This window comes from Nuphar pumila, chromosome 15 (assembly GCF_984573655.1).
Source record: "Nuphar pumila chromosome 15, dmNupPumi1.hap1.1, whole genome shotgun sequence".
NCBI lineage: Eukaryota > Viridiplantae > Streptophyta > Magnoliopsida > Nymphaeales > Nymphaeaceae > Nuphar > Nuphar pumila.
In genome coordinates, this window is record NC_143263.1 from 57,529,060 (window position 1) to 57,673,238 (window position 144,179).

General features: G+C 36.1%; 1 protein-coding gene, 1 long non-coding RNA gene and 1 pseudogene across 2 annotated transcripts; 1 reads left to right on the top strand and 2 right to left on the bottom strand.

The window, feature by feature from the left end:
- Positions 1-5,346: 5,346 nt before the first annotated feature.
- Positions 5,347-7,236, bottom strand: LOC149815417 (pentatricopeptide repeat-containing protein At1g08070, chloroplastic pseudogene; annotated as a pseudogene).
- Positions 7,237-26,464: 19,228 nt separating this feature from the next.
- LOC149815418 (uncharacterized) lies at positions 26,465-105,258 on the top strand. The gene is made up of 3 exons (XR_016427931.1): positions 26,465-26,528; positions 93,791-93,954; positions 105,161-105,258. It is a non-coding gene; the product is annotated as an uncharacterized LOC149815418 (long non-coding RNA).
- LOC149815419 (ribonucleoside-diphosphate reductase small chain A-like) lies at positions 84,417-96,232 on the bottom strand. The gene is made up of 9 exons (XM_089989127.1): positions 95,897-96,232; positions 94,813-94,973; positions 92,519-92,567; positions 92,293-92,419; positions 85,708-85,773; positions 85,506-85,622; positions 85,261-85,423; positions 84,976-85,046; positions 84,417-84,821 (listed from the first exon to the last, which is right to left on the bottom strand). The coding sequence occupies exons 1-9, from the start codon at positions 96,042-96,044 to the stop codon at positions 84,707-84,709; spliced, it is 1,017 nt and encodes a 338-aa protein (XP_089845253.1). The 5' UTR covers positions 96,045-96,232; the 3' UTR covers positions 84,417-84,706.
- Positions 105,259-144,179: the final 38,921 nt, after the last annotated feature.

The window sequence follows — 144,179 nt, forward strand, 5'->3', positions numbered from 1 at the left end:
CTAGTGGATGAGACCGGGTCGAACTCAGGGAACGGGAATATATCATATTTAAGTACACAAGTCTAAACTAATCTTTATTGCCGAATTATTGAAATATAAAATGTTCAGAAAAGTAAAAACAACTAGCTATTACAACAAATGAATACCCTTCGCAGAGGGCGTAAAGTGCAATATTTACAAACCCAGAATTAAATGCCTAAATTCTAAAATAAAAGAAAAACATCTTCTATTCTTGTACTTCCTGTGTCACGTATTGCTTTAGCTCCACTCCTGTGCGATCCTGCACAAATCAAATGAACACAAGCAGTACAAGAGAAAGAAGTAGAAAATATACTCAACAAAACATACTACTAAGTGCTAAACATTATGAAAGAACTCTAAATGACAAGTAAAATTCTATTAATTTTGAATTATTTCAAGTCAATTACGTAATCTAATTGCAACTTGTTAAATCAAACACATGCTAATGCATAAAATGCTACTAAACTAAATTGCCAAATACTAATGTAAAGATCTAATACTAAACACCTAAGTAACCATATGCTAACTATTTACAACTCACTAAGTTAATGGTAATTACTTCAATTAACTAACACTTAACTAGTTACCTAGCTAACATCCAAAACTACTACTCAAAACAATAGAAACCAGTGAAAATCAGTAAAAACAGTAGTTAACGATTAACAAACAGTGAATCACATTTATACAATCAACTGAAAACCACACCAGGAATCAATTTTATTTAAGAAGATAGCAACATCAATAGAAATATTAGCTCAGCACTCAAACTGGATCCAAATATCCAGTTTAACCAGCTTAATCGATCCACATCACAACCGATAACCGAATGATCAAATTATTGCCCAAAAATGGATGAGAATCGATCAAATGCAATGATAATCCTTCACACAATCAGTTATCAACGATTCACGATTGAATCACAATACACGACCTCACACAGATGAGTTCGGTTCCCACCATTTCAGGGAGCTGAACCACCAGAATTTCCGGCGAATCCTCCTGTTTCACAACATCCAATCGATCTGTGGTTCAGGGAGCTGAGCCACCAGAACTTCCGGCGAATCCTCCACCGGAAATCACAACATCTTCCACCGGAAATCACAACATCTTCCACCGAAAATCACATCTTCCACCGGAAATCACATCTTCCACCGGAACTCTCAACAACTTCAACCGAAAATCTTCAACAGCCGTGAAATGAATTTCACGGCAACTCAAATGAAAGTGCCTCTTTCACATTTTCACGATAAATGTGATGTGAATCCGGTTACATCAGAGGTTTTCAACTATCAATTTAGTAAGCTTTGAAAATAATGATCGTCGGATAAAAAATTTAATGGAAATCGATCCAGATGATCGATCAAGCTTCTGTAGAAATTTGTTGAAATCCGGCGACAGATTTCAGATCAAAGGATCGATGAACTTTAAATCCAATTTCTGGAGTCAATTATCAATATGCTCAAAACACAGCAGAACAAAACATTTTGAAGAAAAAATAAAAAAACTAAATTCTGAAACACATGATTAAACGAAATTTAATCTACATTTTTTTTTCATTTTGATTTTAAGCAACCGATCGACTACTGTAATGAACAATAGAAAAAAAATTAGGAAAAGAAGATTAGGAGAAGAAGAAGATGATGAAAAAGAAGCTGAAGAAGAGGAAGAAGAAATTGGAAGAAGAAGATCAGAAAAATAAGATTCGGCTGAAGAAGAAGAAATGAAAAAGAATAGGAAGAAGAAAACTCACCGTGAACCAGAAAGGAATTGGAAGGGTTAGAAGAGAGGTTGGAATCCTCTCTCTTGCTTCAGCCGTTGTCGGAAATCTCCACTGGAAAGAGGATGAGAAAAAGAGGAGAAAATACGGAGAAGGAGAAGAAGAGGTAAGAAGAGGTGGAGAAGAAGGGGAAGAAGAGAGGGCTTGGGCAAAAGAGAGAAGACAAGCCTCTCTTCCCTCTACGTATCATATTTAAAGATTTGAACTTTTCTCCATAAGTCCCTCTTCTTTGTAAAATTGCATTTCAAAAACTTCTCTTCAAAAAGTTATTTACAAAACAACTCAAAATGACTATGTTTTAGAAAATACAAAACTAAGTCTATTTTAACTCTAATTTTTTTATGATTTTCAAAAACTAAACTACTACAATTATGTCAAACACTAAAATAGGCATTAAAATGTAAAATAAAACTATTTTTCATGCATTTTCTATTTTTAAATTATTTTAGCACATTTACTCGAAACTAACATAAAATTGGGTTTTTAAATCATTTTCTCATGAAATCATGCATATTTTTATATGAAAAATCCCTAAAATATATGCATGATCAGAGGTCATGGCTCGGTTGGGGGGTTTCCAACACTCGTTCTTTCCACCAATCAGCTTTCGAGCGCAAAATCATAAATAGAGTCTCGTTGATCAGGTTTGAGGGTGCTTCTTTATTCAGAGCAGGATGCCTTGAGGTCGGCAATGCTTTATTTTCAACAATTCTACAAGACTGGAGCGGGGGTGACGAAGATATCGGCTTGTCGTCAATGAAATGTGTCACCAATGACGGTTTTGTAGTTGCTCGACAGATTGCATGTTCTTCAATGATAAAGAAAGTCTTTTAGGGAAAGAAGAAAGTTAGAAAGAAGCAGAGAAAGACCGTAAGTGGATCAGAAGGAGAGTTGACTCTTGCATTTGAAAAAATCTGCATGTTGAAGAATATGGTACATACTTATATTGATATAATACATACTCAAGCTAGCCTTCTCGAGAATGCAAATAAGGTCATCGAGGAGCTACGATTGCGGCAATCATAACATCCTCAACTGTAGAAATTCATTTGATTATTTTTTATTTTTTTATATATATTCGAAGATCAATATTGTAACTCATTGACTTATTCATTGATTTGTATATAATATTATTTAAATATTTTTATAAATCAATTTTTATATAAAGTCGTGTGCTTGTCGTTCATTTATATATAATGTCATTGATTGAATGTTTAAATTATTTGAATGTAAAACTGAAACCATTGTTAAATGTTTAAAAGATATGAATGTAAAATTGAAACCATTGTTAAATGTTTAAATGATTTGAATGTAAAATTGAAACCATTGTTGAATGTTTAAACAATGTGAATGTTCAAATTGAAAGCACTCTTGAATGATTTGTATATGTCATTTTTTGTATATTTATATGTTTTCAAATCATTTGAATGTTTAAATGATTTGAATGTCTATGTGCTTAAATTCATTGTTATTTGGTTTATTATATGCGAAAATCCACAACAGGTTTATATATGATTTGAGAAATTCTTAAAAAATAAAAATTTTCATATATTTATCATAATTTTGCAAATATGTAAGTATGATATTTGTGATATCTGAATATTCATAAATAACTTCATGGTAGAGCGTTCAATATATGTGAAAAGTAATCTATTTGCAAAATTAGTGGTAGGAGTTTTGCAAATATATTTATGCGAAATATGAAATATATGTGAAAGGGTATGATATTTGCAATTTTGATGATTTCAATTTCACCGAGATTTCGTAACTAAAGATATGCGAGTTCGTGAGGTCTAAATTTGCATAAAAAACCTATGATTCTGGTTTTAAGTGGGTGTTGGACATATTCGATGGGCAATATAATTTTATCACAAAAATGCCTAAGTTCACAGTGGCAAAGGGTAAAAGTGTCCTACCGATATATTTACGATTTTGGATATTGAGAGAATATCGTAAATTGTAGGATTTTTAAGAAATCGCATCAAATTATCCGTATAGTATGCTCATTTTCCATTGAAAATATCTCTAATATTTGTCACTATGTACGCATTTATATAATTTTTAAGTTAGATGCATTATGACATGATAAAACAAATTTTTTAAAATTTATATCATACATTATATATTTGTTATTATTTTTAATAAATTAAAAAAAAAGCCTTGACTCACGGATGTGGTCGATCCGATACCGAGTACTGAGAATGCCAACAATGACATAATGGTGTTTATTAGACATTGGGATTGAGTCTGTTCCGGACCGCCCGTGACAGAGTTCCTCCGTGCTTATTTGCCAACTCTTTTTTTTTCCAAATTTTGGAAAAAGAGTGTATACGGTTTAATTATTGAAAGACTGAAAAATTCTTTATCTCAGGTAGGTAAAAGGTCACCTCTTTGTGGTTTCTAACTTTGCAAACAGTCTGCTTTTCTTCTACCTAAGATTTGGTCCCCAGGCAGATACCTCTGCCATAAAAAAATTGCTTTCAGTTTCCAGTACGTCTTAATCTCATAAAGTGTTGCTTTAGAGTATAGAGATTAACTCCTATTAGAGTTATGCCATCTAAAATATACATCATGTATACTAAATTTTTTGGTATCTACTTAATAAGAATTGGCGTCATACCCATAAGATTTCCAATCACAATCTTGGGAGCAAGGAAACACAAAGTTAACAATGAAAAACACCATCCCTCACATAAAAACAACATATTGCTCAATCATGAATCAAGATATACTTACATGAGTTTCAACCCTCAATTAGGCTAAACGGAAAAGATCATACACCCGCAATCCCTGTGACTTCAACAAATTAATTGGGACATCATTTGCAAGAAACCAGGCAACTCAAAATAATGAATTGTTGAACACTTCCAACAGTTCAAGATGACTTAACATGATAGTCTCAAAGACAACTCCCTGAAGAACGGATGTTTGGCATGAGCGTAATGCTCGCACTTTTAAAGATGCTCACTCGGCCACTCATGTTAACTGATGTTTGATTCTATCTGATGTCTTCTTCATGGCAGGAAGCAAATGGGGTTTTCATGATTTAGCTTGGCTAAAACCCATCTTTAAATGAAATCTTTACCTTTTCCATTCTGTCAGTCGACCTTTCCACTACCATTCTTTTTGTTGCTATTTGAGAAGTGAATGAAATGTTTTACTTCGCTTCAAAAAACTCCCTGAAGAACGGATGGCATCATCAGCTTTACCATGGTGCCAATCTTTTAGCTAGGTAAATCAAGTCACTTGGCCTCCAAGTCTGGGGTCAGCAGCCTCCTAATTCCTGTGTCAGGTGGACATGCACAAAAGGACACGGGATGAGCCATTTTTATGCATTTTCTCATTAGGATTAGTATGCAAGGGAGGCAGATGTTGAAGGATTCTTGTGCATAGCCCAATCCCTGTATTACATACAAGTGATTCTGGGGGTTGCTGAAAGCCTGGAACATATGTCATCACTTAGTGATCCTATTGAATTTCAACACAATATCAAATTTTGGTCGATATCCTTCAATTCTCACTGGTTGATGCATGAACATTGTTATCACTTAGGAACCATCCTGATTTTGCAACGCTAGATCCACATTGGAGATATAACCTTTATTTTTCATGTGCTCCATTAACCCTATTAGCAATTCAAAAATCCTTGCTGATTTTGGGTGTGTTACATCCTCTGCGAGAAACTTATGGAAGACACAATCGACTTCAACCCAACTAGACCCAGCTGGTTTCCTCAGTCTTCTCTCCTTCATCAATCTCCTCGTCTTAGAGACATCCGTCCACCAACCAGCAGCTGCATATATATTTGAAAGCAAAACACAACTTCCAGGGTTCGGAGACACTGGCATTACTAAAAGCTGTCCAATTCTATCAGCCAATTCTACATTGTCATGAATTCTACAAGCACTCAAGAGAGAACCCCATATGACCGCATCTGGTTCAAAAGGCATACTGTGCACCAATGATATCACCTCATTTACATGCCCAGCTCGACTGAGGAGATCAATCATGCAAGCATAATGCTCAACCTTGGGGATTATATTATACTTTTTAAACATGCTTGCAAAATGAGCACGACCCTCTTCAACAAGCCCACAGTGGTTGCAAGCACACAAGACTCCAACAAATGTGATATCATTAGGAAGCAACCCAACCCTCCTCATCTGAGCAAAAATGGTAAGAGCATCCCTGCTATTTCCATGCATTGCAAGTCCACATATAATAGAATTCCAGGTGACAACATCTTTATTGGGCATCTTAACAAAAACATGGCATGCGTTATCTACACATCCACATTTTGCGTACATGTCTACAAGAGCCGTACCTAAGATTACATTCAAATTTAGACCGCTCCTACCTATACAAAGATGAAGCCATTTTCCAAAATCTAACGCACCCAAAACAGCACAAGCAGATAGCAAACTCGCTATGGTAATCTCATTTGGCTTCACTCCTACCACTTGCATTTGATCAAACAATTGAATTGCTTCATTTGGCATCATGCATTGAACATAACCATTAATCATTGCATTCCATGACACCAAGTTTCTTTCTGGCATGGAAGCAAACAATTTCTGTGCTTTATCAATCATGCCACATTTAGCATACAGACCCAAAAGAGCAGTACTCGATATCACATCCAAAAGAATTTTGTTAACTTCAATGAATACACAAATCCACCTACCCAAAAAATCACAAAGGCTCGAACATGCCGATACAAGACTCACCATCGTTACTGAATTTGGCTTAACATCATCGGCTGAAATCAACATTTGAACAAACAAACCCGCCATCTCAGCAAGCATTCCAGCTTGACCATATCCACCAATCAGTGCAGTCCAAGAAATCACATTTCTTCCCATGGGAATTTCACTAAACATTTGATGTGCCATCTCAATTTCACCAACACTAACATATGCAGAAATAATCGAGTTCCATGATACCAGATCTCTCCCAGACATTTCGTCAAACGCTTGATGAGCATCACAAATTGAACCAATAGTCGCATACATAAAAATCAAACAGTTCCCAACGTACAAATGCTGATCAAACCCAAGTTTCAAAACATGGGTATGGATCTGCTGGCCTTCTCCAATTGCCAAAAGGGAAGAACAAGCTTTTAGAATCATGGGGAAGGTGAAATTACTGGGTCTAATAGAATTCTCAAGCATCTCACGGTATAACAAGATTGAATTCTCCTGAGGGCCGTTGATGGCATAATTCCTAATCATGGTATTCCAGGAGAAGTCATTTACCTCAGGCAGACGATGGAAGACGGCACGAGCATAGTCGACGCACCGGAAATCGGAGAGCTTCTCGAGAAAATGGTTGTGGGGAGGGATGCCATGGACGACGAACTGAGCATGAACTTGGCGGATCTGCTTGATGGTGCTGCAATTCCTTAACAGGGAAAGGAGTGAGGCTGACATACTATGCATCTCTTTGTTGAAACTTCGCGGATCTGCTTGATGGTGGTGAAATTCCTTAACAGGGAAAAGAGGGATGACCCCGATACAGCTCACTAAGCCATCGGGCCTAGTCTTTCTTTTAAATATAGTCATCAAAAGCTTCTGATACGTCCCCAACAGCCAGAACGATATCCAATCACGGTTCGATAGTCGTGTCTTGGGGCTCTGGTTTTGGTCACTATCGTAGGTTCCGGTTTGAGCACTGGCGGCTCAGGAAGGGAACCAGAACTTTGCCGTGTTATCATCAGAGACGTCCCCAACAGCCTTTCAGATCCAACAGAAGCTCACCACAATTCGCAGAGCCGTTTCCGATAGGCGATTTTCAAGTTTCTCCGGCATATCAAATGACTGGGGAACCTGAACTTTTCGCCATCTTGGCCGATGATGACGACAGGAGGGATTATCTGCGTTCTGCTCACCACGAGCTAGAGAGAAGATCTCTGAGTGGCGCGTGAGATCATGGCTCGGTTGGGGCGATTCCAACACTCTTTCTTTCCACCAATCAGCTTCCGAGCGCAAAAGCATAAATAGAGTCTCGTTGATCAGGTTTGAGGGTGCCTCTTTATTCAGAGCAGGACGTCTTGAGGCCGGCGACGCTTTATTTTCAACAATTCTACCAGCTTCAGCATCATGGTGCCGGCACCCTTTCTGCTGGGCCTCCTTCCCTCAATCTCGGTTGAGGAGACCCGGGCGTTGCAATCCTGGTTTAAGCTGCCAGAGATTAAAGACGCGGTATGGGCTCTATCCGGCTGGAAAGCCTCGCGTTTGGACGGATTTCAAATGGATCTTTTCCGTCGTCCGCTCAACAAATAAATTTTTATACTCCTAAAGAAAAATGCAGTGGATATCAAAGATTTTCGCCCGATTTCGCTTATGGGTGCCGTTTACCGTATCTTGCCCAAGGTTTTGGCCACTAGACTTAGGGATGTCATTCCTAAGCTTATTGACGAGTCCCAACGTGCATTTATTCCTGCAAGAAGGATCTATCAATGTGAGCTTGTACATAGTTTTTCCATCTCTTACATCTCCCTATTGAGCTTGTACATAGTTTTTCCATCTCTTACATCTCCCTATTTTTATGTTGGAGGTTGATTTTTCAAAGGCATTTGATTTTGCGTCTCACGATTTTCTATTTCATTGCCTCAATTGAATGGAATTCGGAAATCCAGGAGCTGGTTGGTCAGGGATCGGCGACAATTCAAATAAACGATCAGATTGGACAGTTTTTTGCACATCAAGCACGAACTTCTCCCCCTATAGTTCGACATTGTTGTAGATAGCTTAGCTTCCCTATCCAGGGGATCGTCTTCATGGCCAGTGTCTCTCTATTCTGCAGCACACAGATGTTCAAGAAGAGATGGCTCGAGTTGCTTTCATCTTGCAATGCTTTGCTCAGCTCTCGGGCATGAAGGTTAATGAAGCAAAATGTACGGTAACCCTCTTCAATATTCGGGTCGGGTACACTTCGAGGGCGGCATCCACCATATTCGGGTAGGGTTGGAACTCTACCTGCCACATATTTGGATTGGGACTGCCCATCCACTGTAAAAAGGCTTTCGCGTCAGATTGGAAGCATGTACTGGGCCCAGTTTCGCCCTTACTTATAGTTGGCCGGTTTGTTTATTATTTTATAGTTTAGGGTTTTTAGTTTATTTATGATTTATTTTATGGCATTTTAAAGTTTTATAATTTAATAGGGTTTGATAATTTGATTTTTATAGTTAATTTGATTTTAGAGTTTGATATTTTTTATGATAAACTTTTGTAATTAGATGTAATATGACATTGATTAAAGCATTTATTTGTATATTAAAAAATATCAATTTTTATTTTTTTTTTTAAATTACTTAAATTTTAAATATTTTTTAGTTTTTAAATCTAATCTAAAATCCATGTGTGAGGCTAAAATCCATAATAAACATGTTAAAACACTCATGGTTGGGTGGATTGAGTAATACAATTCAAAACCAAGTTATCCAATATATTTATTCATGCTACCTATTATATTCATGCTGATCGCATAGAGCGTAAGGACACAAGGAGCACATCTTTTTGTACAGTCAAAACAAATGTTGACCTTAATCCAGTTGTTACAAAACAGACAAAATATGTGTGTTGTCTAATATTGGACGAGGCATCAAACAAGCCTTTAGTGAACGGGTAGCATCAGACAAACAGCTGCTCACTGGATCGTCTTTGTTGGGCTGTTTTTAAGGATGATGTCTTTTCTGTCTCCTCTTACTACTACTCCTTGACTGACCCAGGCTTATCTCTTTTGCTTGTCAATTTGTTGTGGGGGTCAAGTCCCCCATCTAGTGCAATAACTTTCTCTTGGATCGCGTGCTAACTCACTCAAACTTGAAGAAACGAGACTTTAATTTGCCCAGCTGCTGTATTCTTTGTTTAGACGTTGAAGAGACTGGATTCCACACGAGGGTGTTGTGTGTTCTCCCCCTAAGATGCATTGTTTGCTACAGTGCATGTTCGGGGTCCAAATGAGCGTCACGTATATAAGTACGTGGGGCTCGTATTCTCGTGTGTGTCGGCATCACTTAGCATCAGAGTCCGATGCAGTTGCAAAGACTTAAGTACCCTTTCTTGCTACTCTCGCCATGAAATGACTGTTCGAGAAAAGGACAAAAATGTCTTTCATTCAAAAAAAAAAAAAGAAATGCTGGTTCTAGAAAAAGATAAAAATGTTCTCCATCCAGAAAGTCGAGCATGATGTTAACTCTTCAAAGTCCAAACGTTCCGTTTTTACCCTAAGTAGCAAACTTTTGCACCATCTACTGTAACAGGAGCTTTGTTTGACGACGCACCCTTTACCGTCGTCTGCTGTCGTCGAAGCAACCTTTGACGTTGTCTCGAGTCCAGGTTCCCGCCTTGGTTTTTAGCTTGTGTTACAACACATTGTTGCTTTCTCGTTTCTGCCTTGTGTTACAAAACATTTCCGGGTTCGCGATTGACTAGTTCGATCATTGGTGGGCGTCATAGTGGCATATGTCGAACATCTCTTTTTACAGTCTTCTCTTCTTTTTCGTTGTCGTTAGGCAGTATGAAAGGAAGCAATGATGCAGAAATATTCCAACAAGTGCCATTAAGGCGTTGTGAGTAACTTTCCATGTCATCATGCTATTGTTAAAGAACGTATGTCATCGTGAGTGCCATTAAAGTGTTGTTTTGTTATTGTAGGTGTATCTTGTCCTTTCGACGATTGAAAAATGAAAGATATTTGTAAGACACTGAAACCTGTTGACAAGAATGCTTGTTTACAGATGCGAGGAAGGACCTCTACCCCATCCGGTATCGTCCATTCACTCAATATATGCAATGTATTGCAAATCGTGGTTATAGTAACATACTACCGATTTGTGAGATATTATTTTATTTGTTAATATCGATTTGTAAGCTATTACGCTGAATTTCCGTATTGATTTGAAATTAATATATTTTGCAATATGTATATTGATTTGTAAGATATTATGTGTTTTGTAGTGTCGATTTGTAAGCTATTATTCTGAATTTCCGTATCGATTTATAATATTTTTTACGATATGTATATCGATTTGTAAGATATTATGTGTTTTGTAGTGTCGATTTGTAAGCAAAAAAGATGATTGTCGTATCAATTTGTAATATATTATGCGATATGTATATCGATTTGTAAGATATTATATATTTTCTAGTATCAATTTATAAGATATTTGTAGAAAGAATTTTAAAACGTGTGCGTGCAGAAATACATTGTTGCGCGCTTACGATGGCCATTTTCATATTCAAATCGTTGCTCATTTAGCGATTTCTATTGAAATCGCTTCACATCGTCGTAGATATAATTAAATCGTTGTCACGTGAATCACTATCATCAACACACATATATGACAAATCGTTTCTTTTATTGGCATGGTAAGTAATGACTCGATGCATAGTATAAGCAAATAAGAAATCGTTGTTGCTTTTATAATGTGATTCATTCAATCATTTCTTTGACTTGTTTAACCTTATCGGTATTCGTTTAACGCAAAATGATATCTTGCTTATGACAGTTGTGAGCTTATCACCTGGTTGCAATGAAGATGATCTATCTCAATCATTGAAAAGTTATGGAGAAGTGAACATGTGCACTAATGATGCACATGATAAGAAGGGTGCATGCATTAAATTCACTCTTGACTTGAATGTTTCAGCAAAAGAAATGCAATTCGATAATGAGGTAGATGATCATGACAGTACATGTAATGCCCCAGATTTCTAAAATAAAGCTAAGTTAAATTTTTTATGATTTTTTTTTTGCAGCGAAACTTAGAAAAGCTTTTAGCAACAAAATTAGACGATAATGAGTCTTCAGTTTTAGAAAACTCCAGGCAAGTCACATGTATGTGGACAAGCTCTCTTTGATCACCAAAGTGTTCCATTTATCAAAACTACTTGTTTATTATAAACATCACTTCTTGGAAAAAACAGTATTTGGTTTAATAAAGAAAGCAATACAACATTGTCTAGAGAAACCCTGGAACTCGATGCCGCCTTGCTCCGCATATCACAACGCAGGTTCAACACCTGAAATCCTCATAAAACGGGGTTAGAACCACTGATGGTCTGGTAAGCAAACATTCATTTATACATCCATTCAACTCAAGTAAATGCATTGACCACTTAGGGTCACAGTTCGTAATAACGATGCTCAAGTCTCTACGACTTAGCGTATATCGCAAGCGCCTCCTCTGGACTATGAGTTGAACATTTTGTTTAAATCTTCATGACTTAGCATGAGCCTCTTTAGGGTTGTGATTTGAGTCTCTCACTCAAGTCTGCACGACTTAGCGTAAGCCTATTCAGGACTGTGATTTGAATATCGTGCTCAAGTCTCCACGACTTAGCGTAGACCACTTTCGGGTCTCAGTTGGGATGTCAAAGCTCAAGTTTTCATACTTGACACATCCGTATCTTACGAGCATAAAATGCAAGCTCCTTGAGCTTCGCTTAGTCGTGTAGATACAACCCGGGTCTTTGCCCTATCGGTTCAATAGTATACCGATCATGACACCTTTAATAAGGTTATGCAGGACTTGACACAACAACGTTCATTCACTCATACATTCAATACATCGCTGAACTTAGAGCTAATGCATTGTTTTGATGTTATTCTTTTCTCCCTTGGTACGCAGAAGAAGTTTTGTCCAGGTATCAATGCAACATTCTGGGGGTTGATTATTCCATGTATTTTAGATACCCCAGAGGCCTGTTGACCCTATCCATATTAGGACGGTAGGCTCGTAGCAAGAGAACCCTACTAGGCCCAATTTGGATGCATCATCTACTTGCAGTAGTTGGGTTCAATCCTTAGATCTTAAGGATAACCACGACCTCAAATCCCTTGAGTGACTGAGGTCCCATTGAACTTTGTCAGGTTCATAATTAAATACATGTCACTCGGGATGTACCATCACCGTCCATCACAGTGAGCGATAGTCATAAAGGGGTCTGATGATCTTACCATTACTTATCGGATATGCACATGCCACTCGTACAACCAGTGCCTCCCGCACTGAGGACATATGTACCCGACCCCATTCATTGTAATCCTCTCTAACATGATTCTTTGACCATGGGGTTCATCAGACTTTAAGTCTTATTCATATGCATGCTTGACCCTGCTCTCGACATCTACGGCCATCACGAGCATCTCACCTCTTTTGGGTGAACAGCGTACTCTGACACGACGGCTCTTACGAGTCTAGTTGTGTATTGGTATCTCAATGAGCATGCATATGACACGATCTCAATGAATCGATTACTCGGTGTGAATCACAGAATGAGCATTTGGCCTAGTCAATGCGTGACAACTACTCTGGCTCTGCGGCCCTTACGAGTAAAGTGCCCTTACAGGCGAACATGAAAATAGGCCATTTTGGCAACGTTCCAACTATAGGGCATTCTCATGCCATTCAATTAGTTTTGACGACTCTTTTGCCAACCATTTCGACAGCACTTCCCCTGCTTCGACGACAAGAGTGAGTCGAACCTTTCTATGTTGTAGAAAGTACTAGGCAGAATATGGGCAGCACCTCCTCTGTATGATGGAGTAATATGCTACACTCTTTCTGAGCTTGGTTGAGCTTCTTCAGAAATTTCAGCAGCACTCCCTCTCTTTGTCTGAGGAAACATGCGTTTCTTTTAAGCTCGGTGAGCACCTTTTCAAAATTCCTGCAGCATTTTCTTTCTTTGATGGAAAAGTCGTCATGCTTTAACTCGAGAATGGATGCACACCGTTGTGCATGCTTTGCATCCATCGAGGTTTGATGGAACCTTGGGCCATATCCAAGCCATACACAAGTGACTTAGGTTTTTACAAAAAAACAGTTTTGCGCAAAGGCAAAGCCTTTCCAATAGGAGCTTCATTCGTTGATCATGCATATATTTCAAGGTGAATTAACATTAAAATATGCATGATTTTATGAAAAAAATGCTTTTAAAACCCAAGTTTATGCTAGTTTTCATTAAATGAGTTAAAATAATTTCAAAATAGAAAATGTATAAAAAATAGCTTTATTTGTATATTTTAGTACATATTTTAAGGTTTGATATTAACATAGTAGTTTAGTTTTAGTTTTCAATAAAAAAAAATAAATAGAGAAAATAGTTTTATATTGTTAATAAAATCATTTTAAGTGTTTGTTTTTTTTAGAAAAGAAGAAAAAAAAAGTAGTTAGAATAGTTTTATTTTGAGTTTCTTTATAAATAAATACTTTTGTTTTTAACTTTTGAAAATTTTATAATAAACCAGTTTATACGGTTTTTGATTTTTAAAACTGAAAAAAAAATTCTGTTACAAACCGGTTTAACCGATTTGTTTTTTTTAAAACCAAGAAAAATATTGAAAACAAATCGGTGAACCGGTTTGAATTCTTTTAAAAACCCAAAATCAGAAAAAATAGGGGTCTCTCATCCTGTGTGCCAAAACTTCCCCTTCCCCCTCTGGTTTTCTGCATTTGCCCTCTTTTCCAGTCACCGGATATCATTTTTCCAACTACTACCTATCTTCTTCTTCCATCGTCATTTGCTTCTATCCTCTTCTTCATCCGGTGGAAGAGCTTCTTCAATCGGCGGTATCGCACGAGGTGGAGGCCACCTCTCTTCCAAACTACCTCTGTTCACGGTATGTTTTCTGCATTTTCTTCTTCTTCTTTGTCTTTTTCTTTCTTTTCAATCGATTATCTAACTGTTTCTGTTTTGTTTCAGAAAAATAAAAAAAATAAATACATCGAGTTTGATTTCAGCATCATCATCTTCTTCTTCTTCTTCTTCATCTTCATCTTCTTCTTCTTCTTCTTCTTCTTCTTCTTCTTCTTATTTTTTCAATTTCTTCATCCATTTTCATTCGTTATCTCTTCAATAGGTTATGTTTTGTTTCAGAAAATCGAAAAAAAATTTGTAATTCACATCCGTTTCCATTTTTTTCTGTTCTTTTCAGTCGATCCTGTTTTGTAATTTTCATTGTTCGTGCATTCTGTTTCATCCATTTGTGCATTTTTCACTTGATATATCTTCAGTCATGAATTTCATTGTATTTCATTCCTTAAGTTTCTTGTTAAGCATCGAAATTTTTTTGTTAATTTTCTGTTAATTTCTTTTGCCGATCATATATTAGAGTTTTGTGTGTTGTTTTGTTGTTTCTTTATTCAGTTTTGTTTCTGTTTTCCATTTATCATCTATTTGTTTTGTTTTGTTTTGTTTTTTCTGAATTTCTTGAGTTTTTCCTTAATTTCATGTTGCTTCCATTATCCGTTTTCATTTATCACACAAATTTCCTGTTGTTTTTAGTTTATATGCATAGTTTTTCCTGTTTTCTGTCATAGCAGTTACGGTTTTACATTGCTTTTGATTCATATGCCTCTCTGTAGATTCATTTTTATCATTTCATATCTGTGTTTCTTTTCAATTTTTTTTGCATCTTGCATTTTCTTCTTTCAGTTTTAGTCATTTTTCTGTTTTTTTCATTCTCAGCCTGTGTTTTTTTATTTTTTTTATCACATTAATTCCTGTTTTGCTTATTTTTCAGGTTCAATCAGTAAGTAGTATAGTGTGTTAGCTGTATAGCATTTAATATTTTTACGTTTTCATTAGGTTGTCATTACATTAGCATTACAAATTTTCAATACTTGTTACTTAGTTGTGTACCTATAATATAAGTTCTTTATGTAGTTTTATCATTTTATAGATTTTAATTCAATTTTTAGATTTACATTTTGCATAACATACAAGTTAGTATTTGGTACTGCTCGTGTTCATTTGAATTATACAGGATAGCACAGGATTGGAGCTGAAGCGCATGTGTGACACGGGAAGCACAAGAGTAGAAGTTGTTATTTTCAATTTCGAATTAAGAATTTGATTTTGGGTTTGTAAATATTGCACTTTACGCCCTCTGCGAAGGGTATTCATTTGTTGTAATAGTTAGTTGTTTTTACCTTTCTTGAACATTTTACATTTTAATAATACGACAATAAAGATTAGTTTAGAATTGTGTGTTTGAATACGAAATATTCCCGTTCCCTGAGTTCGACCCGGTCTCATTCACTAGTGAGAACCGGTTTTTATTATTTGATGTCTGGTTTTCACATGTTTTTCATTTAAAAATATTTTCAAAATTACAACGATTATAAAGAAGACATCAAATTTTTGGCGCCTTTGTCGGGGAACGGCGTAATATTAGTATTCACTTTATTGCCTAGTGTTTGTTTGCATTTAGGTTTAGAATCACGTATGTGCATATCGTAGAGACGAGCTTACTTTTCTGCACAGCCCACCTACTAGGATTCCCTTAGAAGTGACTGTGTACAATTGGTACCGTACACATAGATTTTATATTTCTTTTGCATAATCTCTGTTATGTGTACTTGTGTGGTGATTGTTTAGTTTTTTTTGTTGTTTTTAGTTTACTCGCTTTGTGGTTTGGCCGCTTAGTGCGTTAGTTAGGTAGAAAACCCAAAGTTAGGACGTGAGCTACACCGGTCTACTACGAAGTGTATGCAAGGGCGACACTCACTTGACCCTGAGCTGGTAGAGCCGATTGAGAACCCCGAGTCCCTTATTAGGAGAGCCCAGAGATCTGCAACCATGGCTGAGAATCAACAGATTACTCATCCTCTTAGGGAGTACTTCATGCCTAACACATATACTCCCGCCTTCTGCATCACAAGACCTGATGTAGGAGTGAATCATTTTGAGATTAAGGCCAGTATAATCCAAATGCTACCCTCATTTTATGGCCTTAGCAATGAAGATCCATACTGTCATCTCGCTGAATTCTTAGAGATTTGTTTGACAGTGCGAATCAACAACTTTGGAGACGATGCTATGAGGTTGACCCTGTTTCCCTTCTCTCTAAAGGATAAAGCCAAACACTGGCTGAAGGCGTTAGATACAGTTCGAATTATCACGTGGGAACATATGCAAAGAGATTTTTTTTAAAAATATTTCCCAATCGGTAAGACGAATCAGTATCGAAAGGACATCACCAGCTTTTTGCAAATAGAGGGGAAAATGTTCCACGAGACTTGGGAGAGGATGAAGGATCTTCTCCGAAAGTGTCCCCACCACCAGGTGCCTCGCTGGCAACTGGTGTAATATTTCTATGACAGTCTTATTGAGAAGAATCATCAAATGGTTGATGCCGCATGTGGGGGCACTTTCATGCTTAAAAGTGAGGATGAAGCGTGGTTGCTCTTTGAGACATTGAGCGAGAATTCAATGTACCATGCGACCGCTTCACGGTTTGATAAAGTTGCACCTGCACAAGATAGCACTAAGAAGGCAGGTGTTTATGAGATAGGGATGAACCTTGAATTGAGCAACAAGGTAGACCAACTGTCCCAGAAATTAGATCAGTTATTGTTGGGTCCCTCTCCTGCCATGCAAGTGTGCGCGTTGTGTGCGAGTCCTGCACACCATGTCCTACAGTGTCCAGTTGCGCCACAGTACCCTGAGTTTGTCCAAGAGCAAGCTCAGATGGCTCAAAACTCCGCTAGGCCCGCACCCAATCCATTTGCCAACACTTATAATCCGGGCTGGCGAAACCATCCGAATTTCTCATGGCGTAACCCACAGGCCCAAGCCACTAACCCTTCCCAGAGTCAATCCAAGCAAGGTGGTTATGCACCTGAATTTCAGAGATCCAGTTATCCTCCATCCCAACCTGCTTATACTCAACCCTATTTTCAGGAGCCTTCACCTAGTCAGTCCTTTGAGGATAAGATTTTGCAAGCTTTGAGCTCACATACCCAGTCTATTGCATATGCAAAGTTTCTCAAAGAGCTTTGTACACAGAAAAGGAAGTTGAGGTCCCATGCACAGAAGAAAATATATTTGACTGAACAGGTGAGCGCAGTATTGCAACACCAAACCCCACCTAAGCTTAAGGACCCAGGGACCCCTATCATCTCATGTGTCATAGGAAACATCACTGTTGAGCGTGCTTTGCTCGACCTTGGGGCAAGTGTTAATATTTTGTCGGGTTTCTTCTATGACAAATTTGGATTGAAAGAGATGAAACCTACACCTATGACTCTTCAGCTTGCGGATAGATCGATTAAGGTCCCGAGAGGGATACTTGAAGATGTCTTAGTCAAGGTAGATGATTGTTATTTCCCTGTCGACTTCGTGACATTAGATATGGAGGGAGTTGATAGCATCAGACAGACCCCTATTATTCTTGGTCGCCCTTTCCTAGCTACTTCCAATGCGTGCATTAATTGCCACACTGGTGAGATGGATGTTTCATTCGGAAATAGGAAAATGAGGTTGAACATTTTTTGTGCATCGATGGAGTCTGACACTGAGGAAACTTCTTTTGAGGTTGATATCATTCAGGATCTTATAGAAGCTGAGCATGCGTGGTTGTTGAGTGATCCACCTCAAGAGGAGGAGGATGAATCATTCAAAGAGGATCGCTTTGATATGATAGATAGTGAGGCAGGTAATGTGAGTTGGACTTGGCATTTTGAACCACTTCCAGAGTTAGCTGAGAAGCCCGCAAAACCATCAATAGAGAGTCCCCCAGAGTTGGAGTTGAAGCATTTACCAGCTTCACTCAAGTATGTTTTTCTAGGAAAAGAGCAGACTCTCCCAATCATCATTTCTGCAGACCTGACAAATTCACAGGAGCATCAGTTGTTACAGGTCTTGCATGAGCATAAGGAGGCTATTGGATGGTCTGTTGCGGATTTGAAGGGGATTGACCCCTCCTTTTTTATGCATCAGATCATTATGGATGAGGGAGCTAAACCCTCAAGAGAAGCGCAAAGGAGATTAAATCCCCACATGAAAGAAGTGGTAAAGAAGGAAGTAGTTAAATGGTTAGACGCTGGGATCATTTATCCCATCTCAGATAGTCAGTGGGTGAGTCCTACCCAAGTGGTTCCCAAAAAGTTTGGGCTCACTGTGGAGAAGAATGAGAAAGGAGAGAGCGTTCCCATGAGGACTACTACGGGGTGGTGAGTATGTATTGATTATAGAAAGTTGAATAGCGCAACTAGGAAGGATCATTTCCCGTTACCGTTCATCGACCAGATTTTAGAAAGACTCGTAGGCCAGCAGTATTACTGCTTTTTAGATGGATATTCAGGATATAACCAGGTGGCCGTTCATCCTGAGGATCAAGAAAAGACGACATTTACCTGTCCCTATGGTACATTTGCGTATAGGAGGATGTCGTTTGGGATTTGTAATGCCCCAGCTACATTTCAGAGATGTATGATGGCGATTTTCTCTGACATGATGGATGGCATCCTTGAGATTTTCATAGACGATTTCTCGGTTTATGGCTCTTCTTTTGACGATTGTCTCCAAAAGTTATCTCGTGTACTTCAGCGTTGTAGGGAGACAAATCTAGTGCTTAGTTGGGAAAAGAGTCATTTCATGGTACAACAAGGGATTGTTCTTGGACATATTGTGCCTGAGAAAGGTATTGAGGTCGATAAGGCCAAAGTGGAGACCATTGGCAGATTAGCTCCACCGACCTCTGTGAGGCAAGTGCGTTCATTTTTAGGGCATGCAGGTTTCTATAGACGGTTCATTAAGGATTTTAGTCAAATTTCTAGACCGTTGTGTAACCTGTTGTCCAAAGACCAGTCGTTGGTATTTGATGATGCCTGTCTGAAGGCATTTTTAGCCCTAAAGGAAGCACTGATCACTGCTCCTATTCTCAGATCTCCTGAGTGGTCAGTGCCATTTGAGATTATGTGTGACGCTTCAGATTACGCGGTTGGAGCAATTTTAGGTCAGAAGATTGAGAAACGATCTCATGTTATTCATTATGCTAGTAGGACTTTTTCTGACACACAAATGCATTATACTACCACTGAGAAGGAGTTACTAGCCGTTGTATTTGCACTTGAGAAGTTTCGATCATATTTGTTAGGCTCTAAAGTTATCATTTACTCGGATCATGCTGCATTGAGATATTTGATGAGTAAAAAGGATGCAAAACCGTGTCTCATTCGTTGGATTCTTTTGTTACAAGAATTTGATCTCGAGATTCGAGATAAGAGAGGATGTGAGAACCTTGTAGCAGATCATCTGTCCAGACTGACTATGGATTCATCTATTGATCAAGGACAGATTGTTGATTCTTTTCCGGATGAGCAGTTATTTCATGTCAAGCGTTTACCCTAGTTCGCAGATATCATAAACTTCCTGGTTACTAGAGAGTATCCTGCGCATTGGAACCAGAATGAGAGAGATAGATTTTTTGCGCAAGTGAAGCATTATTTTTGGGAGGAAACAGAATTGTTTAGATCATGCCCGGACCAGATGATTTGGAGATGTGTGCCCAAAGAAGAGTATCATTCCATTTTATCTTTTTGTCATTCTTTAGCTTGTGGAGGTCATTTTTCTAGTCGAAAGACCGCCGCAAAGGTCCTTCAGTCTGGATTTTGGTGGCCCACACTTTATAGAGATGCTCACAAATTCTGTAGGAAGTGTTTGCGATGTCAGCAAACAGGTCGCATTACCAAGCGTGACATGATGCCTCTTTTACCTATTCTGATTGTGGAGATTTTTTATGTTTGGGGCATTGATTTCATGGGTCCTTTTCCGTCATTGTTTGGATTTACATATATTTTAGTGGCGGTTGATTATGTTTCAAAATGGGTCAAGGCTGTGGCCACTCGGACCAATGATCATAAAGAGGTGCTTCGATTTATCAAGCACAACATTTTTAGTCGGTTCGGAGTTCCTAGAGCGATCATCAGTGATGGTGGTACGCACTTTCGTAATGTGCAAGTAGTTTCCTTACTTAGTCAATATTATGTGCATTATCGGATTGCTACACCTTACCACCCGCAGACCAGTGGCCAAGTTGAGGTCTCTAACAGGGAGATCAAGAGGATTCTTAAAAAGATAGTCAGACCAGACCGCAAGGATTGGTCTCAGCGCCTTGATGATGCCCTATGGGCTTATAGGACTACTTTCAAGACACCGATTGGTATGTCACCGTTTCGATTAGTTTTCGAGAAACCTTGCCACCTTCTTGTTGAGTTAGAGCATAGAGCATATTGGGCTATTAAAAAATTCAATTTCAATATGACCCAAGCTGGAGCCGAGAGAAAATTACAGTTGAGTGAGTTAGAGGAATTGCGTAATGAGGCCTATGAGAGTACAAAGATTTACATGGCTCGAACTAAGCATTTTCATGATCGATATATTGTTAGGAAACAGTTCGAGCCTGGGCAAAAGGTATGGCTTTATCATTCGCGTCTTCATCTTTTTCCAGGCAAGTTGAAGTCAAGATGGAATGGTCCATTTGTTGTGCATAGGGTGTTTTCACATGGAGCGATAGATCTTTTTGACCCTCGCACGGGTGCTATTTTTAAAGTAAATGGGCAACGACTGAAGCCTTATATCCCAGATACTGTGATAGGACAAGACATTGAGGATGTTGATCTTTTAGTAGTTTAGGGCTCACACATGTTTGTATATATTTTTAGATTTTGTAAATATTCATAAAATAAAAAGAAAAGAAAAGAAAAGCATTTTTTTAGTTTACTCTCATATAGTTCATGTGCATAATGCATAGATCATGTTCAGTGTAAGCATACTTTCACATTTTAGATTTCATTGAGTTTACTTTCTTTCCCTCATTGATTTCGTCTCATGTGCATTCATGTAGTTTCATATAAGCATGGGGGAGTGCCACTGGGACAATGTCATTTAAGCATGGGGGAGGGTGTAGTAGCTCACCATAATATTTCTGTTTACGTTCTTGCACATGTTTTCACATCTCTTATAAAAAGTAGATTTTTAAAGAAAAAGTTTGAACTTATATGAATGTTATTTCAAATCTGATGTTTTTAGAGGATTTTTAAGCCCCACAATTTTTTTTTTCTGACATAGATCTAAAAATTATAGTTGTTTATGCGAAGTTCAAAGAAATGATGACAGATACATGTTAGAGTTTATTTTGAATCATAAATATGAATATGCACAGTTGTATTTTTGAAAAACTAAGCAAATGAACAAAAGCGTAAGAGCTCAAAAGAGAAAAAAGAAGCATGCGTTAGGTTGTTTGGATAATTCCACAATCCTTAGTAAATGGAACTTAGATGTAAGTTGAAACTTTTAATTCCATTTCAAAAAGGAGAGTGGAAAACTTCGTGATCCTAAGTAGCTGAGAACAGATACAAGTTGAAATGTTTGACTCTCATGTTATAAGGGTGAATGAAGGAAGTCACTTTTATGTCTTAGTTGATATCTTTTGGTATGCATTGAAAAAGTATAGAAGATATTGACATTGCACAAGGCATAAAAACAGACCACACGCAAGCTATAAGAGAAGAATGAATACGCAAAAAGAAAAAGCGTGAAAAAATGAAAAATCGAGAAAAGAGCTTAAAAAGAAAGAAAAGTTCAGTGCTTAGAAGTGTGATTGAGAAAACCTGTGCAGAAAACATATGAGTGAGAATAAGTAAATAATAACTTGTTTTTATTGAATTTTCCAAGAATAAAACATAAATAATTGTGATATTTAGAAAAGTGAAAGAAATTCTTTTTCTGTGGTGGTACATTAAAGACTCTAATTATGTTTTGATTTTGAAATAACAGGAAATATTTGTGAAAATAAAGTATTTAATTACCTACTACTTGTGAGGATGTGTAATATTATGCATACATGACAGAGATGTTTGTGGGTAACATCACTGCAAACCCTCACGAGACCTTACTCGTCCACTGGGGTAACCCAGGGGTTGAAAGGGCTTGTTGCATGAGCTAAATGCAACCGTGATTCCTACGAAAGTGAGTTAGGTGATAGTTTTCATTTCATGCATTTTTCTAGTTTGCTCGAGGACTAGCAAAACATAAGCATGGGGGTATTTGATCATGCATATATTTCAAGGTGAATTAACATAAAAATATGCATGATTTTATGAAAAAAATGCTTTTAAAACCCAAGTTTATGCTAGTTTTCATTAAATGAGTTAAAATAATTTCAAAATAGAAAATGTATAAAAAATAGCTTTATTTGTATATTTTAGTACATATTTTAAGGTTTGATATTAACATAGTAGTTTAGTTTTAGTTTTTAATAAAAAAAGATAAATAGAGAAAATAGTTTTATATTGTTAATAAAATCATTTTAAGTGTTTGTTTTTTTTAGAAAAGAAGAAAAAAATTAGTTAGAATAGTTTTATTTTGAGTTTCTTTATAAATAAATAGTTTTGTTTTTAACTTTTGAAAATTTTATAATAAACCGGTTTATACGGTTTTTGATTTTTAAAACTGAAAAAAAAATTGTTACAAACCGGTTTAACCGGTTTGTTTTTTTTAAAACAAAAAAAAATATTGAAAACAAACCGGTGAACCGGTTTGAATTCTTTTAAAAACCCAAAATCAGAAAAAAATAGGGGTCTCTCATCCTGTGAGCCAAAACTTCCCCTTCCCTCTCTGGTTTTCTGCATTTGCCCTCTTTTCCAGTCATCGGATATCCTTTTCCCATCTACTACTTGTCTTCTTCTTCCATCGTCATTTGCTTCTATCCTCTTCTTCATCCGGTGGCAGAGCTTCTTTAATCGGCGGTAGCGCACGAGGTGGAGGCCACCTCTCTTCCAATCTACCTCTGTTCACGATAAGTTTTCTGCATTTTCTTCTTCTTCTTCTTCTTCTTTGTCTTTTTCTTTCTTTTCAATCGATCATCTAACTGTTTCTGTTTTGTTTCAGAAAAATAAAAAAATAAATACATCGAGTTTGATTTCAGCATCATCTTCTTCTTCTTCATCTTCTTCTTCTCCTTCAGATTCTTCTTCTTCTTTTTTTCAATTTCTTCATCCATTCTCATTCGTTATCTCTTCAATAGGTTATGTTTTGTTTCAGAAAATCGAAAAAAAAATGTAATTCAGATCCATTTCCATTTTTTTTCTGTTCTTTTCAGTCGATCCTGTTTTGTAATTTTCATTGTTCGTGCATTCTGTTTTCATCCATTTGTGCATTTTTCACTTGATATATCTTCAGTCGTGAATTTCATTGTATTTCATTCCTTAAGTTTCTTGTTAAGCATCGAATTTTTTTTGTTAATTTTCTGTTGGATTTTCTGTTAATTTCTTCTGTCGATCATGTATTAGAGTTTTGAGGGTTGTTTTGTTGTTTCTTCATTCAGTTTTGTTTCTGTTTTCCATTTATCATCTATTTGTTTTGTTTTGTTTTTTCTGAATTTCTTGAGTTTTTCCTTAATTTCCTGTTGCTTCCATTATCCGTTTTCATTCATCACACAAATTTCCTGTTGTTTTTAGTTTATATGCATAGTTTTTCCTGTTTTCTGTCACAGCAGTTACGGTTTTACATTGCTTTTGATTCATATGCCTCTCTATAGATTCATTTTTATCATTTCATATCTGTGTTGCTTTTCAATTTTTTTTGCATCTTGCATTTTCTTCTTTCAGTTTTAGTCATTTTTCTGTTTTCTTCATTCTCAGCCTGTGTTTTTCTATTTTTTTATCACATTAATTCCTGTTTTGCTTAATTTTCAGGTTCAATCAGTAAGTAGTATAGTGTGTTAGCTGTATAGCATTTAATATTTTTACGTTTTCATTAGGTTGTCATTACATTAGCATTACAAATTTTCAATACTTGTTACTTAGTTGTTTACCTATAATGTAAGTTCTTTACGTAGTTTTATCATTTTATAGATTTTAATTCAATTTTTAGATTTACATTTTGCATAACATACTTGTTAGTATCTGGTACTGCTCGTGTTCATTTGAATTGTGCAGGATAGCACAGGATTGGAGCTGAAGCGCATGTGTGACACGGGAAGCACAAGAGTAGAAGTTGTTATTTTCAATTTAGAATTAGGAATTTGATTTTGGGTTTGTAAATATTGCACTTTATGCCCTCTGCGAAGGGTATTCATTTGTTGTAATAGTTAGTTGTTTTTACCTTTCTTAAACATTTTACATTTTAATAATACAACAATAAAGATTAGTTTAGAATTGTGTGTTTGAATACGAAATATTCCCGTTCCCTGAGTTCAACCCGGTCTCATCCACTAGTGAGAACCGATTTTTATTATTTGATGTCTGGTTTTCACATGTTTTTCATTTAAAAATCTTTTCAAAATTACAACGATTATAATGAAGACATCATTCGTCAAGCAGAATCTTGATCGATGAGCGGTAATAGAATCACATTTGCGATTTAGAGTTGATCTCTATTTGAATGCTCATTTACGTGCAGTATATTTAGTATAAGCAGAACTCTGTGCTTTATATGGTGGTGGCATAAAGAAGTGCATATACATATTGTTCAAGGGGGTAAAACTGAACGAAATATCTTACATATATAATTACGGAAAGCAGGAGTCTGGGCATCGTTCGACGCGATGGTAAGACAAAATGCGTAATGTAAGTGCGTAATTATAAATTGCAAAAAGCAGGAGCCTTGACATTATATAACATGACAGCAAGATAAAATACAATATACGTAGGAATCATTATCCAACGATAGTCGCAAGGCGAGCGCGTGAACACTGAAGTATCCTAGATAGCTCAACCAAGAACTAGGATGACATACCATTTTTAAGAACGCATATATTGCGCATTCATTGTAAGGCCCACAGTATTTCTGAGATAATTTTATATGTGATATGTTTCAGTGTTGGTATTTCTCTTATTATCGCGAGAATTTCTCGTAATTATGCATATATAATTATATGAGGTCCTAAATCACGTAATTTTTTTATGTACGAAGCGATTAAGGACAAACCATAATAAATTATGGTCTGATATTCCTAAATTAGAGTTATAATGTATCTTGTTAGACACACTCTAAATTCAGAACCTAAACAGAAAAATACCTCGTTATTTTATATAAATTGGCGAAAAAGGGTATATCGATAAAGTACGAGTCGTAACGAGGAATAAAACTCATCAGAATTGAAAATCCAAATAAATAATTTTAAAACTTAGGTCATAATTCATGAAATGAAAGTTTGAAATAAAACATTTGAATTATTAAAAGCCTAACTTTTAAATAAGAAAGCAATTAGGGTTTTTAAATAAGTGAATTGCAATTTTTATAAAACTTGTGTGGTTTTTCAAAAAGTTTCAAAAAGAGAGCTTGCTTTGGGCATATTTAGAAAGTGGTTAGCATGGAGTCCACCTCAGCCCATGATACCTTGATTTATTAAAAAGAAATTCCAAAAAAATGCATTTCATAAAGGGTTTTTGAAAAGTTAAAAAAAAAACACAATAGAGGGTGGTTTTTGGCATTTTAAGAAGTGGTTGGCATGAGCCAACGACTTCTAGGATGGTTGGGTGCCCCTTTGGGGGTTGCCCATACCACATTTAATGTGGTTCAAAAAAATAATGAGATTAAAAAAGAATGGATTTTGAAAAGAGTCATGCTCTTTTGAAAAGTCAAGGAGACAAACTCCCCTTGAATCGAGGGGAGTTGTTGAGAGTAGTTGGCCCCTCAAGGCTAGCCTTGAGGGCCAGCTTTTGACCAAGGAGAGGAGGGTGGGGCGTGGAGATGGAGTACCCTCCATCTCTCCCTCCATTGCTCCTAGCCCTCCATCTCAATCCCCCTTATGTCCCCTTCTTAAATCAAGAAGAAAGAGAGGATAAAAAAAAATGGATTCTTCTCCTCCCCTCTCTCCTTCTTCTCTCTTTCCCTTATCTTCTATCTCCTTTTTTTTTATGTTGTGTGCATGTGTGGCTGAGTGTGGTGCAGGCCCTCTTCCAGCTGAACAAGGAACCACATCCTCCCCCAAGGTGAGTTTACTAACCTTGCATTTGAATTCTTTTGGATTTAGAATATGGCATGCTTCTCTCAAAAAAAAATATCGGACTGCATACATAATGAAAAATGGATTTTTTTGTGGTGGACCTAGACCCACTAAAGGTTCGTGTTTCCTCTAAAAATGGCGTCCACACTCTTGCATTTTCTTTTTAGCTTTTTCGTTTTTGATGGTTTGGATTTTTGCTACACGCATTTTAGTTTGGAGTGTGGTTGCATGTTGATGGTCAGGCTGGGCTCCTTTGTAGCCAGCACATACCTTATACCCCCCCCCCCCTCTTTGTTTGAGGCCCCATGGCCATTCTTGGTGGCTGCTGCAGCCACTGCAGCAAGCCCCGGACTGATCGATCAGTCTGGGCCCTTCATTCGCCTCCACCTTGTACAGTTTTGAGCTTATGGCGGCAGCAACCCCTTTTTCTGTAGCAGGGAGGTCTGGGCCATCATGGGACCCAGACCTACCTGGGGGTCACCGTGGGGACTCACCCCACCTGGTTGCTTTGTAGCAACATGAACCAGGTGCACACAACACCCAGATTTTTGCCCTTGGCGCACCCACCTTCGGGGTGTTGGGCACCGTATGGGGTCCCTGGTCTGGACCCATTCCCGGGTCAGGCCAGGGGTACAGACCCCCCCCCCCCGGCAACATCTCACCTCCTTGACCCAGCACGGTCTGGACCCACAGTGTCCAGACCAAGCAGCCAGGTCAGCGCCACCCTAGCTGCTGGGTGCTAGTCGCACCTCTTGAGCATGCACTTTAAGCCCACCCAAGGGTTGGGTGTGGGCTGAAGGCTGCAACCCTGGTCTGAACCCCTTTGGATCAGACCGGGGATGCCCTATGTTGGACCCAACTGGGTCTGGTCCAACTTGGACCAAACCAAGCGGGTTGGCCTTGACCCACCATAGTGGGGGTCTTTGGGCTAACCTCACCCCACTTGGGTGCAGGCTGGTCCGAACCCTCTGGGTTCAGACCAGGGGCTTCTCTTGTGACCCAGCTGGGTCTGGTCACCCCTAGACCAGACCCTGCTGACGTGGGTTTTAACCTTGCCCACTTGGGCATATGCCCCAGTCGAGCCCACCTTGGGGCTCGCCTATGCTTAGTCGGGTGCTAGTGCACCCAGGCGAGCTGGGTTTTGGCCCAACGACCAGTGCTACAACCCGACAACACTTGGTTTGCACATAGGGTGCAGACCAGAGTGGACTCGAGCCCTGTGGCCCAGTCATACAGCAGGCCCCACCTGGGCCTTGATCTTTGCCTTGGTGCCATGTTGGCACCGGGTGCTAAGGCACCTGACAATCCTGCTGCCCCTTAACAACCGTGGAGCTGGGTTGACAGCCCATGGTCTGAGCCATTCTCGGGCTCAGACCTGTGTCCTTCTGACCATGAGTGGTCTGGTCCAAAGGACCAAACCTTACGATCTTGCCAATGGGTCGGTTGGGACACCACCAACTGGTTCCCCTTGGTGGCACCCGTTCGGTCTAAACCACCTTGGGTTCAAACCAAGGTGGGTTCGTGAGTCGAGCTGGGTCTGATCCCACTGGAACCAGACCTAGTTGAGCATCCTGCGGAAGCTCAATAGGTGGCCGCAACTTCCTCATTACCGCGAACCTGCAAGACGAAACCATTAGCTATGAAGCGAGGAAATTCGCTTGTGAGCAACAAGATCGTTGCGATCTTGGGCATTGAATGCTCGTGCCTCGCTGTCCCATCGTGGCAGCGATGTGTTGAGATGGTGACATGTGTCACGCTACACACTTGCACGTATTTCCTGCCTTAGTCGGACACTCCGGCAGATGGCTTCGTTCGTGCCCCGTTTAGGTGGGCAGGGTGCGGCCACGCATTTGGATATGCTAATGTTATTCCCATAAGTATGGGATTAAGTTAAGACACATTCTCGACACTCGCGAGTATTGATTTCGCTTAGATCCTTCATAGAAGGCTTCGCTATATGAGTTCTGCCATGGTACGACATTTGGAATATGTGTATTTGGGAAATACGTATTCCAAGCTCGAAACACTCTTTGCACGAATGATAGTGATTGTTTACACATTTTGAGCCTCGTATCGCTTAAAAATAGTGAATTGTGCCATGTTATGAATATATGTTTGTACCGTTGCTCTTGCTCAATACTCATGCGTATGTCTAAGACTGTATGGCTTTACTCGTTTCGCACATGCACGTTGGCACATTTTGACACGTATGTCACTGGTTTCGGGTTGTCGAGTATTACTAGTTGTGGCTCACGTTTGTATAGTGATGACTGTATTACGCACTAGAGGCGTGCTACACACTCGACGTGAAGTACATTTGAAACTGAAACACCATGAGGGTATAGCACAATTTATCTATTGAGGTTTGTGACTCGATTGGAGTGCTCGGGCAATGTCCCCTTGTTCGTGAGAGAGAGAGAGCTCACGTATTGTGATACCCTAGGTATAAACTGAAAATGGTGTTGTGATCGTCTTTACATGCAATATGCTTTTCTGTTGCCGTGTGAGGCTAAGCACGTGAATGATGGCTAGGACCTCGTTGCATACCCCGTGGGGACCACAAGGCATATATTTCTAAATACTCATGCGAAGTTTAAATTCGTGCAAAGAGGCACGTGTGTGACACAGTTGTTTTGGCATAATTCCAAGTATTGTAAAAAGGGCACGAGCACTTGTTATTGTTATGGTTGCCCGATCTCACTTAGTGCTTGCACGTGTTCACACGTGAATAGAAATGAGACACGTAAATATTAATATTTACATTTGATGGTTTTGCAATTATACTTTACTTTTTCACCTATTGACACGAACGTCATATGGATCATATGCAACATCGGTACACATATATATGCGATAATTCACCTCTTGGCATTAAGCTAATGCTTGTCGCATCCCGAATTGTCAATATATGGTTATCGCCTTCATCAGCAAGGTTCTTCTCTATGCTTGTTGTGCTGGAGCACGTAAATGTTCGAGTATGTCCTCGACATTTTTGCTCGTGTTGCCCTGCGGAGAACACAGGGCCAGATGGGCCTAAGTACCTCAGAAAGAGGAATTGTGACTGGAGACACACAATTAAGCCTAACTGTGAATTGATGAATGCGATGATTTTTATCATCGTAATTGCTCCATTATTCATTTGCTTTACTGATTAAATGCTTGATTGGTTTCGTGTACGTGTGCATTGGGCACACGATCTATCCTTAACACTTGATTTGTCCCGTAAGTACAAGAGGGGACTTGAAACTCATTGTAGAAATATATGCTCGTCTTGAGATTGGATTGTATGCTATGAACTCCGTGGCGAGTTTGTGTGGGCTATAGACCCATTTCGTGAGTTGAGCTCACCTGTGCTGAAAATGTGTGGTTACATGTATCTTCTTTCGTAGTATATCTTGTGTGCTTCGGATATATAATTGATGAAACATTCATCGTTGCTCTTGAACGCAAATGCTAATTTTATAATCCTGCTAATCATGTGATCATGATAATACTGCTTATCTTGGACCATGATGCTAAAATTGTATCTTTCTTGCTTACTTGCTTAGATGCGTAATATTACTGTCTAAGTGTGACATTGTCGCTTATCACTTAGCATTATCTTTACTTCACTGCTGGTGTTAGTATTGTTCTTGTGCTTGTCTCGCTCGTGGTTCTTTAGTTACTTGTTGTTCAGTAGTTGTTTGACTCAGTTCTTTATTTTGCTTAGTTTCCTTGTTTCGTTGTTCAGTAGTTGCTTGGCTTGATTTCCTTGTTGAGTTAGTAATAGTTCATTGTACTTGCTACTATCACTGTTGCTTAGACTTACAACACTTGCACCTACTTGACACACACACATGTACCTTGGTTCAAATGTTTCTAATTGTTCCATCTTGTTAGCTATAGCCTGTTACTCGTAGTTTTCGAGTTATGTCATATTTGTATCATGCTTCATATTGTATGCTCCCCCTTAAAATGATAATGTATGGATGATTTATCTCACCAGCTCGCAAGAGTACTGACCCCATTTTATGAGGATACAGGTGTTTGGCTTGTCGTGGTGCGATGAAGCTCGATGTACAGTGGAGGATTGAACCCACACTCTAGAACTTGAGATCTTGGCAGCGGTCTTTTGAGAAGGGAAATGATATATATTCTTCATGTATCAATCTGTAATAAATAAAATGTTTCTTTTTGTTGTTTCTTCTTGTGACCCGCTCAAAATTTCCAACTGTTTTCCCTTGATAGTTTTTTTGCTTGCGCAATGCTTTCAAAAAAAAAATTTACTTTGAAAATTTAAGGATTGTCCAAGTTGGGATTTTGGGGCGTCATATATATATATATATATATATATATATATATATATATATATATATATATATATATATATATATATCCGATGATAGTCACAAGACGAGTGTGTGAACATCGAAATGTTCTAGAGGGCTCAACCAAGGACTAAGATCAGATACTACTTTAGAAGGTATACGTTGTATACAAACAAGCAAATACTTGAGAGAGATGGTTCAATGAAGCGAACTTACTTCTGATCGGTGAAAAATAACTCTGGAACGCTCAGACTGCTTTGATCCTTCCTTCGAGAGGTCAGACTAGGTCAGATAAGTTCGACCTAGTTGAGGAAGAGGAAGAAGAAGAGCAGGTCAAGCTGCTAAACCCAAGTGGTTTGAACCAAACTGGGTTTGGTCCAAGTCAACTAGGTCAGGCAGGTTCAAACTTAACCCAAGTAGGTTGGGTCTAGGCTAAGTGAATCAAACCAGGTTTTAGGTTCAAAAAAGGACTTTGACTTTGACTAAACCCAACTAGGTTCAAGCCAAGTCAAGTGGGTTTGGACCAGGTCAGGTGGGTTAAGACTAGGTCAGGCAGGCTCAGACCAAGCTAGGTGGGCTCAAGCCAAGTGGGCTAGGTAGAGGAGGTTTAGGAGAGAGAGAGGAGAGAGAAGAGAGAAGAGAGAGGGGGGGGGGGTCAATTTTTATGAAAGGAGAGAGAGGGGATCAAAGCTATTTATAGCCAAAATTACTTGGTCTCCAAGTAATCCCATTTACCATTTTGCTCCTGGCTTTCTGGATAAAGATAGGAGGTTCCTTTGTGTGGGGATCACATGAGATATTTTCATGAGATATTTTATGGGTCCCACAAGATATTTTCTGAGAAATACTTCTGTGGGTCCCACCAACATTTCCATGAGTCCCGCAAAAATTTTAGGTTTTTGGTGATTTTTTTTCTAAAAAATTCTGAGCACGCCATTCTCTTTGTATTTATGTAACTAAGAAAGTTGGCTTGTACAAATCTCTTGATTTTATTTAGGGGGAAGGTTATGACTTCTGACAATTTGAGCATATATTCGCAAAGATACGAATATCCTAAGCATAACTGGTTCATACAAATCGATTCGATTCGTATTTTGAGTTTGAATGCTATTTTCACTTAGAAATGCCTCGTGAATTTATTCAGAAAGATACTGAAAAATTGTGGGTCTTACAATACACTTGATAAAGGTGCAGACACTGAGAATAAACATGATAGTACACTTGTCTATGTTCCTGTAGAAGGAATGCAGTTTAATAATGAGAAAGCTGCATATAAATTTTACAATGATTATGCCTTAAAACTTGGCTTCAATGTTAGAAGGTATTTTTGGTCAAAAAATGCACAGGGTGTCGTGGTGAGAAAGGCACATGTTTGTTCTAAGGAAGGTTGGAAGAAGTCAAGTGAAAATCCAACAAGGAGCAAGCCAGATTCAAGATGTGGATATCTAGCGAGAATGATGTTAAGAAGACTTTCGAATGAGAAATATGTAGTTCGTACTTTAATCAGTGATCATAACCATGATTTATCTGCTTTATTTATGATTCCTATGTTAAGGTCACATCGTAAAGTAACTAAAGTGCATGCTGCAATTGCTAAAATAGCTAATAGCGTCAGCATTACACCAAGGAAGATATATAATTTGTGCACGCACATAGATGATGGTCGCGAGAATATGCCATTCACACCTATGGATCTAAGAAACCACTTGAGAAGGAAAAGGACAAATAACATGAAGAATAGAAAAATATGTTCTTTGGTTAATTACTTATAGAAGAAATCAAGCATTGACCTTGGTTTCTTTAGTGCAATGCAACTGGATGAAGATGGATATGCTGTGAATATGTTTTGGGCAGATTCAAAGTCAAGAATTGATTATGAATGCTTCAATGATGTACTTATTTTTTATACGATAGTGAAGATTAATATTGAACAATGGCCATTTGCGCCGTTTGTCGGAGTGAACCATCACTCACAGAGTTGTATATTATGCGGCACTTTTTTGTATGATCAGACCAATAAAAGCTTTGAGTGGTTCTGAATATTTATACATGCAATGAATGAGAAGCAACCTGAAGCTATACTTACATATGGTGATAACGCAATTACGGTTGCAGTGTCTCATGTATGGCCAAATGCACATCATCGCCTATGTTTGTGGCATATCTTTCAAAATGCAGCAAAGAACATACGACACATATTTAATCGGAAGATAGAGTTTGACAAAAAGTTTATAAGGTGTGTACTTGAGAGCATAGACAAGGTCACATTTATGTCTGATTGAGAGGCAATGATTCAGATATACGACCTTGAAGACTGACTGTGGTTACAAAATTTATATGCAAAAAAAGAGAAGTGGGCATTAGCATATGAAAGACAATACTTTTGTGCAAGTAAGATAAACACAGAAAGAGCTGAATCTATGCATGCCACACTAAAGAAAACCCTCTATTCATGTTTAATAATGTTTAGCTTCATGGAACAATATGAATTATTTGTAGACGATCTTAGACAGAATGAGCTTGAACAAGATGTAAAATGCTTCAATACACGGCCTGTAACTTTGGGCATGAAAATATTGATGCGACCTACAGATTTGTATACACTAACTATATTTGAATGAATTAAGAAGAAGGTTATACAGTTCATGAATTGCAGCATAGAAGGATGCATGCAAACTGATAATATGCAAAAATATCATATTGTATGGGAGGGCGAAGAGCATTCAAAAAGGCAAGAAGCACATATTACGTACAATGTTGACAACAGAACAGTTGAATGTACATGCAAAATGTATGAATTCAAAGGTATTTTATGTCATCATGCATTAAAGATACTTAATCAAGAGAAGATACAAGAAATACATGAGTCATATTTAATGCGAAGATGGACGAGACAAGCAAAGATTGAACTGCTGAATACAGATAATGTCAGTCAATCTAGTATTGATGAGAAGTGCTACATAGCCTCTTGTTACCAACAACTATGTAGGTCATTTATTCATGTTGCAGATTTGACATCAAAAAGTGAAGAAGCCTATGTATGCATGAGAAAAGTGTCAAGTAAGTTGCTTGAAAATATGCAGTTAATTCACTATTAGTCTGTTGCAGCTCATGAAGACCAGTCCAAGAAAATAGGAGTGAACAACAGAGGTGAAAATCATGCTTCTCTTGACACTCATGTGAAGTTACGCCAAAGCTTAAACATCATGTTCAACAAGTCAGGAGTGAATGTTGTAGATTATGATAGAAAAAATCACCTAATGAAGGGTATAAAAAAAAACATGTCTCTAATCGTAGTCATCGGAAGACAAACGGTGCACTAGAATTGGTTGGCAAGAAAAGGTCAATGAAACAACCAACCTCTAAGCAAAAACAACCAAGCCCTTCGCATGAACATGTATGTAATACATTATATTGCTTCTCATGTAAATTGCATTATGTGCAGCTTATCAATATCTAACTTGTATAATTTCCAACATGCAGCAATACCCTACAGATGTGCACTATAACGTTGTAACCTTCAATCATCTCGACCAATTTTTCCGGAACGATAGCTTCAGTTTTACAAGTCTTTTGGTATGTAATCAATGTTGGGAGGATGTTTGCATTTCTTGTGAAACTTAATGTAGTGTCTTATATTGTTTTGTTTCATGATAGACTAAGATCAATTCGAAAGCGAGCTATGAAACACACAAATTGCGTGTGAATTCTGTTTAAGTCTTACCATAAAGTTAGTTGTTATGCCTCTTTGCATGACCAAATTTCCACATTGTCGGATTTGTTAAGAGTTTAACAAAATAGGAGTTGAATATGCTTAAACACTGGATGATCTTATTAAGAAAGAGTTTTTAGATGAAGCCATTTTCATGAATCGTGAGCCACAAAAATAGAATTGTTAATAATTTTGTGGATCATCGTTCGTGAAAATGGCTTCATCCAAAAAGCTATAGAACACAGGAATGGTGTGTGAATTTTGTTTAATAATGTATCTTTCATATGTATAAATTGTTGTAATATGTATCATTCACATGTATAAATCATTGTCTCATCTAGCCTACAGAGCTACAATTTTGATACCGTAGGTAAATCACCATTGGTCAGTGATTATACAATTAGTGAAAATCGCTGTCTCATCTACCCTTCACATATACAAATCGTTATATATATTGTATCATCCATATTGTATGAGAGGGCCTCTACCCCATCCGGTATCATCCATTCACTCAGTATATGCAATGTATCGTAAATCGTAGTTATAGTAACATACTATCGATTTATGAGATATTGTTTTGTTTGTTAATATTGATTTTTAAGTTATTATGCTGCATTTTTGTATCAATTTGTAATATATTTTGCCATATGTATATCGATTTGTAAGATATTATGTGTTTTATAGTGTCGATTTGTATGCTATTATGATGAATTTTTGTATCAATTTGTAATATATTATGCGATATGTATATCGATTTGTAAGATATTATGTGTTTTCTAGTATTGATTTGTAAGATATTATACCATGTAGTGTCCTATTGCGATTTACACAATGACGGCTATGTCGGCCACAACTGGATGAAAATTGTAATGTGCATGAGTACAAATCACGATAAAAGTTTGTGAATACAAATCGATTTCGTTCACAAAGACTAACAAAGACATATCATTGTCACGGTAACTTCATAAATGCAAATCGATTTCGTTCACAAAGACTAACAAAGACATATCGTTATCGCGGTAACTTTAAACTACAAATCGATGTGATTTACAACCATAATCATTTACGAAAAAAATCTAGTCTTTTTTACCTGACCACAATGGATTGGCTTAGATAAAATACATGACCATCATCATAAAAAAACAGATATCATCACCAACTGATAATTATCAGGATGTCTAATTATATTTATGAAGTAACTGCAACAACGATATGTCTTGGTTTGTCTATGAGAACGATATCGATATGTAATATCGTGATTTACTCATAACGTTTTGCAACTGTTACTTAAATCGATTTGTACTTTACTAATTCTAAACATTGTGTCGATTTATGTACACGTGCGTAAAACTCTGCAAAATGTAAAACCCTAATATAGATCTATATATAAAACCCTACCCTACCCGACTCGACCCGTTGTCCAGGTCTAAAACCCTAATCTATTTAACCTCTCTTCCCCTTCTTTCTTTTCTGCGACAGCGCAACTTCTTCTTCTTCTTTCTCATTCGCCTTTGTCTTCTTTTTCTTCTTCCTTGTATTTTTTTTTCTTCTTTGCTCTTCTGTGTTCCTTCTACCTGTGCTTGATAGATGGGGTTTGATGCTGATAATATAGTTATTTTACGTCGTGAGAAAATATCTGCCTAATCTTTGATATACTTCATGACAAATACGTAAAAGCGATTTATCATATAGCCCATTGGCTCCTTCAAGGGGACAATGTCTGAGCTGAAGTTTGTGAAGCATATTGTCAAGAGTGCACCATTGTTAGAGTCTCTAAGAATCAACCTTAGTCCGAGGAAAATGGTGGAGTGTATTGCCATTACTAATGAGCTCATTTTCTTGGAGATGAAGTATCTTCAACTGCACATAGAATCACTTTGCAATAGAAAATAAACTTGATGATGAACGATATGGATATTTTGGTGATCTCTTCTGTAAAAATGGGAGTCTCTAAAAGATAAATATATGTTTGACGGAAATGTCCTCCCGTAGATATTGTAACTAAATACTAATATTTTTTGTATATGAATGTGGTTGTAAATCATGTGGATTTGTAGTTACGAAGTTACGGTGAGAACGATATGTCTTTGTTTGTCTTTGTGAACGAAATTGATTTGTATTTAAGAAGTTAACTCATTTTGTATCGTTGAAGTAAAACCCAAAATCCTTAAACCTAAAACCTAAACCCAAAACCCCAAACCTCAAAACCTAAACCCTAAACCCCAAACCTCAAAACCTAAACCCTAAACCCAAAACCCCAAACCTCAAAACCTAAACCCTAAACCCTAAACCCCAATCACTCGTAAAAGCGATTAGAAAATATCGTTGACATAGACATAGCCCGTAAAAGCAAATCACAATAGCATATAGCCTTCATACGTCATTGAGTAAATCACGATGGTACGTATCATTCACTTAGACAAAGCTCATTGTCTAAAAGATAGACGCCATTATGTAAATCATGATGGTATAATGATTTACACAATGACGTCTATGTCAGCCACAACTGGATGAAAATCACACTGTGCATGAGTACAAATCGTTGTAAAAGTGCACAATCAATGTTTATGCAAATCATTTCAGTTGTTTATCAATGTTTGTGCAAATCATTTCAGCCTTATATAAACACTTATTCGATTTTAATTTATGAAGGCCAATCATTACAACGATTTGTTCAGTGACATTTGTGTGCTACACTTATAGAATGTCACATTACAGAAAATAACTCATTTCCACTGTACACAACGCTAATCACTTTTGCGATTTTCATTTACGAAGGGCGAACATAACAATGATTTGCCTTTACTACAAATAATAGTCCAACTTATTGACGTGTTTAGTAAAATTAAAATTTTATTTATTTCAACCTAGAGAGATTTACATAATTTGTATACACAGTCTTACAAAATTTGTATACAAAATTTGGTTGTACAGTCTATAAAATCTGTTAGAAGTCGATATACATCATATTACCCCTTGGAGGGTCGCGTCGTTCATTGTCTTCTAGGTATTCTTGCCGGTTGAGTTTTTTTCTCTTCCACAATTAGAAACTTTGTCAATTTTTTTCATAGTTCTGTGTGGAATTCAGGTATATCATCCTGCAATAAAAATGTAATGTGACACCAATATATAAATTGAGTCCCTAATAATAGAGAATAATAAAGAGCATACAATGTCAAAATCAGGTTATCGTCTATTGTATATTGTTTTAATATACTTCATTATGAATATGCCACAATCGACGTCATTATTTTATTAAGGAGCATCGTGTGCTGAGCGAAACCTTCACTCACCAATATTGACACCCAAAATGTCTTTGAGGAATCCCACATGTGGTTAATGCAGAAGCAAGTAAATTCCTAGCCACCGTACATGATACAATACCCTTATAGATGGAAACTTACAAAATACAAAATGTCACGATGTACACCACTATGAAAGTCCAATGAGTTGCAGCACTATATTAGTTTTTTTTGTAAATCCATCATGTATAAGACCCAATGTTGAGCAGTTTACTAGAGTGTAGGAATCAATATATGCAAATTGATAAAATATCTTACAAATTGATAGTACAAATTATGTTAGGACTGTTATGCCTAAACCTTGGACAAGAGGTTTCTTCACTTACCTTTTTATTTGATCAAAAGTCTCTGCAGTGATCATCGTTACCCCAATATGGTAGTCCATCTTAAAATCCAATGGAGTATGAAAATCGACAAACAAAACTCTGTTGAACGAAATAGTAATAATAGTAAGGTTAAAACAAGAAGCAACAAGAGTAAATCAAAAAAGAAAATAAACATATAAGAGAACCGATATACCATGAAATAAGGGGTGACAATGTGTCTAGTATTGGTTGTTGCGTTGCTTTGAATATACATGATGAAATCGGATATAGTCTGTTTGCAACAAATATGCATGTGTTAATATACATACCTATGACATACGTAATATATAATTGATAGTTGTTTCATACGTACAAAATTACTGATAGTGTTTCCTTCTGCAAATTCATTTTGCAACTGCTTGATGTTATCTTGGAGCTCTTTGCTGAGTTTTTGGGCACTACTTTTTGTGGATGTTCCACTGACATTAGCAGAATATTCAAGAAATGATATTGAAATTTCTTTCTACAGTACACAACACAAATTGATTATATGTCATAAAAGAGACAAATTTGGAAGAAACACGTCACGAGGTTTAGACAATATATGCTTGATTCACCATTGCTGGTCATGTAGCTATCGTCTTCTCCTTCCTCGTCTCCTTCCTCGACATCGATACCCCCTTTGCGATGAAGCAAGTTATATGTTTGATTCACGAACACATCGTTTATAAAAGAAATGCCGATTCATCTGTTCCTTGTTCACAAAGCAAAGTGAAGCGATACCATCCTGAACTTGTGTGACGTGTCATTCATATATAAAGGAAACGTCATTTCACATACTGTCAGTTTTCAAAAACTATCGTCAGTTTTCAAAAAGTGCGAGCAAATAAATTGTATTATACATTAATTAAATTAAAAAATGTCATTTCATATACTTTTTACAAAACTAGTCAATGTGATAGGATATATCAAGGAAATCGTGATAGCACGTATCGTTATAGTGAAATCAATTTGCAACTAAGTCTCGATTTGTAGTTTACTAAGTCTAAACATCATGTCAATTTATTTATTGTTTATCTTAACATATCGTTCACATTGATAAAGCTCGTAACAATAAATTGTGATAGGATAAATCATTCACATTACCAATAAACATCGTGTCAATTTATTTTTTCATCATCTTTTGTGTCTTTTAGCAGTCATTGTGCAAATCGCAATAGAAAAATCGTTAACATAGACAAAGCACATCAAAGCAAATTGTGATGGGACAAATCGTTGCAGTGAAATCGATTTGAAACTGTGACTTAAAATGGTATCAAGTTGTAAATCGATTTGTATTTAAGAAGTAACCTCGATTTTTACTTTATCTATTCTAAATATTGTCTTGATTTTTTTATTGTTTTAGTTTTTCGCCTTTTATTAATCAGTCATTGTGTAAATCACGTTGGATATATTGTTCACATAGACAAAGCTCATCAACGTAAATCCCAGTTGTGTGATGGGTTTAGGTTGGGGGGGGGGGTGATTGGGTTGGTTGTGAGATCCATTTAGCTCTCATGAAATCCAAACCCAATCTAAACCCTAAATCTTAAACCCTAAAACCCTAAACCCTAAAACCCCAAACTATAAACCATAAAGCATAAAGCATAAACCCTAAACCCTAAACCTTAAACCCTAAACCCTAAAACCTTAAACTACAAACTATAAACCCTAAAGCCCTAAACTCTAAACCCTAAACCCTAAAACCCTAAACCTAAACCCTAAACCCTAAACCCTAAACCCTAAACCCCTAAACCCTAAATGCCTAAAACCTAAACCCTAATTAAGTACCCTAAACCCTAAATCCTAAACCCTAAACCCTAATCTGCAAACCTCAAACCCTGAATCCTAAACCATAAAGCCTAAACCCCTAAAATCCTAAATCCTAAACCCTAATCATGATTGGGCATATGATGATGATGTTTGTTTTCTTCGATTTATAGTTTATTAAGTCTAAACATCATGTCGATTTGTTTATGAATCAGTCATTGTGTAAATCGTGATACGACATATCATTCACGTTGAAAATGCTCATAAAAGCAAATCATGATAGGACAACAAACTCTAATCCCGATTCTTACTAATATAGTATTGTGTAAATCGCGATAGGACATCATTCACATAGACAAAGCCCGTAAATGCAAATTGTGATAGGCCAAATCGTTTTTGCTTTATGTCTGTTGCTGTACAGATCGTGATAGAACACCTTCTATAAAACAGTGATAGCGATTTGCAACTTTTACTTAAATATTTATATCAAGTTGTAAATCGATTTGTACTTTACTAAGTCTAAACGTCGTGTCGATTTGTGTACACGTGGGTAAAACCCTATTCTATGTAAAACCCTAATATAGATTTGTGTAAAACCCCATTCTATGTAAAACCCTACCCGACCCGTTGTCCACGTCTAAAACCCTAATCTATTTAACCTCTCTTCCTCTTTTCTACGGCAGCACAACTTCTTCTTCTTCTTTTTGCTCCTCCACCTTCGTCTTCTTCTTCTTCTTTTTCTCCTTCTTCTTCTTTCTTGTATTTTTTTTTCTTCTTTGTTCTTCTGTGTTCCTTCTACCTATGCTTGATAGATGGGGTTTGATGCTTCACGCCATCAGAAAAGATATGTATAATCTTCGATGATGATTATGATTGTTATCTTTTGTGTATACATCGATATATTCATGACACATACGACTGTGACCTATTTGTCATGAAGTATATCGAAGCTTACGCAGAATATAACGACCATAATCATCTTCAATCATTGCCACCATACTGAAGCAAGCATAAATATTCTGCATGATAGATAGGGGTGACATTGATGTTCATCTATTTGATCTATTCCTACTGTCAGTCCCTTCATTGTTCGCAAATCATACTTCGTAGTTGGAAAAATATCTGCCTAATCTTCGATATACTTCATGACAAAATAGTGCAGTGCAGTGGGAGTATCCTCAGCTGCACATAGAATCATTTGCAGCAGAAAATGAGCTCGATGATGAACAATATGGTTGTTTTTATGATCTCTTCTGTAAAAATGGGAGTCTCTAAAAGATAGATATGCGTTTGACGAAAATGTCCTCCCATAAATAGCTTTTCATGATGTATTGCAACTAGCAAAGACCACTCAGTAAACTGAAGGTGCTAGTCATGCGGGCTGCTTCTTCTCTGCCTGTTGCAATCCATACCTTTGATATACTCCAGTTTTGCCTGAAAGCAAGCTGGATTTCATGCGCACCTGGATTGCACTCGAAGCACATAACTATTTGAACGTGGGGATGATGCTAATGATGATATCTACTTTCTTTGATGATGATGGTCATGTATTATAACTAAATAGTCATATATTTTGTAAATGAATGTGGTTATAATGTATCGTTGAAGTTAACTTGATTTATATTTACTAAGTCTAAACATCGTGTCGATTTGTTTATTGTTTTTCCTTTCCACCTTTTATGAATCAGTCATTGTGTAAATCACGGTAGGACATGTTGTTCACATATACAAAGCTCGTAAAATTAATTCACGAGAGGACAATAAGTATTAAGTAAATCACTATAGAAAATATCGTTATAGTGAAATCGATTTGCTACTATTTCAGGATTTGTAGTTTACTAAGTCTAAACATGCTGTCGATTTGTTTATTGTTTTTCTTTTCCGCCTTTTATGAATCAGTTAGTGTCTAAATCGTGATGGACATATCGTTCACATAGACAGCTTGTAAAAGCAAATCTCTAGAGGAAAAACATTATTATATTATGATACTTAAAAAATTGTGGTTTCTTTTTCGCCTTTTATCAGTCAGTGTAAATCGTGATAGGACAAATTGTTGTATATATAATGTATCTGAATCATTTTACCGGATATTGTCCCATCATGATTTACACAATGACATCTGTATCTTTGAAGTTAACTTAATTTTTTCTTTACTAAGTCTAAACATCATGTCGATTTGTGTAAATCATGATGGAATGTATCGTTTGCTTAAACAAAGTTCGTAAAGGCAAATCACAATAGGATATTCAAACAAATTTGGTTCAATTATTTGGTGAGTTTTGATGGCATGGCTATACAGATCGTGATGTAGCAAATCGCGATAGTATATAGTCTTTATACGTACAAATTATTTCATCCTTTTATCAATGTTTGTATAAATCACGATATGAAGAATGCTCGTAAAAGCAATTCATAATTTGTACAGTACACAACGCTAAACGCTTCTTCGATTTTTTTAATGAAGGTCGAACATTACAACGATTTGTTTAGTGGCACTTGTGTGTTACACTTATTAAAAAAAATTATATATTTATAGAATGTCACTTTACAAAAAAGAATTATAGAATTACAACAAATAAATATCAAGATAAAAAAATCATATAATGTTTATTCAGTGGCACTTGACGACTCAGATGGACTTTCACTACAAGAAAAATGCCAAATAGCGACGGACTTTTGCGATGGATTTTTTTCGTCGCAAATTTGTGATGGATTAGCGAGAGAAAACCATCTGTCTTTAAGTTCGTAAATATTTACAAAATTAGCAACGGGAATTTTTCTGTCGCCAACTCCGTCGCTACTTAGCGACTAAAATTTTATGTCGCAAAACCTGTCGCGCTTAGCAACGGAGATAGCGATGGAATACCTTCATCGCTAGTTTGCGACGGAAATATTTCGTCGCTAAATGCTGCTGTAAAATCTCACTGATTAGCGTCGGAAACATTCTGTCACTAGTTCGTCACTAACTGTCGATGTAAAATGCCCTAGAGCACGAAATCAAATTTTTTTTTACTCACCTGCGCCTCTCTCTCTCTCTCTCTCTCTCACCTGTGCTGCTTTCCATCCACTATCCGACTACCACCCCTCCCTTTCTCCGGCTATCGGCGACCGCCCCTCTCACGCTCTCCGGCTACCGCCCCGTCCCTCTCTTCAGCTAATGACGACCGCCCCCCTCACACTCTCCGGCTACCGCCCCGTCCCTCTCTCCGGCTACTGCCCCCTCCCTTTCTCCGGCTACCGTCTACCGCCCCCTCCCTCTCTCCGGCTACCGGTGGCCGCACCGACCACCTGCCGCTCTCCGGCGACCGCCCCCCTTTCGGTCTCTGGTGACAACCCCCTCCCTCTTTGGACGCCCGCTATCCAACGAAGGCCCCAGTCACCTCCCGCTCTCCATCTTTCACCTCCCGCTCTCCGACGACCCTCCCTCTTTCACCTTCCGCTCTCTAGCGATGGGCTCCGAACGCTACAATGTCGGGATTTCAGGTGAATGATTTTCCAATTTCACGATTTCTAGATATTGATATTGTTCTTGAAAATTTATGTGTTTCGTTTGTTTGTTCTGATGCAGAGATCGTGCTTTTAGTTTCTCTTGCTTCTCTAGCTGAATCTTTCAGTCGCGTTCTTGTTTTTGTTTTTCCTTCTTTTTTTTTAGAAAGCTTCGTCGAACGAGTAAGCTTTCGATTCTGGTTCTGAAAGTTTCAGACTACTCGGTTCATTTAATTAGAGAAATCGAGAGTTCTAGTTTCCAATTTTCTAGAATTTTTTGCTAGAGCAATTGTGTTTTTATTTTCTTTATGGTTGTACTTCTTACCTTTATTTTTGTCTAAGAAATTAAATAAATCCTTTCAATTTTGTGAACATATATAACAAGGTTGTTTCTTGTTCTTGAGTCTGAAAATTTTTGCCAGGCTATCGCCCTAAATTTTCTTCTTCTTGCTTCTGTAGTAGTATTTAGAAATTCGTAGCACCAATCAATTTTTTAGGGAATACGAGATTTTTGTTTTCTACCATTATTTATCTCAAATTTATAGATTATTGTTAATTCCGTTGCGGAGGACATGATTTTGAGATCCTCTTTCTTTTATTCGATATTTTGACATTTCATTGTGGATGTAAATGATATATTGGCATTTCTGTATAGATATGAACCGTTTTGGTTAAATATGCTTTATTGGAAAATATTCAGAGTATACATTTTGATAATCTTTTTTGTTTTAGGTTTTAGCATTGCTTCAATATTGTTTTCTCTCAGAATTCTTTGATGTAGTTCTTAATACTTGTATATTGGAGTTAGATGCAATTTTCTGGATGTTCTTGGGCGTGGTCATTTTAGTTATTTTTCTGTTCATGGTCTTATGAGTGAAATATGCCACATTTCTTTTTTATTGTCTCTGTTTGATGAAATCATTTTCTGTTTGATTATTGGAAATCTGGTGAATGTTGATTTGATTAAGCTATATTTTCTGTCTGAATGAATCTGAATATTAAATGAATTTCATTATGATTTACTGAATTTCAATATTTGAATGAAATTGAATTTTATTGCAATGCTTTTACTGTTTGTTACTGATTTTATTCATGTTTTTTACTATTTTCTGCCGAATAGTAAAGATCGATCGTTTTGCAATGGTATTTTTTTAACACTATTTTATCGTTGAAAGCGTTTTGGAAAATCATCAATCAAGTAATAAAATCGACTTTCCACGAATGTGGCGAGTACGGGTCGAATCCTCAGGGAATGAGATACACTCAGATTAAATCTAAACTTTGCATTTTATTGATATTGAACCTGTTCAATTACAGAAAATATTACAATGAATTCAAAATTGAACAAGAACAGAAACGAGGCGTGCAGTGACTTAAGCCTACGAACACAAAGACATTTTTGTCAGATCACTGGATGTGACATTCTATCACTGAGACAAGATGATCTTACTGCAACTTAATATCACCTGCACAACACAGAAACGAAGTTAGTAAAACTATTTAAGGAAATCAAGATAGCTATTTCTAAATTAATTCTAAAATTAATCGCTACCTAATTCCTACGTAAAATGAGAAATGACCAAAGCTAACTTCCTAAACTAATTATCCTAATGCTACAATTAACTCTAGACTAATGTTAAAAACCTAATAATACACAAAAAATCAAAATTAGAAAACCATGAAAAATCACAATTGACTATTTTGCCCTTGCGCTACGTGAAACCCTAATTTCTGATAGGCAATCGGAAAATGATTCGTATATGACTCAAACAGAGACCGCATAGAGTGATTTTTGTCTTGTTGAATTCCTGAAATAAGAGGAATTCAGCGAAACTTACGGATCTCTAATACCACTCTGGGAGTTCCGGATATAAGCGTCACAAATTTAGTTAGAAACACGTGATAAACCTATCTAGAAATATCAAAATCGCAAAGGGGCAAAACTATGAGAAAAACAATCCTGACAATCTAATTACTGAACTAATGCATGAATACATTAATGCTTAACCTAATTATACTAGTAACCTATAGAAACTACAAATTTAACAAGGAACTTGAAAATCTAGAAAACACCCCAATCGACTAGAGTAAGTCTAGTCAATATGTGGCTACCGAACAAAGCAAAAGCTAAAGATGCTAACAATCTCTAAGAGTAACTAATCTAAGTTATCCGAAGTACTTAACATATTGTATATTAACTAATAAAACTTAAACACATGCTGCAACAACATATTTAACAATATATATCAACTACTATTCACTAAGCAATGCTAACATTGACTAATCATGAAAACTATATTAAACACCCCTAATCACAAGAGCTAACTAATGTGGAAACAAAACATAGCAAACACAGCTACTGCAATCTAATCTATTATTAATATGATTCACATTTTAACAGAGCAATCAATATCAAGCTACAGCCCAACAACTGAATATCTATGATTAAGTAAAACCTAAAATCGCCTCAAAGGAAACTACTTCTAAAACAATGCTAATTTTTACACCGTACTAGCCTATGAACGAAATGCAACCAATAAGCAATCCTAATATTGAATTCACTAGGGAACTAAACTAAAAATAATAATAAAACCTAATGCTGAACCAGATATTGAGGTGTAGTCAACAAGCTAGATCATGATATGCAAAATATCCCAATCACCTAAATTGACACCGCATCTAATCCGTGTGAGCACAAGATTGAACTAGCACATTCTTAAAACTATATTGTTATAACCGGCCTAACTCCCCTAACTAACACTGAACCACCTACAGAAACACTATTAACACAGAAAATGGACTAAAATCTAAGCACTATAGCAACACCTAAGTTGCCTCACTCGGATAGAAGAAATTCCACCCAATTTTTGGACATAAAAGTTAAAATATGTTTCGAATCGGAATTCCCACTAACTATACCCATTTTACTGAAATTAACAGGTCTAAATATATTACTTACAACAATCAAAACTACTATGAACATTTACCTTGCACAAAGTATAAAATACCGAAATTGGATATTATGCACATACTGTAAGCAACACCAAATCGTGATTCAAATTATCATACCATTAAATCTAAACTAATGCAACCTAATTAATTCGTAAATTAACCAATAAAATACTAAATCTAATTCTAACAATCTTAAAAATTGACACATTACAAGTAACTACACTACAACGCCTAAATCGGGTAGAGGATATCTACCTGATTTAGAGCCATTGCATGTATTCTAAAACAGAAATAGGGAGCAACATTTTTTACAGAATTAAAACCTAAACAATATCTAGAGAACATTAAAAACACTTCCTAGACTGCATAAACAGAGTATAACTACTGCTATTTAACTAACCGAAGGGCTTCAATTGGGTTGCTTCAGCCGGCTAGAATAGCTCTAGCCGGATGGGATGTTAACAGTGAATCGACGCCAAGGAACCCGAATTTAAATAAAAAAAACAAACACAATTACGCCATACACACTAAATGCACCTTATACTGAAATAATCTACAGATTAAAGAATAAAACATCTAATGCTAATATTAGCACAAAAAATTATCACGGTTAGCCTCATTATATGAAACACATACCTTGAATTAGTACCTACTCATTCATAACGTTGAACTTTGAAACGAATTAAACAAAATCCCTAAATTACCAATTACCGTGCTGGTTTAAGCACAAAACCTCTACACTATGGTTGTAACAAAATAAAAAAAAATGCAGACGAATAAAGAAGAACAGAAAAAGCACACGTACTTGGGTTTTACACTAGAAGAGATGGTTGAGAGGCTTACCGGTGGCCTAATTCGGCAATCCGAGGAATGAAGGGGTCAAATAAGAGGTGGTCCAAGCTTGGGAGATGCGTTTAAAGCCCTCGGTGGTGTTGTCTCACTCTCCTTTGCTGCAGAGTGCTGAAAATCACACGGGTGGTACTCTGAGGATGGCGTGAAGGCCCAACGGCGTGGGGGAATGGAGAAAGTCGGATGGAGGGAGGGTCGGCTAGCTGTGGAAGGGAAGACGACACCCTTGCCCCAGCTGAAGCACTTTCATGGCTGCTACTACCTGCAAACACAACAAAGAGGGTGAGTCTCAGCAAGAAGGATAAGAGAAGAAACGTTTGTAGAAGAAGGGGTCAACGACAATGGGGGCTTGGAATGGCCAAGCACCCAAAGGAGAAGACAGTGGAATGGTTGTGGCTGAGGGAGGAGATGGAGGATCGTGAATCAGGCTGTGTGGGCGCAGCTTCCCAGGCAAAGACAACATTAAGCTAGGGTTTTGCTATGTTTTAAAGCCCTAAATCCTCTTTTCTGGAAATTCTAGAAAGAGGATTAAAGTAAAATTATTGTCTGGGCGCCTATTTTGGAGGGGGGTTTTAGCCAAGGTTTTCAAAAAACGTAATTTGGGTTGATGTGGGTTGGATTTGGTACGTTTTGCTTAGATCCAAGGCCCAAAATGGGCGTTTGGATCCGTTTTGACCTGTATCGCCCCGAGGTCCGACCCACTTCACTAAAATTATGATATCTCTCTTGTTTAAGTTTGATTCGAACAAAATTCGAACCATAGCTCAATGACATCTATATGCACCTAAGTATGGGTTTTAAACCTATAAATGATGCATTTATGCAATAAAAATATATTTTATTTATGAGTAATTAGCGCATCATCAAGTAACTGAAGTTACATTACATTTTTTTTACTGTGTTAACTAAGTTCCATTGCATATTTTTACTATTTGTTTTACTGATTTTTACTTGTGTTTTACTAAGTGTTTTACTGATTTTTTATGTTTGGATTGAATACTCGTATTAGTGTTAGTGTTAGTTTATTACTTCGTTAGTTGTTTAGTTGAATAGATTAGTTAGTTGTTAATATAGCAATTAGTTAATTGTTAAGTGAAATAATTAGCATTGTTGTAGAAAAAAAAACATGATTTGTATATATATTTGCCTCCCTGTTAATTTTTTTGCCACATCCTCCGTGTATTGTTTTGTATATATATTCTTTGCAGGTACGTTGCTGAGCAAATTGCGCGATGCTTATTGCTAAGCATCGCCTACTGTAAAATCTTCAATGCAAAAAGAAATAAGAAAAAAATTGAAAGGCAAAAGCAATTCAAATCGGGTAAATACCCGTGGTGAGTAAGTGATGCAAGCGCATAACATGTTATTTAATTTTTTGGATGCAACACTTTTCTGTTCACACACTCACTTAGTTGTTGATATCTGCGACTGTTTTGATGGAGTTTGGAGATCATGTTGAGCATGATTTTAATGTATGTGAATAGAAGTGTTCTTATTTTTGGAGTACGAATTTCATGCTAGGCATGGTAGTAGTTCGCGGGATATTGGAGTGTGTTTGCTGCAGGTACATGTTTGAATTTTTTTTTATATGAATGATTTGAATGTATTGCAATATTTGATGTGATTGTATCCATGCTTGCATGTAGTTACTTTCAATTTGATTATGACTTTCATATGAAATTGTATAATGAAAGCATGCATGCTTAATTGGTTAGCATTCTGATGATTCTCTTATAATTGATTAGGATACTATTCGTAACATCATATGATAAAATGACTGCAAACTGTGAATGGATGTATCGTAGGATAGTTAACAATGAGGTATCACATGAATATATGGATGGTGTTGAAAGTTTTATTGAATTTGCAATGGCTAGTGTCGGTACAGTGGATCCCACAGGTCGGATTAGGTGTCCCTGCAAGATTTGTAAGAACAATCAATTTGTACAACCTCAGACATCATCTATACAGGAAGAGTTTTGTGAATGATTATCGGAAGTGAACCTTTCATGGTGAAGAATTTAGGAACAATTTTGATGCACGGGTGGATGTGGTACACGATAATCCATATATGGATTTGATATTTGATGCCGCAGGAATAGAACTGGGTTCTGCTATGAGTCCTAGTGATGTAACAATTGGGATAGAGGAAGAAGCACCAAATGATGCAGCTAGTAGATTTTATGATTTACTTAAAGATGCTGATGAACCACTTTGGAATGGTTGCGAGAGTCACACTATCTTGTTTGCAGTTCTTCAACTACTGAATTTGAAGTCCGAGTATAATTTGAGTCAATCATGTTTTGACCATTTGTGCATGATAGTGAAGAGTATGTTGCCCAAAGATGATAAATTGCCACAAAATTTCTATCGTGCAAAGGTTATGGTCAATGCTCTAGGTATGGAGTATCAAAAGATAGATGCTTATCCAAATCACTGCATGTTGTATTTCAAGGATCTAGAAAACAGCATATCATGCCCGTCATGTGAGCATCCTCGGTTCAAGCCAAAGACAAGAGGCAATGTTAGCACGAGATCAAAAGAAGTTTCATACAAGTCGCTCCGCTACTTTCCTATCACCCCTAGATTGCAACGATTGTATATGTCTTCAAGGACAGCTAAACACATGAGATGACATGCAAATAAAGTTCAACATGATGTAGACAAGATCACGCATCCTGTTGATATGGAAGCTTGGAAGCACTTTGATCGTACTCATCAGAACTTCGCAATGGAAGTGAGAAATGTTAGACTCGGTCTATGTACAGATGAATTTAATCCATTTGGGGGTAGATCAACTCCATACTCATGTTGGCCAATATTTGTAACTCCATACAACCTTCCACCAAGCTTGTGTATGAAGCGTCAGAATCTTTTCTTGTCTCTATTGATCCCTGGTCCGACCTCACCAGGCCAAAATCTTGATGTATATTTAAGGTCATTGATTGATGAACTAAAAGTATTGTGGGATGACGGTGTTATCACGCACGATGCCCAAAAAAAAAATTCCAATATGAAGGCCATTGTTCTATGGACAATCAGTGTCTTCTCTGCATATGGTATGTTATCTGGTTGGAGCATACATGGAAGGTTGGCATGTTCGTACTGCATGAAGGACACGAAATCATTTAGATTGATGCATGGAAGGAAGTCATGCTGGTTTGAGTGTCATCGTCAATTTCTATCCAGCGACCATCCGTTTCAAAGACAAAAGAATGTGTTTCGAGCAGGCACAACTGAAATGGAAGGTCCACCAACAAGATTGTCTGGCATAGAGATTTTAAGAAGATTTCGATACTTTTCAGATGTATTAATGTTCTCATCGCAAAATTTTTCCCCTCCCTTGCGAGAGAGAAACAAATTTCGCGAGTCAAACTCGACCAAAGTTTTGAAAATGGTTTTGAAAAATTACTCGCCTCCGTTTTGAAAATTTGCGAGAAAATTCCGTGGAATGGGATCCGCCGGTCGGTACGAGGTTCAACCGTTCCTGGTGCCTTTACCAGGGGTAATTGAACCAAGGATCAATTATGTGCTTTAACTTGACTCAAATAACTAAATTATGCTCTATTTTTCCTAGAATGCACAAAGAATCAGGCTTGTGCTATGAAATTTTGAAAATAATGCAAGTTTGAGAAAATGTGATGTTTGCATTGGAAAATTGAAATATGCTTGAAAATTGATTGGAAAAGTACTTGAAAATTGAATTCTTGAGAAAATTATTGAATTTCATTGGAAATCAGAAATTTGCATTGGAAAGTGATTTCTCAAGAAAATTTGAACTTTAGAAAAATCGATTTTGAAATTTGGAATTGCTTTTCTGAGAAAATGGATTTGAAAATCCTGAGAAAATCAGGAAATTTATTGGAAAAGGGATTTCTGAAAAAGGAAAATGAATTCTCAGGAAAATGGGAATTCTGAGAAGATGGATTTCTGAAAACTTGGGATTTTGAAATTTGAGAATTTGAAAACATAGGAAAATCTTGATTTGAACTTGGGAAATGCTTTGAAATGTCATTTGAAAACTTAGGATTTTGAGAAAATCAGATCCTGAGAAAGACTTGGAAATTCTTGAGAAAACTGAGTTTTTTTTAAATTGAAATTGGAAAATGAATTTGAAAACAATGCAATTTGAATAATATGAATGAATGAATATGAATTTAAAAAGGGAATTTCATTGAGGAATTGAGAAATCCTTTTGAAGTTTTGAAAAATGCAGTAGCTTTCTCTTTTGTTAGGCGTAGCTTTCTAGATGAATTCAAGGGAGAGAGAGAGAGAGAGAGAGAGAGAGAGAGAGAGAGAGAGAGAGAGAGAGAGAGAGAGAGAAACGTTCAATGGGAGATGGGTTCAGCCGTAGCTTTCTCTTTTGTTTTTTTTTTGGTTTTCTTAACTTAGGGAACATCATATCTTTCCCTAAGTTTTTAGTTTTAATTAGGGAAGGAAAGGAAAAGGGCCTCTACGTGAATGGCTGGGCAAGAGGGAAAAGAAGGGAGGAAGGAAGGGAAGAAGGAAAGAAGAGGAAGAAGAAAAAGAAAGAAAAAGAAAAAAAAGGGAAAAAGAAAGGAAAGAAAGAAAAGGAGGGAAAAAGGAAAAGGGAAAGAAAAAATGAGAAAAAAATGGAAAGTGGGGCTGGAGGTTTGGGTGACCACCTTGTGGGTCCCACCTCCTCTCTAAAATAAAATAAAAATAAAAAATAAAAAATAAAAATCAATAAAAACAAAAACAAACAAATAAAAAGAAACATTTTTTTAATAAAGTAGAAATGTAAATGAATGGGCCATCTCAAAGCGGGTCCAAATTCCTATTTTGAAATTCATTTTGACGATTAGAGGGGTAACATAGACTTTTCAAAAAAAAATTCAAACGAAACGAGCTATTTTTGGCAGTTTTTGAAACGAGCTCGGATTTTGAAGTTCAATACCCCGTTGCGAAGCAAATCCAATGTAGAATTTAAAAAATGTAATTTTGAAAGAAATCCAGATTGTTTTTCTCGAGAAAATGCTTCCAAATCTATTTTCAGACAAAACGAGCTCTTTTTGACAGTTTTTGAAATGAGCTCAGATTTTGAAGTTCAATAGCTCATTGCAAAGCAAATCCAGTGTAGAATTTGAAAATTTGAGTTTGAAATAAATCCAGATTATTTTTCTTGAGAAAAATATTTCCAAATTTAGACTCTCGGGGTGAAAATGTCAATTTTGGAAACCCGAGGTTTGAAATTGATTTCTGAAAACTTTTAAAACTCAATCTGGATTGAAATTTATAAAACTGGAGTTCTGGACTTCGAAAATGAAATGAAATGTGATGAAATGTTATGAAATGATATGAAATGATGAGAAATGGCATGCGAAATGCAGACCCTGAATAGAGAATTTTAGATGTTAGACCCCGATTGGCAGCTGTACCAATTTAAAAAGCATTAAAATTGATAGAATTTGCAAAATAGCTCAAGAAATGGTTTTCGGGACTCTACTGGGTCAGAGTGACACTGAAAATTGAGGTTCGAGCTGGATTGAACTGATATGAGCTAGATTGAGTTGGGTTTTAGAGTTTCAGAACTCAACTAAACTCACCAAACACTGACTCAACTGACCTTTCCAACTGAATTTTCAAGAAAAGCTGCCATTTTAGAGAAATGGTATGGAATGATCATTAGAATAAAGTGAATTACGAACCTGAACTGGGTTTGAGCTGAAACAAAGGTCAGTAATACTGAGGTGAACTAAAATCAAAGCTTGAACACTAGCTCAATTGACTGAACTCAACTTAATTTCAGCTGAAAGAGCTAAAATGGGCTCCTAGACACTTTAAATGGTTTTGAACTGAAACTGGAGCGCTTGAACTTTTGGTGAGCTCAAGTTAGACTCTAAGAAACATGACTGACTGGGAATGACTGACTCAAAGACAATTGGTTTGGATATGAGTGAGAAATGAGCTCATTTCTGAAGAAATGATCCCATTTTGGCAGGAATTGTCAGAAATGAAAATGGTCTGTTCATTGTGAGCTCAGATGAGCTTGAGATAACTGATATTCTAAATGTTCTGAACTGACCAGTGAACTTGGTTGACTCTGACTGACTGGGATCCGGGATGACCTAGGGGTAAAATGGTAATTTTCCTAATAAAAATGGGTAAAGTGGTAATTTTCTGAAACTGACTCAGGGTTTGACTCCTACACTGACCTAAGAGAGTTGGCACTGCACGAGGAGGGTTATTTGAGAATGGATGTGGAAAATTTGGGGTGTTTACAGATGCCCCTCTTTGCGACTAAGCCGACTTGAAGACGAGCTTAGTGGCAAAGAAAACACACCAAATTTGGGCTATAAAAATGCCCCAGTTAGAAGGATCTGACTGGATATGAAAATATTAGCCCTGATGAAAATGGTAGATATGAAATGGAAAATAAAGAAGAAAAATTTTACCTCAAAAGAAGTGAGATTCAGGTTTTGCCCTTAACCTGGATGGGACGGAAAATTCCTCGTGTAGAAACGAAGCTCAGGTTTGACCCTTAACCTGAACGGGGAATGAAATACCTCATCAGAATGAGGCTCAGGTTTGTACCCTTAACCTGACCGAGAAATGAAATACCTCATCAGAATGAGGCTCAGGTTTGTACCCTTATCCTGATTGGGCGAAAAATGAAATACCTCATCAAAGGAGGCTCAGGTTTGTACCCTTATCCTGATTGGGCAGAAAATGAAATACATCATCAAAGGAGGCTCAGGTTTGTACCCTTATCCTGATTGGGCGAAAAATGAAATGGATTCCTCGAAGGAAGAAACCATGATGGAACCTTCGGATTTCCACACAATGAATCCGATAGGGGTTTTGCAAAAGGATGAAATTGGGGTCCCTAAAGCTTGAAAAGGGGTTTGATTTTGGGCGCCTCATTGCTGAGACTAAATAACTTTTGAAATTGGTGACCTTTTGCGAGAAAATGATTGGTGGCTTAACCTCAAGCCGAAATTGGACTGTCTATGGTGGGACAGTGGGGACACAGGGAAGTGTGCGAATCTGAGAGCCCAGGCGCTCAGATTATACCAACAGAAGGGAAGGAATCTTGAAAACTCCCGTTATCAAGTCCTAAAAGGGATAACAACTAATGTCAGGATGCGCCAAAGATGAACCTCAAACTCTCGCTTCATGTCAGGATGACTAGAAAATATTGTCAAAATGTTGAAAATTGTTGTTGATTCAAAATAATTGAAAGTGATGCACATTGTTTTGAAAATATTCCCTCTTTTCTACCTGAAGTATTACCTCTGACTGGGCTTAACTCCGTAGAATCAAGATTCGAATTCAAATTGCTTGCAATTGGCTTTCCTTCAAGGAAGTTATCAATTTCCTTGATATGAACGGAAAAAAGAGAATTCTTGATATTGTGAAAGCAATTGGTGAAAGAATATTGATAATAGAATTTCACAAAATTAAAGAAGATCCTTTGACAGATTCGACATTCTGATATCCTGGGATTCTTTTCCCATGACGATCTTTCTGCCTACTCTTCTTTTTTTTGGCAGAATTAGAGCTCTCTTGGGTTTTTGGAGATTACATCATCCTTCATTTTGGAGATGTCTTGACTTTTCTCTCTCTTTTTTTTAGAAGGGTACGTCACAAACTCCTTCATCTCAGAGATGCTTCGATCCTTCTTTTCTCTCAGAGATTATATTGACGGTTATTGACTCTTTGGTTGGAAATCTCTTGATGGTAGCAGAAATTAAATATCCTTTAGGGTTTGTCGGGAGGCTCATCGCAGTCGCCTTTATCTTGACGGTGCTCTGAACTTTCTCTGGAAAGATCCGTCACAAACTCCGTCATCTTGGAGATTATTCAAATCTTCTTTGGCACCGGGGGTCTACTCACCTAATTCGCCTTCATCTGGACGACAGTTGAGAGATCCCTTTTGCAGATATTTAATTGCAGCTTTAGGTGATTGAGGAGATATAGGGATTGAATGGATTTTTCTGTATCACCTAGGATATTTCGATTGCTTTATTTTCCAAGAATGATCTTTAAAATTGTGCCATTGACTGTGATCAATACCGATCACTTATGGCTTTGCAACAATATTGAATTTTCTTTATTGGCCATATCGAGGATTTATTCTTCATCCTTTTGGTTGGCCAATAGAAAGAATTTGAATTTTGAATCCTTCTTCGTGAAAGCTTTGTCCTTTCGGAAGTAATACTGAAGGTATTCTGAAGTAATGTTTTTGTGCAATAAAAATTTTGAAATCAACAAATATTTAATGATAAATTGACAAAATTTTCTTGAAATCCTTGGTGAGAGCGAGCATCTGAAGCACAACGCAACACACCCATGACAAAAATTTTCTTCTCCTTTCCCCAAAGGAGAAGATTCAGAAATTGGAAATAGGAATTACTCCTCTCTTCCCTAAAGAGGAGGTATTTGCAAAACGAACTTTCGAAGAGAAATTAAGCTTTCGTCAAAACTTCCTAACATTAGGCTTCTCTTATGGAAAGGGGGCCGGTAATGGTGAGGTCGGTGAATTGGTCATAAAGGAGCGAGTCCATCACACTCTCCCTGAAAAGAGGGTCCTTCACGATAAAATGGCCTAGTACGAAATTATGGTCACAAGGAAAGTGAACTTCCGTTGAAGATCTCCCTGAACTAAGGGTTCCTTGTATGAAATTGGAATTTTGTTTTGCAAACGGTTCACATAGACACGAGTCCCTTCAAACTCTCCCTGAAAAGGGGCTAGGTAAACAGAGGATAGCATGCGAAAAGAATGAGCTCCTTTGAACTCTCCCTATAAAAAGGGTCTCTCGCAAGATAAAATGATTGAAATTGGTATTGAGTGACCAAAAGGTCGAAATTGGAATTTGGAAAATTTGAAATTTTGAAATTTGATATTTGAAATTGGAAATTTGGAATTTGGAATTTGGAATTTGGAAATTGAAAATTGATTGACCCGAAGGTCGAAATTGGAATTGATTGACCCAAAGGTCGAATTTGAAAATTTGACAATTGGTTGACCTGGAGGTCAAAATTTGGAAATTGATTGACCTGAAGGTCAAAATTAGAAATTTGGAAATTGGTTGACCCGGAGATCTGAAATTGGAAATTTGGATATTGATTGACCCGAAGATCAAAATTGGAAATTTGGAAATTGGTTGACCTGAAGGTCGAAATTGGAATCTTGGAAATTGGGTGGCCTGAGGGCCGAAATTGGTAATTGGATGGCTCGAGGGCCGAAATTGGAAATTGGATGGCCCAAGGGTCGAAACTGGTAATTGGAATTTGAACTTTGATGAATGATCAACACAAAGACTAAACCCAAGAGGTTGAGCGATACGACCAACCAGGGAGACACTAACCACGAGAATAAAAAGGGGGAAAGCATTTCGATGAGGACCACCACGGGATGGCGAGTCTGTATTGATTACAGGAAGCTGAATGTAGCAACACGGAAGGATCACTTCCCGTTGCCATTCATTGATCAGATTTTGGAAAGACTCGTAGGACAGAGCTACTACTATTTCTTGGATGGATATTCTGGATATAATCAAGTAGTTGTTCATCCTGACGATCAGGAGAAGACCATATTTACATGTCCGTATGGCACCTTTGCATTTAGACGTATGCCATTTGGGCTCTGCAATGCCCCGACAACTTTTCAGAGGTGTATGTTAGCTATCTTCTTTGACATGGTGGATGATGTCATGAAAGTTTTCATGGACGATTTTTCTGTGTATGGCTATTCATTTGAGGATTGCCTCCAGAAACTTACTTGAGTACTGAGTAAGTGTACGGAGACAAACCTGGTTTTGAGTTGGGAAAAGAGTCATTTTATGGTCCAGGAGGGGATTGTGCTGGGATACATTGTGTCCAAAAGAGGGATAGAGGTTGATAGAGCGAAGATGGAATCTATTTCACGATTGACTCCACCCACCACTATTAGGCAGGTTCGGTCATTCTTGGGGCATGCCGGATTTTACAACATCCTTAAGTGTCTGCTGATATACGTTGGACTATGGCCCTTGGTACGTGGCAGAGGGGCGTTAGCCCAAATAAGTGGCCCAATTGTGAGGCTCTGTCCCGAACTATGGTTCTGGAAGAGAGCCCAGCAACGTGAAGACCAGGTAGACATAGGTGGGGTGGTTTTTGAAATATGATCACATGCAGGCAAACAGAGGGCTCTAAGTCCTAAAGAGATAGAATTTTGAAAACTTTTGAAGAAGCAAACATTGTTTTCATACAAGTCCTAGATTGAGGAGTGTTGTATTTCAGACCTAAGTCTAAGTGAGCATGCATAATTCTCCTCAATATGGTCCTACCAAACCATGCCTAGTCTACATGCAATCCATGTCAGCTGGGTTCAAGTCTAGGCTCCTAGGTTCACATGATATCAGGAATTAAAGTTGACATTCCATAAAACATAATTTTGATAAATGAGCTAAGTTAAAGCACATAATTGATCAGGCGAAGACAGGTCCCATCTATGTCGCCAAACCTGTTCTCATCGCAAAATTTTTCCCTTCCCTTGCGAGAGAGAAACGAATTTCGCGAGTCAAACTCGACCAAAGTTTTGAAAATGGTTTTGAAAAATTACTCGCCTCCGTTTTGAAAATTTGCGGGAAAATTCCGTGGAATGGGATCCGCCTGTCGGTACGAGGTTCAACCGTTCCTGGCGCCTTTACCAGGGGTAATTGAACCAAGGATCAATTATGTGCTTTAACTTGACTCAAATAGCTAAATTATGCTCTATTTTTCCTAGAATGCACAAAGAATCAGGCTTGTGCTATGAAATTTTGAAAATAATGCAAGTTTGAGAAAATATGATGTTTGCTTTGGAAAATTGAAATATACTTGAAAATTGATTGGAAAAGTACTTGAAAATTGAATTCTTGAGAAAATCATTGAATTTCATTGGAAATCAGAAATTTGCATTGGAAAGTGATTTCTCAGGAAAATTTGAACTTTAGAAAAATCGATTTTGAAATTTGGAATTGCTTTTCTGAGAAAATGGATTTGAAAATCCTGAGAAAATCAGGAAATTTATTGGAAAAGGGATTTCTGAAAAAGGAAAATGAATTCTCAGGAAAACGAGAATTCTGAGAAGATGGATTTCTGAAAACTTGGGATTTTGAAATTTGAGAATTTGAAAACATAGGAAAATCTTGATTTGAACTTGGGAAATGCTTTGAAATGTCATTTGAAAACTTAGGATTTTGAGAAAATCAGATCCTGAGAAAGACTTGGAAATTCTTGAGAAAACTGAATTTTTTTGAAATTGAAATTGGAAAATAAATTTGAAAACAATGCAATTTGAATAATATGAATGAATGAATATGAATTTAAAAATGGAATTTCATTGAGGAATTGAGAAATCCTTTTGAAGTTTTGAAAAATGCAATGCATTTTTGAAGTTAGCCTAAGTGTGTAAGCTGAATGTGGCTAATATGAAGATCATAAATCTTGGTTTTCTTCGTATTCTGACTATGGCCATAAATACGAATCCCACCGAGTTTATAAACTCAATAAGAGCTTGTGCATGTGCCATTCGTGTAAACCATAGTGAATTTGAAATAATGTGCATGAATCATACATCACATATTGAAATTTGCATAAATTAAACTATATGCAATGCAACCCTATTCTAAGCAGAAAAGTAACTCTTATTCCAAATTATTACATTTGAGGTTACATTGAATTGAAAAAAAAAAAAAAAAAAGCTAAGTCTTTTTCTTGAATGTTCCTGCAAAACTAGAAAACAAGGTTAACACAAAAATGTAGGTTTTTCTGAATTTATCCGAAAATATGGGAAATTATCGGATATTATTTAGATATAAACCCAAATTCATACCCCCTTTGATATAAACATGATAAATAATGAATAAATTTCGAAAATAAACTTGAAAATTCAAAATTGGGGTCAAAATGACCAAAATACCCCTGATGACCTTGAAATCAGGGTTTTCTGAAAGTTTTTTTATAAATTTTGGGAATTTTGAAAATCAAATGAAATAAATCAAACATAATATGATAAAATATGATGATATGCATGAAATTTTGGAGAATTAGAAATTGAAATTTTGAAATTTTGAAATTTAGGTTAAAATGACCAAAATACCCCCAATAACAAGACTATGGCCTTGAAACCAGGGTTTTCTGAAATAAATTTTGCAAAATTGAAAAATATGAAATGCAAAGGAGATTGAAATTAACCCTAATATGATTTTACATGCTTATGTACATGATAAAAACCCTAAAATGGCGAAAATATCATAAATATCAAATTTAACCAGATTTTTGCCTGATTTTCGCTTCTGAATTTAAAGATAAACTAACACATGGAGCAAATGAACTTGGAATTAAACCAAATTTGGCATGGACACCTAAAATAACCCTAGAAACATAATGGAGCTCGAAAATCTAATTTGTTTTGTATTTTTAAATATGGAAATTCCAATAAAAACCCTAAATTTTGTGTTTTTTTCCTAAAATGTTGATTCTAAAGGAGATTTAGGATATCAAATTTCCATAAACATTTCCCAAATTTTATGGGGTGACATAGGACAATAAGGCAAGGATTTTTTCCTTTTACACTTTCTGTTTTTGACCTATGGTCGGAGCTGTGACACTCCGGCAAGTCGGATCAGAATCCGGTGACTCTAGGATTTAGAGGAAACAGACAGGTTTCGGTAGAAAACATGGGAAAAATAGAAGACAGATGGGAAAAAGGCTGAAATTGTGGCAAAATGTTCTTGACAAACATAGAAAGATTTGATCTTTTGACACCATTGGAATTCGGGTTATGGTTTGGAAAAAGCCATACTATTATCAGAGACCTAAATCTCTGAGATTTCTAGACATTGGAATTTGTTAGACATAAAGATAAAATCTGGGAAAAATAATGAAACAGATTAAAAAATTCCCCAATTTTGGAAAATGACAGGAAATTATGTTAGGAACAACGTTCATGTTGAATTTTTTTGCATAAGGGTTACATATTGGATGGATTCAGTGCATTAGGGTCTGTCTATACCCTGACAAAAGAAAATCGTATTTTCCCAAGGGTCTGAGAAATCCGATTTTTTACAAAGAGAAAAACTAACTGGAAAAATCTAAAAACTTCCAGATAATTAGTAGATTCAATTATGAATCCACCATGATTTTTGGAGAATGATCCGAATCTCCCACGATGGTGGTGTTCGAGGTTTTAGTCTGCTAAAGAAGAAACTGGAAGTTCCAGAAATACAAAATCCCAGTTTGGGATTTGATTTTTAAAATGAAATTGTAGAACCCAAATCAATCTGGGTTTTTGACAGAAGGTTACAGAGAAATGAAGGAACGTAAAATAAAAAAATTTGGATTTGTTGATAGGAAACTAAACATGAAATAATAACTGGACTAAGCATATGAATCTGAAACCTATAAACTAATCATCAAATAATAAAAAAACTAAACTAAATGAGTAAAACGACTATTAAACTAAGAAATAAAACTAAATTAAATAAAAAAAAGAAACATGCAATCTTCATGATAATAATAATAAAACATGGAAATCATTAGGGAGACATGAACTCTTTCTTTTGATGTTGGCAATCGAAATGAGGGATCCGATCCATCCGTTGGATGAACCCCTTCTTTTACATGGCCTTAGCAACAAGAAACCACCATTATCCATTCACGAAATAGCTCTCCTAGCCAAATGAATCCAGTTCTGAACTGGATTTATGATAGGCTTATAAAAGAATCAAAGAGGAAGGATTCTTACCCGGGAACTTGCTTGAATCGGTGGATGAGAAGGCTGGACTGATGAAGGGCCTGGAGGACTTGCTTGTTGTTGTTTCAATGGAGTTGGAGCTTTGGAGGTACTACAACTTGCTTGAGGTGGCTGGAGCTTTGGTGGATGATGACTGCAACTGTGGAGGCTGCAGTTGGAAGTAGGCACCAGCTGATGAAGATGGCTGCAGTCTTGTGCTTGAAGGTGAGTGGCTGCTACTGTCACCAAAGGGGAAGCTTCACCAAAGCTGCTGGCTGGACCAAGGAGTGGCTGCAACGATGGGGTGGTGGTGGACACCGGTGATAAAGATGCTGCAAGGTTGTAACGGAGGAAGGGTGCTGCTGGGCTGTAGCAGCAAAGGGGAGGAAAAGAGAGAATTCAAGGGAGAGAGAGAGAGAGAGAGAGAGAGAGAGAGAGAGAGAGAGAGAGAGAGAGAGAGAGAGACGTTCAATGGGAGATGGGTTCAGCCGTAGCTTTCTCTTTTGTTTTTTTTTTGGTTTTCTTAACTTAGGGAACATCATATCTTTCCCTAAGTTTTTTGTTTTAATTAGGGAAGGAAAGGGAAAGGGCCTCTACGTGAATGGCTGGGCAAGAGGGAAAAGAAGGGAGGAAGGAAGGGAAGAAGGAAAGAAGAGGAAGAAGAAAAAAAAAGAAAAAAAAAAGAAAATGGAAAAAGAAAGGAAAGAAAGAAAAGGAGGGAAAAAGGAAAAGGGAAAGAAAAAATGAGAAAAAAATGGAAAGTGGGGCTGGAGGTTTGGGTGACCACCTTGTGGGTCCTACCTCCTCTCTAAAATAAAATAAAATAAAAAAATAAAAAATAAAATCAACAAAAATAAAAACAAACAAATAAAAAGAAACAAATCCTATTTTTGGGCCATCTCAAAGCGGGTCCAAATTCCTATTTTGAAATTCATTTTGACGATTAGAGGGGTAACATAGTCTTTTCAAAAAAAAAATTCAGACGAAACGAGCTATTTTTGGCAGTTTTTGAAACGAGCTCGGATTTTGAAGTTCAATACCCCGTTGCGAAGCAAATCCAATGTAGAATTTAAAAAATGTAATTTTGAAAGAAATCCAGATTGTTTTTCTCGAGAAAATGCTTCCAAATCTATTTTCAGACAAAACGAGCTCTTTTTGGCAGTTTTTGAAACGAGCTCAGATTTTGAAGTTCAATAGCTCATTGCGAAGCAAATCCAGTGTAGAATTTGAAAATTTGAGTTTGAAATAAATCCAGATTATTTTTCTTGAGAAAATATTTCCAAATTTAGACTCCCGGGTTGAAAATGTCAATTTTGGAAACCCGAGGTTTGAAATTGATTTCTGAAAACTTTTAAAACTCAATCTGGATTGAAATTTATAAAACTGGAGTTCTGGACTTCGAAAATGAAATGAAATGTGATGAAATGTTATGAAATGCTAAGAAATGATATGAAATGATGAGAAATAACATGCAAAATGCAGACCCTAAATAGAGAATTTTAGATGTTAGACCCCGATTGGCAGCTGTACCAGTTTAAAAAGCATTAAAATTGATAAAATTTGCAAAATAGCTCAAGAAATGGTTTTCGGGACTCTACTGGGTCAGAGTGACACTGAAAATTGGGGTTCGAGCTGGATTGAACTGATATGAGCTAGATTGAGTTGGGTTTTAGAGTTTCAGAACTCAACTGAACTCACCAGACACTGACTCAACTGACCTTTCCAACTGAATTTTCAAGAAAAGCTGCCATTTTTAGAGAAATTGTATGGAATGATCATTAGAATAAAGTGAATTACGAACCTGAACTGGGTTTGAGCTGAAACAAATGTCAGTAATACTGAGGTGAACTAAAATCAAAGCTTGAACACTAGCTCAATTGACTGAACTCAACTTAATTTCAGCTGAAAGAGCTAAAATGGGCTCATAGACACTTTGAAATGGTTTTGAACTGAAACTGGAGCGCTTGAACTTTTGGTGAGCTCAAATTAGACTCTAAGAAACATGACTGACTGGGAATGACTGACTCAGAGACAATTGGTTTGGATTTGAGTGAGAAATGAGCTCATTTCTGAAGAAATGATCCCATTTTGGCAGGAATTGTCAGAAATGAAAATGGTCTGTTCATTGTGAGCTCAGATGAGCTTGAGATAACTAATATTCTAAATGTTCTGAACTGACCAGTGAACTTGGTTGACTCTGACTGACTGGGGTCCGGGATGACCTAGGGGTAAAATGGTAATTTTCCTAATAAAAATGGGTAAAGTGGTAATTTTCTGAAACTGACTCAGGGTTTGACTCCTACACTGACCTAACAGGGTTGGCACTGCACGAGGAGGGTTATTTGAGAATGGATGTGGAAAATTTGGGGTGTTTACAATTAACAGATGCCTGTAGTTCGACGCCCGTCCTTGGATTTGAGAAGGATCACAATTGGACAAAAAAATCTATATTTTGGAAACTACCATATTGGCCGATCTTATTGATACGACATAATTTGGATGTGATGCATGTGAAGAAAAATGTGTTTGATAATGTGTTCAATACAGTATTATCTGAGTTGAGTAAATTTTTTAGAACATTGTGCGCATCGGGAGTCGTAGTATTTGAGGTAAAGAATCTCAAGGATTCTGTTGTCACTACTATTTGTCAGCTAGAGAAGATATTTTCGCCAGCATTTTTCGATGTTATGGAACATTTGATCATACATTTGCCATATGAACTAAGGGTTGGTGGTCCTATGCAATATCGGTAGATGTACCCATTTGAAAGGTATATTTTTTCTTATATTTTTCTCTTCAATGACAGATATTTCAAAATTGAGATGTATATTTTTTATAGATGCATGTTTGACCTAAAAAAAAAAGGTTCGCAATAAAGCAAGAGTAGAAGGCTCTATTTGTGAGGCGTACACTTTAGAAGAGATTTCAAATTTCTCATCTATGTACTTTGAACCTCACATTCCAACACGTTACACATGCCCACCTCATAATGATGATGGAGAACAATTTACTGTAAATGACAAACTGTCGATATTTCAACCACTTGGGCATGCATTTGGTAGTTTCCAATCAAGACTCTTGGCAGATCGAGAGCAAGACGCAACACAAATCTATATTCTTTTTAATTGCTCAGCGATCGACCCATACATCGAGTAAGTACATGTAGACGCAACACAAATCTAAATATTTTTACGTTCTAGACGTGCATACATGGTTCAATAATATAAGTATTTGTTAAGTGCATACGATTTGATTTGGAGTTGTGAAGAGAAGTTTCACATCTCAATGATGCAGAAGTGCAAAAAGAACGTGAAACTAAGTTTGTAGAGTGGTTGAAAGAGTTGGTAAGGATGATGACATAAATTGTCTACGTGTAAACAACACTAAGTTACTTAATTGGTCGTGATCACATTGTTTATGTTTGTAGGTTTGTCGTGGTGATGTTAAAAATCAAGAAATATGTGATTTACAAAACAGTCCGACCAAAGTTGTGCAATGTTACAACGGGTACATCGTAAATGGTTACCGATTCCATACAAAAGACTACGATATAAACAAATCAACGATGAATAGTGGTGTGTGTGTCAAGGGTAGCAACTACGGTGAAAATGAACATGATCACTACGGTGTTATAGAGGAAATAATGGAGTTAACTTACTTAGGCATAAATAATAGGGTAACTTTATTCAAGTGTCATTGGTTTGATCCAACTGCAACAAGAGTTGACAAAGCCTCAGACATTGTGGAGGTGAATCATAAATCAAGGTTTGGAACATATGAACCATTCATATTATCCTCGCAAGCTCAACAAGTTTACTATACTTCATATCCGAGTACAAAAAAGTCAGATAGAAATGAATGGTGGGCAGTTTGCAAGGTGAAGTCCAAACTATACCTTGAGTATGATTAGTTACAAGAAGACAAGTTAACTGCAGATAGTGATTACTATCAATCAGATGATATCTATGACTTCTCTTATGACCACGATGTCGCGCATGATATGCATGTCATATCTCCATTGGTTGATACTCCATTCATGAAAGAATGTGATCCAAATGATATACCAAGTGGATGGGCAAACAATGAAGAAGAAGAGGAAGAAGAGGAGGAAGAAGAAGAATATGAAAGTCAAACAAGTGATGAAGAAGAATTCTCGAGCTAGTGAGCAAAATCTTGTAATACAAACCTCTATTGAATGTATTCCAATGTTTGAATGTTATACAAAATCATTTTTTATTCTTTGATTATGTATATTCGATACGTATCGAGTTATAATTTGAATGTATTGTAAAGTGTTTGAATGATTTGAATGTATTACAATACTTGATGTGAATGATTTCAAATTATTTGAATGTATTGAAATGTATTGCAATGATGTGAATGATTAGAAGGTATTCTAATGTTTGAATGTATTGCATTATATTTTTTATTCTTTGATTATGTATTTTCGATACGTATATAGTTATGATTTGAATGTATTGTAATGAGTTTGAATGATTTGAATGTATTGCAATACTTGATGTGAATGATTTTTAATTATTTGAATGCATTGCATGACATTTTTGATTTGTTAGAATATGGTTCATGGAGGTTACAGTGGTCGTTCATCCAGTGGTAGCCAGTCTCAGCCTTCATCTTCATGGGCTGCTTTGATAGGTATATCTTTTAACTAATTATATACTTGATTAGTTTAAATGTGTATTCTGAGAATTTCTAATGTATTTTTCTACAGATGATGTTTCGCCTATACATGACCACTGGCGAGATAAATGATCCACTGCAATGGAAGGGCCATGAACCTCCTACTATCAGGTCAGATGTTTGGGATGCAATGTGCGACAAGTGGGCAGGGCATGAATTTTGAAACCGCTCAACGAAGGCTGCACAAAACTGAGCGAAAATGCCTGATGCACATCTACACATAGGTGGATCTAGGACTTTTGAGAGCCACCTGAAGAAAATGCACTACAACAAAGCAATAGATTAGCGACGACCACATTCCGTCGCAAATCCGTTGCTAATTCGTCGCTACACATGTTAGCGACGGATTAGCGACAACGAGGCGACGATATGCTTACGTCGCGAATATTTCGACGCTAACTGGCGACGAAATTATTCTGTCGCCAGGTCCGTCGCTAATTGCGACGGACTAACGAGCGCTATATTCCGTCGCCAATCCGCCGGTACTAAACGGCGACCACGGCTTGGCGACGGATTTACTTTCGTCGCTATGCCGTCGCTAGATTAATATGAATAGCGACGGATGGTTCCGTCGCTAATACGTCGCAAACACGAAAAAAAATTAAAAAAAAATTATTTGAAAATTAAATACCGAGAACTGTACAATTTATATTTCCTGTACAATTTATATTTCCTGTAAATAAAAAACAAACCACACAAAAAAATTCATATAACAAGAATCTATAACAATCAATCGTTCCACCTTAAAATTAACAAGTTTAATTATTTACAATTCAACAATTACAATTAGGAAACATAAAAAAATAGAACTTCTTCAACACAGTTCTCTAATCATCGCCAAGATTTTGTGCGTCTTCTTGTTCATTGTCTTTATCTGTCCCTTCAGCTCCACTACGCTGATTATCGCTAGCAGCCTACACAAGAAAAGAACAATCAGTATTGATAAACAAAATATAATGAAATAAATTACACACTATATGTGATTCTATCATGTGCTCATGTGTGATCTAAGGCAATAAAAAAACTCTATATGTGATTCTATCATGCTCATATGTGCTCTAAGGCAGACAAAAAGTTATATATATATGTGATTCTATCATGCTCATATGCGTGCTAAGGCAGTCAAAAAATTGAATATGTGATTATAGTATGTTCATATGTGTTCTAAGGCAGCTAGAAAAACTCTATATGTGATTCTACCATGCTCAGATGTGCTTTAAGGCAGGCAAAAAACTATATATGTGATTCGATCATGCTCGTATGTGTGCTAAGGCAGTCAAAAAATTGAATATGTGATTATAGCATGCTCATATGTGCTCTAAGGCAGGCAAAGCAAAAAAATTTATATGTGATTCTATCATAAATGATATATGTTCTAAGGCAGTAAAAAAACTCTATATGTGATTTGTGCATGCTCATATGTGTTTTAAGGTAGTCAAAAAACTTAATATGTGATTATAACATGCTCATATGTGTTCTTAGGCAGTCAAAAAACTGAATATGTGATTATAGCATGCTCATATGTGCTCTAAGGCAGGCAAAAAAACTTTATATGTGATTATAGCATGCTCATATGTGCTCTAAGGCAATAAAAAAACTCTATATGTTATTATAGCATGCTCATATGTGCTCTAAGGCAATAAAAAAACTCTATATGTGATTCTATCATGCTCATATGTGTGCTAAGGCAGTCAAAAAACTAAATATGTGATTATAACATGCTCATATGTGTTCTTAGGCAGTCAAAAAACTCAATATGTGATTATAGCATGCTCATATGTGTTCTAATGCAGTCAAAAAAACTTTATATGTGATTCTATCATGCTCATATGTGTTCTTAGGCAGGCAAAAAAACTTTATATGTGATTATAGCATGCTCATATGTGCTCTAAGGTAATAAAAAAAGTCTATATGTTATTATAGCATGTTCATATGTGCTCTAAGGCAATCAAAAAACTCTATATGTTATTATAGCATGCTCATATGTGCTCTAAGGCAATAAAAAAACTCTATATGTGATTCTATCATGCTCATATGTGTGCTAAGGCAGTCAAAAAACTGAATATGTGATTATAACATGCTCATATGTGTTCTTATGTAGTCAAAAAACTGAATATGTGATTATAGCATGCTCATATGTGTTCTAATGCAGTAAAAAAAACTTTATATGTGATTCTATCATGCGCATATGTGTTCTTAAGCAGGCAAAAAAACTTTATATGTGATTATAGCATGCTCATATGTGCTCTTAGGCAGGCAAAAAGTTATATATGTGATTCGATTATGCTCATATGTGTTCTAAGGCAGACAAAAAACTGAATATGTGATTATACCTGAGAGGGACCTGGAATCAAAGATCCCCTTTCCATAACAGCGGCCTTTATCTCATTTCGGAGAAAGGGGGCGACAGTGTATTGGAAGTAGTTATTCAGTAATTCATTAACGATCTGGCGTACATCATCACCGGAAAGAATAGTCGGCTGCTTGGAGCTTATGTCGGCGCAAGAAGTCGGTGAGCCGTAACTGGAAGAACCAATAACTGGTGAAGTGTTCATATTACTCCCAAACCCAAATACGCGACCTTTTTTGGGTTCACCTGCTGCAGTCACCCATGCTGTAGGATCAAATGATGGATGCTGAGTAGCGTCATCACCATATCACTCTACCATCTGTTGCTCATATGCCTCCTACAAAATAATGTTTAAAGTATTCATTAATAATTAATGATAACATTATGATAACTTACATATATATTGCAATGATTATTAATAGAATTAATATATACCGTTGTCGTTCTCGCCTTCTCTGATACGAAGACTCCCGTGGTCTTCCGTTTATGTGTTTCAACAAACACATCCTTATATGGTACACTGCCTCCTTTTTCTGCTTCCTGCGAAGTTAAATAACAAAAGATTTAGTACACAAGTTTGCAACAATACTTATAAAATTAATATTATATATTAATGAGTTACCATTTTCTTCAGGTGGCTCCCAAATGTCCTAGATCCACCTGTGTGTAGATGGGCTTCAGGCATCTTCGATCGATTTTGTGCAGCCTTCGCAGAGCGATTTCTAAATGCATCTCCCGCCCACTTATCGCACATTTCATCCCAATAATCTCTCCTGATAGTAATAGGACCATGGCCCTTCCACAGTAATGGATCATCTACTACGCCAAATGTTTTTTTTGCTGCAGTCTTCATAGTGTGCAGCATGTCTGCAAATCGATTGGCAGCCACCATCTGCCACACCTTCCTTGCATCATTTTCTTTCACCGTAAGCCTACAAATATTTTCAGAAAGTTAGTAGACATTGCTTAAATAAATTAAATATGAAACACATTAACTATGAGGAACAACTGTATACCATGAATGAGGACCACAATCTGTCTAACACCTCCTTTGGGTACTCTTTCCATTGAGCAACTGGTCCTAGTAGATGTTGAAGAAGTGAATTCCTAATCTCCCGTACTACTTCTTGTGGCTCAAACCTCGTGCTGCACATGAATTGTTACACAGTAAATATCAATATAAAATATTTAAAAGATATGCAATAATTGAAAACAAAATACTTACGGTCGATTATCGATATACACTATTCGAATGAGTCTTCTTGTGCCAGCCTGAGAAGACCCTGTTTCCTGTGTTGGCTGTTGACTTGTGTGATCAACTGGTGTAGGTGAGTCGTGTACAGGCGCAACATCATCTGTAAAAAAATATATTAGAAATTCTCAAAATGCGCATTTGAACTAATCAAGCATCCAATTAGTTATATGATATACCTATCACAGGAGCCCGTAAAGATGAAAGATGAGCCTGGCTACTACTGGATGAGCGACCACTATAACCTCCACGAACCATATTCTAACAAATAACATATGTCATACAATACATTCAAATAATTCACATCAAGTATTACAATGCATTCAAGTCATTCACATCAAGCATTGCAATGCATTCAAATCATTCGCATCAAGTATTATAATGCATTCAAATAATTCAAATCATTCACATCAAGTATTACAATGCATTTGAATCATTCGTATCAAGTATTACAATACATTCAAATAAAATTTTTAAACATTCACACCAAGTATTGCAATACAACTCACATCAAGTACTGCAATGCATTTAAATAGAGGTTTGTAGTATAAGATTTTGCTCACTAGCTTGAGAATTCTTCCTCGTCACTAGTTTGACTTTCTTCTTCTTCTTCTTCTTCTTCATTGTTTGCCCATCCACTTGGTACATCATTTGGATCACTTTCCTCTATGAATGTTTCATCGGCCAATGGAGATATGACATGCATATCATGCGCAACATCGTGACCATAAGCGAAGTTATAGACATCATCTGATTGATAGTAATCGCTGTCTTCAGCTAACTTATCTTCCTGTAACTGATCATACTCGGGGTATAGTTTGGACTTCACCTTGCAAACTGCCCACCATTCATTTCTATCTGACTTTTTTATACTCGGATATGAAGTATAATAAACTTGTTGAGCTTGCGAGGCTAATATGAATGGTTCATATGTTCCAAACCTGGATTTATGATTCACCTCCACAATGCCTGAAGCTTTGTCGAGTCTTGTTGCAGTTGGATCAAACCAATGACACTTGAATATCGTAACCCTGTTATTCATGCCTAAGTAAGTCAACTCCATTATTTCCTCTATAACACCGTAGTAATCATGTTCATTTTCACCGTAGCTGCTACCCTTGACACACACGCCACTATTTATCGTTGATTTGTTTATACCGTAGTCTTTTGTATGGAATCGATAACCATTTACGATATAGCCGTTGTAGCATTGCACAACTTTGGTCGGACCATTTTCTAAATCACATATTCCTTGATCTTTAACATCACCATGGCGAACCTACGCACAGACATAAACAATGATTGTGATCACGATCAATTAAGTAACTTAGTGTTGTTTATAAGTACAAAATTTATGTTAGCTTCTTTACCAACTGTTTCAACCACTCCACAAACTTAGTTTCAAGTTCTTTTTGTACTTCTGCATCAGTGAGATGTGAAACTTCGCTTTGCAACTCCAGATCAAATCGTCTGCAAACCACAAATACTTATATTACCGAGCCATGTATCCACATATAGAACATAGAAAAAATTATAATTAAGTTGCATATACATATACTTACTCGATGTATGGGTCGATCGCTGAGCAATTAAAAAGAATATAGATGTGTGTTGTATCTTGCTCTCGATCTGTCAATAGCCTTGATCAACAACTACCAAATGCATGCCCAAGTGGTTGAAATATCGACAGCTTGTTAGCTACAGTTACTTGTTCTCCATCATCGTTACGGAGCGGGCATGTGTAATGTGTTGGAATATGAGGTTCGAAGTACATAGACGAGAAATTTGAAATCTCTTCTAAAGTGTACGCCTCACAAATAGAGCCTTCTACTCTTCTTTATTACGAACCTTTTTTTTTAGGTCGAACATGCATCTGACAAGAATATACATTTCAAATTTTAAATATCTGTCATTAAAGAGACAAATATAAAAAAAACATATACCTTTCAAATGGGTACATCCATCGATATTGCACAGGGCCACCAACCCTTAGTTCATATGGCAGATGTATGATCAAATGTTCCATAACATCGAAAAATGTTGGCGGAAATATCTTTTCTAACAGACAAACAGTGGTGATGACAGAGTCCTCGAGATTCTTTACATCGGATACAATGATCTCCGATGCGCACAATGTTCTGAAAAATCTGCTCAACTCAGACAATACCCCCCATATAGGTTTGTCTAACATATCATGGAATGCTAGGGGTATCAATCGTTGCATAAAGATATGACAATCATGGCTCTTCAACCCATATAACTGTCCATCGTCAATCTTCACAGCCCGAGCAATGTTAGAGACATATCCATCTGGAAATCTCAGTTGTCTTAACCATTGACATACATGTTTTATTTGATCAGGTCCGAGCACGTACTTCGCCTTTGGTTTCAGTACTTTGCCATTATACTCTTTGAGTTCCAATTCTGGTCTTTTACATATTAATTTTAAATCCATACAGGCCTTCAGATTATCCTTCGTTTTTCCTTTAATATTCATTACTGTATTGAACACATTATTAAACACATTTTTCTCTACATGCATCACATCCAAATTATGTCGTATCAATAGGGTCGGCCAATACGGTAGTTCCCAAAAAATAGATTTTTTCGTCCAATTGTGATCCTTCCCAAATCCACGGAAGGGTGTAGGACTGCGGGCATCTGTTAATACATCTGGAAAGTATCGCAATCTTCTTAGAATCTCTATGCCGGACAATCTTGAGGATGGACCTTCTGTTTCAGTTGTGCCTGCTTTAAACACATTCTTTTGACGTCGGAACGGATGATCGCTGGGTAGAAATCGACGATGGCACTCAAACCAGCAAGGCTTCCTTCCATGCCTCAATCTAAAAGCTTTGGAATCCTCCATGCAGTACGGACAAACCAACCTCTCATGTGTGCTCCAACCAGATAACATGCCATATGCAGGGAAGTCACTGATTGTCCATAGAACAACGACCTTCATGTTGAAATTTTGTTTTTTGTGGGCATCATACGTGGTAACACCGTCATCCCACAGTACTTTTAGTTCATCAATCAATGGCCTTAGATATACATCAAGATTTTTGCCAGGTGAGGTCAGACCAAGGATCAACAGAGACAAGAAAAGATTTGGACGTTTCATACACAAGCTTGGTGGAAGGTTGTATGGAGTTACAAATACTGGCCAGCATGAGTATGGAGTTGATCTACCCCCAAATGGATTAAATCCATCTGTACATAGACCGAGTCTAACATTTCGCACTTCCATTGCGAGGTTCTGATGAGTACGATCAAAGTGCTTCCAAGCTTCAGCATCAACAGGATGCGTGATCTTGTTTTCATAGTGTCGAACTTTATTTGCATGCCATCTCATGTGTTTAGCTGTCCTTGAAGACATATACAATCGTTGCAATCTAGGAGTGATAGGAAAGTAGCGGAGCGACTTGTATGAAACTTCCTTTGATCTCGTGCTACCATTGCCTCTTGTCTTTGGCTTGAACCGAGGATGCCCACATGACGAGCATGATATGTTGTTTTCCTACTCCTTGAAATACAACATGCAGTGATTTGGACAAGCATCAATCTTTTTGTAACCCATACCTAGAGCGTTGACCATAACTTTCGCACGATAGAAATTTTATGGCAATTTCTCATCTTTGGGCAACATACTCTTCACAATCATGCACAAACGGTCAAAACATGATTGACTCAAATTATACTCGGACTTCAAATTCATTAGTTGAAGAACTGCAGACAAGATAGTGTGACTCTCACAACCGTTCCAAAGTGGCTCATCAGCATCTCTAAGTAAATCATAAAATCTACTAGCTGCATCGATTGGTGATTCTTCATCTACGGTAGTTCTTACATCACTAGAACTCATAGCCGAACCCAGTTTTGTTCCTGCGGCATCAAATATCAAATTTGTATATGGATTATCGTGCACCACATTCACCCGTGCATCAAAATCGTTTCTAAATTCTTCTCCATGAAACGTCCAGTTCTGATAATCACTCACAAAACCCTTCCTGTATAGGTGATGTCTAACGCCATGAGGTTCTACAAATCGATTATTCTTACAAATCTTGCAGGGACACCTAATCCGACCCGTGGGATCTACTGTACTAACACTTGCCGTTGCAAATTCAATGAAACTGTCAACACCATCCATATATTCATGCGATAACTCATTGTCCACTATCCTACGGTACATCCATTCACGATTTGCAGTCATTTTGTCGTATGATGTTACGAATAGTATCCTAACCAGTTAAAAGAGAACCATCAGAATGCTATGATGAAGAAAATATCAAATTTATCATGCAATATATGATGTCATACAATCACAAGAATTATGATGCATGCATTGATAACTTAATATTTTCATGTGCAAACTATTCATGACACGATACATTCATTTGAAGCATGCTTTTAGTATACAATTTCACATGGAAGACATAATCAAATTGAAAGTAACTACATGTAAGCATGGATACCATCACATCAAACATTGCAATACATCGAAATAATTCATATCAAACAAATGTCAAACATGTACCTGCAGCAAACACACTTTAATATCCCACTAACTACTACCATGCCTAGCATGGACTCCGTACTCCAAAAATAAGAACACTTCCATATTCATACATTAAAATCATGCTCAGCATGATCTCCGAACTCTAAAAATAAGAACACTTCCATATTCATACATTAAAATCATGCTCAGCATGATCTCCGAACTCCAACAAAGCAGTTCTAGATATCAACAACTAAGTGAGTGTGTGAACAATAAAGTGTTATATTCAATAAATTAAATAACATGTGATGCGCTTGCATAACTTACTCACCACGGGTATTTACCCAATTTGCATTGTTTTTGTCACTTACTTACCACGGGTGGCGGGGAACAAGCGAGTTCCGTTGAGAAATCTGCAAAAAACACTGTGTTAAAATGAATATTGGAGCTAATTAGGGAAACACAAACACTTATGCAATGCAAAAAACAACTAAACTGATGATGATATATCTAATGATGAAATGCGATGAAATAAAGTGTGCAAGTAATGTACTGCAATGAATATTGAAGCTAATTAGGGAAACACAAACACTTATGCAAAGGAAGCAAAAAGACTAAACAGAACTTTTACAAGAATGAAAAACTAAAAGATTAACATTATAATAGTCATGCTTTTGTGTGTTTTGTTTAGCTCATAAGTGACATTATAATTATACTCTTGTTCTAGTAGCTTATACACTTATTTTGAGTATCATTGTAGGTAGACAAAAGATGTTTTCAATGTGGTGAGTATTGATGGGTATTTTTAGGTTCTTTTGTGTGTGTTTTAGTGTATTGTAGTTTGTTTATTTATTCTGTAATTAAATCATTTATTCAATGTGGTGACTATTGTGTTTGAAAAATTAATGATTTTTTAAAAATGTTAAATTGTCTTATTAAATATTTTTTATATATCATATTTGTGATGTGTTTGGCCATCTTCTCTCCATAATATATAACTGATATAGTTTATTTTTGAAATATTTAATGTTTCATGATATATATATATATATATATATATATATATATATATATATATATATATATATATATATATATATATATATGTGTGTGTGTGTGTGTGTGTGTGTGTGTGTGTGTGTGTGTATAGTTGAGATGTTTTGTTAGCTTTATTTACATGTTCTCAACTATTAAATGATATTAAAGACCATTTCTGGAAGAAAACGGTCAGTGGCTTGGTGTGGAAACATAAGCTTTTTGTTGCTTTTGCTTTGATATAGAAATCATGTAGTAAATAGATCCATCTTGTAAGGTCTGACTGATTGAATATTGTATAGTAACCATGTTTGAATGAAAGAATTGGAAGTGTAACGTGAAGTCAACCGAGTGTTGGACGTAAAAAGAAGTCCTCAAAAAAGGAGGGAAACGGGGAAAAAGATTAGAAGGCTTCCTGTGCTACAAGTTCTTATGCAGGTTTGCCTGGCATGCCTAGGGCACAAGGGTGCATGGGCCTAGTTGTTAACGAGGCCCTCTTTATGATACTGCCAGGATCCCCCTCAGCTGTCATTCCTTAATGCAATGAATGTCATCCAACCACCATGGATGGGTTGTTTGGTTCTCAGCCATAGCTCAACAAAATTCTTTGAAGCTCAAGAAAGGCAGTTCAGCGATGGATGCCATCATTGTATGAATCAACAACCAATGACCCTAGCGGTTAGCGGAGTTGGAACGGAACCAGCTGCTAGACAGGCAGTTTGGATTCAATTCCTGTGGCCATTATCTCCTTTGCATAAGCCGAACCCAGCATAGGCCATGGGGTCAAGGGTACTAGCCATGGCGTTTTATGGCCCCGAGAAAGCGACCATCTCCAGACCCAAGACTGCAGTTTCCTCGTGTAAAATATGGAAAGAAACAACAACCATGGATCGGTTCTGAATGAATGGCATCTGACCACCATGGATGGGTTGTTCTGCTTTCAGAGAATATCTATTCGACATGAAATCCAATCGTTCTTAATGATGTTTGGCAAAGTAGGAATTCAAGATAATTTTAGCACACCTTAATCACTCTAAAAAATCAACAAAGGATCAAAGTCACCAGTGTAAAAGGTAAATGCAGTACAATGATCATGTTTTTTTATTTAACACCATCCAGTAGGAACGGGCTCATCTGAAAATTCAAATTCCTAATTGTGGAAACAAAAGGGAATGTTGGTACCAGGCTCTGTGGAACTAACGAGGCAGGGGGGGCGACCCCCTGTCGGAAAAACTAAAAGGGGTGGGAGAAGAATAAGAAGAAGAATGAAGATGACTTACCGTACCAGAAATGATTACTTGCGTGTCGCCGGGCGGTGGCGGGAGGCTGACGGGGAGCGGCGGCTGGCGAGCGGTGGACGGCTGGTGAGCGGCAGCTGACGAGCGGTGGAGGACTGGCGAGCGGCAGCTGGAGAGCGATGGACGGGGAGCGGCGGCGGCCGGGCGGTGGCGAGAGCCAACGGGCGGCGGGAGGGAGAGGGCGGCGGGCGGGCGCAAGACAGCGAAACAGGAAAAAGAGAAAGAGGGATGGGATTAGGGATTTACGCGACATTTAGCGATGGCTTAGCGACGGAATAATTTCGTCGCTAAGCCGTCGTAAATCAAAATACCAAAAAAGCGACGGAATATATTCTGTCGCTAAGCCGTCGCTAATTAGCGACGGATTAGCGACGACAGAGTTCCCTCTTTAAATCCATCGCTAAAATGGTGTTTTTGTAATAAGAATTAGTGACAAAAAATTGCAGTCGCTAATCCGTCGCTAAGTGGCGATGGATTAGCGATAAAAGTTGTTTCCTCGCTAATCTGTCGCGAATTAGCGACAGATTGTTTCTCTAGCTAATCTGTCGCTAATTAACGACAGAAAAAATCCGTCGCAAATTTCCGTCGCTAATTAACAATTTTCTTGTAGTGATGGTAACTCATCAATATATATTATCAATTTTATAAGTATTGTTGCAAACCTGTTAAATAATTCTTTTATCATTTAACTTCGCAGGAAGCAGAAAAAGGAGGCATTGTGCCATACAAGGATGTGTTTGTTGAAACATATAAACGTAAGACCACGGGATAGTTCGTATCAGAGAAGGCGAGAACGACAACGGTATGTATTTATTGTATTAATAATCATTGTAATATACAAGTTATCATAAACATTATAATTCTTAATTATTATGTCATATTATAATCATTACTTTGTAGGAGTCATATGAGCAACAAATGGTAGAGCGATATGGCGATGACTCCACTCAACATCCACCCTTTGATCCTGCATCATGGGTGACTGCAAAAGGTGAACCCAAAAAGGGTCGTGTGTTCGGGTTTAGGAGTAATATGAGCACCTCACCAGTCGTTGCTTCCTCCAGTCATGGCTCACAGAGTTCTCCAGTTAGCATTAGTTCCAAGCATTCGACTGACCCGCCTAATTCTTGGGATGGTGTACTCCAGCTCGTTAAGAACACAATGCGTGACTACTTACATGAAGCAATTTCCGACGTTGTCCGTAATGAGTTGAGTAGTTTTTTTCAGAACAGGGGAACTTCGTCTGCAGGTGAATCTCAGGTATGAAAGTTTCATGTTATGTATTATATGTCGTTAGATTTCATGTCACTTTGATTGCCTTAACTTAGGTGCATTGCATATAATTTATTTCAGTATATTTTGTTTATCAATACTAACCTTTCCTTTCTTGTGTAGGTTGTTGGCGCTAATCAGCGTAGTGGAGCTGAAGGCGCAGATCGAGACAATGAAGAAGAGGATGCACAGAATCTTGGCGATGATTAGATTCATGTGTTGCATTTGGTGTACCTTCTTTTTTTAAAAAAAATTTAAATGTTCAATTGTAAATAATTATAACTTGCAAATTTTGTAGTGGATCGATTAATTGTTTTAGTTTCCTTTTATACGTGTTTTGACAGAAAATACAAATTGTATTACAAGAATTTTTTCTTGATATTTATGTTTTAAATTTTTTTTTTTCTTTTTTTGTGATGGATTAGCGATGGAAATATCCATCGCTATTTGGTATCAGCATGCAATTTAGCAACGAATTAGGGACGGATTTTAATTCATCGCTATTTACTAGCTGGTCATTGTTTTTGTGACAGATCTTAATTCATCGTTGGGTTCATCGCTATATTAGCGACGACATTAGCGACAGATATTAATCCATCGCAAAACCAAAATCTTTGTATAGTAACGACGGCTTTGCGACAGAACTTGTCGTTCGCTAATTCGTCACAAATTAGCGACGAAACTGGCAACAGATAGTTTTCGTCGCTAATTAGCGATTATAATTTTTTGATGAAAGTCATCCATCGTTACTCCGACGCTAATCCATCACTAAACACGTTAGCGACGGATTAGCGATGGAGTAGGGTCGTCGCTAATTCATTGATTTCTTGTAGTGTTTGACATACAAATCGTCTTTTTCTTTTTCTTGGTGGACTCTCTTTCCTCGGTGGCCTCTTGGTTTCCGTGATCTTATTAAAACTACTAGTAATCAGCTCTACCAGTGACCGCATTTGTCTCCCCAAATTCCTTACCTACTTCGGTAACTTCTTATTCTCCTTCTCCAGCATCTCAAATCTTGTGGCAGACTCTACCTTCTTTTTTGTGAGTTGTGTTTGCTCCTCATCGTGTACTGCAACTGAGAAAATCATTGTTGTAGCCGGAGGAACACGATGGACGTGTTTTCTATGTTGGGAGACGACATGATGGGGGACATGAAGGATGCATGGGTTCCCAACATTTTCATGTTCCTTATTCTCAATCTTCAGATTTTGACGCATGGGTTCCCAATATTTTTTGAAATAGTTAGGGTCATATTGTCGTTCTTTATAATTATACGCTATGGCACGAACACCTCCTTTGTTCCAGTTATCCAATTGTTCTCTGAAGCGATCGTGCCAATTCACGTTCCTGACCCTACCACTTTTCATCTTCCTTCTCACTTCCATAGGCTGCTTTGGGGACTGTCCCAAGCCAACTTATAGGAGAACTTGACTACCATGCTACAACTCGGCTTCATAATTGTTAAACAGCCAAATATCGCAGTCAGACAGTCTCGTACCTGTGCAACAATCTCTTGGTCCTCGTTTTGCCCATCTCCATACGGTCTCCACACAACCTGTATATTGGAGATTATGGTTTAGGTATAGACATAATTATTCTTGCTAATGAATGTTAAATATTAAAATGATCTATAATAACAATTGTTAAATATATTACAACGACTGTTACTAATGAGAGCTTTGCATTAAAATGATTTACACTAATGAATGCTACATATTACAATGATTTACAATAACGAATGTTAAATGCTAAAAAGATAACGCTTTGTACTAACGAAGAAATAATCCTGCAACGATCATTACTTAAGAAAGCTAATGATTACAACGATTTACACACGATAACGATTTGTACTAAGGAATACAAAATCCTGCAATGATCATTACTTAAGAATGATAACGATAATAATGATTTACACTAATGAAAGTTAAATGCTAAAGCGATAATGATTTGTACTAAGGAATATAAAATCCTACAATGATCATTACTTAAGAATGCTAACGATTACAACGATTTACACTAACGAAAGTTAAATGCTAAAGCGATAACGATTTGTACTAAGGAATACAAAATCCTACAACGATCATTACTTAAGAATGTTAAACATTAGAACGATTTGTACTAACGAAGTGAAAATCCTGCAGGGATGATTACTTGAATGCTAAACATTTCAATGATTTATACTAATGAATGATAAATGTTGAAACGATTGTAAACGATTTTAAACCATTTACCTCATTTAATTATAAACCATCTAAAATTAACTTAGCATTATCTGCTTTATATTTATTCTAGCCCATCGGTCGATCTTTGGAAAACCATAAATCGCAGCGCCACACAGAGGACGCAATGCGACAATATGCTCCCACAATCAGGCCTATAAATCATATATATTAGTAAGACTATAACCTTCAACTATCTTAGTGTACAACTACAAAATATGTAATAAACAATTACCTGAACAAATGGCCAAAACCTTGCGACGGTTTTTGTACCATTACTCGCACGGTAAAGTTGATTGTACAAGTGTGTAAGCATAACAACACCCCATGCATAGTTGTCAACTTTATCTAAGTCTTCCAAGAATTGCAGCCACAGGTAACTTATTCTCAAACCAGACAAATCAAAAAATAAAGTAAGTCCAAAAAAATAAAGAAGGAAGTTAAGCAACTCTTGGTCAGCTCTTTCAGATGCACATGTAGTAGACCGACCTTTCCATTTATTATGGAAAGAATAAACTTTCATCGATGTGGAATTGCTTCCACCAGAAATACATTGTCTTCAGTCCTCCATCGATATTCCTAGAAGGGTCATGCACTTGTCCCTTACGGTATAGTTTGAATCCCATAATAGGACAACACTTTCATGGCACTTAAGGCTCGTAATTCGCGCTACATCTTCTAGGGTCATGGTGATCTCAAAAAAATCAAACTAGAATGTGTTTGTCTTATTATTTCACTTATTTACCAGGTGGGTTATGGTGTTCCAGCACGTTTCAAAAGAATGTTGGTCCAGAAGGCCGCCGAAGTGCATATTTTGCAATCAATCCTTCTGATATTCACTCAGTTGTCCATACCACGACAGAACTACAGGCCACTGACACCACCCTCTAAGCTTTTCACCTGGTTCTTTACTTCTCTTATGACCTCCCTGTAACACAAAATATCATATTATTCGTATCAAATCAAAATTAATCCCACTTATACTTCTACACGTCGTTGTATACAGTAATCATTATAAATAATAATCATTGTACACTCGCTATACATAGTAATCGCTATCACAGTAATCGCTATACATAATCATACCTATAACAGTAAATCATTCACAGTAATCGCTATCACAATAAATCGTTCATAGTAATCGCTATCACAATAATCGTTATCACAGTAAATCATTTATAGTAATCGCTATCACAATAATCGCTATACATAATCATACCTATAACAGTAAATCGTTCACAGTAATCACTATATATAGTAATCATTATCACATTAATCCCTATATATAGTAATAACTCTCACAGTAAATCATGATAGATAAGATCGATTTACGTACCTTTGTCACACTTTTCTGATCTTCATTCCCTCCCTCTATCCTCTGACTTTCTTCTTCCTTCTTTCACTCCTTCAGCTCCCTACTCTGCTTTTCAATTACTTCCTTTCTTTCCATTTCCTTCTCTTTATCCTTGTGCTTCTTCCTTTCCCTTTTCTTCTCTTCCTCCTCTTGCTTTTTCCTTTCCCTTTCATTCTCTTCCTCCTGTTTTTTCCTTTCCTTTTCCTTCTCTTCCGCCTGCTTCTTCATTTCTCTTTCATTATCTTCTGTGTTCACCTTCTCCTTCCTTTGCTTTTTCTTCTCTTCCTTGTCCTCCTTCTCCTTCTCCTTCTTTCGTCTTTTCTTCTCTTTCTCATCCTGATGCTTCTTTTTTTGCCTTTCCTCTTTTATCTTTATCATTTGCTTTTCCTTCTCTTCCTTCTTCTTCAATTGTCTTTCCTTCACTTCCTCCTTCTCCTTATTTTTTATTTGCCTTTCCCTCTCCTCCTCTTCCTCCTTTTTCCTTTGCCTTTCCCTCTCCTCCTCCTGCTTCCTTTGCCTTTGGTTTTCATTCTCCTCCTCCTTCTTCCTTTGCTTTTCCTTTTCTTCGTCATTCTTCTTCTTCTTTAGTGATCGTTCTTCCTCATATTTCCTTTGATTTTCAGCCTCAATATCTGATGGATATTGCTCTGCATAATACAATTTCAATGCTTTGTCCTTTTCTTTATCATTCTCAATCTTCATTATAGTTTGGTACCCTTCATAACACTCATATAGATGGGAATGACGGATCATTTCATTAAGTCTCATGAAATCGAACGACAGAAGATTTCTTGTCTGACGAGCTTTAGACATTGCTAACCTGCACAACACATAAATTTATCTGCATCGTTATATGTTACAACTGTCTCTCCAAGTATATAATATTATAAATTATATCATTCGTTAAACAATCACCAACATTACAAATCGTCGCAATATTTGGCTTCATAAGTAAACATCGTTGTAAGATTTAGCAAACTTAAGTACAAATCAAGGTAACTTTATAAATACACATCGCTATTGCTTTAAATGCATAAATCATTGTTGCTTCAAACTTATAAATCATTGTAGCAATCACAACCTTCATAAGTGATTACATATCATTGTAACGTTTGGGCTTTATGCGTAAACATTGATGTACGATTTATCAAACTTAAGTATAAATCGTGGTAATTTCATTAAATCGTTACTGCTTTAAACATATAAATCATTGTAGAAATTATAACTTTCATAAGTATATATTGTTGTAACGTTTGGGCTTCATGCGTAAACATTGTTATATGATTTATCAAACTTAAGTATAAATCGTGGTAATTTCATTAAATCGTTCCTGCTTCAAACATATAAATTATTGTTGCTTCATAAGAACAAATCGTGCTAACTATTTTTCGACGCCCAGAAGGTGAATATGTACAAATCAATTTGTTTCAGTATGAAAATAGGTGTTATTTAGCATGAATAGTAAAACCAGTTGTAAGATTTAGCATTCAGATTTATCAGTCGATTTGTTTGCATAACGAAACCTTACACGAAACTCACCGAAATGATATGAGTTTTGGTAATCTGACAGTGGAGGAGAAACACCTAGAACTAGAAGGTAAACGCAGCCGATGGCGGCAATGATGCTTCCACTGTGTAGACGACGACAAAGGGTACTCCGACGACAACAGACGATAGCAAAGGGTGCTCTGGCGGCAGCAGACGATTGCAAAGGGTGCTCCGGTGAAAGCAGACGATGACAAAAGAGGGTTCGAGGGCAGCAGACAACGACAAAGGGTGCGTCGTCAAAGGGAGCTCCTGTTACAGCAGATGGTGCAAAAGTTTACTGCTTAGAGCAAAAACAGAATGTTTGGACTTTGAAGAGTTAACATCATTCTAGAACCGGCATCTTCATTTTTCTAGATGGAGGATCTCGAACCGTCGTTTCACTTTTCTAGATGGAGGACATTTTTATCCTCTTCTCGAACCGTCATTTCTTGGTAGGAATGGCGGGAAAGGGTACTTAAGTCTTTGCAATCGAACCGGACTCCGATGCTAAGTGATGCCGACACACACGGGGATATAAGCCCCACGAGCTTATATATGTGGCGCTCATTCGGACCCCCGAACACTCACTGTAGCAAACAATAGGGGGGGGGGGGACATACCTATTCTGGCACTGTGGGTTCGTTAGGGATCTGTACCATGCAGCCTGGTCTACCCCGCCACCGCATGTACGGGAGGAATCATGGGCAAGGGATCTTCTCTTTGGTCCCCGTGCATCGTAAGCGACGGATCTGAAGCTCATGTGATTCATAGGCATATTTTGCAAGAGGTGCTTTTCATGGTGGGCCGACGGTGGGGATTTCAGTCGGTTTCGTGGTTGTCACCTTTATTCAAAATTTCAAATGTAATCCCAGCCCGTTCAATTCTCTACTGTCGATATCTCCTCGACCACTACTACTGTTACTTGTGACTGATTGATGAAGTTCAATTTTTTAGGTTCTGATATCTTTAGACTAGGATGCATGAAACCATGTGTTTTTTCCCGCTTTTAGAACTTTATAAAAAGCTCGCTTTAAGAGAATGAAAAACAGGATTATTTTAGTATAAAGTTATGCTTATTTATATAAAAAATAAACTTTTGGAACTAGTTGGTGCGGCACTAAATTTTCGGGTTGTGACGAACTGAGAAGATGGTTGAAGCAAAAGACATTTTCTGGGAGATGATTCATAAACGGATCAAATTACCCAAATGGGGTTGTCTATACTTCTCTTTTTGATTGGTACAGCAAACAACATAAGATGACATGATTTCAGCTTCATAACCTGCCGCTGCAGGAAAGTTTTTTTTTTTATGATTTGAAGAAACCACTTCTGGGATCGAAGACCTGGTTGCACTGGCTCAGCTTGCCATACCTACTGTCATTGTCCCGGAGGCATAAGACTCCGAGGTTGGGACCCTAGGACCTATACTGGACATCGGCTATAACAAAGGAGTGACGCCCGCAGGAATCAAACCTTGATTGGCTGTCTGAAGAAATGTGTCTTATCAGTTTTATCAAACCTTGGTGAAATAATCATCTCAATTCCATAGTCAGCAACTCAAGTGTTCGTGTTGCATTGCCATGTTTTTTCCCATATAGGAATTTTAGTTATTACCTTAAGTCGCCCTCTGGAATTCCCCCGCAGGATAGGGAGTTGCAGGGCTTCCAACGAGAAGTTATTAACAGTAACAAAATTCTGAGATCTCAAAAGATCATTTCCCCTAAAAGATATGAATGTATTTTTGGATCAAGGCTATAGTTCCACAGTCATGAACCACTTGGAACTTCTTCCTGTAACGACGCTTAAGGGAACCATGTCAACTCCTTAATTGCCTGCATTGTTCATCTTTGTTCCTCAGCAAGATGGTAACACCATTCCATTCCACCATATTGGATGCAAGATCCATCATAATAGTATAGCTTTTAAGGAAGGGCATATTCATCAACAAACATGGAAATCCTAAACATTTGAAAGGTCTTGTACACTGTCACAGAGATTGCATGACCACTACCAAATTCCTCCAATGTTTTTTCTCACCCAGAGGGCGTGAAAAGAAAAAAAGAGCCAAAAAAGGTCATGGAAGAGGAGAATAAAAAAACATGACCAGTGTAGAGTAGCAACCCAACAGAAGCTGAACAATAATAACTGCAAAAGGTAGACTCTATGCAGCTAATTACAGCCTAAAAAGCAACCTCGATGGTCACAGTAGCTTAGAAATCTTCATCCATGCTGAAAACAAAATTGTTTGCACCATGTCGTATACTCTGCATCACCGAAGCTTTCTGATAATCACCAACTCTTCGCTCAAAGAAGTTCGATTTGCCTCTGTATAAAATGAAAAGAGAACTTAGCAAGTTACCTACCTAATCTGGATTAACAATGTTTAGTTCGCTCAGAATTTCATGATTTTGATTGAACAATAACAGACCACAAATTATGAGAGAACCTGTAAAAGAAAATTATGCGAGCTTATACTTACTGCAAGGAGATAAAGTCCATCCAGTCAAATGGGTTGGAGACATTATATTTTCTACTACATCCTAAAGAAACCTGTAAAAGCAAAGTTGTTCTTAAGGCCTAAAACTAACTTGAAGCTCAGATAGAGGCAAGTCAGCTCGACAAGGATAACACTTCAAACTATTAAACACTGACTAGGTGCTCAATTTAATGAAAATAATCCTAGGATTCAAGCTCCTCAACTATTCAATATTGAGCTGTGCCACTAAGCAATTTATTAAAAAATAACCTAGAAGAAATTATTTACCAGCAGACGATCTGCAACAAATTTTATGTACCGACTCATAAGGACTGAATTCATGCCAATCAGATCACAAGGAAGCGCTTCACAAACAAATTGAATTTCGATTTCAACAGCATCATGCACAATTTGCTGAATTCTTTGTTCATTCAGTGGTCTGTGCAATAAGCTAACAAATAAAGGATGAAGATGAGAAAAATGCTGGCATTCTTGAGCTGCATAAGCTTAAAAACAAATACCGGCTCAGCTACCTGTACAGAAGACAAGCAAAGTCACAGTGAAGGCCCTCATCTCTTGAAATAAGCTCATTAGAGAAGGTCAATCCTGGCATTAGTCCCCTCTTTTTGAGCCAAAATATGGCACAAAAGCTGAGAAAAACAAACAAAATCGTTAATGCATAGTAAAAAGTAGGTAATGAACAACATATTCCAAAACCAACAAGAATAATCCAACCTTCCTGAGAAGAAGATTCCTTCAACACATGAAAAAGCAACAAGCCTCTCTGAAAATGAAGTAGAACTGCAAGTTGACATAAAAATGAGTCTAGTGATGAAAAACCAAACTAGCTCTAATAAGCACATAAATATAGAACAGTATCTTTTCACTACAATACTTGACTAAAATGGTGCTTTGAAAGTAAAAGTTTGCTAAAGCAAACTAAAGGAGAGGGTGACAACCAAAAAGAAATATGATATAGATAACTGGATTATTCATACACTGAATGTTAGACTACAAAATGTACATGATATATCATCATTGGCAAAAATTATTTTTACCAAAATGCTAAAAAACTAAACAGCATAAGGCCAAATGAACCCAATTTGATTATTAGCATCAGTGAACACAAAAACTAGTGGTTGAGTGCCACCTCCCCAGTCAGCATCAGTATAAGCAATTAAATCTAATGAAAATGAAGCAGATAAGAAGAGGCCTCCTAAAATGGAGGACTAGTGTGCTATATCAAGTCTAATAATGGAAAGATAAGAAAGTGCTCCAATAAGTTGTGTGTAAGGAGTGAGATCATCAAGAGGTTCTGTATTATCGATTCTCATCTTGGTGTTGACAATTTCTGAAGTATTTTCTCTTATCAATTCTCATCTTGGTGTTGGGCTGCCAAGAGACATCATATTCAAAAAATGAGTGTAGCTGAGATGCGTATGCTTAGATGGATGTGTGGAAATACAATAAAAGGTAAGATTCAGAATGAGGAGATACGTAAGAAGGTAGGCGTTGCACCCATTGAAAATAAGATGAGAGAGAATCATTTACGGTGGTTTGGACATATTCGGCGAAGGCCTAATGATGCTCCATTTAGAAGGATGGAGAAATGGGAAAATATATTAGTTAAAAGAGGTCAGGGTAGGCCTAGGAAGACATGGATGGAGATGATAGGAAAGGATATGAATGCTTTGAACCTCACCGAGGACATGACATTGGATAGAAATGATTGGAGGAGAAGGATTCATGTGGAAGACCCAGAATGATTTTCTTTTTTGGTTCATATCGCTGACCCCAATTGTTTTGGGATGAAGGCGTAGTTGTTGTTGTTGTTGTTTGTTGTTGTATCTGTAATTCTAGACCTGAAAACAATATCAAAAGCAAACTTAGATTGAGATAATAAATAACCTTGAGGGAAATAAACAACTTTAATTCCTAAAAAATATCTCAATAAACCTAAATTAGTCATTTCAAAATAATTTTTAAGAAGCTATTTAATGTTTTCAACTCCCTGTTTGTCTCCTCAGGTAATGATCATGTCATCCACATGAAGAAAAAGAATAATAATCCATACATCAGAAATCTTCATAAACAAAACAGTATCAGTCAAACAAGTTCTAAATCCAATATCAAGCATAACATGACTAAACCTTTCATACCAGTCTTTTAGTGTCTGTCTAAGACCATAAGAGCCTTTTTCTAAATGAAGAGTCTTACCCTTAAGAATACTTATACTAGGTGGTACTTCTATATAAACCTCTTCAACTAGGTTTCCATTGAGAATTTTTTTTTTGACATCCATTTGAAATATGGACTATTTTCTAATAGAGGTTAAGGCTATCAGTGTCCTGACTGTGGTCATTCGGGCAACTGGAGCAAAAGTTTCTTGGTAATCGATGTCATACTCTTGGGAATACCCCTTGACCACTAATCTGACTTTATATCTTTTAAGAGTTTTGTCACTCTTGGTTTTAATTTTATAAACCCTACATTCTATAGGTTTCTTTCCTTGTGAAATATCTTGAATGGTCAAAGTGTTAGCCATTTCTAATGCTTCTAATTTCGCCTTGACTTCTACCCATTCTATATGATTTTTGGCTTGAGTATAGGATGAATGTTCTATATACGAGTGTATTAATGCAATAAATGCCTTATATGTAGGTAAAAAAGATTCGTAGGACACAAATTTGCCGGAAGGTTTAGAGACTCTGGATGACCTTTTGGTTTGTGCTTTTGAATATTTTTCCAATGCACATGGAAGATTGGATTCTCTACGTCTTGAGTATTGCAAACTGGTGTCCCTATGGGTTTGCTCTTCATTAATAACATTATGTTTAGAATCAACAATACCTTGACCATCGTCTAGGTCGTATTTATAGTCACATCTATCAGATTTCGAAGTCAAATCTTTCAAAAAATAATTTTCGGTTACTTCCTTGGTCTTTAAAAAAAAAAAACTTTCATTTTTCAAGAAAGATACATTTCTTGATACATACAATTTTTTATTTTCAAAATCAAAACACCTATAGCCTTTTGATTATCTGCATAACCTAAGAAGTCACAAGGAATGACACGGGGTGAGAGTTTATCATTTTTGTTGGTGAAGACAAAACATTTTTATCCAAAAACTCTCAATCTAGAGTAATCAGGAGATAATTTAACAAGTTTTTCAATTAGAGTAATATTTTTCAAAGGAAAAGATGGCATTCGGTTAATAAGATAGGTAGCAGTTAGGGCCGCTTCTGCCCAAAACTCTTTTGGAATTTGATTTGTTATTAATAAAGTCCTAGTGGTTTCCATAATGTGCCGATATTTTTGTTCGACCAAACTATTTTGTTGTAGTGTGTGTGGACAAGATCTTTGATGTGTGATGCCATGTAAATTGAGATAATCTTTAAATTCTTTTGACAAAAATTATCCCCCTGAATCAGTGCGAAAAATGAAAATATCATTTTGAAAATTATTTTTAACGATTTTGTAAAATGTTTGAAAATGCGAAAATACCTCTGATTTATGTTTAAGAAAGTAAATCAAAGTATGCCTAGAGAAGTCATCAACAAAAAATACATAATATGCATATCCACCTTTTGATATGACCGGTGCGGGACCCCAAACATCCGAATGTATTAACTCAAGTGGTCTAGATGAAATAAAAGTTCTATCATGAAATGATAATCTTTTCATTTTACTAAAAATACAATCTTTACAAGCAAAATTTTCAGAATTAGAAAAATTTTCTAAACTTGGAAAGTGTTGGATTTTGGATATATGAGGATGGCCAAGTCTTTTGTGCCATAGATCAAAATTCAATTTCTGAACATTATAACAAAAGGCATTCTTGGGTAATTCCAAAAAATCCATATAGTAGAGTCATCCTTCTCTATGGCCTTCCTCAATCAGTTTTCCTGACTGGTGATCTTGTACCCAACAACCATGAGAAGAGAAGAAGATGTTACACACATAATCAGATATTTGAGAGACAAATAAAAGGTTTAGATTTAGTTTGGGAATATATCCAACTTTTGGAATAAAGAATTTTTTGGAGTTTTGAAGATTTTCAAAATTCCCTATTCCTTTGATTTCAAGAGATGTACCATCAACTGTGAAAACATTTGACACACTTGAGTTATTGTTAAGACATTCAGACAAACTATTGATATTTGGGGTCATATGAAAAGAAGCACCAGAGTCAAGGAGCCAAGAAAGGTTACTGGGATCGAAAAAGGATGAGACAACTGATATGGTTGAGGTTTCAGTTGAGGAAGATGCTCCTTTGAGAAGTGGTTAAAGAATTTTCATTAATTGTGTCATGAACACAAGTGCATCTTGATTAGTTTGATCTTTTGATTTTTGTGATGAACTAACAGATGCAACTTTCTTTTCTTCTCTTCAATTTAGGACATTGAGGCTTATAGTGCCTCAGTTCATGACAATGGTGACAAATGACTTTCCTTTTGTCATAATCATTATTTTGTCTATCAAAATGAGGCGGCCTATAAGTTCGTATATAATTTTTCGGTCTAGATACATCTAGAACAAAATCTTCTTTATTCTTTGGAGTATTCTTTTTTAGCCTATTTTTCTTCATAGTTAGTTCCTCAATAGTGTCAACAATAGAGGAAACCTTTCCTTTATGTAAAAGAACCGATTTGGTTTTCTTCAAATTCTAGCCTCAAACCATTTATAAATTGATAAAAATATTCTATATCGAGTTTCTTTTGGCGAAGCTCGATATCTTCGGGACAATGCCACTTTGGCTCAAGAAGAGCCAACTCTCCCCAAAGTTCGGACAACTCATTATACAACAACAACAACAATTACGCCTTCATCCCAAAACAATTGGGGTCGGCGATATGAACCAACAAAGAAAATCATTCTGGGTCTTCCACATGAATCCTTCTCCTCCAATCATTTCTATCCAATGCCATGTCCTCGGTGAGGTTCAAAGCATTCATATCCTTTCCTATCATCTTCATCCAAGTCTTCCTAGGCCTACCCCGACCTCTTTTAACTAATATATTTTCCCATTTCTCCATCCTTCTAACTGGAGCATCATTAGGCCTTCGCCGAATATGTCCAAACCACCGTAAACTATTCTCTCTCATCTTATTTTCAATGGGTGCAACGCCTACCTTCTTACATATCTCCTCGTTCTGAATCTTATCTTTTATTGTATTTCCACACATCCATCTAAGCATACGCATCTCAGCTACACTCATTTTTTGAATATGATGTCTCTTGGCAGCCCAACATTCCGTACCATATAGTAAAGCGGGCCTAATAGTCATCCTATAAAACTTTCCCTTCAACCGCAATGGCATTCTACGATCGCACAACACTCCAGTTGCACTTTTCCATTTCACTCATCCAACCTTTATCCTATGATTTACATCTCCATCAATTTCTCCATACTTTTGAATGATAGATCCCAAATATTTGAAACAATCATCCACTGGTATTTCTTGCTCACCAAGCTTCACTACACTCCCATCACTACTTCGTTGCTTACTAAACCGACATTCCATATATTCTGTCTTACTCTTACTCAACTTAAAACCTCTTGCTTCCAATGTTTGTCTCCATAATTCTAACTTAGCATTAACCCCAACTCTAGACTCATCAATCAAAACAATATCATCAGCAAACAACATACACCACGACACATTTTCTTGAATTGAAAACAATATCATCGGACAACTCATTATAATATTCTCTAATACTTTTGTCTTTTTGAGTTAAAGTCCGAACTTTATCTTGTAAATTACATACATGTGCAATATCTTTAAGGGAATGCATATTTCTAAGGTACTCTCAAACCTTATTGGCATGCTCGAATTTGGGAAGACTAGAGCATTTCTTGATGTCTACACTATCAATTAGCCAAGACATGATTTTGGCATGCCCCATCCTCCATTTTTTTCACTTTTTCTCATAAGTGGCTAATGCTTTATTTTTCTCTCATTTCGTGAGAAGAACCTCTTCCTCATTTTCAATTTTTGTGAGAATTAGTTCCTCACAACCCTTTTCCCCAAATGTGATGCTTCATGATTGAAGCTCACATCAAATAATTGGTATCATTTAATTTTACGGGCATGATGGTAACTTTATCAGTGTCATCCATTTTTACAAGGGTGAAGAAGAGAGAGAGGTGAAGAGAGAAAGAAGAAAAAAAGGAAAATATGAGAAAAGAGAAGAGGACAAGAGCACAATCACGATTTTTGCGTAGCCAATGATCCTAAAAAAAAAATCTTTCAACTATGATGACCAAAAAAACAATTGAACCGTGAACAAGGAGATGAATCAATTTTTGCTAGAGAGGCATGAAAAATGAGGTGGTAACTCTTCCAAGATCTAAAAGCTTTTGAGCTCTGATACCATGTAAGGAAATGAGGATCTTCCACGAAAGCACAAATGCTTGTAATAGGTGTCTAATTAAGACGCTACAATCATAACCCACAAAAGGGCATAAATGAAAGAACACAAAAGATAAAATAATAAACTTTATTTCATTCACATGAAATGCTTAAAAAGCATTATTACAAATGAGAGGGGGTCACCACTATTTATACACAAGGAGAGAGTGGGAGAGAAGAGCTCTTAAGGAGCTGTCATAGAGAGTTGTTGGAGCTAGTCCAACGGTTCTAATTGTAGCCGTTGGACTAGCTCCAATAGCTATACCAACCAGTCAAGATCTAGTTGGATCTTGACTAGTTTAAAGTCTAGTTCAAATCGAACTAGACAAAAATAAAAATACAAAAAGAAAAGAAAAAATAAATAAATAAAATATTATATAATTATATTATATATAATTACATTTATATTTTTAACAAGACTAACCCAAAGATATTGGCCAGATCGAACTGTCTACTTGTGACATTTAATCATGAGGGTATTTGGGTGATTTCTCACCAAGGTTGTACCCTGAACCCAGTTACTGAATACAGACCAAGAAAAATCCCCTAGATCCCAAGAAAAGCCACTCAATTTTAAATTCTCCAAAGAAACACCCTCAACAACATTCTTGCAAGGCCAAAATCTGTGACTAGGATAGAGATAAAATCAAGGAATTAAATGTTTAATGACCTTATGCCATTTATTTGGTGAGAAAGTTACAATTACATGGACATAATGAGGATGAGGCCAGTATTGCAATTCCTTTATACGTTGGCTCAAATTCATGCTGCATTTGTTTTGTCAGGCAGGCATACAACAGTGTGGAATAAAAAAGAGTATGCTAACTCCAACTTGACAAATTTAAAAGTTTATTACAAAAGCTACAACACAAAAACGTAGATGAAGCAAAGAATGGGCAACTCTTACATCTCAATCCAATTCAGTGCCCACTGAGCCTTTTTGGAAACACATGGAATATTTTCAATGGCATTGAACAGCCTATGCTTCTCTTTTGAGTCCTTAATATATGTCTCCAAAAGTAAGCTATACATTTCTGCAACAGGCAAAAGATAAAACTGACAGGTTCTCATATGGCCAAAAGAAGAACTCTTAATCCACAAAAAGTGCTCATGCCAGCATTCTGTTTCTCTACCTGAATGGATATTCTCCATGGCAATCTGAAAACCATAAAATGCTCTAGCCTGAACAGAAGGTTTCAATACGTAAGATTACAATGACGTTGCTCACTAAGTCCAACAACTGCAATGATGACTACTCATCTGGTTCAATAACATGTACTTGCCACAACTTAAATGTAAAAACATCAAAAATCATCAACAAGCACAATCTCAGAACTTAACCTTTCTCTTGACAGTTTGAGAAACAATTTTTTTAATTCATTTCAGCAGCAAGTTCACAAAATATTCAAAAACTTGAGGTATTGTAGGCATCTATGGTGAGATAGCTGAAATAATGATCCAAAATTGAGATCTGCCTGTGAAAGATAAATTTACACCAAACAACCAAGTATATGATCTATGTGATTCATTGTGAACTTATGTTGTTGAACTCTTGAACTTTGCAATAAATATTAAGATTAATCCCATATTGAGATATTAGCTTAATGAATTTGTGAGTTGCATATATAGATAAGGCTCAAAATTCTAAGGCTTTGTGCAGATTAGCAAAGCTGGGGGCATACACAGGTGGACAGGATGGCTGGCTACAGTGCCATTCCATCCAGTTCCTTCACTTTTTGCATGCTTAAGATTATTTGCCACATATAATTTTACTCCTAAGGCTCAAAATTCCAAGGCGTTGTGCAGATTGCAACAGTTGGGGCATAGATTAACACATTATTTTCTGCATTAATGTTTGAAACAGTTTTAATATCATAATCCAATCATGTCTTCTGCAATAAAATTAATATAGTGTTCCTCTCTATTACTTTCCTGATGAGGTCATCTATAGAAGTGGTTTAATCTTTTACCCACATACATTTGATTCAGTTTGCTTTTCTTCTTTAATAATTGGGTCATGGTATAAACATTATACTTTTTTGTATTGTGATTAGTATAGAAAACATATGCATATTGATATAAGTGCATTCTTGCTTTTAGATTAACACTGATTCTTATGTTGCATCGTGTTGCTGCCCAGTTTCTGGTCTTGCATCAGTGCATAAACAACTCAACTAAATTGTTTCATTATGTTACTGATTTTTAAAACTAGGTCAGTTAACCAGCCTTTTATCCTTTGTATGACAGTTGTTGCATTGCATTCTGACTAGTGTGAAACTGATCAATTGATCTTGTTATTATTTACTTCCTACATTCCAAAGTAATCTCTATTATATTTTGTTGCTATTTCCATTTAGATTTAATTTGCTAATATTCTCTTGTTTCTTATTCCTTTTTCATAACAGAGGATAGCTTCTTCAATTAAACTAGGATAAACAACCATCTGAATCACAGGGTCAGCCCCTAGATGACCTACTTGCACATCCATATGGAGAAGCAATTGAAGATATTGAGGACCACCACGTCTCCTTCAGATACTATTGGTTTCACCTCAACTTACATACGAGTGGTGATTCTTTGATTTGATTAACATCATTAAATGATAAATATAAATAGAGAATGGCTGTAGTCCAAAACTTTAAGTATCAGAAATACATTCTACAAAATCAATGATCCTTTGGATTGATTAATATCATTAAGTGATTGCTGAGTATCTCGGTAGTTTGAAACTTCAAGCATCAGAGCAACACTCTGCAAAGTCAAAGTGTAATGAAGTAAAAAGAGCACTTAAACATCACACAAGAGGTACAAAATACACTCAAAATGTGTTCACTCACATAAGCCACTAAGGGCCAACAAAAATACATTTAAAAATATATATATTATTGAGAGAGGAATGCACAAAGAATGCATCAGGAAAAAGCATAGCATTTAATGGGACAAGAGGTCCCTATTTATATACAAACAAGAGGACCCATATAACTGTTGGGAAAGGCCCCAACAACTGTATTAACTAAAAGACAAAAATATAGCTGTTGGAGATTCCCAACAATTATATTGACTAAAAGACAAAACTGAATCTAGTTGTTGGAGATTCCCAACAACTATATTGACTAAAAGACAAAAAAAGTTCAGTTCTGCCCTAATGGGCAGAGCCTATTACATGGTGAAATTGTCAAAATACTCCTAGTGGGTATTCCTATTACTAGATAGAATATATATATATATATATATATATATATATATATATATATATATGAACATAAAAATATGTACATAACAATATGTATATATATGTTACATATACATGAATATATTTTAACAGAAAGCACACATTTAAGTAACAAAATTTAAGGCAATCAGGACAAGATATTATAGTTCCAATCAACATTCCTATTCAGCTTAAGAACAAAACTGAATATCTTACCTCTGGAATTTGTACATCTTTTAAAAACCGAGCGGCTAAATTCTCCAAAACAATGCCATCTGATGTAGCAAAAAATGCCAAGACATGACTTATAAAGTGTTTCTCATTGCTTGTTAAAGATTCCCATTGATATGCATCTTGAGAAAGATCGACCTCCTCAGCTGAAACATGGTCATCAGCAAATCAGTCTAAGAATGTCAACAGCAGACAGGCCAAATAAAGAAAAGGAAAAGGATCTCCTGCAAAATGGTATAAAAACATGAAGTAGATAAACAAATGTGCATGTGTGCACGCGCGCGCACGCGCGCGCGCGCGCGAGAGAGAGAGAGAGAGAGAGAGAGAGAGAGAGAGAGAGAGAGAGAGGCAATCAAATCTCAACCAGATTATCCGCAAAAATTGAATATACTGAACAAGGTTAAAGCTAAACTCGAGCAATTAGAGAGCAACTTAGAAATTAATCTTACCAACAAAAGATGAGAAGCCCAACTTATCAACTACATGGGAAAAAAGAAAAAGGAAAACGAAAAAAGAAATTGAGCATCTTCGCAAATTTAAACAATTCAGCATATGTTAGTTGAATTTAGAAGAAATAGAAGGGATGCTCCGCAGATATATCATTAAGCGCTAAAAAAATAAAGAAAGAAAACCATATTCCCCACCAAAACCATACAACCTTAAACAGTAAAACTCTGTAAACGAAATCGACACCTCGAACCGTAACACTAAACTAAATTGGTTAAACAATAAAAATAAAGAATGCCATAAGTGGATTCTACGGTTCTCACAAAACCAGACCCCAAACCAGAATCAATTTAAGAACATGCAACCAAAAACCAACTAAATTCTGATCATTCATCCAAACCTAATTGACACACCGTATTGAAATCACCAAAAGAGACCAAATTCTTTTTTCTTAAGGCCATCCACAGAGGCAACAAAATTCTCAAGGGTAGACCTTACATTGTCCTCAAAGTCAATGAAAAATAGTCGAAAAAACACATCCACAAAATTCCACGCACACCATGAAGCAAAAAATGATATGAACGAAGAAAAAAAGGTTAAAATTTTACAGAAGAGGAATCACCCGTCCAGAAACTGGCTTCTGCCTTCTTATACATCTCCCACAATTGCCTATATTTAATAGGAAACATGCAAAACCGTTCTGATTTCTCCACCAAGATTGGTTCTTCTTCTTCTTTTGCTTCTTCTTCTTCCTTTTTGAGCGAACCCATCTTCGATTCTCCTTGGAAAACTCTCCTGAATCTTCTTCAATGGGTGCATAACCCCCCCCCCCCCCCCCCCACTAAACACCAGCCGTCCTAAACAACTTGATGCAGAAAACGACGCCAAGAGTGGGGATTGGGCCAATTTTTAATCCTTCTGATTAATAATCCTTTGGCTCTGCCTCGTTCTCTCTCCTTCCTGCTCTCATTTGAATTGGAGGCACCCCACCGACATCCTCATGAAAGACGGGAGAGCCGTTGATTCCAACGGATATGGCTTTCCCCGAACATTGATTCAGGACATACGGACATCTGTTGGTTAAACCATACCCAAACGGGTCGAATCCAGACAGGATCATGTAGATTCGAGTCCGAACCTGAATACCCGGGCATCAAGCCCTCATCCTAATCCGGATTCCAACCAGATCCAATGTAGTAAGTTGAATCCAGATTCGAATTTTAAATGCTAATGCTGGATGAGAGAAAAAAAAGGATCAGGTTTGATTCCGATCTGAATGTAGATACAATATAAAGTACCGACACAAATTTAATTCCGAACCAAAAGATTCTAATTATTCTAAGTCTGCATCAAGTCTGAATATTTATTGGATCTTAGATCCAATCAAAATTTAAATCTGAACAAAAACAGTCTGAATATTTAAGTGTGAAGCCGATATAAATATACACTTGGATTGTACTTCAGGATCCATATCTGAGAATGATGCGTCAGATTCTAATTTGAGGTCCGACCAAATCCAATCCATTTGCAACCTTAAACCTTAGTCCTAGTCAGATCTGGGACCGGTTTTAGTATTTCTTACCAAGATACCGATCCAAAAAGGTCCAAATCCTTGTATGTTTTCAGGGATGTGGATAGTTCAGGTTTGGGTCAGGTATCTGGCCGAATCTGAACCCATTCAATTCAATAGGGTGAAGAAAAACCGTATCTACTTACTAATTGGTCTCTATTCGTTTGTTGCATTCTTCAATCAGATCCAAAACCGGCATAAAGTCCAACAAAACCCAAACTGTTTACATTTAAACATGTGCCCTAGGGTTTACGCCCAATCGGATCCAACACCCTAGCGGATCTGGATTTGATATAGGCTTTCTTCTGAGTTCAAATCGGATTAAGGGTTAACCCAGGTCCAATTATATCCGACACAAGTCCGACGAGCACCAAGGGACCTGGGCAACTCGACGAGGGACTTTAACCCACTTTAGTTTATTCTGGTTCTGATTGCATTTAAAATCAGGTGATCCAAAAAAATTGTGTAGACGTGGATGCTTTGTGGACCGTGGTCTCAGTTTTTTTTATTTTCTTTTTTAGCCTATGTAACAAAGACACGTGGACACGAGGGGTGCTTCATGTTGTTGGTTCGATTAGCAAGTTTGTTTGTTTTTTTAGAAAACAGGACACGAGAACACATATTTTTTACTTTCTAATAAATAAAAAATCAATTTTTAATATAAAAATGTATTTTTATTAAAACAATACTGTAAATTATTAAAAACTAAAAAAATAATTTTAAAATATTATCCATATGTACTAGTGTTTGTGTCCACCTGTGTCACTAAGGGCACGCCACCAAAACAGTGTGTCCCTAGCTAAAGGTAAGTTGTGGCCAAATGGTATGGACGTATAAGTGGTATTTTCTAACACAATATTGTGAATGCTTCGGTTCATCTTGTGGCCAACGTCACTACATACATACACTGTATTTGTATGTTGCAATATTTTTGTGTTTTATTTTTTGTTTCTTCATCTTAAGTTGCCTTGCTTTAGGAATCACTTTTGGTAGATAAACATGTGTAAGAGTCGATGAACCGATGTGCGAGACATTATTCGTTATCGAAAAAAATTAAAATATATTATACACAACTCGATATGATTCAACTGTGAAAGACTTGTTACAATAATCCTCTTGTAGGTTTTTCTTATACAAAATGCATATGATCGCATGTTCACATAGAATCCTCTAACATGCCACTCTTGACAACAGAACAAGTGATTTTGAAGATCAATACCATAATTGTGAGATCGATCGCGTGCTTCGTACCGTTGTCGGTGGCAATGTACTATTTGCACACGTATTTGTTGTGCTTTCTTCACGAGTTTCTGTAACTTTTCTTTTACCTTTGGCACCATAACGCTTGTCATATGTTGCCTGACATTATTTCCTTTCTCAAAAATTTCATCAACATGAAACAACTTTTCAATAAGAATTAGGAGCTTGTTACATATGATAAAAATTCACACATTGAAGCTCTCTGATATATTCGACATTAAACACCCATATATTTTCACTAGAAAGTGACTGTTAGCCAATGTTTCAGTTGCACGTCAGTGGCAACATAATTGTACATGGCTTTGTCTTGCTTTCAATTTTTTTGAAGAAAATAAGTGCATTATTCTTTCGTGGTTGCTTGAGCTGCACTCTACAAAAGTGTAGTGCTATTGATCCTTAATGTGAAGAAGCTATATTCACACACTTTTTAGGGTTTCTTGCCTTGGAACAAAGTAAATTTGAAGGGGTGGGGAATGATACAAACCTCACCTTGGGTCTAATTCAAGAGAGAATTATAAAGAGGTAAGGGAGTGAGTGGGATCCACATATGCAAATAAAAGGGTTCCATGGTGGGTCTTGGGTCCATATTGGGTTTGGATATGGATAGTCATAGTTGGAGTCCATTAATAGATTTTCTTGTAAGACTATAAAGGCTATATAAGCTATGAGTCTCTTGTAATTCAATCATTCATCTAATAAAGAAGTGGTCCCCATTGTTTTTCTTTATTTGAATTCCCTCTTCTCCTCTTCCTACACCTCAACACATGTCACATGTCCAAAACAGGGAAATGGCTTCAACAATGGCGCTCAGGATTCATTTCCTTTGAATATCAATGTAAATTTTGAGTTTGTACTCAAATTTGTAAGAAAATTTATACTTGAAAATAGGTGAGCACAACATATTATGACAGTGTGCTATCTATTTTTTCTTTCCCTTTTCTCTAATGTGCATTTATCACAGTAAAAAGAAAACCATGAAAATATGCCTTTTGATATTTGAGTATCAACCAGGGTTAAAATAATCAGATATCTTTTTCTATTTCTAAGTTGATTCTTATCTTGCCAGTGTGACTAATGGCCATTGGGCCAAGCTGGCTCGGGTACCCGCCCTGAATCAGGTTGGGCTGGGGCTGCACTTTGCAGCCCATGCCCAATTAAAGTCTGGTTGTGTCCGGCCTGATTAGATAATTGGGCTGGACCCAAGCCCGATTGTAACTAGGTTGTGCTCAGCCTCAATACAAGTCAGGCCGTCCCAATGTCCACCCTTATGGGCGACCCATCCGTAAGGATGATCCATATCTAGTAGAACATGATAGTATGAAGAGTACCATATCTCAAGCACGTTTTACTTCAGACAACTTTCAACATCTGCTTCTTGAACAACCTTTCAGTTTACATATTTAATGAACCATTCACAAGTCATTGTGTGCTTCTTTCGGCACTCCTTACAACGGCTTCATCTTCAGTGTTGTATCTCACTGACCAGCCATGGACAGCGCCTGGGTATATCTTCACAAAACTATTAATCTTCCGAAAAATATAGGCAGTAAGCATTTTGACTTTCTCAAACAAATGAAAATGAGTATTCAAAGAGATGGTACTGTAAGAATGAAGTTATTAAGAAAAATAGATTCAATGCAAAGCAGTGTTGCTAAAAACACGCCTCAAGGCACAAAAAGTGTATCTCGCCTCAAGACGAGGGCCTTTTGCCTTGAGGCGCAAGCCCAAGGCGCAACTATGGTCGAGGCATGTTCCTCATACGTCTTGAGGCGTGCCTTAAGGTGACGTGCATGCCTTGTTTTTGCAGGGTCAATGTTAGGGCAGCGAACAATTTCAATGAAATCTTTCAATCAAAACCCTCATTTGACCCAAAACCCATTTTAAAAAAAACTAAAAACAAAGGGAGGCAATGTTAGGATACTCCCTTTCGTCTCCTCTCCTCTTCACTGTCAAAGAAGAAGAAGAAGAAGAAAAAGAAGAAGAGAGGTGCAACTGGGCGCACCCTCTCTCTCTCTCAAGTACATACTCTCTCTCTCTTTCTTCTTCTTTTTCCATGCCTCTCCCTCTCTCGTTGTCTCTCATCTCTCATTGTAATACCTGTGAATTTTATCATATAAATAAACTTAAAATTTATGTCCTTAGGTTGTTACAAGGATAATTTATTGTTTTAATTGTTTATTTGTACTTGAATCTTGGATATCCTATTTGGATCTTCAATGTCGGATCCATAATTAAGATCATTAGATATCGGATCATGAACCTTAATTTGAATATTTAATAATCATTTTTCAGTCAAAGGGATCAGATTTCTGGTTTTGGATCCGTAAAATCCTGGACATCGAAGATTTAAATTGGTTTGGGTCCAATTAGAGTTTCTAATTGGATCTGAGATACGCTGCTTGGAGTCCATACTAATTGGCTTGGACTCGTAAATATTAAATTTAAAGACATGGTTCCAAGTCAGGGTACGATAAAAACTTTGGATCCTTGGATCCAGATTTATTTAAGGAGTGTATGAAGCACAATGGACCCCGGATCCATAGTAAGTTAGTAGAGATTTATAATAATGTAATTGGATCCACAAAATTTTTAATTTGTGTTATATTAAAAAAAATATTTAAAATTTAATAAATTAAATATTTAGGAGTGGGTTCGGATCCTCAGATGGATCCCGATACGCCCAAAACATGGACTCAACTGTGGCGGGTCACGGGTTCAGGTTGAGTCGAACCAAACTCACACCTGTCGGTGCGTTAAAACCAAAAAAACAAAAAAAACTTAAGGTTAAAAGAGAGGATTATGCAAACCCTAAAAAGGGTTTGCTTTTGAGTTAAATGAGAAAGGGGTTGCGTGTTTTCACACAGTCGCTGGAAAAAAAAATGGGGTAACCAACCCCTTCTCTCTCTCTCCCCCCACGATCTCCTCCACGATTCTCTCCCTAACCAACCCTCACGCTCCCTTTAAGACCCCCATTCCCTTTCCTCTCAAGAATACTCTCTCTCACTCTCTTCCTCCCACACGCTCTCTTCCTCCCGTCTCTTCTCTCTCTCGCACGCGACGTGAGGGGACAATGATGGTGGATCGGTGGGCGACAGAGCCTCCAACTCGTGGCAGCAACCACCAAACTTCGGGACAGAGGTAGGATTTCCTGTGTTTTTCCTTTGGGTATTCTGTGAATCGAGCATGGTGTGTTGGGTTGCTATGTTTTTGCAACTTTATTAGATTACAAGCCTGTAGGGGATCTGCCGTAAACCCCAAATCGGTAGATTTGGGGATTTCAGTTGTTGTGAAATCCAAAACGAAAGGCATAGTGAGAAGTAGTATCTTACCGTGTCTCTGTTATATATATATATATATATATATATATATATATATATATATATATATATATATATATATATATATATATATTTGTGTGTGTTCTATTTCAAGCAGATTAGGTGTTGCACATAGGTTTCTTTTGGATCTTCGATAGCGGGAGGTTCCAATTCTTTTTTTGGGTTATGGGCAGACTGAAGGGTTAGAGTCTGAGTCGGTCATCAATGGTCATTTTATTTCCTCTTCTTTCTGTTATCTGTATCTCTATTGGATCCAAAATGGAAAATCTCAGTTGAGGTATCATTTGAGTTATGCATATTGCTCATCCTATCATACCTTGTTATTGACTGTTGACATAATAAGTTCTTTTCTTTTTGTATTACTATTACGTGACTGAATGAATTGTTGTCTATTGATTCTTCTACACAACATTATTTAATTTCTGGTTGTTAGCATTACTAGCCTATTAGAATGTAATTGTTTAATTAGAAAATTTTGCCAGGATTTATGACCACTTACACCAAACTAACTTGGCACGCACAGTTGGCCACTTCAACAGTATGTAACTACTGAAACAGTAACATATAACCGATTGTCCGTAAAATTTTGGAATGAACCCATTCTTGTGCCGTGATGTGCAAATAAAACATACTTGTAACTATTGTATGTTCATCTCAAGTAATGTCCCTTGAGGTTGGTGCATGGATGCACGACCCCGTATAGAAAGTTCTTTCTTTGAGAAAGAATAGATTTTGTAGTTCATTTAATTTTGTGGATAGTGTTGTTGATTCCACATGTTTTTCTGTCTATGCTAAGACAGTCGTTCAGATTTGAATCCCTAAGGCACTACTATGACAGAGCTGAGTCACATCAAGCGGATCGAGAACCTGTCATGATTGTTATAAAGTTACACAATAGAATAAGCATGATATATATATATATACATATATATATATATATATATATATATATATATATATATATATATATATATATATATATATATATATATATATATATATATATATATATATATAATGGTTGAAAGTGTTTATATGGCTACATCATTAGGTGACATTATTAGGTGGATAGTGTTAGATGATTTTCGATTTTTGCTTTTAGGTTGTGAAAATCTTGCTTTACTCAATCATTAAATTGTTACCGTTTATTCCTTGATGAAAATCATGATTTGTAGCTTTTTGAGAATGTGTCTCTTGTTTGGAAATCAAAATGCCTTTTAAAATCCTCAACTGATGTATGAACGATAATATATGCACTTGATCAGAACTGTATGCAAGCATGGTCTGTCTGGCTGAGACAGAAAGGCGAAATTTGTTTTGTTGAGAAACTGTCTAGTAGGTGTGTATTGGTAGGACACCCAGCAAAAATTTTGACGTGTGAACACCCATCTCATACGTGTAACCTCCTGTTTTGTTATGCAATTGTTACACTTATGAATACCAACAACCTAGTAGATTTGATAGGTATTTGATCTATCTGAATGTGGATGACAACAGTACGAGCGTATTATGCATAGAGATTAGTATCATTATTTCTCCTGCAGCTTAAGTGCATTTTGTTAAAATATCGTGGGTCATGATATATAAATGCTCAAGAGATGCCATGTTTGGAGTATGGTTCCATGGTCACACTACCATATGTTCTGACAAGGTAATACTCAGATCACAGTGTATGTTGAGAAACTTTGGGTTTTGGCACAGTTCAGTGTCTAAGCATGTACAGGACATACATAAGTTAATTCAATGTTAACAAATTTATGTTGATAACTCTATCTATTATTATATACATGAACTTGAGTTTTTGAATATTTAATGGCACGCGTTAGCATGCTTTATAGTTTGTAACATGTGAGATATTTGATTTCTGTTAATATGTTATTGCAAAGTTTGTTTGGTATAGGTGCATGCATGATATGAATGCGTGCGGCCCTGAAATTTCAAATTCTAGATTCTGGGTTATGTTCATGTGTGTGGATGTTAACACATGTTATGAATAAAAAGTTTTGTGTGCCTACATTTATAGGACATGTTTAATTATCGTGCATTTATGATTTTGTTTCAAGTGCATGTGCATACATGAAATCGATGTGTGTTTGGCATGTACAATCGTACATAAATGTTCTCATGTACTTATGAATCATGAATGAATGCATGTGTATTAGGTGTTTACATGAAAGCAATTTCACATGGATGGTGAACACATGCATATGACTATGGTAGCTCATGCACATTGTTAAATTGGTATGAATGAATGTGCATTTGGAATCATGTTGGTATCATTGCATAAATTGCATATTGTTATGATTTTTGCATACGATGCATCGATGGTCTAAATGAATCATCGTAGGCCTGAAGGGCCTTGAGCTTTGGTTTGCTCTTTCTTTAATTGTTTAAATGCATCGCAAAAATCACATTTATATCATGGTTTTAATTGCGTTGTTCTATTGTTTCCACGGGTGGTAGACCGTGAAGAGTTGCACATGCTAATTTGCGAGCTTATGGTTTCATGTTGATTTGCAAGCCTATGTTATTAATTTTTCATGTTTATTTGTAAATATAATTTTATTGCTTTATATTGCATTGTTCTATGTGGTTCCACGGGCGGGAGTCCCGTGATGGTTCTCACAGGGGTAGATGCGAGCTTTTGCCTTTTTTTTGCATGTTGAATTGCAAAACTCAATAATTGGCTCTTAATAAAAAGATAATGAATAAGAACAGTGTAATATACATTCTGGGATATCTCATCTGGAGTATGAGAATCTTAGAGATCCGGTCTTGGGAAGACTGTGAGGATAAAAGACTCTGTGTGCTTTATTTTGTCCCCTGAACCCGATATTGAGGTTTCTTCTCCTGACCCCGGTTTTAGGGAGAGTTCGTCACTTTACTTGGGGGTGGTGTGTTTGTCACAACTGTGATTATTTTTTGTACCAAGAAAGTGACACTTGTGGGCATGGGGTGTCCCTTGTGTCTCCGACATTAGATGTAGAGGTCCAATGTTTCGATGGATGATGTTGTTTCCTGATATCAGTCCAAGGCTAAGTTTGGGGACCTAGTAATAAAATACAAATTGTGTGTTAAGCTACCTTGAGAACCTAACTTGACCTCGAAGATTTTACCCATTTGGTTTATCTGCGGGCAACGGTAATTAAAAAGATGAACTTAAATTATATGCATTAAATAGGGCATGCATATGGAAAGAGAAATTTTAATGAAAGATAATGAAATGTTTATGCATTGCACATAAATCATGCATATTCATGCTATGCATTAGAACATGCATATGCTATCTGCTCTCTTAATTGTTATATGTTTGGTGGGTGCGTGATGTTAACTTCTAATACATGTTAAATGCCCTGTTCTACTTGAATTGTGATTCATGGTATTGATTAATGTTCTTTTATGCCTAATAGATGCACTGTGTTGTATGAATGCTTACCTGAATTATATAATTGTCATAATTGTATTCCTTTGAATCACTACATGAATTCATATCTATGGTTATGGGATATTTATATGCTGCTAACGATGTTACCTGGCAGTTGGCATCTGATACATTATTGACTGTCCTAGCATAAATCTTTACTTATTCTTGTATATACTAAAAATCACACCTGACACCTGCACCACATACTTGACACATGATATACCTGCAAGAAAAATTACAGTAATTCTTACTTAGACAGTTGTAGTCTAATTCCTATAAATTTATCATTTTCAGGTAATGAATACAGTATATGAGCAGCTGCGGGCTGAGGTTTCGATCGAGATTTTAGATTTACTATTCTAGGGATGGTTCGAAAAACTCTGATGTTAATTATAATTGATATTGAAATAAAATAAATGATTTTGGTTTGCTCCTCACTGTAATGTTCCAGAATGCTTAACCTTATAGTATGACTTATTTCCACTGTTTCAAAAAAAAAATCCTCAAAATTTCGGGTTAAGATTTTGGGGCATTATAGTTATAGTATCAGAGCATGAGAACACTAAATCAAAGATCATGGTCGTGCCACACCCTGCAAGCGCTATGTGAGTATAAATCTTTCAATTGTTATAATGATTGCATTATATTTTCTTGTATAAAACTAGTTGTGTATAAGGATAATATAGACCTATTAAAATGTGTTGACATGGTGTGTAACTTTGTGTAATGTTGAAATGTATTAGATGTATATAACTCTATCAGATATAATTTTCTGTGTGTAAAATATATACTAGACACATAAATATCATTGGACGAGAAGAAATTTTTGCTAACCTGACCCTACTAGAATAAACTAAGTATGAAAACATAGTGGATATAGATTGGTTAGATGAATATCATGCCAACAATATTTGTCGTCAAGGTTAGATGCTAATATTACGATATCGACGAAACCACACACGAACCGGAGGCCAGTATGCGAGAAAAATAAATGAGTCTTTTTAGTAGTCCTTACATGTGAATTTTGAGGACGAAATTCTTTTTAGCGGGAAAGGATGTAATACATGTGAATTTTATCATATAAATAAATTTAAAATTTACGTCTTTAGGTTGTTACAAAGATACTTTATTGTTTTAATTGTTTATTTTTACTTGAATCTCGGATATCCTATTTGGATCTTCAATGTTGGATCCATAAATATCTTGTTCGAATCTTCAATAATCCATTAAGATCATTAGATATCAGATCATGAACCTTAATTTGAATATTTAATAATCAATTTTCAATCAAGGGGATCTGATTTCTGGTTTTGGATCTGCAAAATCCTGGACATCAGAGATTTAAATTGGTTTGGGTCCAATTAGAGTTTCTAATTGGATCTGAGATATGTTGCTTGGCGTCCATACTAGTTGGCTTGGACTCGTAAATATTAAATTTAAAGCCATGGTTCCAAGTCAGGGTACGATAAAATCTTCGAACCCTTGGATCTAGATTTATTTAAGGAGTGTATGAAGCACAATGGACCTCGAATCCATAGTAAGTTAGTAGAGATTTATAATAATGTAATTGGATCCACAAAAATTTTAATTTGTGTTATATTAAAAAAAAATTAATATTTAATAAGTTAAATATTTAGGTGTGGGTTCAGATCCTCGAATGGATTTGGATACGCCCAGGGCATGGACCCAACTGTGGCGGGTCATGGGTTTGGGTTCAGTCGAACCAAACTCGCACCTATCGGTGCATTAAAACAAAGTCATGAAAAAAAACTTAAGGTTAAAAGAGAGGATTATGCAAACCTTAAAAAGGGTTTGCTTTTGAGTTAAATGAGAAAGGGGCTGCGTGTTTTCACACAACCGCTGGAAAAAAATGGGGTAACCAACCCCTTCTCTCTCTCTCCCCCCACGATCTCCTCCACGATTCTCTCCCTAACCGACCCTCACGCTCTCCTTAAGACCCCCATTCCCTTTCCTCTCATGAAGACTCCCTTTTGTTGAGAAACTATGTTTTGATGATACATGATATATATGATATGCTTTCATAATGCATATATATATGATAACTGATAAATATATGATATGCTTTCATGAGATATGATAAATATGATATGCTTTCATGCTTGAAACTGAATATGTTATATTATGATGGGATATGATGTGCTATGTATTTAACATGTATTTGATGCAAGGTTATTTCACTTAAGAAGAGTGAAGAGAACTTGATCAAGTGCAACAATTTGATGCAATCATACTACTCTGAAGAAAAAGCTTGATGGGCCATACATTCATAAAAACTATCCATGAAGATCGGCTACTTCAAGATGAAGATTTTTGTTTTCTTTAGAGTCATATGTAACAGAACCTTTAGAAGCATGCATATTTCATATTAGACTATATGCTTTAAAATCATACAAGTCATTCATATACAAAAAGTCAAGCTTTCATAAAAAGATACATTATGTATATGTAGTATTTCAAAAACACCTTTTTGAAACAAATCATTGTACTTCCTTACAAGCATTTATGAAAAAGACATTTCTGATAAGATATAATAGCTCATGATTTCAAAAGCATTAATTGTACTTCCTACAAGCATTTATGAAAAAGACAACTTGAAAAGATATAAAAGCTCTTATTTTCAAAAGCATTTATGTAAGAAAAAAAAGGCAAAATGCATTGATTCAAAATACACAATCGTTCATTTTGAATTGACGATTTGAGAAAATAAATATTATTTTATACACAACTACTTATTGTTGAACAAGACAATTAATTTAAGATATGACAATTTATTTATTTTAATTTAAGCATTAAATATAATTTCAAAAACACTCATTCAAAAAGTAACGACTTATATTTAAAGTCATCATTCTTTTAGTAAGTATTAAATGGTACTTCAAAAGCATTTACTCAAGAAATGACCATTTATAAAATAAAGTACTAAACAAGCACTTATTGTACTTACAAGCATTTAAACAAAGAAGTGACATTTTGTAATAAAAATGAACTCAACGACTAATGTACTATAAAAACATTAATTTAAGAAAAAAAACACTACAAACTAAAACTTATTTATAATACACCAACATATAGTGTAACTCAGATATTTAAATATTAGAAATGACGACTTGAAGAAAGCATCATTATTTAATACACCAAACATCTATTACTTAACAATTCTTTGATTTATGGAATGACGACTTTTTGAAAAAGCAACATATCATTTCACACCTTTTCTCATAGAAAGTTGTTTTGAGATGACTTGGCATCTCACATCACAAAAGGACAATTATTTCAGAGCATTTCAAAAAGCAACGACTATTTTTAAGACCTATATATATACAAACAAAATAATTTTTCAATGAGACAAGTGAGCTTTCAAAGAGAAAAATTCCTACTCGACACACTGAAAAAGAGCTTAGAAAAAGAAAAAGAAAAGAAAAAGAAAAAGACAAGAAAAACTCTCTGACAAAAGAATCAAGTGTGTGAAGAAAAAGAAAAAGAACATTTTGTTCTCCTGAGAGATTATTCTGCCTATTTTCAAAAGAGAGAACATTCTGAGAATCTTCATATGTGTACTCATACTCTGCATATCAATCTGAAGGTTCTATAGGAAAGTGTTGTAACTTTCTGTTTACTGTTGTATCCCATCTCTGTTGCGAGAAGTAGACCTCGGTGAAAGAGGGTGTTTCCTTTCTCTGTTGAGAGAAGTAGACCTCTGAGAAAGAGGGTGTTTCCCTTCTCTGTTGAGAGAAGTAGACCTCTGAGAAAGAGGGTGTTTCCCTTCTCTGTTGAGAGAAGTAGACCTCTGAGGAAGAGGGTGTTGTACTATTTATCCCGTAACACGGATTTTATAGTGAAAGGCTCAAGTGTTTTACTTAGGAACTGGATGTAGGTCAATAACTCGATCGAACCAGTATAAATCTTGTGTTTATTGTGTTGTGCCTTATTGTCTTTAATTTTTATATTATCGATCTGTATCGTATTTCACTATTCACCCCCCTCTAGTGGAATTTCATTTGGTATGAGAGCAAGCTCTGCTGGTTTCGACATAACAAGTCTTTTAGCACAAATGACATCAACCTCTTATGCTCGTGACATCGAAGGGCAACACTCGTCTCGCCCTCCTTTTTTCAATGGCACAAACTATGGATATTGGAAATGCAGGATGACCATATTCCTAAAGTCTATAGACTTTGTTGTATGGAAGATTGTAGAATATTCATACACTTCTCCAACTTCAGACTATGCTTCATGGTCTGACGAAGAAAAGAAGATGGCAAACCTAAATGCAAAAACTATGAATGCATTATATTGCGCCATTGATCAAAATGAGTTTAACAAAATATCAGTCTGTGAATCTGCCTATGATATATGGCATTCTATGGAAGTTATTCACGAAGGAACTAACAGAGTAAAAGAAGCAAAGATCTCATCTTTAGTTCAGAAATACAAGCTATTCAAAATGAATAAAAATGAATCTATCACAGAAATGTTTACCAGATTCACCAATATCACCAATGATCTTAAATCTCTGGGAGAAACTTATTCCCAGACTGATAAGGTGAAAAAGATCTTGAGATCTCTTACAACTGACTGGGAGAAAAAGACCACAGCTATTGAAGAAGCCCAAGATCTATCCAAGCTTACTCTGGACGACTTAATAGGCAATCTTATGGCCTATGAAGTACATATGAAAGAAAGAAGGGAAGAAGAACAACCTCCAAAGAAAAATCTAGCCTTTCCATCCATTTCTGAGAATGAGGATTCAAAAAAAGAATCTTAAATTGCGCTACTTACTCAGAGATTTCAGCGCTTCATGAGAAAGAACATGCTATCAAATAAGCACAAAGAAAAGAAAGATTCTAAATAAGATAGCATGTGCTATCAATGCAATAAGCCAGGTCACGTAAGACGTGACTGTCCTCTCCTAAAAAGAAGATCCAAAATCGAGGAACCAAAGAAAAGGTTCTTCAAGAAAAAGGCTCTACATGCTCAATGGGATGATTCAGAACCATCCACCACTGAAGAGTCAAGTGATGATGAAGCCAAAACTGTAAACATGTGCTTCATGGCAGAAGAAAGCTCTGTAAGTGAAACTTCTGACTTTTCTTTTGAAGAACTTCTAAATGCATTTCAAGAACTTTTTGAAGAATCTAGAAAAATGATTCTCAAAAACAAAGTTTTAAAATCCGAGAATTTAGAGCTTTCCCAGAAAAATGAAAAACTCAGTATTGAAAATTCTGAGTTGAAAAAGAAAAATTTTATGCTTACTTCTGAAATCAGTTCTACTAGTTCCAAGACTAAAAATCTTCAAGTAGAAATTTCAGAATTAAAAAGTAAAACTGAAAACCTTATGAAAACGGTTTTCAAGTTTACCAAAGGAAGAGAGAACCTAGACAAACTCCTATCCTCTCAAAAATTCTCTTTTTACAAGAATGATATTTGTTACTCTCATCTCAATAGACCTTCTTGTACGAATCAAAAGACCACTTTTGTCAAAGGTTCTGCTGAACCTAAACAGGAGTATTACAATTTCAATTTTAATACCATGTACTTCTCTAAGTCTATAGATAAACCCAAATCAAAATGGATATGGGTTCTAAAGTCTAACAAAAAGGGACCCGATTGGGTACCAAAAAGAATTTTTACTTGATCTATTGCAGGCACTGAAAAAGAAGAACAAATGAATATTAGACAATGGATGTTCAAAGCATATGACAGGACATCCAGATCTTTTTGTTGTTCTTCATCATAAAGAAGGAGGATCTGTCACCTTTGGAGATAACAACAAAGGATTAATAATTAGGATTGACAATATTGGTAACATCGATAAACCTCTTATTAAAGATGTTCTCCTTGTTAAAGGTTTAAAACATAACCTCTTAAGTATTAGTCAAATGTGTGACATAGGATATAATGTTAGTCTCAAACATGATGCATGCCTCATAGCAGACACAAATGAAAATATTATTTTGAAAGGTATAAGAAAAAATAATGTATATGAATTACACCTAGAAAATATTACTGAACATTATCTTATAGCTAATAATGACTCTCAAAATTTATGGCATATGAGAATGAGACATGTTAACTCTAAATATATTTCTAAATTGGCTAAACATAACTTGGTACGTGGGTTACCTAAAATATTATTTAAAAAGGACTATTTTTGTGATGCTTGTTAATTAGGAAAATTGTCAAAATCATCTTTCAAATCAAAGAATATTGTGTCAAGTAAAAGACCTTTAGAGCTTCTCAACCTGGATCTTTTTGGCCCTTCTAGGGTAGCTAGTCTTAATCATAATAAATATACTTTTGTCATTGTTGATGATTACTCAAGATTCACTTGGGTAATATTTTTGAAAAATAAAAGTGATGTATTTTGTGAATTTAAAATTTTATGTAAAAAGCTACAAAATGAAAAATCTTCTACAATTGTTAAAATTTGTAGTGACCATGGAGGAGAATTTGATAATGATCTTTTTGTAAATTTTTGTAACTAGCATGGTATCTCTCATAACTTTGCCTTTCCTAGAGTTGCACCTCAAAATGGTGTAGTAGAAAGAAAGAATAGAACCCTTCAAGAATCTGCTAGAACTATGCTCCAACATAACAATCTTGCTAAATATTTTTGGGTTGAAGCTGTTAACACTGCATGCTATATTTCAAATAGAGTACTTATTAGACCTTTCTTGAATAAAACTCCCTATGAACTATTCTATGACAGAACTCCAAGAATAGACTACTTTAAAGTCTTTGGGTGTAAATGTTTTATCCTAAACACAAAAAATCGCCTTGATAAATTTGATGCTAAATCTGTTGAAGGCATATTCTTAGGATACTCAAGTCAAAGTAAAGCATACAGAGTTTTTAATAAGAGTACTAATACTATTGAAGAATCTATGCATGTCAGTTTTTATGAATTTGTTGATCAATCTGTTCATAAGCAAACTAAGGATGATGATCTTGAAAGTATAGATTTTCTCTTAGATAACACAACTAAATCTAATAAAGATGATCCTCAAAGAACATTTGCCGAAATCAAAGATCATCCTCAAAAGCAGATTTTGGGAGACCTGACCAAGGGGGTTCAAATAAGAGCTCAGTTGGAACGTATTGCAAATATGGTTTTCATTTCTCAACTTGAACCTTAAAAGATTGATGAATCCATCATAGAGGAGTTCTGGATGCTAGCAATGACTGAAAAACTTAACCAGTTCCAAAGAAATGATGTATGGGATCCTGTACCAAAACCAAAAGATCATCAAATCATTGAGACCAGATGGATCTTCAGAAACAAGCTGGATGAATCAAGTAATGTTATAAGAAACAAGGCAAGGCTTGTGGTTCAAGGATACAATCAGGAGGAAGGTATTGACTTTGATGAAACATTTGCTCCTGTTGCTAGACTTGAATCCATAAGAATGTTTTTGGCATATGCAAGCTATATGGATTTTAAACTATATCAAATGGATGTTAAAAGTGCTTTTCTAAATGGTTTTATAAATGAAGAAGTTTATGTAAAACAACCTCCAGGTTTTGAAAATGAACAATTTCCTGATCATGTTTTTAAACTAAAACGTGCTTTATATGGATTAAAACAAGCACCTCACGCTTGGTACGATAGACTTAAAACTTTTCTATTAAAAATCAGATTTTCTATAGGCAAAACAGACTCAACTTTATTTATAAAAATCGTGAATGATCATACCTTAATCGTTCAAATATATGTGGACGATATCATCTTTGGATCTACTAATAATGGTCTTTGTGAAGACTTTTCTAAGTCCATGCAGAAAGAATTTGAAATGAGTATGCTGGGAGAACTCACCTACTTTCTTGGACTTCATATTAAGCAAACCAAGGATGGAGTCTTCATCAATCAGTCTAAATATGCTCATCAACTTCTGAAGAGGTTCAACATGAACTCAACTGCTTCAAAGAATACACCTATGAGAACAACCACTGTATTGGACAAAGATAAAGATAGTAAGACTGTGGATACAAAATTATTCAGAGGTATGATAGAATCACTACTATATTTAACTGCTAGCCGTCCAGATATCATGTTCAGTGTTGGCTTATGTGCTAGATTTTAATCAAATCCAAAAGAATCACATCTTAAAGCTGTAAAAAGAATAATGAGATATCTAAAAGGAACCGTTGATTTTGAGTTATTTTATTCAAAATCATCTATATCTGATTTAATCTCATATAGTGATGTTGATTTTGTTGGTAGTAAATCTGATAGAAAAAGCACAAGTGGAACATGTCATATGCTAGGGCACTCACTAGTTTCATGGTTCAGTAAGAAACAAAATTGTGTATTATTATCAGCTATTGAAGCTGAATATATTGTTGCAAGCCTAGCATGTACTCAAGTCATCTAGATGAAACAAACATTAAAATATTTTGGTTTAAAATTTGAAAATACAACTATTTTATGTGACAATAGAAGTGCAATTAATTTATCTAAAAATCCTATTATTCATTCACGTACAAAGCACATACAAATTCGACATCATTTTTTAAGAGAACAAATTTTAAACAATATAATTAAACTTGAATTCATACCCACTAATCAACAATTAACGGACATTTTCACTAAACCTTTAAAACATGAAGACTTCATACGAATTAGAAGAGAATTAGGAATTTGTAAATTAAGTGATTTATAAAATATCTCTAACTTAATTAAAAATCATCCAATCTAACATATGACTAATTGGGATTTAATAAAATCACTCTGCACAAGTTTACTTTTTCAAATATTAAACTATAATATTACTATAAACCTCCCTTTACAAAATTTCTTTTTATGTTTCTGGTAAATAATTATTGAAGTTTGACTCGTAAGCATATCAAAACATTTTATGTCACTCACGTTGGTTCATTCATTGTGTTTAAAAACAATTATTTCTTTTGCTTTTCTTGCCACTTTTGGTATTCTCTCTCTCAAATACTTTACTTTATGTTTCATCATTTGTTTTACCATTCTTTTCAACTCCTTCTCCTCACATTATTCAAAGACATAATGTCAAGTACAATGTCTCTTTCTAATTTTTGTATACTCATATATGTTATAAAAATAAAAACACATTCATCATGACATTCTTTATGTCATTCATGTCTTTCAAAAATGACTTCTTTCAAGTACACATTACATGATTACCTCTTTTTCCCCTTTCACGACTACCCATAAAATCTATGAGTATTAAATAAGTTATCATCTTTTCATATCATTCAACTCTCTTAAATTATTTTTGTCCTTTTCTCAACACCTCTCTTACGAAAATGGAACCTATTTCATTCATTGACCAATGTCTTGTATTTTAAAATACCCAATTGTTAGCTGTCTTATTAGGCCATTATTGATCTCGTCTCACTTTACTCACATTATCTCTTTTATTCAAATAATCTTTAATTCAAATCACCTTTTTCATTTTACTCACATAAAAGGCTTGTTCCAAATAGCACATTATTCTCAAACCATGCATTCTCTCTCAATACAATGTTCGAAACTATATTTTTTTTCACATGCAAGAATTCAAACCACTCTTTATGTGTCATGTCTAACATGACATGATAAATCCTTATGTCCATATCCACACACTCTTCCAAAGAGTGACTTGATCACTCATTCACGAGTCCCTTAAAATATACAATTCACTCTTCATAAATAGACATTCACGAATAATGGACCCAACTAAATTCCAAATCTTATTAATTTCAATTGTCATTCACAAAACATCAAGTTATTATTAAAATATACATCATCCTTCTATTTAATGAATTGATGCATTCTTCACGTATACATAACACATTCGAAAGTTTCTATCCCCTTACATCCTCTCCAAGGTTACCCTTTATCTTCTTAGTTACTCTCCATGGCCTCCGCTTCTAACTCCTTCTCTGATGACTCCAACCTAATTGAATCTTCTAAACTTTGATACCCTGATCTCATCCAACATTACAACTTTGTAAGTTCTCTCCCCATTCAATCTGGAAGGTTAATCTCCTTTGAAGATTTTTCCTCCTTTGATCTCGAAACTTCTCTCCAAGACTTTGTTCATATTTCAGGATCATCAAACACTGCTTCATATTATCCCACTCTCATTAATCTATTTTATACCAACCTGTCGGTAAATCATGACCAAACTGCTATCACCACAATGGTTCATGAAAAAATCATTTCCTTTGACACTCACTCCTTAGGATGAATTCTAAATCTCCCTTCATATGGCATTGACCTACCCAACATAGTACCCATTGATCGTACTGTGTTTAAGAAAATCCTTCACTCGACTAGATCTACTCACTTCCCTTGGCACACCTATAATCTAAAACCACATGCCAAACTTCTCACTCAAATCCTATCCCATAATGTCTTTCCTAAGCAACCCTCCAAAGGATTCATACCAAATGAGATAACGCTCCTACTATATGCCATTTTTTGTCATTTCTCATCAATTGGTCATCCATTATCTTCCAAAATATGTTAAACTTTTGAGTCTTCTGTCTCCTTCCTTTTGGTTGTTTCATCACTTCAATTCTTCAACACTTTAATGTACCCCTCAAAAATGACATCATATCCTACTCTACAACCGTCTTTAACGAGTTTGTTTTCTTGCAAGAAGAATCACAACTGCAACAACCTCAAGATGAAGCATACGATGATGTCGATCCAACTCAGACATCCCAAATTGATATCTTCTCTACACTCACAGATGTCCAAACCACACAGGATCTTCTCTTGGAGAATCAAGCATCATTACAGGCAACCTTTCAGTCCTTCAAGACTGAACAAAGAGTCCTCCTCAAGAAACTACGCTCTCTGTCCTCCTCAGACTGAATCTTTATTCATTCGACTGTATTATTTAACGTACCTACTTTGATCCCTCCTTTTTGTCAATGACAAAGGGGGGGGAAACCTACCTCTCCTATTGTAGGAGAAAAATGATTTTCTGAACTTAAACTTTTTATTAATTATATTTTTTTAATACTATCGTCTTATGCATTTTTCATGTATGATATCATATTTAAATCATCATTATACATATGGCTTATTGACAGGGGGAGCATATATTGTCATTATCAAAAAGGGGGAGAATGTTGAGAAACTATATTTTGATGATACATGATATATATGATATGCTTTCATAATGCATATATATATATGATAACTGATAAATACATGATATGCTTTCATGAGATATGATAAATATGATATGCTTTCATACTTGAAAGTGAATATGTTATATTATGATGAGATATGATGTGCTATGTATTTAACGTGTATTTGATGCAAGGTTATTTCACTTAAGAAGAGTGAAGACAACTTGATCAAGTGCAACAATTTAATGCAATCATACTACTCTGAAGAAAAAGCTTGATGGGCCATACATTCATAAAGACTATCCATGAAGATTAGCTACTTCAAGATGAAGATTTTTTTCTTCTTTAGAGTCATATGTAACAGAACCTTCAGAAGCATGCATATTTCATATTAGACTATATGCTTTAAAATCATACAAACCATTCATATACAAAAAGTCAAGCTTTCATAAAAAGATACGTTATGTATATGTAGTATTTCAAAAACACCTTTTTGAAATAAATCATTGTACTTCCTTACAAGCATTTATGAAAAAGACATTTTTGATAAGATATAATAGCTCATGATTTCAAAAGCATTAATTGTACTTCCTACAAGCATTTATGAAAAAGACAACTTGAAAAGATATAAAAGCTCTTGATTTCAAAAGCATTTATGTAAGAAAAAAAAGGCAAAATGCATTGATTCAAAATACACAATCGTTCAATTTGAATTGACGATTTGAGAAAATAAATATTATTTTATACACAACTACTTATTGTTGAACAAGACAATTAATTTAAGATATGACAATTTATTTATTTTAATTTAAGCATTAAATATAATTTCAAAAACACTCATTCAAAAAGTGACGACTTATATTTAAAGTCATCATTCTTTTAGTAAGCATTAAATGGTACTTCAAAAGCATTTACTCAAGAAATGACCATTTATAAAATAAAGCACTAAACAAGCATTTATTGTACTTATAAGCATTTAAACAAAGAAGTGACATTTTATAATAAAAATGAACTTAACGTCTAATGTACTACAAAAACATTAATTTAAGAAAAGACACACTTCAAACTAAAACTTATTTATAATACACCAACGTATAGTGTACCTCAGATATTTAAATCTTAGAAATGATGACTTGAAGAAAGCATCATTATTTAATACACCAAACATCTATTACTTAACAATTCTTTGATTTATGGAATGACGACTTTTTGAAAAAGTAACATATCATTTCACACCTTTTCTCATAGAAAGTTGTTTTGAGATGACTTGGCATCTCACATCACAAAAGGACAATTATTTCAAAGCATTTCAAAAAGCAACGACTATTTTTAAGACCTATATATATACAAACAAAATAGTTTTTCAATGAGACAAGTGAGCTTTCAAAGAGAAAAATTCCTACTCGACATACTGAAAAAGCACTTAGAAAAAGAAAAAGAAAAGAAAGAGAAAAAAACAAGAAAAGCTCTCTGACAAAAGAATCAAGTGTGTGAAGAAAAAGAAAAAAGAACATTTTGTTCTCCTGAGAAATTATTCTGCCTATTTTCAAAAGAGAGAACATTATGAGAATCTTCATACGTGCACTCATACTCTGCATATCATTCTGAAGGTTCTATAGGAAAGTGTTGTAACTTTCTGTTTACTGTTGTATCCCTTCTCTGTTGAGAGAAGTAGACCTCTGTGAAAGAGGGTGTTTCCCTTCTCTGTTAAGAAAAGTAGACCTCTGAGAAAGAGGGTGTTTCCCTTCTCTGTTGAGAGAAGTAGACCTCTGAGAAAGAGGATGTTTCCTTTCTCTGTTGAGAAAAGTAGACCTCTGAGGAAGAGAGTGTTGTACTATTTATCCCGTAACACGGATTTTATAGTGAAAGGCTCAAGTGTTTTACTTAGGGACTGGATGCAGGTCAGTAACTTGACCGAACCAGTATAAATCTTGTGTTTATTGTGTTGTGCCTCATTGTCTTTAATTTTTATATTATCGATCTGTATTGTATTTCACTATTCACCTCCCCTCTAGTGGAATTTCATCTCTCTCTCTTCCTCCCACACACTCTCTTCCTCTCGTCTCTTCTCTCTCTCGCGCGTGATGTAAGGGGACGACGATGGTGGATCGGTGGCCGGCAGACCCTCCAACTCGTGGCAGCAACCACCGAACTCTAGGACAGAGGTAGGATTTCTTGTGTTTTTCCTTTGGGTATTCTATGAATCGAGCATGGTGTGTTGGATTGCTATGTTTTTGCAACTTTATTAGATTGCAAGCCTGTAGGGGATCTGTCGTAAACCCCAAATTGGTAGATTTGAGGATTTTAGTTGCTGTGAAATCCAAAATGAAAGGCATAGTGAGAAGTAGTATCTTACCGTGCCTTATATATATATATATATATATTTGTGTGTGTGTTCTATTTCAAGCAGGTTAGGTGTTGCACATAGGTTGCTTTTGGATCTTCGATAACAGGAGATTCCGATTCTTTTTTGGGGTTATGGGCAGACTGAAGGGTTAGAGTCTGAGTCAGTCATCAATGGTCATTTTATTTCCTCTTCTTTCTATTATTTGTATCTCTATTGGATCCAGAATGGAAAATCTTGGTTGAGGTATCATTTGAGTTATGCATATTGCTTACCCTACCGTACCTTATTATTGATTGTTGACATATTAAGTTCTTTTCTTTTTGTATTACTATTACGTGACTGAATGAATTGTTGTCTATTGATTCTTCTACACAACATTATTTAATTTTTGGTTGTTATCATTACTAGCCTATTGGAATGTAATTGTTTAATTAGGAAATTTTGCCAGGATTTATGACCACTTACACCAAACTAACTTGGCATGCTCAGTTGGTCACTTCAACATTATCTAACTATTGAAACAGTAACATATAATCGATTATCCGTAAAATTTTGGAACAAACCCATTCTCGTGTCGTGATGTGAAAATAAAAAATGCTTGTAACTATTGTATGTTCATCTCAAGTAATGTCCCTTGAGGTTGGTGCATGGATGAACGACCCCTGTATAGAAAGTTCTTTCTTTGAAAAAGAATAGATTTTGTAGTTCATTCATTTTTGTGAATAGTGCTGCTGATTCCACTTGTTTTTCTGTCTGTGCTAAGACAGTCGTTCACATTTGAATCCCTAAGGCACTACTATGACAGAGCTGAGTCACATCAAGCGGATCGGGAACCTGTCATCATTGTTATAAAGTGACACAACGGAATAAACATGATATATATAATGGTTGAAAGTATTTGTATGGCTACATCATTAGGTAACATGATTACGTGGATAGTGTTAGATGATTTTTTATTTTTGCTTTTAGGTTATGAAAATCTTGCTTTACTAAATCATTAAATTGTTACTGTTTATTCCTTGATGAAAATCATGATTTGTAGCTTTTTGAAAATGTGTGTCTTGTTTGGAAATCAAAATGCCTTTTAAAATCGTCAACTGATGTATGAACGATAATATATGCACTTGATCAGAACTGTGTGGCAGCATGGTCTGTCTGGCTGAGACAGAAAGGCAAAATTTGTTTTGTTGAGAAACTGTCGAGTGGGTGTGTATTGGTAGGACACCCAACAAAAATTTTGACGTGTGAACACCCATCTCAAACGTGTAACTTGTTGTTTTGTTATGCAGTTGTTACACTTATGAATACCAACAACCTAGTCGATTTGATAGGTATTTGATCTATCTGAATGTGGATGACAACAGTACGAGCGTATTATGCATAGAGATTAGTATCATTATTTCTCCTGCAGCTTAAGTGCATTTTGTTAAAATATCGTGGGTCATGATATATGAATGCTCAAGAGATGCCATGTTCGGAGTATGGTTCCATGGTCACACTACCATATGTTCTGACAGGGTAATACTCAGATCATGGTGTATGTTGAGAAACTTTGGGTTTTGGCGCAGGTCAGTGTCTAAGCATGTACAGGACATACATAAGTTAATTCAATGTTAACAAATTTATGTTGATAACTCTATCTATTATTATATACATAAAGTTGAGTTTGTGACTATTTAATGGCACCTGTTAGCATGCTTTATAGTTTGTAACATGTTAGATATTTGATTTCTGTTAATATGTTATTGCAAAGTTTGTTTGGTATACGTGCATACATGATATGAATGTGTGCGGCCCTGAAATTTCAAATTCTAGATTCTGGGTTATGTTCATGCGTGTGGATGTTAACACATGTTATGAATAAAAAGTTTTGTGTGCCTATATTTATAAGACATGTTTAATTATCGTACATTTATGAATTGATTTCAAGTGCATGTGCATACATAAAATCGATGTGTGTTTGGCATGTATAGTCGTACATAAATGTTCTCATGTACTTATGAATCATGAATGAATGCATGTGTATTAGGTGATTACATGAAAGCAATTTCACACGAATGGTGAACACATGCATATAACTGTGGTAGCTCATGCACATTGTAAAATTGGTATGAATGAATGTGCATTTGGAATCATGTTGGTATCATTGCATAAATTGCATATTGTTATGATTTTTGCATACGATGCATCAATGGTCTAAATGAATCATCGCAGGCCTGGAGAGCCTTGAGCTTTGGTTTGCTATTTCTTTAATTGTTTAAATGCATCACAAAAATTACATTTATACCATGGTTTTAATTGCGTTGTTCTATTGTTGTCACGGGTGGTAGGCCGTGAAGAGCTGCGCATGCTAATTTGCGAGCTTATGGTTTCATGTTGATTTGCAAGCCTATGTTATTAATTTTGCATGTTGATTTGTAAATATAATTTTATTGCTTTATATTGCACTGTTCTATGTGGTTCCACGGGCGGGAGTTCTGTAATGGTTCTCACAGAGGTAGATGCGAGCTTTTGCCTTGTTTATGCATGTTGAATTGCAAAACTCAATAATTGGCTCTTAATAAAAAGATAATGAATAAGAACAATGTAATATACGTTCTGGGATATCTCATCTGGAGCATGAGAAGCTTAGAGATCCGATCTTGGCGAGAATGTGAGGATACAAAAACTCTGTGTGCTTTATTTTGTCCCCTGAACCTGATATTAAGGTTCCTTCTCTTGGCCACGGTTTTAGGGAGAGTCCGCCACTTTACTTGGGAGTAGTGTGTTTGTCACAAGTGTGATTGTTTTTTGTACCAAGAAAGTGACACTTGTGGGCATGGGTGTCTATTATGTCCCCAATATTATATGTGGAGGTCTAATGTTTCGATGGATGGTGTTGTTTTCTGATATCGGTCGAGGGCTAAGTTTGGGAACCCAGTAATAAAATACAAATTGTGTGTTAAGCTACACTGGGAACCTAACTTAATCTCGAAGATTTTACCCGTTTGGTATATCTGCGGGCAACGGTAATTAAAAAGAGGAACTTAAATTATATGCATTAAATAAAGCATGCATATGAAAAGAGAAACTTTAATGAAAGATAATGAAATGTTCATGCATATTCATGCTATGCATTAGAACATGCATATGCTATCTGTTCCCTTAATCGTTATATGTTTGGTGGATGCATGATGTTAACTTCTAATGCATGTTAAATGCCCTGTTCTACTTGAATTGTGATTCATGGTATTGATTAATGTTCTTTTATGCCTAATAGATGCACTGTGTTGTATGAATGCTTACCTGAATTATATAATTGTCATAATTGTATTCCTTTGAATCACTACATGAATTCATATCTGTGGTTATGGGATATTTATATGCTGCTAACGATGTTACCTGGCAGTTGGCATCTGATACATTATTGACTGTCCTAGCATAAATCTTTACTTATTCTTGTATATACTAAAAATCACACCTGACACCTGCACCACATACTTGACACATGATATACCTGCAAGAAAAATTACAGTAATTCTTACTTAGACAGTTGTAGTCTAATTCCTATAAATTTATCATTTTTCAGGTAATGAATACAGTATATGAGCAGCTGCGGGCTGAGGTTTCGATCGAGATTTTAGATTTACTATTCTAGGGATGGTTCGAAAAACTCTGATGTTAATTATAATTGATATTGAAATAAAATAAATGATTTTGGTTTGCTCCTCACTGTAATGTTCCAGAATGCTTAACCTTATAGTATGACTTATTTCCGTTGTTTCAAAAAAAAAATCCTCAAAGTTTTGGGTTAAGATTTCAGAGTGTTACACTCACTCTCCCTTTTTCTCTCTCGTCTGTCACTCTCCCCTCTTTCTCTCATTTCTCTCTCTCTCCATCTCATTGTCTCTCTAAGTCTCCTTGGGGATAAGATGTCCCCTATTGTGGTCTTTCCTAAACCATCAGGAACCGAGGGCATTGGGGTGATTTCATGAGTGCACGAGTTCAAACCCATGTCACTCATCTACAAAAAGGGCAAGAAGGTGAAGAAGAAGCAGTAGGTGGACTCCCAGAAGCCCCCCACTGCTTTCTTTTTTATAACCCTTTAATTTTTTCTTCTTTTCTTTCTGGTTTTTTCTGCACAACGTTGGCACCCATCTCATTGTTATTTTCTAAAAGTTATATGGATGGAAAACAAAATATTTAGTTGAAACTTTAAGATACTTTTTTTGTTGTTCTTTCTCTAAATGTAATCCTATACGAGTGTTATGATGAAGTTGAGGTGTATTTCTTTGCATATAAATAAGTTGGTGTTGTCTTTATCTATTCTTTTTTGTTTAAATGCATCGAATTCTAAAATTTCTCAAGTTAAACTGTGGTAGTGTAACACCCCAAATTTTCCAAAAAAATCCAAAAATTCTCTTTTTGCCTCTAGCTTACATCTTCCGAATAATCGAATCAACTTTTGATAAAAAATCCATTCATTTCTTGGATTCACTGGAATCCAGACTCAATTTTCATATCTGACCCAATTCTAGATCCAAATCGGATATCCAGATCTAATTCTGACTCCGGATCTCTTATTGTTCAAAGAATAAAAAAAAAATCATTGTTTGAATCTTCTCGGATATTTTATCTGAATCCAATCTCAATTCGAGATCCAAAAGCCATATTTTCTCAAAATCTTGGATCTGAATCCATTTTCGGGGTCATTTTCTGAAACAAATCATGTATTTTATGAAAAAACCTATTTCAGAAAAATTTATAATTTCAAAGCGAATATTTTATAAAAATCTTTCAAAAACGTCGTATGGATCCCATCTTCTAAAACCTCAAAATTTTCCTTGTGTTTTCCTCATATTTTTAGAATTTCTCTCAAAACGTAAAAAGATTTCAGAAAAGTAGTTTTCTTTTTTTTACACTACTTTGAAGAAAAGCCACCTTTTTTAGAATTTCTCAAAGAGAGGGAGGACCTCCCTTGAAAAAAGCCCAACAACCTTTCATTGCGAGAACAACCACAGATCTCTCTCTCTCTCTCTCTCTCTCTCTCTCTCTCTCTTGAGCCTTCCCAAAAGGATTGATCCTCTCTCGCATCACTCGTCAATCACCAACAACCTTCTTCCCTTCTCAATTCTTCTTCTTCCTCTTTAAAAGGGCACGAAGGGGAAGCCCTCAGCACCGCTCTTCACCCCACCAAGTTCTCGCATCCCTCTTCTTCCTTCCTCTACTTTATTTCCTTTTCTTCTCTAGTTTTCCACTCTATTTTCCCTCTCCCGGACTGACTGAAGGAAGCCTCCCCTTCGACTGATTCACAAAAAGGGTCTCGAGAAGGAGGTAGAAGGGAAGCTTTGTTCCTCTTGCAAAACAAAGTAATCTGGTAAGTTGTCATCCTCCTTCCTCCTGATTTCTTCTTCCTTCCCTTTGAAGCTTTCCTGTTTTTCTTTTTGTTTTGCCCCATGACGCACAAACGAGTGGTGTTGAGTTGCCTATAGCAACCTCAACACCTCCATGTGCGATATTAACGGAATGCTTGCATTCTGACATTGCTTTTAATTGTATTTTTCCAATTTTATTCTGATTTCCTGTTTCACTTTAATTTTTCCCTTTTTTTTTAAATTCTCAATTGATTGTTTGTACTTTGATTTTTCTTTTAAATTCTGATTTCCCGTTTGTATCATTATCATTTCTCTTGATATTTGATCACCGACTTTCATTTTAATTGACCATCATTTTGATTTTTTTTTCTACATCCATATCTCATTATAGTTATTCCATACCATACATCATTACGGAATTGTCTCTACAAATAATTGCAGTTTATCACCCGTGCGTTGGATCATATGTGTGCTGCATATGATCAAGCCATACATTCCATTGGCATCATATAGCTTTCATACAATAGTACCCTGCTTTAAATCCTGCTTGCCTCATTCTGAAGATGAGGTCTCGAACTAGAGTTTGGTTCAAATTTTCCTTGGGCTTCTGTCGGGCCTTCCTCTTATGTTGCTATCATGAAGTAGGATACTTCTTGCGAGCACTTCATGTTTTGGATGATAGTATCCCATATCCTCTTGGGTGCTAAATAAGATTTGTTGTTGTTTTTCATAACTTGTAGGATGTCTTGACGTTTTCCCTTTTGTTGCATCCCCTTTTCTCTTTACATTCCATTTCACTATGTTTTTGTTACACCCATATATATCGGTTAGAGGTATCCTCTGCTCAAGGTCGCCTGGCATCTTTATTCCATCAGTTTCATCTGCCCATCATTTTATGTCCATTCATTTCATTCTTCTCATCTTTTACAGATCAACAACATCATTTGTATACTGCGTTTAAATTATCCATGAATTTTCATTCCAGTCTCATGCATCATTCATTTTCGGTTCCAGCTTTATTTTATTTATTCATTTATTTACTTACTATCATTTTTATTTTTATTTTTTTATTTTTTGAAGGGGGGGGGGGCGGTAGTTGTTGTTTTAGCGTTACCGAATTTCCACTTTTTTTTAATTCTTTTGTTTCGCTCTATATACGGCATCTGCATCATTGTCGCACCACATGTATAAATAGCATTCACATAGACCTATGTCTTGCATTCATCGATTCAGTCCGGAGCATTCATTTGCACATAAGTAAGACTGATCGTTTAGCCATTGTCATAATTTCTCAAGCACCCCCTAGCACATCACATCAATAGCAGTCTCTCGCATATTGCAGTGTGGTAGCATTTGTCATAGCTAAACAAATCAATTACAATGGTTACCTACACATATCATTTATATTACTGCTCTAGTGTATATCATAACCCAGGCTTAGAGTCTTAAGGGCATATCTCAATTTCTCTTTCTTGCCTCGATCCAGTTATTTCATTTTGAGTAATTGTCTTTCTAGAATTAAACCAAAGGAGGTGAACATAATTCCTCTACCAAAGAATTATTCAGGTGATATTTGTTTTCCTGCTTTTTTTTAATCCCCTTCAAAACATGTGTAAATATGAGCTGTTTGAAGTTCATGAAATCAAAATCATATAAAAGGTTATATCATAGTAGATAATTGAAGGACTGAGGGTCTTATGGTAGCATTTTTTTTCTTACTTAGTAATGTCTCTTCCATTAGACCCAATGGAAGATCTCTTGATGATCGTGATGGTAATCATATCACTGCATCATAGAACACGAGCTTGATGGCATTGGTGCATGCGAAGTTGGTTATTTTATCTTTTGGAAAACATGCATTTCTTCTCTAGCTTTTGCCATTTAAGCCGAGAACAACTCTATGCTCTTACGGTGGATTTCATAAAGAAGATAGGTTACAGACATTAATGATAGACACTCTGTTTGATATATAAAAAGGAGAAAGATAAAAGATAGATGTAAGGCAACTAATTTCTCATGGTACAAAAGGAGCTATTTCTGGTATTCTCAGTTACAATCTTCGGAGGCAACCGATTTACTTTCAGCATCATTTATACTATGAGAAAATTTTTTATTCTTCTCTGAATAAGACTCACAGGCTTGATTGCCTTGATGGTCAAATGAGCACAGCGTCCCTGCACACACCTGCATTTCTTTACTTCACTGCATTGTGGTAACATTTTGCTGCATCTCTATGCTCCACACACCTCACTAACAACACGTTACACCTCTATCATAGTAGCGAATTCCCATTAATTCCTTGTAACAGTGCACTCTCTTCACAACCTTTCCCATCACCACTCATAGCATTTCCCATTTCACTGCTATTTGCACCCACTTTCTGCACATATGTTTGTACTCTCACTCTCCTGTAGAACATACCAAACACCTGTTTACCCCTATACATTTCCTGTAACTGTATACCATTCATCTCTATAAGATATTTACTGTTAGATAGTTTGGTCAGTTAATGTTGGATTGATAAGACTAAACTAACATTTGTTAATACTACATTGGCCATATGATACAGTCTGTAAAACCTCTTTCTTCTGATGGTTTCACATTTATGTATCCCTATGTTTCTTAATGTTGGGCAGAGGGCCTCCTTTAAGGTCAAAATCAAATTTTGTTGATCTTTCTGTGTTTATGGATCTCTTCTAGAACTCTGAGGGTGCTGCGTACTATTCAGAACTAATTTGTTGTACCATATGCTATCAATCTGAACAGTCTTTTTGCAGGGACTAAGTTGCTATCAAATTACTGTAATTGGGTGTAAGTCATTTACTTGTTTCTTTACTATTTGAGGGTTATAGACTGTGTAGTATTTTCATTAATCTCTGTATATATCAATCAATCTTTGTTATACATGTAATTACATTGGCATATTAATTTATGACACTGATGACAACCCCACACATGTTGCACAGTGTTTCTTATTTCTTTTTTTTTCTTTTTTGTATCACCACCATTACATGCATCTGCCTATCCCAGCACTCCACTGTATGCGCATTACACTTACTGTCATTTTGCATCAATCTTTAGCCACAACGTTTGTTCCTCTGTACACTTTACATTCAACACTTCACTGAGGCATCTGATGTACTTACCACCATTGCACTTGCATTCCTCACATCCACTGTACACTCCCTGTACATCAACCTTTCATTGCTCACCTTCCCAAGCACAGTCACCTGTAGCTTATACAAAAGCATTTGTCATTCCCCTATCACCTGTGCAATTCACTTTCAGCCACCAAATCCGCTCACTTGTTGTGGCTTCATATCATCACGACACCTTGCCATGAGCATCCACAGTAGCTTGAAAGCTACTGCGGTATTTTTGCCTTTACTACACCTGTTACCACTCACATTCACTTATATTTTCACTGGCAGCATATTGCCTCACCTATGCTCCATCTGCTGGGGCCTTACATCCATATCCACATACCTGCTATAGTTTTCTGCACCCATATCACACATAGGGATGGCAGTGGGGCGGGGCGGGGCGGGGGACAAGGTTTCCACCCCCGCCCCGCCTCAAAATTTCATCCTCCACCCCCGCCCCGCCTCCGCGGCGGGGATGGATTTTATCCTCCACCCCCGCCTTCATCCCCGTTTCATGTCCTCCACCCCCGCCCCGTCCCCGTCCCCGCCCCGTCCCCGCCCCGTCCCCGTCCCCGCCCCGTCCCCGTCCCCGTCCCCGTCCCCGTCCCCGTCCCCGTCCCCGTCAAATTGCATCCCTACTTACAAATCATTCACGTTAATATTCCAGTTGATGATAAATGAATTCATCCACATGGAAAACAGTCAAGATAACGCATAACCTATAAACTTGCTACAGCTCTTTCCACGAAATTCATGGTATCAAACCAACACCAACAGAGAAATCAGGCCTTAGCTCTACAATAGCAGAAACTCAACAATACCGCCAAGGGTGACAAACCCAACTTGACTAGAAAAAAACATGTTGTTAGAGTTTTTTTGGGTATCTCAGTGAAATCAGGCCATTTTGTTCACAACAAATCTAAGAAAGTTTCAACCTTCATTTACTATTTTTTAGCTTTTAATTTTTGCAATGTGCCAAAACTCCACGCAGTCATGAAAAACAAGGCAATAAATGCACCCTTTCCCCCCACCCCCAGACCAAAGCATAAGTCTCACAAATATTCATTCAAGCAAGGGAAGGTGTTTGTAAACATAATGGATCATATGTTAAAAACCAATATAACCTGTAATACCACTATTAGTTCATAGCTACCTTATTTTAGCTCAATTATTCCATATAGCAACAGAGAAAACCCAACTTTTGATCAACATATCCATTTTTCTTCTGTAATTTGCAGATGCTCACAGTCACAGGTAACACTGCACTAAGTAGATTCAAATTATTTTTGAAGCTATTGTGACAAAAAAGGCGGAAAAACTTTGGGATTGAAGAGCTACAAACAGCATAGTGACGTGCCTGAGACTTTGTCAGACCTGCTAAAACCTACACATATAATTTGTAAAAACATTGAAATTTTGATGAAAAACTTCTAAGATCTTGTGAAAAATAAAGCTCAAAAGGCTATTTTCTGCTAGAGGTCATCACTATTCACCATATGACATGCCATATCTAGCATACCAATAGTATTGGGCACTTTAAAGTTAGAAAATAATCATGCCAACCCATGTCAAGAAGTGTTGGTGTCGGTGTCAGTATCAAACATGACTGAACACAAAAGTGTCGGACTTCTAGGCGTCTCCAAATAACATTTTGGTTCAGGATCCAAGAAATGGAACTTGGCCACAATATCTAGATAGCATTGGATTTACATTAACTTGGTTAATGTAGCAACATGCCCTTATCTCAATGGTACATAAATAATCAGCAGTCTTTCTTTAGCAACTGTTATAAGTAGTCAGCATATGTGAACCAAACACTTACATATCAAAGCTATTTTAGATTGGACAGAATAATCCTTGAAGATAAGTTCTAACAAGTGACCTACTTGGATTTTGTGAACTTTATCAACTATCATGGGCTATAGTAGCCAAAATTCTCTTTAATCAAGCATACAGCAGATAACCATTGAACGTCCAGCTTGGCCTACTAACGAGACTATATATCAAACTAAGGGCATCTCCTTACAAATTACATGCATGAACAGCTTAAGCATCAGCAAATCCACAGCTAGACCTATTAAGATGTTTCACTGAGATACCGCATAGGTCTGAGCACTCACCCTGGCAGAAGTAAAATTGTGTCATCTACAGGAACTTTCATGAATAAAGGCAACTCGTGTAAGTTTGTAACTCATTGAGCAGCAATCTTCCCTTTCCCCATCTTCAAGTCATTTCTTACAACCAAGACCTGTGGAATAGTCAAATGCACTATATCATTAGCTGCAATACAACATTAAGTGATTTTGTTGAACATCAAAGAATTACCATTAGCTCATTAAACTCTAAATATCATCAGCATTGATAGCATTTGTATCTTCTACTTCACTTTCCTATGAACCAAACAAAATAGATTTTGTTAACAAGTAATAGTAGCAGATAAAAGAAGTGAGTAAAAGAATAAAATTTACCACATCCATATCTTCTAAGAATGTGTAACATTGTGGATCCTTCGATGATGATGAACCTATAAATTAAAAATAATGCATTAGTTATACATTATAACATAAGCATTCACTAATTATAAAAAAATGAAATTTCATTACCTCGTGCTTCAGCCCACAACCAATTTTGAGAGCACATCAAAGCCTCTACTGTAGTTGGAAGGAGTTTACTACGATGTGGACTGATCACCCTTCCGCCTGTACTAAAAGCAGACTCTGAAGCAACTGAGGAGACAGGAATGGCAAATATATCCTTTGCAATCATTTGTAGAAGAGGATACTTGGGACCACTTGACTTCCAAAATGATAGTATATCAAAATCTGGAGTTCTTGGCATCATCCCATCTTCTAAGTAATGTTCAAATTCTGATCTCCCACATGCTTTTTCAATATCTTTAGATTGTATAAACTTATCAAAGTCAGAAAGATCATCAATTAGTGAACATTTGGATCCAATACTTGATTGAGGAGGAGGAGGAAAAAGTTCAGGTTCATTGGAGTTGTTTTCTTGTTTTTCATATTCACTAATCAACTCCACACAAAGATTCTTAATCCTCATAATTTCATTTAAAGCCTCATTGTCTCCATAAATCTTCTTGTAATAATATTCCAACATGCTCAACTTGTATCTTGGATCTAAAACAGTGGCCACTCCCATAATACCATGGATCACACTCCAATACTTATTAAATTTTTCTAGCATTCTAAGCGCCATGTTTTTCACAACATCTTTTGGATCATTTAGCCACTTAGTCATCTCAACTCTAATCCCACAAATAGTTGGAAAGTAGGCATTTGCTGTAGGATACTTTGTACCTGAAAATAATTCTGTTGCACGATGAAATAACTCTAATTTCTCACAATTGTCTTGTGCCACCTCCCAATCCTCTTCCGTCGGACAACGCTTGTAGTGGAGATCTCGATATGTCAAACGAGTAAAAACATCTTTATAAAGCAAAGCAGTTTGAAGCATGATAAAAGTTGAGTTCCATCGAGTTTTAACATCAAGAGCAAGTTTTTTGGTAATTGAAATATGCATTTGATGAGCAGACTCTTCAAATCTTTGTATTCTCATGGGAGATGATGTCCAATAAGCAACACTATCACGAATTCTTTCAATTCTTTCTCCAATCACATTCAAACCATCTTGGACAATCAAGTTGAGAATATGGGCACAACAACGCATATGAAACAACCGTCCATGTAATATTAATGAACCAAATGGAAGTTTATCCAATAAAATATCTACAACTGCATCATTAGTGGTGCAATTATCCATCGTCAAACTTATCAACTTTCTATCAAGGTTCCACTCAAACAAACAATCCATCAAACACTCAGCAAGAACTTCTTTGGTATGTCGATAAGGTACATATAAAAACCTGAACATAATTTAATAAGGCGATTAAATATTGATATTGCAAAAACATGTTAGTAAGAATTAAAAAAAAATGATTGACATTTGACAAGTACCTTATGATTCGACTTTGCAATCTCCAAGAATTATCAATGAAGTGTGCAGTGATAGCCATGTATCCCTTCTTTTGATTGGAAGATGTCCACATGTCTGTAGTGATGGCAATTCTACTCTTAGTTTTTTCCAACAATTTTATTGTCTTGTCTCGTTCCACATTATAAATTTTGTGAATATCTTTCTTTACAGTGTTTCGAGTAATCATTTTGAACAAGGGTTGAAGAGTATTAGAATATTTTCTAAACCCATAATGATCAACCATACTAAGAGGATATTCATGTAGAATAATCATCATAGCAAGATCCCTTCTTCCAGCATCTTGAACAAATTGCCAATTCTCTATTGTTTTTTCGGCATTCACTGTAGCATTGTTTGTAGCCAAAATATATTGCTTCATATTATTATGCTTAAGCCTAGGACAAATCTTAATATGATCATGCAAATGAGTAGTTCCAGCCTTGGCACCACCAGCAAGACATTTATGACAATGATTGCACTCTGACTTATCCTTTCCACCAATCTTTTTCCTAGTGAAATGTTTCCATACAACTGATTTATGCCTACTTGTCTGTTCAAGTGCAAATCTACCTGAATCAGTTGATTGATCTTCATTATCTTCCATTGAAACATGGTTGCTATCAACTGGTGTAACCAGAGCTTGAGACATACTATGTGAACTGGAAGGTTGAGAACTTAATTTATTGGTTAATGGTTCTTCCTCTTCCATATCAAATTACTGGCCACCAACTTATAGATCTACAAAACATTCACAAAAAAGAGACTATCAACAAATATTCAGACTGCTTATCAGATATGAACTTTAATTGATTTCTCCATAATTAAATTTTATACAGAAACAACTTGAACCAACCGAAACCAACCAAAATTGAAAATGGCTTGGATGTTAGCAGGTGCAATAAGCTTGAAACTTCGATGAAAAATATTTAATAAAGAGAAAGGCACGCTATCAAGTAGTAGAGTGACACATAATTATCATACAGTCCAAGCTGAATATTTAGTATATCCAAATATTTTCACTGTACTCCAAATAAAAGGAAAATATCATTATAAACTTACCACGATTTATAGCAATGTACAGATCCAGACAACCAGACTAGAAAATAAAAAACATGACCTTTAAGGACAAGCTATTACCAACCATGGATTAATCCTTACAACTTTAAATTAATCCCCAAGAAATGCAGTTGAAAAATGCAAAAGCATTCCAGTCAGGCTTGCATGATTATCATAGTACATTCAAGGTACAGGTCAACTTGAGCACATTTGATATCAAAGATGCATCTGGACTGGCCTAAGGGTTATGACCATGTCAAGGTGGACGATTTTGCATGTGGCAACAAAAAATAAAACAACCAAGTTTTAAGAACAAGGGAATCTTAGGGCTCGGACATTCTAGAAATAGCATTGAACCAGGTGTTTCGCAAACCAAATTATAGTTGCACTAGTAAGCATAATTGTAAGCTGCCCAGAAAATATTTCTAGCTGATTACTTTATATAATTTATCGTAATTTAATCAGGAAACATTGACAGAATGAATTTCTTGAAAAATTAGCTTGGATTCAATTGCTTTCATACATCTTCATTTAATCGAGTTAGATTTTTGTGGTCACTTGCATAAATCAGAAAATCGCCTCACATGGTGACTTATAGACTAACAAGAAGAATGGTATCCAAGCCATGAAGTAAAAGCATTAAGAAAAGGAAGCATCCTTCACGAAACCTAGGATTTTAAACTTAGGGTACATTTGGATGATAAAAAAAAAGTAAAAAAGTCACATTGTCACGGTTTTTGTCATTCCAACTATTTATGTACTACCAAATACCAACAAAAAGTTCCAGATTTTCATCAAATCTAGGGAGTGGTTACATGAAACCAAGTGTGCAAAATTTCCAAGATTCTTAACATTTCTACTAATAGAAGATTCAAAATTCCACATTTCTCAAATATCAGCTTTGGAAAATTCCTGTTTTTCTTTTTCTCGACAAGCTACCTTGCTTGCTCTCTACCATATTTTAACCCCTTTCAATTTGCAAAGTAACAAAGGCTAACGCTTGATCACCTATCCCACCCAGGCCAAGCAAGTAGTTACTCTTATCACCTGACCTACTCATGATCAAGCGGGCGCTATGCTCTAAACTATTCAAGCTAAAAGAGAACTTACGCTGCTCCGACGATGCAAGGCTACAGACGGGGAAAGGAAAAAGAAAAGAGGGAGGAGATGGTCGGCGACGGCCAACGGTGGTCGGCGACGGCCAATGGTGGTCGGCGACAGCCCGGCTCCAATGACAGTGCGGATGGGGATTGGGGAAGGGGAAGAGACGATGGCCCTGCTCGGCGGCTCCAGGGTTAGGATTAGGAAGTTAGGGTTAGTAAATAAAACAACTAAGAGTATAAGGGTTGGGGGCGGGGATGGGGCGGGGCCGGGACGGGGATGGGGCGGGGCGGGGCCGGGACGGGGATGGGCCGGGGCCGGGGCGGGGCCGGGGCGGGGATGGGCCGGGGCGGGGATGGGGCGGGGCGGGGGAACGTGCACGTCCATCCCCGCCTCCACCCCCGGACGGGGATGGATTTTAACCTTCGTCCCCGCCTCCATCCCCGTTTCATACCCTCCATCCCCGGTCCAAACGGGGCGAGGCGGGGCGGGGCCCCGCTTTCCCCCGGTCCACTGCCATCCCTAATCACACATGTCCACTAGATCCATTTCACAGCATATACATCCATTGCGGCAACCCTTCAGCACATGCCCAATGCTGCACATTTTTGTTTCTATTTAGTACATTTTGCTGATTGAACACCTTCCAGTTTTGGTGTTTATATTTGCTAAAGTCACCAAATACCTCCAACTTGTAAAGTAGCTAAACACTGAACATTTCATCATTTGTGTATTAGCAATGCATTTGCATGTGCTAAATCCCTGAGTTCATATAGTAAGCAATTCATTCACATTTGTTAGTCACTGGGTACTTCATGTTTTTGTGAGTTAATGATGTACCGTACCATCTTCCACTTCCTGTGCACCTGTATCGCCACTTTCACTAGCTACATCACAGCACCTTACTGTGTCCCACTTCATTACCTTCCCCTTATCATCTATCACCTCACTAACTGCTACTGTTTGCAACACCTTCCCATCCCCACCTTGATACTACCACCTGGCAGCAATGCTCTACGACCCGCTTATTTGTTGTAATTATAGTAGCATTCATCTAGCATCACACCTTCTTGCAATTATGTTGCTATTCACTTGTCACTTATAAATGCACAACATCATCACTTATCCCCACCAAAACACTTTCCTAACAATCACTCCATTACCTAGTCATCATCATCACTCATCACAACATTCACTAAACGCATATGCACTTTCATGTAGTTTCCCTTCATTAGCATATAGGTATCTTTCTAGACACTTTAGCTTCAATGTAACCTCTTAACTTCTTTTATATTTTTGCTTTGTGTTAACCCTGTTTTGCAAGAAAAATGTGAAAAATGCTATCTTCTCCCTTTGATTAAGGGTTTTGATTTCAATGTCAACTCTTAAATTGTAATAATTAGATCAATGAGAAATTTTACATTTTCAGCTTAGAATAGAATGTATGAGCATGCATTTTCATAAATTACCTGTTTTATATATTTTTTTCTTTTTTTTCAAAAAATCCATGAATGGTGAAACACAAATGGCACGTGCACCATTCTAATAAAAGTGATTAAATCCTAAGTTGATGATTTGCATTTATGGCCTTAGTCAAAATGTGAACAAAACTTAGGGTTTTCATCTTTTATGGAATAACAATGGATCCACACTGAATCTCTTTTCAAAAATCGTCATATTTCTCTAAATGTTTTCTTCCTTTATCAAAGCTTGATTTAAAATTAACTTAAAATATATCAATGGCCGAAGTCAGGATATATTAAGAGTTAATTTCATTTCAAACTCTATAAAGGCACCAAAATATGTTTTATTCTTTATTTGAATTTAAATATGATTATTATATAATACATTTTATGGCCCTAGTCAGAGATGTATTATATTTTCAATCTTATTTCAAATTCACTTCAAGAATGAAATATGCTTTCAAATTCCAATCTTCAAATAAATTTTAAAGGCATTCATCATTTAGGATAGAATTGCATCCTTTTTCAAATTATTTTCAAGTTACTTTCTAAATTTCAAGTGATTTTGAAATAAACTTTCAAAAACTCAGTTTTCATTTTCTAAATTCAAAATCATTTTCGACTTCCATTTATAAATTCAGATTTATTCTCTTATTCTCAAATCCATCCAGTGTTAAGTTTTCAATTCTCAAATTCTCATTTCTGAATTTCATTCTCTTTCAAACCTTCAAAAACCTATTTCAAAACCTGAGTTTTATTTCAAATTAAAGTTGTGGAATAAATTTTGAGATTCCAGTTTTGAGATTGACTTTGGACTTCCAAATCCTTTTCTGATTTCAAAAGTTTAAGTTCAAAATTCAAACCTTATCTCCAAGTTTTAAGTTTGATCTTCAATTCAATTCATTTTTGAAATTCAAAAGGAATCAAATTCTGAGATAGACTTTGAACTTCAAAAATCGATTTTTGTAAATTTAGTCTTGATTTCAAAGGCAAATTTCAAATCTGAATCCAATTCAAATTCAGTCTGGGCTTTATCAAATCTAATCTGGGTTTCCAAATCCAAATCCATTTCAAGTTTGATTCAAATTACAAATCTGAATTCAAATTCTATTTCCAAAGTTTATTCCTCTGAAATTTCAAACTTCTAAATTCATTCTTTGAATTGCAATTTCGATTTCAATTTCTGATTTTAAATTCAATCTCGATTTCCAAATTCATTTGCAAACTCAAAGTCTAAAATCAATCTAAAAAATTTGAATTCATTTCAGATTCCAAATCTAGATCTTTTTAAAGTTCAAATCATTTCTTCAAGGATATTTTCAAAAAAAATTATTTCAAAATCACTTGAAAAAACCCAAAATTTCTGAAGCACTTCTCAAAAGCATACATCTCTACCTTTGCATTGCACAAGCATGATTCTTTGTGCATTTTTAGACTTAGAATAATTTCTTAGATATTATTTAGGCAAAGCAAAAAGGCATAAATTTGATCCTTGGTTCGATTACCCCTGGTAAAGGCTCTAGGAACGGTCGAACCTCGTATCGACAAGCGAATCTCGTCTCTCTATTTTCCCACAAAATTTTCAAAACGGAGGTGAATAATTTCAAAATATTTTCAAAATTAAGGTCAAGTGAGACCTTTGCAAAAGAATTCTTTTCTCTTCTTTCTTTTCTCTTCTCTCTTCTTTCTTCTTTTTCATCTTTTATTTTCCTCTTCAAAAAGGGAATAAAGGCTAGAAAGGTGAAGAGAAAGAAAAGAGAGAACACAGAGGAAATTTTTTGCAATGATCACAGGTAGTACATGAGAAACAAATTGGTTTTCCACATATCCTTTATATTTATACCCCAGTCAACAATAATATTAGAAGAATACAAATAATAATTAAGAACAGAAATAATAGATTTTATTGATTGTTAGAGATTTTGTTAATTTTTTATTAAATGCTCGTATTTTATTTCTTAGATACTTGCATAGATCAAGTTGTTGCATTAATATTACTTTTACATATTAATCTCATATTATTCAGTATTTATTTAAGATTTTTTATTTTTTATTAGTGTTTGCTTCATCAATAAATCATTTCTTTTATTTATTTGTATTTTTAGATTATTTAAAAAAAAATAAGTTAAAAAAATTGAGACATAGTTTTTGGTGGAGCGCCTCACTAAGCCTCAACACTCACTTTTAACAACATTGATGCTAAGTATCCATAACAAATAAAGGAGCAGTGGATGTTAAATTTGTGAGAATAAAATGCATATTGGTTGTATTCTTGATGAACTCTTGGAAAGTGGCACTGTCAACAAGGTGTGGCATCTACAGATCATGTTGGAACCATACTTGAACAATTGCCTAAGTATATACACATGCTCAACATATTTATGTGGTCTCTATATTCGCTCACATCATATTACATAATGGTGGTAACGGTTGTCCTAGACGTGTTACTAGGTTTGTAAAGCTATTGAATCATTAATTATTGGTTAATCTAAACTAAGCTTAACTTAATTTTTGTGAAGTTTATGAATCCTTTTGCCCATTGAAGTTCTTCCGGACAGTTCCAATAGTATCTCATTCTTGAACAAACATACATTTTTGTGATTTATTCCTTCTATTTTATGACCACCGCCACTTTGAATTAGAAGGAAGATTTTAGGAAATGACAGATCTAAGAAATGCCTAAACTGATGAATCATGAGGGATTTGTCTTTTCTATTATTCTCACAAGTATAAAATTCACTAGTGACTACAACTACTATAGTTGATAATTAACTTAACTATATGACTATAGTTTTTTTAAATAAAAATGAAAAAGTAACTCTTTTATCTAAAGAAAATCCATTACCATAAACTTACAGCTATTATAGTGAACAAATCAGTTAAATCCAGCCCTTGTATGGTATATAGTTATAAATGATTTTTTTTAAATTTCAGTTAGCAAGAATGAATTTCAAGCCCACAAAACTCTCAAATTTGAAGATGTCAGGCCGCAGAGTTCCATAGGTTTTGATAGACAAGAGTTAGAGCGATGGGGTTTGATCATCAACAGTTCTTGATTGACAGGGGTCTGAGCGATGAGGGAATGATTTCAATACCTGAATTTAGTTATTTCAAAATTGAGAGTTTTGTGGGCTTGAAATTCATTCTAGCTAACTGAAATTTAAAAAATTTCATTTATAACTATATACCATACAAGGGCTGGATTTAACTATAATAGTTGTAAGTTTATGGTAATGGATTTTCTTTAGATAAAAAAGTTACTTTTTCATTTTTATTTAAAAAAACTATAGTCATATAGTTAAGTTAATTATCAACTAATAGTAGTTGTAGTCATTAGTGATTTTTATACTAGTGGGAATAATAGAAAAGACAAATCCCTCATGATTCACCAGTTTAGGCATTTCTTAGATCTGTCATTTCCTAAAATCTTCCTTCTAATTCAAAGCGGCGGTGGTCATAAAATAGATGGAATAAATCACAAAAATGTATGTTTGTTCAAGAATGAGATACTATTGGAACTGTCCGGACGAACTTCAATGGGCAAAAGGATTCATAAACTTCACAAAAGTTAAGTTAAGCTTAATTTAGAGTAACCAATAATTAATGATTCAATAGCTTTACAAACCTAGTAACACGTCTAGGACAACTGTTACCACCATTATGTAAAATGATGTGAGCGAATATAGAGACCACATAAATATGTTGAGCATGTGTATATACTTAGGCAACTGTTCAAGTATGGTTCCAGCATGATCTGTAGATGCCACACCTTGCTGACAGTGCCACTTTCCAAGAGTTCATCAAGAATACAACCAATATGCATTTTATTCTCACAAATTTAACGTCCACGGGCATGCTACTTTTCATTGCTTGCTATTCACTTGCTCCTTTATTTGTTATGGATACTTAGCATCAATGTTGTTAAAAGTGAGTGTTGAGGCTTAGTGAGGAGCTCCACCAAAAACTGTCTCAACTTTTTTTAACTTAATTTAAAAAAAAAAATAATCTAAAAATACAAATAAATAAAAGAAATGCTTTATTGATGAAGCAAACACTAATAAAAAATAAAAAATCTTAAATCAATACTGAATAATATGAGATTAATATGTAAAAGTAATATTAATGCAACGACTTGATCTATGCAAGTATCTAAGAAATAAAATATGAGCATTCAATAAAAAATTAAGTAACAAAATCTCTAACAATCAATAAAATCTATTATTTCTGTTCTTCATTATTATTTGTACTATTTTTTAAATTTTAATATTATTGCTGACTGGGGTATAAATATAAAGGATATGTGGCAAACCAATTTGTTTCTCATGTACTACCATAGTTTAACTTGAGAAATTTTAGAATTCAATGCACTTAAACAAAAAAGAATAGATAAAAACAACACCAACTTATTTATATGCAAAGAAATACACCTCAATTTCATCATAACACTCGTATAGGATTACATTTAGAGAAAGAACAACAAAAAAAATATCTTAAAGTTTCAACTAAATATTTTGTTTTTCATCCATATAACTTTTAGAAAATAACAATGAGATGGGTGACAACGTTGTGCAGAAAAAACCAGAAAGAAAAGAAGAAAAAATTAAAGGGTTATAAAAAAGAAAGTAGTGGGGGGCTTATGGGAGTCCACCTACTGCTTCTTCTTCACCTTCTTGCTCTTCTTTCTCTTCTTGCAGATGAGTGACTTGGGTTTGAACTCGTGCACTCATGAAATCACCCCAATGCCCTCGGTTCCTGATGGTTTAGGAAAGACCACAATAGGGGACATCTTATCCCCAAGGAGGCTTAGAGAGACAACGAGAGAGAGAGAAAAAAGTGAAACAGGGGAGAGTGACAGACGAGAGAGAAAAAGGGAGAGTGAGAAATGAGAGACAATGAGAGAGGGAGAGGCAGGGAAGAAGAAGAAGAAGAAAGAGAGAGAGAGAGCATATACTTGAGAGAAAGAGGGTGCACCTAGTTGCTCCTCTCTTCTTCTTCTTCTTCTTTGACAGTGAAGAGGAGGGAGGAGAGGAGACGAAAGGGAGTATCCTAACATTGCCTCCCTTTGTTTTTAGTTTTTTTAAATGGGTTTTGGGTCAAATGAGGGTTTTGATTGAAAGATTTCGTTGAAATTGTTCGTTGCCCTAACATTGACTCTACAAAAACAAGGCATGCACGTCACCTTAAGGCACGCCTCAAGACGTATGAGGAGCATGCCACGACCATAGTTGCACCTTGGGCTTGCGCCTCAAGGCAAAAGGCCCTCGCCTTGAGGCGAGATGCACTTTTTGTGCCTTAAGGCGTGTTTTTAGCAACACTGCTTTGCATTGAATTTATTTTTCTCAATAACTTCATTCTTACAGTACCATCTGTTTGAATACTCATTTTCATTTGTTTGAGAAAGTCAAAATGCTTATTGCTTATATTTTTCAGAAGATTAATAGTTTTGTAAAGATATATACCCAGACATTGTCCATGGCTGGTCAGTGAGATACAACACTGAAGATGAAGTCGCTGTAAGGAGTGCCGAAGAAGCACACAAGGACTTGTGAATGGTTCATTAAATATGTAAACTGAAAGGCTGTTCAAGAAGCAGATGTTGGAAGCTATCTGAAGTAAAACGTGCTTGAGATATGGTACTCTTCATACTATCATGTTTTACTAGATATGGCTCGTCCTTACGGATGGGTCACCCAGAGGGGTGGACATTGGGCCTACTTGGCTCGTATTGAGGCCTAAGTCCAGCCCAGTCCAGTTACAATTGGGCTTGGGTCCAGCCCAATTATCTAATCAGGCCGGACACAGCCCGACTTTATTTGGGCATGGGCTGCAAAGTGCAGCCCCAGCCCAACCTGATTTAAGGCGGGTACTCGAAGCCCGTCAGCCAGCCTGGCCCAATGGCCACCCTTAGTCACACTGGCAAGATAAGAATCAACTTAGAAATAGAAAAAGATATCTGATTATTTTAACCCTGGTTGATACTCAAATATCAAAAGGCATATTTTCATGGTTTTCTTTTTACTGTGATAAATGCACATTATGTTGAGAAACTTTGTTTTGATGTCACATAATATGATACACTGTCGTATTTGATTTTATATGATATGATAATATGTCCTCTTGAAAAATGTTATATTATGACTGAATATATTTTGCCATAAATCTAACGAGTATTTGATGCAAGGATATCTCACCCAAAAAGGATGGAGACTTCCTGTTCAAATACAACTAGTGCAATCATACTCCTTGAAGAAAAAGCTTGATGAGCCATGCATTCCTAAAGATCAACTGAAGAGATCGGCTACCTCAAGATGAAGATTTTTTTCTTCTTTAGAGTCATATGTAACAGAACCTTCAGGAACATGCATATTGCATATTACATACTCATTCATAAAAACTATATCATAAAAGTATACGATAGTTTCAAAAAGCTCCTTTTTGAAAACTAATAATTGTACCTTCTTACAACCCTTTATGAAAAAGGTATTTTGACATGATTTCAAAATGTAGTAATTGTACCTTACATCATATACAAGACAACATGAAAAAAATGTAGGAAAAAGACAAAACATGAAATCGGCTACATAACGAAAAACAAATATAATATGTTTTTGAAAAGACTCTAGTTACCTTCTTTAAAGAAATGATTTCAAATATGGGTAAAAGACAAAACATGAAAATCGGCTACACAAAGAAAACAAATATAATAAAGGTTTTGAAAAGACTCTAGTTACCATCTTTAAAGAAATGTCTTCAAATATAGGAAAAAGACAAAACATGAAAATCGGCTACACAAAGAAAACAAATATAATAAAGGTTTTGAAAAGACTCTAGTTACCTTTTTACAAACCCATAGAATGTCGACTTACTTGAAGTCATCATTCTCTTTGTATAGCATTAAATACCTCCTGTAAGAAATCCTTGTTAAAATATCCTTCTCAAGAATGTCAACTTTCTTGTAGTCCTCATTCTCTCTGAAGACTTTGAAAAACACAACATAAAGAAAACACTTGACATGACTATGTACAAATAAATATCTCAAAGCACTCATTGTACTTACACTCATTTAAAGTAAAGAAGTACTTATGTACCTCAAATCATTAATTAGAATAAAGACAAAACCATAATCCAACGTTCAATGTACTATTGTAAGAAATAGACTTTTTACATAAAATATGTATTACCTAAAATATTACAACGACTAGTGTACCTTATATTTTACTTTTATGGAAAAAGACTTTTTCGAATTTCTCTAAAGATGTTTTTGAAATGACATAACATTTCACATCTCAAAAAGGCTACGATTTCAAAAAGTAACGACTACTTTTTTAAAAGCTATATAAACACACTCAAATAAACTATTCAACATGGAATGGACATGTGAGCTTACAACGAGAAAAATTCCTATTCGATATTTGAAAAGAGAGCCTTGAAAAAGAAAGAGAAAAAGAAAAGAAAGAAAGAGAAAAAGAAAAGAAAGAAAAGAGAAAAAGTCAAGTCCAGCTCTTTGACAAAGAGTATCCTCTGAGTGACAAACAGAACATTCTGAGAATCCTTCATTCGTGCATTCATATCATTCTGAAGGTTCTATAGGAAGTATTGTAACTCTGTTATTCACTGTTTACCTTCTTTGTTGAAAGAAGTAGACCTCTGTGAAATAGGGTGTTGCCCCTTCTCTGTTGAGAGAAGAAGACCTCTTTGAAAGAGGGTGTTGTCCTTCTCTGTTGAGAGAAGAAGACCTCTGTGGAAGAGGGTGTGCCCCTTCTCTGGTGAGAGAAGAAGACCTCTGAGGAAGAGGGTGTTGTACTATTTATCCGGTGACTCGGATGTTATAGTGGAAAGCTCAAGTGGTTTGCTTGGGGACTGGATGTAGGTCTGGGTATTGACCGAACCAGTATAAATTATGTGTTTTATGTGTTGTGCCTTATTGCCTGATTATTTTATTTTATCGATCTTTATCGTATTTCACTATTCACCCCCCTCTAGTAGAATTTCATTTGGTATCAAAGCAGGTTTGCTGGTTTCGACATAACAAGTCTTCCAGCACAAATGACATCTACTTCTTATGCTCGCGATATTGAAGGTGAACACGCATCTCGTCCTCCTTTCTTCAATGGCTCCAACTATGGATACTGGAAGTACAGAATGGCTATATTTCTCAAGTCCATAGATTTTGCTGTATGGAAAATTATTGAGCATCCATACACATCTCCATCTGCAGACTATAACTTATGGTCTGATGAAGAAAAGAAAATGGCAAACGTAAATGCAAAGGCTATGAATGCCTTATATTGTGCCATTGATCAGAACAAATTTAATAGAATATCTATATGTGAATCTGCATATGATATTTGGCATTCTTTAGAGGTTATTTATGAAGGAACCAACAAAGTGAAAGAAGCCAAGATCTTATCTCTTGTCAGAAAATATGAGTTGTTCAAAATGAACAAAGATGAACCCATCACAGAGATATTTACCAGATTCACCAACATCACCAACGATCTGAAATCTCTGGGTGTAACATATTCCCAGACAGAAAAGGTGAAGAAAATCTTAAGATCTCTCACAACTGATTGGGAGAAAAAGACTACAGCTATTGAAGAAGCTCAAGATTTATCTAAGCTTACTCTAGACGACTTAATAGGCAATCTTATGGCCTATGAAGTCCACATGAAAGAAAGAAGGGAAGAAGAACAACCCTTGAAGAAAACTCTAGCCTTCCCAGCCCTATCTGAGGATGAAGACTCAGAAAAAGAAACTGAGATTGCGCTACTCACCAGAAAATTTCAGCGCTTTATGAGAAAGAACCGGCTTCCAAATAAGCACAAAGAAAGAAAAGATCCAAAAGAAGATTCTATGTGCTACCAGTGTAATAAGCCAGGTCACCTGAGACGCGACTGTCCTCTTCTCAAAAGAAAATTCAAGACTGAGGAACCAAAGAAAAGGTTCTTCAAGAAAAAGGCTCTGCATGCTCAATGGGATGATTCAGAACCATCCACTAGTGAAGAGTCAAATGATGATGAAGCCGAAACTGCAAACATGTGCTTCATGGCAAACGAAAGCTCTGTAAGTGAAATTTCTGATTTTTCCTTTGAAGAACTTCTAGATGCTTTTCAAGAACTATTTGAAGAATCTAGAAAATTAAGTTTCAAAAATAAAACTTTAAAATCTGAAAATTTAGAGCTTTCCCAGAAAAATGAAAAACTCAGCAGTGAAAACTCTGAGTTGAAAAAGAAAAATCTTCTTATTACTTCTGAAATCTTATCTACTAGCTTCAAGACTAAAAATCTGCAAGTAGAAATTTCAGAATTAAAAAGTAAAACTGAAAATTTTATGAAAACGGTTTTCAAGTTTACTAAAGGAAAAGAGAACTTGGATAAACTCCTATCTTCTCAAAAAGTCTCTTTCTACAAGAATGGTATTGGCTACTCTCATTTCAACAAGCCTTCTTGTATGAATCAAAAGATCACTTTTGTGAAAAGTTCGCCTGAACCAAATAAGGAGTATTATAAAGTTAATTTTTTTAACTCCTCTAAGGTTGTAGACAAACCCAAATCCAAATGGATATGGGTTCCAAGGTCTAACAAAAAGGGACCCGATTGGGTACCAAAAAGAAATTTTACTTGATGATTTGCAGGCTCCAAATAAGAAGAACAGATGGATTCTAGACAATGGATGTTCAAAACACATGACTGGACATTCAGACCTCTTTGCTGTTCTTCATAAAAAGGAAGGAGGAAC

Excerpts from the sequence above, each read along its gene's own strand:
- LOC149815419 (XM_089989127.1), bottom strand. The coding sequence starts at position 96,044 with ATGGGTTCGCTCAAAAAGGAAGAAGAAGAAGCAAAAGAAGAAGAAGAA. Across the intron at positions 85,774-92,292 it reads GCACTGAATTGGATTGAGAT|TTCTACTTCATTTTCAGAGA; the intron begins GTAAGAGTTGCC and ends GTCAACTTGCAG. Across the intron at positions 84,822-84,975 it reads ATGGACTTTATCTCCTTGCA|AGGCAAATCGAACTTCTTTG; the intron begins GTAAGTATAAGC and ends CATTTTATACAG.